Genomic DNA, 125,510 nt, shown 5'->3' on the forward strand with positions numbered 1-125,510 from the left:
ATCTACAGAACTTTCCACGGAATTTACTTCAAGAATTCTTCTAGACATCCCTCCATAAATTCCACTGAAAAATTTTGCTGAAAATTTCCCGCGATTTTTTTTAATTCCCCCAGAAGTTCCTCAAGTTGCTTTCCAGTAAATTCAATGAATGGCGGGCACCGGAATATTATTTTAGAAGAATTTAAGATAGAATTTTTATAGAAAGAAAGTTTTTCTGAACAATTCTTAGGAGATTTATTGAGGATATTTTCGAAGAAATTTCTGGTTTGCATCCCTGAAGAATTGTTTGGGTGACAAACTCAGTTGTCTAGTGGCTACCGCTTCTGCCTTACAAGCAGGAGGTCGTGGGTTCAATTCCTGGCTCTTTCCTTTCCTACTTTGTAGTTCTATCATAGTTCTTTCTGTGTTTCACGTTCTACCAAAACGTTTCCTACTGTTATAACCTTTCATACCTCCCGTGGCACCTATGAAATGTCGTAGAGTTCTCTGCATCTTTCTTAACTTTTAACTCCCTTCCTCAGCATTTGCAAGGACTATTGGAGAGAGCATTGCTTCCATCTAACAAATAGTGATTAAGTCCCAAATCAATATCTGTGGTAACGGTTGGAAGTGTACCACCTTGTACCAGCCTTGTACCAGCTAAGAATTTGGGCAAATTGTTCAATCCTAGTGCCAATGCTAATGCTAATGAATCCCTGAAGAATTGTTTGGAAAAATTATTGAATGAATTTTCGATGTTATATTGGGTGGATCAACCAATGGACTTATTGGATGAATTTTCTAAAAAAAAATCCTGATGAAGTTGTTGAAGAAATTCTTGAACAATTTCCGGACGTGTTGTAAAAACGATTCTTTAAATTCCTGAAGAACGATTCCCCCATTTTCTGAAACATTGAATGTCAAGTGGATTACTAAAAAAAAATTATAAATATTATAAATAATAATAAACTTGATTGTGACTAAATCTGGTCACATATGAGTTGTATTAACCTGTGGAACATATGTGCCGCTAGGGAGAAGGTTTTCATTCAATGATTTCGATTTTAAGACTTTATTGGAAATGATATTAAATTCTCTATACATATATACTTGGAAGTAGATAAATGTCATATAAACTTGACGGAAAATTTATATTTTGGACAAGATAAAACTTTTGAAAACATGTACGAAACCCTACTGCTTCAGTAGTCCTTCAATATCCATCGGCGTGGTGAAAACATACTCGGCGGCGTGGTAAATTTTCATATGGTCGATTGATTTTTGACAGCGGCGGCGGCGCAAGACAATCATCAGTGGCGGCGGCACACAGTCTAATTTTAACGGGTAACCTTTTGTCCTTTGATCTTTTGACATTCGTTTTTTTGACACAGATTCCTCACTTCTCATTTCTCATTCTTCATAAATTGCATTTTACGAGAGCAAAGCCTAATTATTGATCACGATCGGCTATTGCATTCAGAATATAAAGAAGATCCTATGGAGAATGAGGTATCGAACCGAAAAAATGGTTGATTTTTTTTTTAATAACAGGTAAGACGGAATCACTGCTATGTAAATTTATTAGAGCTTAGTTTTTTGTTATGTGTATGCCCAATAACCATGTTGTATTGAACTTGAGAACAGAACAAATTTAACCAACTTTAACTTCGAATCAATAACATCAACTAGTCAACAGCACAATACAGTCGATGATTAAGTACACCTCTTGAAGATCAATAAACTTGGCACCACTGTGCCTCGTCTCAATCTCAATCTTCAAACTCCCGTCGAGCAGCCAAAGCGAAGAAGGTTTCCTCCATCTCATCCCATTTCTGCAGCATCCATCCTACCCTTCTAGTGCTGATGTGCCTCTACGGTGCTTCGGTTTGTTCGTCTTATAATTCCCTCCACTTGATTGTTGTTATTATTATTATTATTACTATTCCTGGTCCGCATCTCGACTGAGTTCAATTTTTTCTTCGCCGCTTGAAGCCATCCTCTGCGAACCTCATCCACTTCGCTTGGTCCACCACCAACCAGTTCGGTGTGTTTTGAACCAACGCGCTATCTCTTCCACGAAAAATGTGCACACACATACCGACTGTGATGACGACCACGACCACTCCGCTACAGATATTCTTTCCTGCTTCCACGCCAGCCACCCCTGGCCCAGGCACCGTCCAATTAGGGTGACCATATTCAATTTCTACGCTTACATTGCTAGACATAAATAATTTAACCATCACGTGGTTTCGTTCGGTGTCCACAATACATAGAGGATAATAAGCTTTATCGAATAAAATAAGGGAAGCAAAATCCTTTAAAAAAATGTTAACCAGTTACAATATGTACTACTGTAGAGGTATGGCAGAAGTAGCAATAGAAATATCTGTGAAATTCACCTCCATGAAGTTATATCGGACTTAATTATTCAAACTTCAACATGCGACATGGTAACCCTACATCCAATGATGTTCGAGGCGCAGTAGTGTTCTTCTTGTTCCCTCGATTTTTTTTCGGTTCTCTACTCAAATCAACCGCGCCGCCGTATCTCGTCGCCCATCTTGGTCCCGCATCCGTAAATTCCCTCGCCTGCACCGGCTCTGCCCAAGTCCCGGGTATTTGTACGTTATATTTACGTTCCTGCCATCCCCGGGTCGCTCTTCCGCAACCACCCGTCCCCATCAGACCGAACCGATTCGGTTCGTGCCACTTAGCCCTGTAAACTTCCATTCCTGCGATCTTCGCCTACGTAGAAAAAACACCACCACCAGAAATATATTCGTCCAACAACAACAACCCACAGCCAGCGCAACCAGCAACGAGCAGAACCCAAACCAAAGGAGTCGACGACTATAACGACAACGAACGGCCCCGGTCCCAGCGGCAAACGCTGCGGCAGCCAGAGCGAGAGAAAAAATATTGGTTTCTTTTCATAAATATCTCGCAAAGTCGTATTTTCATTGGTCGAAATTTAAAAAGCTGTTGTAATCTCTCACATCGCTGTGCTGCCGTAGCTGTCGACTCCACGTGGAGTCGAGTCGGTCGAACATTTTCTCGCTTTTATATTGCTTCGCCCTCTCCCCTCGTACTGAACCTTCACAGTCTACCCGCCGCCGTCCCTCACCCATCCCACCCCGGCCAACAGTTTTCATTTGCTTTCCTTCCTCCGTTCCGTAGGCCCTTCGCTTGCTCCTCGCTATGGTTTCCACACTATCTATAGCCACTGCTGCTCTGCCTCTTGCTACCCGTTCCTTTGCCATCGTCAACGACAGCAACGATGACGACGACGACGACCTACTCTACTCACGCCGGCTGCTGGGCCCTGCTCCTGCTGTGTCGCCCTCCCTAATGCCATTGCCATGGTTTAAATTTTCCTATGCTTGTGCCTTCGATCGAGTTCTTCCATACGTCCACAACCCAAACCGAGCCCGTTCCGTTCCGTTCAGTATAGATTTCATTTCGTTTTATTATTGCTATTATTGTTCCAATGTCCGCGTTGAACCCCCCGGCTTCCATCTCCACCCTCCGCACCAAGAAGCTCCGTCTGCTCGTTCGTAGCCGCACGGCAATGTCGGTATCTTTAGGGGAATTTATCATGCAGTTGTCACCGTTTTGTTCGGTGAACTCGCAGACGACGAGCGCAGTGATTTTGTCAAGTGATTCTTTTTAATTGTAACATAATTCAGCTATTAATCCGGGTTTTGAATGTTTGTTTCGTGCTGAAGTAGAGTTGATTTAGGAACGCCATGGCAATAATTTTGCATGTTACTAATCACTGTAAAGTTTTTCAAATCATTTGATTATCCACTTTTCATTGATAAATAAGAAGAGTTGATTATGATGAAAAGAAAAAGTTGTTGAAAAGAAGCACAAGTGCATAGAAGACTCACGTTTTCTTTGTTTCGATATCGTCTAACATGTTAAACCGCAGTAACTTTGCCCCTCTATATGTGAAATGGCTTCTTGTACTTCTTCCGTGGAACTCGGCCTACTACATCTTCTCAAAGTTGCATTCTCGCCCTCTGGTTGAGTATAAGCTCATGTCCCCTAACATGGTTTCTGGTACCAAAGCTGACGCTACTACTGCTACTCTCGGCTTCTTGTTCGAATCAGCTTATTCTCTTCATTTTCTCGCTTCACTCTAACGCTGACTGCTCGCCGCCCAGCTCAGCCCCAACACAGAACCTAATCCCACAGCCCATCCCACCTCCCGCCGTCCCCTTCATGACGAATGATCGGAGCACCCACAGAGAGCACAGTAAACTGCTGCACAAAACACTGTTCGTCAGAAATTCGTCCTCAATCGTTTCCTCTCCCCCATCCCATCATCATGAGCGAGCGCAGTCCTTTCGGGATCCTTCATTCACTCCACTCCGCAAACGTTCACCCCACCGCCACCCCAAACCAACCAGCGCTTTATTTTTGTATGCCAGTTCGCAATACTGGTGTTGGCTGCTTTCGGATTCTACACATCACTCAACTGCCGCCACCAGCTCCCCACGGCAAGCACTTCCCTTCCGTTGCCGTTTTTCCTCCTGGGGATGCGCGCGAAATTCTCCTCGCTCCCCGTCATCAAATCACTTCCTCCTCAAGAGCCATAGCCATCGCCGCCGCCGCCACACCGCATCGCATCTCGGTCGGCAAAGTGGGAGAGTGTACGGATGCACAGAACACAGTCAGTAGAGGCAACCATCAACGTTTCCCCACATTTATAACTGCTGCCAAGCTTATAGAGGTTAGCAACGCTTCCTGGCCCGCCACCCGACCCATCACCACCGATTCCGCTCAACCGCATCTTCATCATCGGCGAACGGAGCGATGCGTCCTGCGAACAACGACGACGTCGGCATTCCCCAGTTAGCTTTACCAGCGCTGTGCAGTTCCGTCTCGTGCCATCGTCATCGTCGTTGTTGGCATTGATGGTCCCGGTTGCTCCGTTTCCCCCCATACCGACCGACAGCTTTAAATGCTTTGGAGTCTTCGCTGGAGGAGCAAAAAAAACCACTGACTGACTGTGGGAAATAGGGTTGCCAGTTAATGAGGTGCTGTGCGAGCTGGATAATGGATTGTGCTAATTAAATCCAATGACATTGAACAGAATTGAATTGGGGACGTGAAATATTAATATCATGAGGTGAAGTTTTGAGTCGTGTAGATATCTATAGAAATGAAGTAATCGTTGTGTTGAAATTTATTAAACTTAGAAACCGCACCGGCAAATTGAATCAGATTTAAACTTGGATGAGAACAAACATTATTTTGAACATCACTTTTAAACGCATTGACAAATAAGCGTCACTTTGAATAGGACCGGATTCCCCGCCGAATGCCGTCATGGCCATATATAACGACTGGACAAATAAAAATTCCGTACAAATTTAGTTTTGCCCATGTCTGTAACCTGTGTGCCCTTAGACCACTCCAAGCGTATGCGTGCGATCGTGTTTTCGATTTGCACGCAGAACAATTGCGCGTTCATCCAAAATATTTCGTTCTGCATTGTCCGCTTCCATTAGTGAGTGTTTGATCCGAAATACTTTAATTTGGTTTGTGCCGTCCGTAAGTTGATTAATAAGTACACGTTCGATCGTTGTTTGTATTGTATCAGAACGCCAGTCCGATAGGCAAAAACGTGAGATCGCGAATGTTTCCCACCCAAAAACGGGGAAGGGTCATTTGGCCGAAACCCATTCGACCTAAAGCCATTTAGCTGAATGCCACTAGGCCAAATAGATCATTAGGCCAAAACCCATCTGGCCGAAAGGGTCATTTGGCCGAAAGGGTCGTATGGCCAAGGGTCATTTGGCCGAAAAGGTCATTTGGCCTAATGCGTCGTTTGCCCGAAAGGATCATTTAGCCGAAAGGATCATTTGGAAGGGTCGTTCGGCCCAAGGGTCATTAGGCCGAAAGGGTCATTAAGCCAAAAATGTCATCTGGCAGAAAGGGTCATTAAGCTGAGAGGGTCATTTTGCCGAAAGGGTCGTTTGGCCGAAAGGGTCATTCGACCGAAAGGGACGTTTAGCCGAAAGGATCATTTGGCCAAAAGGGTCATTTGACCGAAAGGGTCATTTGGCCGAATAGGACATTTGGCCGAATAGATTTGAAAAGTGAAAAATTAGGAATGAGAAAAGAGACGTCTCACTTTTCACTCTTCATTTTTCTCTTCTCAAAGTAAAAATGAATAGTGAGACGTCTCACTACTGTGCAAAGTGGGTAGTGAGACGTTCCACTACACACTTCGCGCTTCTCACTTTTGACAGTGAGAAGAGAAAAATGGAGAGTGAGAGTGAGACGTCTTACTTCTCACTCCTCATTTATCACTTCTCGTTGTAAAAAGTGAGAAGCGTGAAGTAAGTAGTAAGACGTCTCACTACTCACTTCGCGCTTCTCATTTTTTACAGTGAGAAGTAAGAAATGAGGAATGGGAATTGAAACGTCTCTCTTCTTACTCCTAATTTATCACTTTTAAAATCACCTATTCGGCCAAATGTCTTATTTGGCCTAATGTCATATTCAGACCAATGACCCTCTCGGCCTAATGCCTCTTTCGGCCAAATGACCATTTCGGTAAAACGACCCTTTCGGCCTAATGACCATTTCGACCAAATGACCCATTCGACCTAATGACCATTTCGACCAAATGACCCCTTCGGCCAAACGACCCTTTCGGCTCGAGAACGAACTCGCCTTCTCCGGCTTGGCAATCCTGCGCTTTACGGACTCGAAATCTAGAAAAAAATTCCACTCGGAAACCAGAATGGATTCCACTCGGAATTAAGAATGGATTTCACTCGGAATCCAGATTGGGTTCTACTCGTAATCCAGATTGGGTTCTACTCGGAATCCAGATTGGGTTGTACTCGGAATCCAGATTGTATTCCACTCGGAATCCACATTGGATTCCACTCGAAAACCAGGATGCATTCCACTCGTAATGTAGTATCCCAAGCAGCACACATGTTGAAGAAAAGTTACAGTAACTTACATAGAACCAAATTTGGACATATTTTAGTTGCTGCAACCAAATCGGATTGAATTGTGCTACTCGGGATAGGTTCCACTCGGAACCCATGATAACACACGGACGGACTCCAGGATGGATTCCACACGGAATCCAGGATGGATTCTACACGGAATTCAGGATGGATTCTACACGGAATCCAGGATGGATTCCACACGGAATCCAGGATGGATTCCACACGGAATTCAGAATGAATTTCTCACGGAATCCAGAATGAATTCCACACGGAATCCAGGATGGATTCCACTCGGAATCCAGGATGGATTCCACTCGGAATCCAGGATGGATTCCACTCGGAATCCAGGATGGATTCCACTCGGAATCCAGGATGGATTCCACTCGGAATCCAGGATGGATTCCACTCGGAATCCAGGATGGATTCCACACGGAATCCAGGATGGATTCCACACGGAATCCAGGATGGATTCCACACGGAATCCAGGATGGATTCCACACGGAATCCAGGATGGATTCCACACGGAATCCAGGATGGATTCCACATGGAATCCAGGATGGATTCCACTCGGAATCCAGGATGGATTCCACTCGGAATCCAGGATGGATTCCACTCGGAATCCAGGATGGATTCCACTCGGAATCCAGGATGGATTCCACACGAGTCCAGGATGGATTCCACACAGAATCCAAGATGGATTCCACACGAAATCCAGAATGGATTCCACTCGGACTCCAGGATGGATTCTACTCGAAATCCAGGATGGATTCCACTTGAAATCCAGGATAGATTCTACTCGAAATCCAGGATGGATTCTACACGGAATTCAGGGAGGATTCTACACGGAATCCATGGTGGATTCCACACGGAATCCAGAATGGATTCCACACGGAAAGCAGGATGGATTCCACACGGAATCCAGGATGGATTCCACACGAAATCCAGAATGGATTCCACACGGAATCCAGGATGGATGCCACCCGGAATCCAGGATGGATGCCACACGGAATCCATGATGGATTCCACACGGAATCCAGGATGGATTCCACACGGAATCCAGGATGGATTCCAAACGGAATCCAGGATGGGTTCCACATGGAATCCAGGATGGATTCTAGGATGGATTCAACACGGAATCCAGGATGGATTCCATTACGTGGATGGATTCCGTGTGGAATCCATCCTGGATTCCGTGTGGATTCCATCCTGGATTACTTGTGGAATCTATCTTGGATGCCGTGTTGAATCCATCTTGGATTCCATGTGGAATCTATCCTGGATACCGTGTGGAATCCATCTGGATTCCGTGTGGAATCAATTCTGGATTCTTAGTGGAATCCATCCTGGATTCCGCGTGGAATCTATCCTGGATTCCGTGTGGAAACCATTCTGGATACCGTGTGGAATCCATCTGGATTCCGTGTGGAATCAATTCTGGATTCTTAGTGGAATCCATCCTGGATTCCGCGTAGAATCTATCCTGGATTCCGTGTGGAATCCATCCTGGATTTCGTGTGGAATCCATCTTGGATTCCGTGTGAAATCCATCCTGGATTTTGTGTGGAATCCATCCTGGATTCCGTGTGAATCCATCATGGATTTCGTGTAGAATCCATCCTGGATTCCGTGCGGAAACCATTCCTGGATCCTGATTCCGTGATCCATCTGGATTCCGTGTGGAATCCAGCCTGGATTCCGTGTGGAATACATCCAAGATGCCGTGTGGAATCCATCCTGGATTCCGTGTGGAATCCATCCAGATTCCGTGAATCCATCCTGGATTCCGTGAATCCATCATGGATTTCGTGGAATCCATCCTGGATTCCGTGAATCCATCCTGGTTTCCGTGGAATCATCCTGGATTCTCCGTGGAATCCATCCTGATTCCGTGTGAATCATCCGATTGAATCCATCCTGATTCCGTGTGGAATCCATCCTGGATTCCGTGGAATCCATCCTGATTCCGTGGAATCCATCCTGGATTCCGTGAATCCATCTCCTGCGTGTGGAATCCATCCTGGATTCCGTGGAATCCATCCTGATTCCGTGTGGAATCCATCCTGGATTCCGTGTGGAATCCATCCTGGATTCCGTGTGGAATCCATCCTGGATTCCGTGTGGAATCCATCCTGGATTCCGTGTGGAATCCATCCTGGATTCCGTGTGGAATCCATCCTGGATTCCGTGTGGAATTCATTCTGGATTCCGTGTGGAATCCATCCTGGATTCCGTGTGGAATCCATCTTGGATTCTGTGTGGAGATCATCCTGGATTCCGTGTGGAATCCATCCTGGATTCCGTGTTGAATCCATCCTAGAATCCATCCTGGATTCCATGTGGAACCCATCCTGGATTCCGTTTGGAATCCATACTGGATTCCGTGTGGAATCCATCCTGGATTCCGTGTGGAATCTATCTTGGATTCCGTGTGGAATCCATCCTGGATTCTGTGTGGAATCCATCCTGGATTCCGTGTGGAATCCATCCTGGATTCCGTGTGGAATTCATCCTGGATTCCGTGTGGAATCCATTCTGGATTCCGTGTGGAATCCATTCTGGATTCCGTGTGGAATCCATCATGGATTCCGTGTAGAATCCTTCCTGAATTCCGTGTAGATTCCATCCTGGATTCTGTGTGGAATCCATCCTGGGTTTCGTATGGAATCCATCCTTAATTCCGTGTGGAATCCATCCTGAATTGCTTATGGAATCCATCCTGGATTCCACTCGGAATTCAGGATGCATGCTACTAGGAATCCAGGATGGATTCCACACAAAATCCAGGATGGATTCCACACGGAATCCAGGATGGATTCCACACGGAATCCAGAATGGTTTCCACACGGACCCCAGGATGGTTTCCACACGGAATCCAGGATGGATTCCACACGGAATCCAGGATGGATTCCACACGGAATCCAGGATGGATTCTACACGGAATTCAGGAAGGATTCTACACGGAATCCAGGATGGATTCCACACGGAATCCAGGATGGATTCCACACGGAATCCAGGATGGATTCCACACGGAATCCAGGATGGATTCCACACGGAATCCAGGATGGATTCCACTCGGAATCCAGGATGGATTTTACACAGAATCCAGGATGGATTCCACACGGAATCCAGGATGGATTCCACACGGAATCCAGGATGGATTCCACACGGAATCCAGGATGGATTCCACACGGAATCCAGGATGGATTCCACACGGAATCCAGGATGGATTCCACACGGAATCCAGGATGGATTCCACACGGAATGCAGGATGGATTCTAGGATGGATTCAACACGGAATCCAGGATGGATTCCACACGGAATCCAGGATGGATTCCACACAGAATCCAGGATGGATTCCACACGGAATCCAGGATGGATTCCACACGGACTACAGAATGGATTAAACACGGAATCCAGGATGGATTCCACACGGAATCCAGGATGGATTCCACACGGAATCCAGGATGGATTCCACACGGAATCCAGGATGGATTCCACACGGAATCCAGGATGGATTCCACACGGAATCCGAGATGGATTCCACACGGAATCCAGGATGGATTCCACACGGAATCCAGGATGGATTCCACACGGAATCCAGGATGGATTCCACACGGAATCCAGGATGGATTCCACACGGAATCCAGGATGGATTCCACACGGAATCCAGGATGGATTCCACACGAAATCCATGATGGATTCCACACGGAATCCAGGATGGATTCCACACGGAATCCAGGATGGATTCCACACGGAATCCAGGATGGATTCCACACGGAATCCAGGATGGATTCCACACGGAATCCAGGATGGATTCCACACGGAATCCAGGATGGATTCCACACGGAATCCAGGATAGATTCCACACGGAATCCAGAATGGTTTCCACACGGAATCCAGGATAGATTCCACGCGGAATCCAGGATGGATTCCACTAAGAATCCAGAATTGATTCCACACGGAATCCAGATGGATTCTACATGGTATCCAGGATAGATTCCACATGGAATCCAAGATGGATTCAACACGGCATCCAAGATAGATTCCACACGTAATCCAGGATGGATTCCACGCGGAATCTAGGATGGATTCCACACGGAATCCAGGATGGATTCCACACGGAATCTAGGATGGATTCCACACGGAATCCAGGATGGATTCCACACGGAATCCACGGATTCCAGGATGGATTCCACTAAGAATCCAGAATGGATTCCACACGGAATCCAGGATGGATTCCACACGGTATCCAGGATAGATTCCACATGGAATACAGGATGGATTCCACTAAGAATCCAGAATGGATTCCACACGGAATCCAGGATGGATTCCACACGGTATCCAGGATATATTCCACATAGAATCCAAGATGGATTCAACACGGCATCCAAGATAGATTCCACAAGTAATCCAGGATGGATTCCACACGGAATCCAGGATGGATTCCACACGGAATCCAGGATGGATTCCACACGGAATCCAGGATGGATTCCACACGGAATCCAGGATGGATTCCACACGGAATCCAGGATGGATTCCACACGGAATCCAGGATGGATTCCACACGGAATCCAGGATGGATTCCACACGGAATCCAGGATGGATTCCACACGGAATCCAGGATGGATTCCACACGGAATCCAGGATGGATTCCAGGGAATCCAGGATTTATTCCACAAGGAATCCAGGATGGATTTCACACGGAATCCAAGATGGATTCCACAAGAAATCCAAGATGGATTCCACAAGGAATCCAGGATGGATTCCACACGGAATCCAGGATGGATTCCACACGGAATCCAAGATGGATTCCACACGGAATCCAAGATGGATTCCACATGGAATCCAAGATGGATTCCACACGGAATCCAAAATGGATTCCACACGGAATCCAAGATGGATTCCACATGGAATCCAAGACGGATTCCACATGGAATACAGGATGTATTCCACACGGAATCCATGATGTATTCCACACGGAATCCAGGATTGATTCCACATGGAATCCAGGATGGATTCCACACGGAATCCAGGATGGATTCCATTCGGAATTCAGGATGCATGCTACTAGGAATCCAGGATGGATTCCACACGGAATCTAGAATGGATTCCACAAGGAATCCAGGATGGATTCCACACAAAATCAAGGATGGATTCCACACGGAATCCAGGATGGATTCCACACGGAATTCAGGAAGGATTCTAAACGGAATCCAGGATGGATTCCACTCGGATTCCAGGATGGATTCCACACGGAATCCAGGATGGATTCTACACGGAATCCAGGATGGATTCCACACGGAATCCAGGATGGATTCCACACGGAATCCAGGATGGATTCCACTCGAAATTCAGGATGCATGCTACTAGGAATCCAGGATGGATTCCACACGGAATCCAGGATGGATTCCACATGGAATCCAGGATGGATTCCACACGGAATCCAGGATGGATTCCATTCGGAATTCAGGATGCATGCTACTAGGAATCCAGGATGGATTCCACACGGAATCTAGAATGGATTCCACAAGGAATCCAGGATGGATTCCACACAAAATCCAGAATGGTTTCCACACGGACTCCAGGATGGATTCCACACAGAATCCAGAATGGATTCCACACGGAATCCAGGATGGATTCCAAACGGAATCCAGGATGGGTTCCACATGGAATCCAAGATGGATTCTAGGATGGATTCAACACGGAATCCAGGATGGATTCAACACGGAATCCAGGAAGGATTCCACACGGAATCCAGGATGAATTGCACACAGAATCCAAGATGGATTCCACACGGAATCCAGGATGGATTCCACACGGACTACAGAATGGATACCACACGGAATCCAGGATGGATTCCACACGGAATCCAGGATGGATTCCACACGGAATCCAGGATGGATTCCACACGGAATCCAGGATGGATTCCACACGGAATCCAGGATGGTTTCCACACGGAATCCAGGATGAATTCCACACGGAATCAATGATGGATTCTACACGAAATCCATGATGGATTCCACACGGAATCCAGGATGGATTCCACTCGGAATCCAGGATGGATTCCACACGGAATCCAGGATGGATTCCACACGGAATCCATGATGTATTCCACACGGAATCCAGGATCAATTCCACACGGAATCCAGGATGGATTCCACACGGAATCCAAGATGGATTCCACACGGAATCCAGGATGGTTTCCACACGGAATCCAGAATGGTTTCCACACGGAATCCAGGATAGATTCCACTAAGAATCCAGAATGGATTCCACACGGAATCCAGGATGGATTCCACACGGTATCCAGGATAGATTCCACATGGAATCCAAGATGGATTCAACACGGCATCCAAGATAGATTCCACACGTAATCCAGGATGGATTCCACACGGAATCTAGGATGGATTCCACACGGAATCCAGGCTGGATTCCACACGGAATCCAGGATGGATTCCACACGGAATCCAGGATGGATTCCACACGGAATCCAGGATGGATTCCACACGGAATCCAGGATGGATTCCACACGGAATCCACGGATTCCAGGATGGATTCCACTAAGAATCCAGAATGGATTCCACACGGAATCCAGGATGGATTCCACACGGTATCCAGGATAGATTCCACATGGAATCCAGGATGGATTCCACTAAGAATCCAGAATGGATTCCACACGGAATCCAGGATGGATTCCACATGGAATCCAAGATGGATTCAACACGGCATTCAAGATAGATTCCACAAGTAATCCAGGATGGATTCCACACGGAATCCAGGATGGATCCCACACGGAATCCAGGATGGATTCCACACGGAATCCAGGATGGATTCCACATGGAATCCAGGATGGATTCCACACGGAATCCAGGATTGATTCCACACGGAATCCAGGATTGATTCCACACGGAATCCAGGATGGATTCCACACGGAATCCAGGATGGATTCCACACGGAATCCAGGATGGATTCCACACGGAATCCAGGATGGATTCCACACGGAATCCAGGATGGATTCCACACGGAATCCAGGATGGATTCCACACGGAATCCAGGATAGATTCCACAAGGAATCCAGGATGGATTCCACAAGGAATCCAGGATGGATTCCACAAGGAATCCAGGATGGATTCCACACGGAATCCAAAATGGATTCCACACGGAATCCAAAATGGATTCCACACGGAATCCAAGATGGATTCCACTCGGAATCAAGATGGATTCCACTCGGAATCCAAGATGGATTCCACACTGAATCCAGGATGGATTCCACACGGAATCCATGATGTATTCCACACAGAATCCATGATGAATTCCACACGGAATCCATGTTGGACTCCACACGGAATCCATGATAGATTCCACTCGGAATCCAAGATGGATTCCACTCGGAATCCAAGATGGATTCCACTCGGAATCCAAGATGGATTCCACACGGAATCCATGTTGGACTCCACACGGAATCCATGATGGATTCCACACGTAATCCAGGATGGATTCCACACGGAATCCATGATAGATTCCACTCGGAATCCAAGATGGATTCCACTCGGAATCCAAGATGGATTCCACTCGGAATCGAAGATGGATTCCACTCGGAATCCAAGATGGATTCCACTCGGAATCCAAGATGGATTCCACTCGGAATCCAAGATGGATTCCACTCGGAATCCAAGATGGATTCCACTCGGAATCCAAGATGGATTCCACTCGGAATCCAAGATGGATTCCACTCGGAATCCAAGATGGATTCCACTCGGAATCCAAGATGGATTCCACTCGGAATCCAAGATGGATTCCACTCGGAATCCAAGATGGATTCCACTCGGAATCCAAGATGGATTCCACTCGGAATCCAAGATGGATTCCACACTGAATCCAGGATGGATTCCACACGGAATCCATGACTGATTCCACCTGGAATCCAAGATGGATTCCACACTGAATCCAGGATGGATTCCACACGGAATCCAGAATGGATTCCACTCGGAATTCAGGACGGATTCCACTCAGAACACGATGATACTTTTATGCCCAGGAAAAACTTCAACCCGAAGACTCGCTACACCGGATCGGGAATCGAACACAGCAAGCTTCAGCAATCAGCATAGTCTTGCTTTGTAGCCGCGCATCTTATCGCTTGAATGCCTCATAAAATAATTTCGGAATGTTGATAAAATAAAACAATTTTCGGTCAAAGCTTTGAAACATAACCAACGTTGCTATAATTTTGTTAGGAAAGAATGTCAAAACAATTCTTCATAACTCAATTATATGTGATTATATCAACGGAAGAGAGGAGATCATCCTCATCAAGTTGGCCCCCTTTTCTGAGGGTATGGAAGGCTAGTCAAGCAATCTGGTTGGTTTCCGTAAGGGTGATGGATACAATCAAGTACATTGAAAATCGCGTAACGTAAGCGGAGAGGTATCAGAACTGCGCAATCGTGATGCTCGACGTTTAAAATGCATTCAACAGCACAAGCTGGGATGCCATCGCACTCTCGTCACTCTGGCGTACTACTGTATGCGACAGATGTCGGGCAGAGTATTGTTTCTATCACCAGGAGTACGCAGGAGAACCAGCAAATGATCCATTCTAAGGCCGGTCCAATGAAACGTTTTTAATGACGGTGTTCTACGGCTCAAGTTTCCTCCTAGTGTTAAGACAATCGGATTTGCAGATGACATAACGTTGTCGAGATTTGTCGAGAATTATCTACGGCTCACGCGATCAAGTTAGAAACAGCTCATCATAAGATAGAGTAGTTGTTAAGACCCGTATGTCAGTACAAAAAGCTGTTTTGCACGTGGACTTCTGCGCGCTTACTTTAAAGTGGGGCATAACGCCTGCAAGAAAGCTTCAACAGCTATTGCGGCATAATGGATAATGCTATCGAATAGCTCAAGAGTGTGCTTCAGTAGAAGTAGGCTACTGTCTAGCGTGGTATATACTGGTGGCGCAGCCAGAACATGGTTGTGTAGAGTTAAATGTAATCTACAGATGCTGGAAAGCACGTACCGCTTCATGTGTCTCAGAGAATATCCACCCACCGTACGATATCACGAGACGCAGACTGTTTTATCGTGGATATGATGCCCTTTGGGTTACTCATCTGGAAAGACGAGCAGTGTTGGGACGTATTTTCGAAGGGTAGATAATCTTTTCTGATAATATCAAGTGTTTCAAAATGGGTGTGCAAACCACATGTGGAAGCTCACTTCCATCTGACACAATTCCTGTCAGACTAATAATGCTTCAGGCAGTACCTACACAGATTCGGACATACGTGATATCAAATCTGTCCTGACTGCCCAGACTGAATCGCCAACAACTCTTTGTCTACAATTAATTGCATATTATTCGGCAACTCGGCCGTACGAAAACCATTTTTTTGTTAATTATCTTGGCTGTGCATATGCACAGCACATGTTTCGAAATGGACAAATTGATATGAAATTTGCGAAAAAGAATCCACGTGTCTTCTAGGGACTCGAACCCTCAACCTCCTACTCTCTAGATAGACGTGATAACCCCTACACAACAAGACCACTTAAAGGTCACGTTTGCGGAAAAGCCATCAGAATCCGAGTACCAACCTCCACCGCATTTGATTGATTCGCATTCTATACCATCCCGCCCAACCCGTTGTTGGGGGGCATGGAGTGAGATCCTCTCGTTTAATAAACAATGTGCACTCGCTTGACTGTGGATATACAACAGTAAAGCACATGTGGAGATTGGACAAATCAAGCATCCGAAAGATATTCAATTTGCAAAAAAGAGAGCTAACCGCGGTGGAGGTTGGTACTCGGATTCATATCAATTTGTCCATTTCGAAACATGTGCTGTGCATATTAGACCTCTTCATGTTTTCAAAAAGTATAAAAAAAATTCAACCGGTCAGCCAAGATTCACAGTTCTTATGCTAAAATAAGTCTCGTGTCAAATTTTCAGCTAATTCGGATAAAATTTCGAGGGGGGGCTATTTACAATTTTGGAAAAAAAACTAACAAGAGATATAAACGTCGAAAACTATTGCAACAAACTCTATACGGACGCTTTTGGTGTGCTCTATAAGTCTTGTGAACATTGCGATTTGTTCCGTTCATGTTTAGTCCATGTTAAAGTGATTTTTAAGCTTTTAAGTGCATAAAATACTGTTTCATCCAAAAGTCGTTGTTCTACAAAATTCTTGAGTTTATGACACATGATTGTTAATTTATTATATTATAGTTCCTCTGTTTTCTCTGGAAATTTGAGTAAAATAATTGCCCATGTGCGATTTACCGTTAAATTCTTAAAAATCAGAAGCTGAACATCCTGAACCTAAAACTAAGATTAAGAAGCCACTGCCAACCCTATCCTATCCCTGAATAAGCCTTCCACAGCCTTGGTTCCTCATCTCTACCAACAGAACGAATGCGAAAAATGGTTTTTATCCGTGTCCCCACACTACCCTTCGCTCTTTCCATATCATCCAACGGCCAGAAAACATTCGGAAGAAGCAAAAGCGAAAAAACACATCAGAACACCCCATTTGCGACCCAACCCGTCGTCGTCGTCGACGACCTCCTCCCCAACATTTTCGGGACCAACATGCCGACTCAATCATGTCGTTTTGCTGTTGTACGTTGCTCCACGCTATGTGTGAGGTGCCGCCCTCCACGACCCCCACTAACCACCATCCAGCGTTGTCGTTACCACATTTTACTCGTCGGGTCTTTGGTCGACTCCGGCCCACCCCCCACTACCCCCATCATCATTGTCGTCCTCGCCAAACCAATTTTGCAGGATCACCCACCGCCTCCACCACAGCCACAAGCTTCTCGCGCCCGCCTTGCAACAACTCTCGTTCCTGCCGCTGCTGCTGCTGCTGTCACCAAAAAAACAGACTCCGTGGTTGTTCAACGTTCGAGAGCATGTCCTATAGGGATGGCTTGCAAAAGCGCTCCGATCCTTTACTTTCTCCGGCACTACTCCGGCTGGTTCCGTTGTTGGTTTGGCTTGAGTGGGCTTTGGATGTTCGGTGTCCTCGCAAGCCCCAAGCCCAACAACGATGGTTTTGCTGCCGGGTAGGTATTTTCTCACCCGGGGCTACTTCCGCCGTGGCTGACCTTAACGGTAGGAGTGTGTCGTATACCGGTGCAGCATTTTGATCCTGTTGCGGATAACTTTGGGTTCAGGCCTGAAATGTGATGTTTTAAGGTATGACGATTCTGGCGGTAGTTTGTCCCTTGACAAACTGACCTAAACTGCATATTTGAATAAGAAGTTCAGTTTAAGCAAGCTACATTGTGTATTTGTAAGTTTGGTTTCAAGCTAAAAATTGCCAAAAAAAAGCTTTTACATATGTGTTAAAGCCTTTTCGCAGGGAAAATAATTACAGTTGCTCAATTTTTCTTCGATTAACATATTGAAATTTCAGTGGAAGATTGTTCAAAATTGAAAAAAAAAAACAAATTATGGAAATTATGAAACAGATAAATTGAGAAATTGCTCACATTTTGTTGAAGTTTCTGTACTTTAGCTTCCGGATCAGCAATGTACTAATATTAGCAAAGCTACACCAGCCTGGTGGTAGAGCGGTTTTAGAGCGGTGGTAGACTACCTAATTGGCCCGAATCGTATGTTGGCACTCTGCGACGCAATTATAAAAATGTAAATATCTTCACGATGAGCTTATCTTATTACGCAATATATAATTCATAACTCGAAATGGTTTTATTATCGTTTAGTTTAAAATATGAATTTGAGTTCACAATTTTGCTAAATTTTAGTGTCCCATTCCGAATGATTTTTTTTTCTTTTTTAAACGGACGACGATGTTCCGTTAAGGGTTGTCCGCACATCATCGTTGACATGCCATGTGTGCGCCACACATAGGCCGCGTTGGTCGCCGTTGTTTGATATTGTCATCGCGGATCGTTCCTCCAATGGATAATGCCAGTTCACGACCAACAGAGATGGCAGAGGAACAAAACCAGTACCTAGTGGCAAAATGGATGGGAATCGACCGGTACTCAGGGTCAGGGTACCGTGTGCACACACAAGTCCACCCAGAACGGATGGAGCAGCGTTCGTTTGAAAAAAATGCATAAATCGAATAATTCGGAAATCCGAATAAGAATTTCTACTCCATTTTTTTTATTATTTCAAACTAGGGATGCGGAAAAATGTAACTTTTAGTAACTATTTCATCGATTTATTAACATTCGCATTATGTATTATTGAAAACTGTGACTTGTACTGTGACATCGAAGAGAAAATATCTTCAGTAATCACTTGGCCACGTGACGGCAATTCCTTATTTAGTTTGGCTAAATTTTTGAAAAAAAATCGTTTTTGTGGGTTTGGAGGGAGGGTGGAACTCGTATCATTCCATACATTGATAAGAATTTAGGAGGAACAAAAAAAAAATCAATATTTAAATAATTTTAAAACGTTGTAACGCTTTTCATTAGTGTTTAAACACATCGGCCAAGACGATTGATATTGAAATGTTTATTTAAAGGACCCTAAAATCCGATCAATCTAGGACGATAGAATATAAAAACTTCAGTAATTCTTCTGAGTTCTGACAAATTGTGACATCACTGTAGGTATCTCATGCGTTCGCTCCCAGTGCGACTGCCAACGGAGAAAGGGGCAAGAAGAAAAAATATTTCATATGCAGATGGCATTTAAGCACAAGACAGTCATGCCACAGGCAGTGCCGGTAAAAGCTTCTCCCAAAATCTTTTTTTTTTCGCTGTTTCCGAGCCGACTGCCATATTCCACCCTACCTTCCTACCCACAAATTCAATGCGACCGACCGAACGAATATCAAACGACCCAACTTTAATGCCTCCGGTCTTTCGCGATTCCGATCGATGGCAAAAAAAAAGGCAGCGAAAAAAATGTACTCACGGCGGTTCTGCTTGTGCCGGTCCCCCACCATGCGGGTTGACTTCGTACTGATATGGTGGGAAGGATGCAGGTGGATAGAAATGGAAAATGAAGATGGCTGTGGTGAGGGTGTAAGGGGTTTCGAATATTATTATTTGTTCAAAAAACGACTACACCAATAAATAATATTTGAATTACATATTTTTAATATTTCCAATACTTCCTGTACGAATTAATATTAAAATTAAATGTGTGAATAAGTTCCGAGAAATCGGTTTTAACTACTTCCACGGATATGTACGCGTAGCGTTAAGAACGGCTGATTTCAACAACCAGTGAATTAATATTTCTCTCTCAGCAGTTAAAATACGTACAGAGTGGGGGGAAATGGGGGATGGCAGACTACAGAAAAAAAGTTGTTGATAGAATTGTTGAGTTTCAATACGCACACGGGGCGAGGAATGGTGGTGTGCTGATGAAGAAGAGTTGGAAGGTACCTGCCGCCTCCTTTAGCCCAACCGTTCAATGCTCATGCTTGCGCCTCTTTTTGGCTTCATTTGGTATGGTTGTTGCTCTTGTTGTCGATGTCGTTCGCCGTCGACTGCCTCACTGTGCACTGTTAGCAAATGCCATCGAACAACATCGAAGCAAGCGCTGCAGTGAAAGGAAAATTTATACTCTGATGTTTGTGGTAGTAGTGAGATCACGCTACGTGTACGTACACAAGGAATGTTTTTGTTTGCTTCTGAGCATGTGGGAAGTATTGTAAAGGGAAAGAAAATCGATGGGCTGAATTTTTAATTCAGACCACGATGAGAATTCAAACCAAATATATTTTATAAAAATTAAATATTGATTCTAATTACCTAGTAAGTTAACCATTTTTTTTATAATTGAATCTAATTTTTTTATTGATTATCCCTTCATTTAAAGTTTTTCGGCTTTCTCGAACTGCCCCATTATGGTCCTATAATTTGATTTCTCCAAATTCACTTGTCATAAGACCTGTTTGTACTACCCCATTCAATTCCACCACTGTATTGTACCTTTGAAAGATACGTTTTTCGTAAGGCCATCTTCAGTGCCTCGTATTTGACTTGACTTAACCGATTCAATACGGATTTTTTGTCGTATTTCAACATAAATTTTGGACATACTGCCACAAAAACGGATGCAAACCATAAAAAGTAGAAATATGGGGGAAAATATTTTTTTTTAGATCTTCTAGGGCTTCAAAATATCCTTGAGTTAAGATCTTGATGATCTACCCACATAAACAATAAAACGTTTTACGAGGCCTATATCCCAATTTGAAGTTAATAATGCTACTTGAGACATGGTTAAACTATTTTCATCAAATATACAAAATTTTATGGATTTTGGTGCACGGGAACTATTTTAAAACAAATTCGAAAAATCCAAAAAATTCGCGTGTTGAACACCCCTAAGGGCAAGCCAGAGTAAACGCGACGTGCGATGCGACGCGACGCGACAGTGCAATTTGACAGCCTATTGATAATGATTGTTATTCTTTTACGTGAGTCGCGTCGCGTCGCATCGCTCGTCGCGTTTACTCTGGCTTGCCCCTAACTTGATTTTACTATGCGACGAGCTGTCAACCTGTGAGCTAACTACCAAGCAGTCAAATTTCCAAAAAGTTTTAAAAAGGATTATAAACATCAAATTTTGGGTCTATGAGTGTGAAAAAAATATGTTGTAGTTCACAAAAAGGTGTTCTATCGAACGAATGAAAAAAATCAACATGTTTATCAAAATTAAAAAAAACAATTCAAAGGTTCCCGAGCTTGTGTGCTAGTTGGAGAAGGCCCATGAGACATCATTACACCAGTATGTACAAAATACATCATTCCCAGAATATCTACGGTACTGCAAACAATTTTAGAGTTCAGATCTTGAAGGTCTACAACACCAACAGAGTGATTCATAGGGTCCTAAGCTTGTGTGTTAGTTGGAGAAACTCCATGGAACATCATTACACCACTATATACATAACACAACATATCTACGGTATCCACAGAATATCTACGGTACTCCAAACCATTCTTGAATTCTGATATTGGAGGTCTACAAGACCAAAAGAACAATAACAGGATTCCAGAATTCTCCGTTCCTCTGCAACTATTTCATATGATTTTGCGAGATCGTCTACAGAAGGCGCTTCAATAAAACTTTCATTTCAGTTGTGAAATCATCAAAAACAATCAAATTCGAATCGACACGTTAAGCTCTGATGCACTGCTGAAAACATGCAGCACACTATGAGTAAACTTTTCGGAAGCAGTGTACCAAACGGTATCAATAGTTAAATTTCTCAACAATAATCTTCTTCATCGAAAAAATATTTAATAGGTTACTAGTACGTCTATTGAATGATAGTTTTTTTTCGAAAAATGTGACGAAGAGGGAGAGGTGTTGATAATGGTTATTGTTTTGCATGACGTACTTTATGAATCTACCCCTGATGTCCTTCGCCTTATAATTTTTTTGGCGGTAAATTCATGATGGACCATCATAGATCTTATGGTTAATCCATTTGCATATAAAGAATTGAACTCATGGACAGTTTGGATTGTACTCGTACTTGTTCAACGTATTCTGTAAATGTATCTTTAATGCTATGGGGACTTCGAAGATCCTCATGTTGATCGATTTTAATTTTAAGATCTGAACTCATGGACAGTTTGGAGTATCGTAGATGTTCAATGAATTCTGTAGTGAGTCTACAATGGTGTCACGAAGTCCCGTGGAGCTATTCCAACTAATAGAAATATTGGAGACATCAAAGATCTTCATGTTGATCGATTTGAATGTGAGGATCTGAGCTCGAAGACAGTTAGGAGTGTCGTAGATATTCAACGAATTCTGTATTGTGTTTATAGTGGTGCATTGAAGTCCTAGAAGTTCAACGTCGTACAAGTTCAACTAATTCTGTGATATTTCTGTAATGGTGTCTCGTTAAGCTATTCCAACTCATAAAAATAGTTCAGACATCAAAGATCTTCATGGTGATCATTTTGAATATAAAGATCTGTACTCAAGGACAGTTTGGAGTGTCGTAAATGTCAAACGAATTCTGTAGTGTGTCTGTGATGGTGTAACGAAGTCCCGTGGAGCTATTGCAACTCATAAAAACAGTGGGGACATCGAAGATGTTCTTTTTGATCGATTTGAATACAAGGATCTGCACTCAAGGACAGTTTGGAGTGTCGTAGATGTCGAACGAATTCTGTGATGTGCCTATAGTGGTGTAATGAGGTCCCGTGGAGCTATTTCAACTTATAAAAATAGTGGGGACATCGAATATTACGAATATTACGATCTGAGCTCAAAGGCAGTTTGGAGTATCGTAGAAATTCAACGAATTCTGTAATGTGCCCATAATGGTGTAATGAAGTCCGGTAGAGCTATTCCAACTCATAAAAATAGTGGGGACATCGAAGATCTTCTGTTTGATCGTGTTGAATACTAAGATCTGAACTCAAGGACAGTTTGGAGCGTCGTAAATGTCGAACGAATTTTGTAGTGTGTCTGTAATGGCATAACGATTCCCGTAAAGCTATTCCAACTCATAAAAATAGTGGGGACATCGAAGATCTTCTTGTTGATCTATTTTAATATTAAGATCTGAATTCAAGGACTATTTGGGATATCATTGATATTGAAAAAGATCTGTTATACCGCTGGACAGCGCAGGATTTTATTATAACGCAAATGTATTTCAATTATTTATTAAGAATGTGATAAAGTATGGTGTTTATTCCTTGAAACATCAAAATTACAACTCAAGGAGATCATCCTAGTGCCCATAACCTGACCTGTGCAATATTTTTCCTGGATGGAACAGTGATTTTTAACATTTTTGCTGAAGAAAGCAAGGCTCTATCTCTCAAAACTGATTGCAGCTTATACTATTTATAAATACTAGTCGTGGGCACTATCTAGGTATGTTAACTTCTTCTACTACTTACTACTGTACTCAACTCCCTTTATACAGTACTACTTTATTAAGCGTTACTTCGTTTTACGTTCCTCTTTTTATGGCACTTGACATGAAAAGAATTTTAAGCATATTTGACATCCAAAAGTAAACCGTTAAGCAGGCACTCTTAGAAACCGATGAACTAGGTGTCTGTTTTGCATTTTGAACATTTACCTTCAGAAAGTGTTCCCTTCCAGGTCGTCTAACAATTCCCCGGAGCCTACACTACTAACCAATAACTTAAGGATCAAGACAAAATTGACGAAGGAAGGATATGTCTAACTGATTTACCACTGGCGGTGTGTCGTCTGTCTCTTTCAGTCCTTGGAAAAAATGTGATTTTGGTAGTGCAATTCCGAGCAATATAACAAACACTCATTCAAAAAAATGTAGATTTATGTAGTGCTTTGTTGCCAATTTTATTTCCACCAAGATCTACACACATAACCAAAGTGCTGATATATCTGCTAAAAACTGGTTCATGTCCTATTTGATTCATTAAATAAAATTGGATACGCTTTCAATAACCTTGCGTTTTTCATGTCATCCAAAGATTCCCTGGACTGGAGTATAGGCTTTGAAATCCACACATAACTAATTATCTCTTTCTGAAAATAGTTCATGCCGTTTGATGTATTAAACCAAATTAAATACGCCTTCAATAGCTGTTCCTTTACAGGTGCTTCCAGAATTACTACAAGAATGAACCTTGAACCTTCACGCATAACTGAAGGTATTTTTTAAATGGTTCATATTCTCTTTTAATCCGTACGCCTGGATACGCCTTCTATGACTTATCCGTTCCAGGTCATCCAAGAATTCCCTAAAATATGGGTCTTTAGGCCAACACGAGTTGCAAAATGACAGTTTTCTCTTTTAACAATGTTTTGTGCCCTTTTTGATTCAAAGAGTCATCGAAGAATTTCCTGGAGCACATGACCTAAGTTCTACACGCATAACCAAAAGTCTCTAATAACTTTTTAAAAATGGTTTATGATATGTTGTCGATCCATAGAAAAAATAACGGATACACCTTCAACTGTTGTTGCATCCTTACTTAAATCAAGAATTCCCTGAAGTGTGGGCTTTCAGCTCCTTGAGAGCTGTTAGCCTGTTTTTGATCATTTACGCGGATTATGATCCAAAGAATTGAATTGGATGAGCGTTCAACAATTGTTATTTTTCAGTTCACTCAAAAATTCACTGTAGTTCAAGCTGCCATAATATGAAAAAGTACTCATCGAGCTCTTTAAGCCTAGTACTTAAAGCTGCTGATACGGAATGGGTTTACGGAAAATTTGATAAAATTACCAAAGTAAATGTGACAGCTGATTCAATATGGGAAAAATGTCACTTTTCCGAACGGAATAATGGTACGGAATATTTTCCCCTAAGTAAAAGTGACAGCTCCATTTACTTTACCCAGCAGAAGTTGTAAGCGTTGCGAAATTTTCCCTACTTTTCAGTAGCGGAATCATTCCGTGACCATTCCGTATTCCGTGAATTGGCGCATATGTCACTTTTTCAGATAAGAGCAGTTGAGATCGTCACGCTTACCCAAATGGCTGATATACCTTTTGTAAATGGTCCATGCCCTTTGTAATCCGAAGAACCAAATTGGATAAGCATTAAACAAAAATTCAAATCCTATTCAATTTAAATGATCATTAAAAGCACGTTGAATTCCTCGTTCATTTAGCTTACATCTGAACAGATAACACTGAATCAACAATTTGATTCGCACCCATCTCTCGAAAACTCCGAGTGCTTGCAAGTCCTCCTCGAGCATGATCCAAGTCTCATGTCCGTAGAGGACCATATGATGATACATGGTGCTGGTATGAATCTTTTTTGTTTTTTCTGGAGCCCATAGTAGGCCCGTCTTCCACAGATCATGCGTCTTCGTATTTTACGACTAACATTGTTATCAGCCGTTGGCAAGGATCCACAGTAGACGAATTCCTCGACCACCTCGAATGTATCCCCGTCTATCGTAACACTGCTTCCCAGGTGGGACCGTTCTCGCTCGGTTCCGACCACTAGCATGTACTTTGTCTTCGATGCATCCCATCCACCACCAGTCTAACTTTTGTTGCCTCACGTTTCAGGCGGGTGTACAGTTCTGCCACCTTTGCAAATGTTCGGCCGACAATGTCCATATCATCCGCGAAACAAATAAATTGACTGCATCTGTTGGAAATCGTACCCCGGCTCTCCGCATAACACCTTCTAGCGCAATGTTGAACTACAGGCACGAATGCCCATCACCTTGTCTTAGTCTCCGGCGCGATTCGAACAAACTGGAATATTGCCCGAAATCTTCACACAGTTTTGTACACCATCCATCGCTGCTTTAATTAGTCTAGTAAGCTTCCCAGGGAAACTGTTCTCGTCCATAATTTTCCATAGCTCTACGCGGTCTATACTGTCGTATGCTGCTTGAAATCAATAAACAAATGGTGCGTTGGGACCTGATATTCACGGCATTTTTTAAGGAATTGCCGTCCAGTAAGGATCTGCTCCGTTGTCGAGCGCCCGTCAACGAAGCCACTAATGGTGACAGACGACGGTAGATGATCAGGGATATCACGTTATAGGCCAATAAGTATGGTGATCGCTCGAAAGTTCTCACACTTGTGAGCTTGTCAGCCAGATCCTGAAATATCGATAAAAATTGAGCCGCAATTCCCACAAACTGGCTTGTAAACAAACAGTGTGCAGAAAGTGTGTAATTTAATCGATAGTTCTCAAGTTGACGCACCTTAAATAGATATCTACGGGCTTATTTATTCATCTTAGTGGCGATTCAAATATGACTTCCACTACTTTTCAGGATTTCTTCAGAGATTTCTGGAAAGGGGGTCGCGCTTCTCGTGAACTCATAAGTATGGAAAACCTAGAACATCTGGCTCTTACTTATTTGAGCGGTGAAGTATAGAATTGCTTTCGGTTCTGTAATAAGTGTAGTTGACTTGGTTGAACAATTGAAATTTATTCCAAAACAATTTAGAGGACCCAGAATAACTGATGTAAGCTTATTGGAACAGTTGATCATTAACCATAGGGCTCTGAGGACTTTCGTACACATGCTCGATTGCTATCGGTTTGGTACCAGTCTTGGTTGACCTGATAAACCAATTGATTTGCTAACCATAATTATTTGGAGACCCTAAAATATCTCGTGTAGCGTGTCCTTGACCCCCACCAAGGTCGCCAGGTCTTAGGGGGGCGCCGAAATCCAGAATGGAAAAGGATGACAAATTATTCAACCGTCTAAGACGAGTTAAGTTATTCACAAATTACGAGTTAAATTATTCACAAATTCACTGGTGCAAACTGATACAAATTTAACATCTTATCACGATTCTCTCGGGGACTACATCCATAATCAGGTTATTACCGAATGGTAACACTTTGTGTATGGTGTTAGAATGCAGGAAAATAATTTGAGTGTCTAACCGTCATTTCAAAACGGGTGGACGATGAATCAAAGCGGTGAATTGTGGCAAAGTGGGTGGCAAATAAATATGGTTACCAAAAATATGAGCTCCAGAGGCTTCGATGAAGAAGGCAAAAAAGGAAGAAAGCGATCAGTCGAGGTACGAGATACTAAGAACCTACAGCCAATTCGCATCTTTGAAGTTTATTTCATTCCTCGTGAAACTCGGAATTTGGAGATAAGTGTGGTAAATCAGCCCAAATAGTGTGAAGTTCGGGAACGAACTAAATTGCGCCATTTCGACGTTTCTTACCAACTGTAGATGCTATCAACACGAGAACGCCATCTTGCAAGTCGGCGCGTGCCTAAGTGCACCTCCGGAGCGAATACTGCCAGGAATTACCATTTGGCTGGTCGACGTTTGGTTTTTCGTTCCCGGGGTTGACAACTGTTGGCTATCCGGTTGGCAGACGACTTCCAGCGAGCGGTGCGTATTGTACAAGCCGATCGTCCCCGAGTTTAGCAAGACCTGCCAAGTGAGAACCACCGAGCCTGCTGACATCCTGCCCAGAGGTGCCGGGATTTCTACGCATTCCTGGAGGTACTTCCTCATCCGTCAACGGATGAAAATTCCGTAATTTACCCCAGCCATAAGATCGTTGAGAAGCAACGCCTCGCTGACGCCACCGGGTCATTCGACGACCATCTGGCTACGCGGCGCGCCAGTGCCTGACGCCATCTGCGATAGTGCCACTGCTAACCGACCAAGCCATTGTCACTGTATCTCATCGCCGCCCATACCGCTGAATAAACCATTAAAGGTCACAGACCGCATCGTGCTTTCGTGCTGTGCGGTTCTTTCTCTCTTTGCGGAAGGAAGTTTTTAATACTACCCGAAGCTATTTTAAATTCAACGGTGCTTCTTAGCGCTATTTGTACCCACTGATCCCGTTACGATCTTTGCAAGGACCCGTGCCTTCGTTTTACGTTGGACCCGTTTGCGGAAGTAAAATTCCGGCAAGCGGTGGTAATCCTGCAGGGACACCGTTCTGGGAAAAAAAACTCTTAGAAGGTCACGTCTCCACGCTCAGCCATAAGCATTAATAAAAACAAGAGGAAGGGGGAGTCTCTGAATTCTCCACTTCCTTCAAAGAAACAAAGTTTCAAGACCGTCCTGCCTAAGCGCGGAAAAAATAGAAGGAAGCTGGAGACTTCAGATGTTCCTTCCAACTCTAACATTGGAAATAATTCTTCTCCTATCGAACTGAGCAATCAGTTCGACTTGATTCATGATGTAATTGAGTAAATCGAATCTACCTCTAGCCCAGGTTATTCGATTCATGTGTAAAATCAAAGGATTCCGTCAATTGTGGTATCTGCCGTGGTCAATTGTGGTATTGCCGAGTTTTCTGGCTTTAGAGATTTTGAGTAACCTTCAGGGGATCAAGGTTTCATTTCAGATGGCTAGGAAGGGTGACTGTCGCGTTTTGCCGGGATCCTTTGACGATCGCAAACGTCTTCTTCAGTATTTAACTGAGAAGCGCCATAAATTCTTCACATACGACGACAAAACTGAGCGATTGTTCAAAGTCGTCTTGAAAGGTCTCCCCAGTGATGATAAATCACTGGATGAGATATAAATTGAAATTTCTCAATTACTTGGATTTTCACCAGTCCAAGTTATTAAGATGAAAAAGAAATCCCACTCTGGTACTTCCCAGAGGGGCATTTCTCAAGAATTTTATTTAGTTCATTTTAACAAAAGTGAACTAAATAATATGAAAAGTTTGGAAAAGGCCTGTATTATGTCCCATGTCCGTCAACGGGTAGCAAGCACTTCAGTAAATTCCAATTTTTCGAATGTACCTACGTATGCAAACATCGCTGCTGGTAGACAAAATTTCTCTTCTCAAAATGAGGTTTATACCCATGTCCCAACGGAAAATAACGGTCATGTTGCCGATTCAGGTAGCATGACTGCTTCCGATTTTGATTTTTTAACTGAACAATTGCATCACATGATTGATGCAATGTTCAAAGCAAATACCATTCCAGAAGCTGTTCAGGTTGGTATAAAGTACACACAAAAAATTGTTATCGGACTCCGTTTTAATGGATCTAAATAATTTTGTGAAAGTTCTAAATTGGAATGCCCGCTCTCTAAAGGGTAAGGAAGATGAATTATTCAACTTCCTAACAGTTCATAATGTGCATATTGCCATTATAACAGAAACTTATTTAAAGCCCGGACTCTCCATTAAAAGAGACCCAAATTATTTTATCTACAGAAATGATCGTCTTGACAGCGCCTGTGGTGGGGTCGCCATTGTCATTAATAGACGTATCAAACATAAATTATTTTCTTCGTTTGAAACCAAAGTTTTTGAAACCTTGGGAGTTTCAGTTGAAACAAATTTTGGTCAATTTTCCTTCATTGCAGCCTATTTGCCTTTTCAATGCAATGGGCAGCAAAAGAATTTGTTGAAAGCTGATCTTCAAATTCTGACTCGCAACAAATCAAAATTCTTCGTAATTGGTGACTTCAATGCCAAACACCGTTCATGGAATAATGCTCAAAGCAATTCCAATGGCAAAATTTTATTTGAAGATTGTTCTGCGGGATATTATACTATTCAATATCCCAATGGCCCTACTTGTTTTTCTTCCAGTCGAAATCCTTCTACAATTAATTTAGTTTTAACGGATTCAAGTCAGCTGTGTGGCCAATTGGTAACTCATGCTGACTTTAACTCTGATCACCTTCCTGTGACATTTGAAATCTCACAAGAAGCCATTTATAATCCAATCAGCTCTACTTTTAATTATCATGGAGCTGATTGGGATTTATATAAAACATATATCGATAGGAATTTTGATGGTAATATTCCTTTGGATACCAAAAGTGATATTGACAATGCGCTCGTATCTTTGACAAATTTAATTGTCGAAGCCAGAGGCATTGCAATTCCTAAATGTGAAATTAAATTCAACTCCATTATTATTGACGACGATCTTCAGCTACTGATCCGTCTTAAAAATGTGAGGCGAAGGCAATACCAAAGAACTCGCGATCCCGCGTTGAAAGTTATTTGGCGGGATTTGCAAAATGAAATTAAAAAACGTTTCGCTATTCTGAGAAATACCAACTTTGAGAATAATGTCTCGAAGTTGGATCCCAGTTCGAAACCCTTTTGGAAATTAACGAAAATTCTTAAAAAACCTCAAAAGCCAATTCCAGCGCTTAAAGAGGGAAATAATATTTTATTAACAAATGGCGAAAAGGCTCAAAAACTTGCTCAGCAGTTCGAGAGTGCCCATAATTTTAGTCTAGGTCTCACTAGACCAATTGAGGATCAGGTTACACGGAGCTTCGAAGACATTCTCAACCAAGATAATGTTTTTGACCCTTCGTTGGGAACTAATTTGGATGAAGTGAGATCTATTACGAGAAAATTTAAAAATATTAAAGCCCCGGGTGATGATGGTATTTTCTACATACTTATCAAAAAACTTCCTGAGAGCTCTTTATCCTTTTTGGTTAATTTATTTAACAAATGTTTTCAATTGGCATACTTCCCAGATAAATGGAAAAATGCCAAAGTTGTTCCAATTTTGAAGCCGGACAAAAATCCAGCTGAGGCTTCTAGTTATCGCCCAATCAGTTTGCTTTCTTCAATAAGCGAACTGTTTGAAAAGATTATTTTAAATAGAATGGTGGTTCATATTAATGACAATTCTATTTTTGCTGATGAGCAATTTGGTTTTCGCCATGGGCATTCAACCACTCATCAGTTATTAAGAGTTACGAACTTAATTCGGCTCAACAAATCTGAAGGATATTCGACTGGAGTTGCTCTTCTTGATATAGAGAAAGCATTTAACAGTGTTTGGCATGAAGGTTTGATTGTAAAATTGATGAATTTTAATTTTCCTCTGTACATTATTAAACTGATCCAAAATTATTTATCAGATCGCTCACTGCAGGTAAACTATCAGAATTCTAAAGCTGATAGATTACCTGTAAGGGCTGGTGTCCCCCAAGGCAGCATACTGGGGCCCATTTTGTATAACATTTTTACTTCTGACTTACCTGATTTACCAACAGGGTGTCAAAAATCTTTGTTTGCAGATGACACAGGTCTCTCAGCCAAAGGGCGTAGCCTTAGTGTCATTTGTAGTAGATTGCAAAAAATTGGATGGATATTTTCTCCACTTACTTGCAAAAATGGAAAATTTCCCCGAATGCTTCCAAAACTCAGCTTATAATTTTCCCACATAAGCCGAGAGCTTCTTATTTGAAACCTTCAAGCAGACATATTGTCACTATGAATGGGGTTCCAATTAATTGGTCTAGCGAAGCTAAATATTTAGGAATTCTGCTAGATCAAAAATTAACTTTTAAAAATCACATTGAAGGCCTTCAAGCCAAATGTAACAAATATATTAAGTGTCTATATCCACTTATAAATAGAAAATCAAAACTTTGTCTTAAGAACAAACTTTTGATTTACAAACAAATTTTTAGACCTGCCATGTTGTATGCTGTGCCAATATGGACTAGTTGCTGCAATACCAGAAAGAAGGCACTTCAGAGGATTCAAAATAAAATTCTGAAAATGATTCTGAAGTTGCCTCCGTGGTATAGTACCAATGAACTTCATAGAATTTCTAATATTGAGACATTGCAACAAATGTCCAACAGAATAATTTCCAATTTTAGACAAAAATCGTTGCAATCTTCTATTGCAATGATTAACTCCTTGTACCCTTAGTATAAAATAGGTTAAGATTAGTTTAAGTTGAAAACATTGTATTCCTACATGGTTCAATTCAACCAGAGGAAAAATTCTAACTGCCAGAGGCAATTGAAATGTATTAATAATAACTAAAAATATAACATAGCAAATAAGGATGATAGTGTTAAGAAAACACGGAACACCTAGTCTAAGAGATGAATGCATGTATTAGATAATTAGCAAATAAAATTAGTTCAAAAAAAAAAACCATTAAAGGTAAAGTGAAATGAATAAAGTTCTATTTAGATTCCTCACCATTCGAAATCTTCCCACGCTCGCACACCCTGGGAGCTGGGAGAAAAGAGGCCTTTTGCGCCCACCCCGGAAGCTGCCTTTGGTCAGACCCTTTCTGGGACAGCAATAACTCCCGGGTTCATAACGTTTCAAGGTATTATAACGTCGGTATGCTCCCCTAATTTGGGAATGTCTTTTTCATCATTTACTTGATGGAAAAGAAAGTGGAAGAGGTAATACAAATGCATGAAACAAGCTTTTGGTGAAGGAGCCCTAGATAAGGACTTCAATAAGCCAAAGGCGAAACACAGAGTAGACTAAAAAAAGCGTAAATCAAATTCATATAGTTTTTGTTCGCAATAAAAAAATCCAAAACGTTATCTAATAATAGTTATACGGAAGTACTGATAAGAAATTTGTGTGAATTTGAGATAAATTCGCTCATTTTACGCAGACAAACTATGCGATCGCATTTGATCCAGCGCGCAGCGTAATCTTTATAAACTGGTAAAGCTTTTAACGGGGAAGAGTATTTGAAATGATGGTATGCTGAAATTGAAATTTATTGGTTCAACCAAAACAACCAGTGCTACCAAACTACCGTCAGACCCACTCTAAAAATTCATATACCTTGATCTGAATAGGCCCGTTGGTTATTCTGGCCATCAATCAACCTAATTGTTTTGTTCTTGATACTACTTGGACCAATCGCTATTCTCACAATCAACCAATTCACTCCAAAGTGGAAGTTCATTGAAAGATCAAAAGTTTTTGCAAACCAAGCCACTCTGGAGTTGGATTTTTTGTCATCAAAAGAACTAATGGCGTTTCCGAAGGTCATCCAATCGACTCCATAAAAAACTGATGCCTGTATGTGCGTATGTATGTGTGTGTGATTGTGTACAAGAAAAGTGACACAAACTTTTTTGTACTTAGCATTATCCGAGTTGCATTCGACGCAGATTGAGGCCTAGTTAGACCCTATTGAAAATTAGACCGAACGAACATTGCGTTCCGGAGTTATTGACAAAACATTGCCATTTTTTTCGGAAATTGCTGCAATGCATTGAAATGAATGTTAATAAATGAGAAATGACGAAAATCGTTAATCTTCAGGGGATTCCTAGAAATGTTCTGGTCTTTTAATAACCCTTACTTTCTACCTATTAGAACATATGCAGGTTATGGAGGCTTGAGGAATTTGTAAAGCAAAAATTCATTAAATCCCCGCAAAAAAAGTTAATTTTTATTCTCCCTGCTCTTAGCACGCTTTTTGTTTCGAACATCTGGAAGGAAGGAAGGAGCGCCTTACAGAGGTCTTTTCCCCACAAGTTCCTATCTCACGCTTCCACGGGCTGTCCGATGTCAAAAGACCGCCAGCTAAGGGTTGTGTACTTAGCTGGTAGTGCAGCCTGGGAACTGTTGTCCTTCTGACATCAGCTAGAGTGAGAAGGTACGCTTTGATTGTCTGTTCGCCAGGAGGTGCGGATCAAACAGCGTCTGACTGGTACCCAGCGGCTGATTAACGAAATGCTGTATCGCGTCAGCTACACCAAGGTGGCAGCCCCACCAGCGCGATGTAGGTTACGCGACCCCGGTAAGGTAGCTTACAAATACCAAGAAAAAAGAAGATAGAATACGGGTGAGCCTTCTGACAAGGTATTATGAATTTACAATTACACAGCTTAACTTCAATCAATAATTAAAATATTTGTAATACTATCTGCATCAGTCGAAAGCATGGACATTCTCCCTAGATTTGAACGGTGATTTGAAACAACCCAAGGCATAAATTGCTTGGAATCCATCTTCGACTAAATCTACAATACTTTACTGATTTTAAGGGAAATCCAAAATCTTTTATTTCGTCTATTGACATGTCAACAAATCGATGGATTACATGGGTTGTTGCAGTTAATACGTAGATTTTGTAAAAAACACCACTACCGCAACTATAGGAACACCCACGACTACCGGATCTTTTACTCTAGCCTTATTTGAATAGTAAATCATTCGTTATGATTCTAGAGATTTGCATGGACATGCTTGACTGCTAACGGTTTGATACAAGTCATAGTTGACCTGTGCCTACTTGACCTGGTAAACCAATTGATCTCGACTCCCGAATATGCGTACGCGTAGTTGACCTGGTAGACCAATTGAACTCAACTCCCGGACAATTTGGAGACCCTAGAACAACTGTATTGGACTTATTTGAATGGCAAAGCATTCGGAAGGGCTTTAAGGTTCATATTTAGAGCAACTTCATCACAATATATCAGATATATTGGACGCCTTATGATAGTTCTTGTTACATTATTTGTACAAATCTCATACAATTGAATTATGTTTAAGAGCCCTGTTCATTCGGGCTGATAAACGAATCATAAAATCGTCAAACATGACCAGTTCTATATATAATTGCCTAAAATTGCCCTTTTTGGCCACCTAGTACCATAAAGAGGGGAAGAGTCAGGAGGGTGCGGAGGGAAGGGTTTACATGAACATAAAGACATTACTGTTTCCCTTGATTAAAGTGAAAATTCCAAACAAAAACTTCTAAAAACCTCCAAGATGCATGGTTTTCGAAATTAAAAGTTCGTCCTGGGCATTTACGGGTTAACTAATGATTCATGATTAAATTAACTTATATAATATTATAATAGCAATTTTTTTATGTAAATATGCATTTTTCAAAAGCCCTATTTATTATGTTGGTCTAACAATAAAGCATAATTACGGCAGCTTCATCACTAATAAAATTAACATTGTCTTTGTAAAAAATTATACCGAATCTTCGTTTGGTGCAGTATCTTATCAGACAATAGTCTAAACAGAGTCGGAATGCAAATAAATAACATCCACAAAACAGTCGTTTAAGGGATATCATAAGTTTTAACAAAAAATATTACTCAGAAAAGTAGTAAAAAAGGAGAATCGTTTTTACCAACATTGTGTAACACATCAAATTTTTCAGATTCACATTGGCATATCAACACGGTCATAACACATGAAAACAACAATTGAGCGGAGTATCAACAGCTTCTCCACTAGACATGTTTGAATAACATTCCCGCAAACATATCTAAAACATGATACCTAGGTATATGAACCGAATGGTGAGCAGAACAGAATACAACAAACATCCAACTTTTAAACACGCCGTAAGACGAAACGGTTGTGGAGGATCGTGGGACGGAGTGTCGGCAGTAATCTCCAATTTCGGAACCCGACAAGGAGCCACCATAACTACCTCTCGTTCGAGAACGGATTATAGAGAGCAGACTGAAGATGTGGTAGAAAAAAAACGGGTGATGATGGAAGCTGCACGCTGGGCATGGGAGAGACCACGCGAGGGCAAATAGAAAACAAAGTGAAAGAATAGATCGAGACGCTGATGAATTTATAATGAGCTTTTGATCAACGAATTGAGATATCGGAGCACGTTTCGAAACGCCTGATGTCTCGAGGCGGGAAACGACATGCGGGATGGGACCATCCTTTGGTTGGTTGGAATATCTCTTCGACACATGGATGACACTGCTCTCTGCCTTCGAGGTACGATTTGGAACATTGTTTGTCATTGCCGGATACTTCCCAACGGACGACCAATCGTGCACTGAGTTCTGTCTTCTAATGAAAGACGAGAATCGATTAGAAATGCTGATAGATTTAATGTCTATGAATAATTCCACCGGTTCAGATTGTCATCCATGATTATCTTTGCCCAGTGAGCCAGCTTGACTGGATGGACACATGGAAGACAGGTCCGTGAAATCTGTCGTGCCTTCGCTGGGAAAGCGGAGTATTATTTGTGGCCAGGCTAATCGAATTAATTTGGTTCTTTGATTGCTGGGCTTTGATCTGGTTGTTTACGAGTTGGTGTGACGCTATCGTTCGAAAATTGCTACGAAATCAAATCGGAGGTTTTGAAGCATGGACAGGCAACGAATGGATGTTAATGGGATCTGGTGATTTATGACGAACTGATATCGTGATATCGACCAGTTTTCTTGAATTAGGGCATGCGACGCCTCGGGATCATTGAACTTGTTTCAAATTTATCAACGAGGATTAAGATGGATAAATTTTTAATTTTCATTTGATATTATTGCGGTTAAATTTGTGCAGGTTCTAGTAAATGTTACCAACAAGCTGAAAATTCTTTACCACCAAAAAGTGCATCCCGTGTAAAAACGAAATTTCTCGAAATTGATTCCAATCACGTACGTGGAACCATTAATTCAAACTTTATCCTTTATCCTTTCCTTTATCTCGCACGAAATCCGAATTAGGCATAATGGAAACGTGGCACAGTTGACCCGAAACCGAAAAAAAAATACTTCGTGGAAGGTCGATTCATCGTTTATGAATCACACTGCCTCCCCAATGTTGGTAGCAAAGGTATCCAAACCTTAGTGACCAGCATTGCCAACCAAGCGGATTTTGGCGTCCCCCCTTCCAGACAACGACGCAACCCGAGAAAAGCCATCCGTCCTGCGGGGGAAAGATTCCGGGAAGATAATTCGTTAGGATGGATTTTATCGTTCACCTTTCCTTCTTTCGGTAAATTGGTGTGAATCTCGAAATGATTCCAGCGGGAAAAGGACTGAATAAAAGGGAAAACTTTTGACGATTCGAATGAGATCCGTGCGGAGTGTCGCATGATGAAACAGAAATGGCGTGTTTTGAATTTATAATGATTTGACCCATCTCAGCTCCCTTCTAAGTTTTGGAACCAACTTTCATACGTAAATTAAGTCTTATGTGGCCACTATTTAAAATTATAAAATTATTGAAAAAAAAACTCCGTCGGTCGCGTTCTAATCCCGATCCGGGCTAGGGCATTTAGTTGAGTTTTCTGGACAACTTTGTGTAAAGAAAATCAAAATGTTAAAAATGATATTGAGAGGCATAATTGGTGTAGGTTTGCCTCTAATCTACTTCAGAAGGCTTTTTCCAACTTGCCGCAAGAAGCTGCTTATAATTCTGTTAGTCGGTTAAATTAAATTAGCTAAACTTGTGAAGATTATTGGGGGCTCATATAATAACGGTTCTATAACTACATTTCCAGCAGCAATTCATTTATGTAAATATTCTATAACTCACTCACAACCAAATATTCCACATTTATTTTTGCAACGTGTTGATAATGGCACTCGAGACGAACACAACCCACCACATTTTGTAGCCCCAAGCGGTTGGTTGGTGGCGTCAGGACTGGCCGAAAACACTCCTCAAAAATTCATCGGGGTTAATAGCCATCATCAAACCTGTTCACATTGTCGTTCACCAACCGCATGCCGGAGGTGCTCGCTCTCGGGCTTTATTTGGTGATTAAAATTCCTGACTCGATTCACTCAATAAAATTAATGCCACCTCTAGTCCCGAACCAGTTGCCGAAAATATTCCCTCTCCAATCTTCAGCGCCGTACGTCCTCTTTCTGATCCAAATCCTCCGACCATCGTCGTCTATCCAAATCCCTATAACCCTGCTGTCTAGCTTATCTTGCCTCGTATATCATTTAGCCGCAGAATCGGCCCCTTTCCGCTTTCGTCGATGGACAAAGAGGTAGCTCCCCCGATACGACCCTAATCCTTCGCAAAACTCTTTTCCCAAACGGCAGAAGAAAAAATCAATTCTTATTAATTAGCATAATTATTAGCATATTCTCTACGGTTAGTATTTTATTGAACTCAATCTTGCTCCGAGGGTTGAATAAGTTTGGGCAGAAAATTTCACACTGTCAGAGCATCTCGATTTACTATGCTTGAAAAGGAAATATATGTGCCATCATAGGTAATACCCATTTAATTTTTTTAATTTTTTTTCCAAATAAGAGCCATTCTTAGCAAAGCATGAGCATGAGCATTATGACCGCACAATTCGTAGTTGCTTCTCCGCGATTGACTAGAACTTGCGAAATTGTACAGAGCACAAAATAAATGGGGCTTGCGATTAGCTACTCATTCTCAATGTACACGTTTCGGGAGCTCAAATATTTAAAGTCATGACGTCGCCGGCCACGTCCTTACGGTCATATAGGATGGGAAGGATTGTTAGTTCAACTCTGGTGCTACTAGAGACCGAGAACACATCTACATCTTCACGATTGTCTTGGGATGTGGTATTGTGTTAGTTGTATAGGATATTTTATCTGGATTCACTTTGGTAAGTGATGCGATCTATGGGATGGGAAATAACACTAATACGCTGTCTCGCGACGAGTAAAAAGTTAAAACATGCACGCCCGGTGGCATATGAAAACTGAGGAGAATCGCGTTTTACTTGCTCGATGGCTATTGCAAACTTTAGAATTGATAGTTCCGTTAGGATACGGCAGGCATGAAGAATGTTTTTATAGAAGTCGATTTGAAAGCGAGCGGAGGGCAATATTTGTGATGGCACATATCGCACGACCTTCCTTCTGCCAAGCTCCCGTATGAAGGGGAGGGAAGAATATCAGTGTGGAAGCTGATATATCTCCACTGGCAAAAGGAAGGTGGTTTGACTTGCTCATATGCCATCGCGTGCGGAAGGATTTGCTATCGACGAGTACTGTCCCCAAATTTCTAATATGACATCAGCATTTAGTCGAATAGGATTTTTATTGCACAGTTCTGTTTTCTCATTGCGTCCGTCTCGTCGCAACCAACTTGGCTGCCTCGGAGAGAACAAAGCAGAGAAAGGCACTGCTGCTGTACCATCGACCAATAACAGCTTAATTGATGGATGCCCCCACCAAGGGTAGTACACTAAATTAATGATTTCGTGTGTGTTACTTCTACGTGAAGTTAAACGATTTACAATGATATGGAAATGCTAATATCATCTTCCAAACTTGGACGTACATGTTCATGATTCCGAAGCGCAATACATGCGTGTCGGAATTTCCTTTTTTTACAAATTGAAGCACTAAACACAAAACCGAATTATTTTTTTTTAATATTTTTATTATAGCCTCCATTTTTTTCTTTTCAAATTTTCCTTATATTTTTTTTCACTCACCACACCCTCGTTTGAAAGTAATGAAAGCAGTTTTTTAAACCAAAACGTAACAAACTATATGTTCGGAAGATGTATTTTTTACACTCATACGACAAACCGTGTTACTTGGGCATGGATAGAGCTTACCAGGCTCTAGAAAAGCGGTTCTCAACCTTTTTCTTGAAAGGTACCCTTCGAACTTTTGCATAAATTGAGGTACCCCTTATTTTTGTTGTGTAAATGCAAATAAGCGTAGTTCATAAGATCTATGAAGAATGGACCTGAAAACTAACGGGATATATGCTGCCGTGAATCGCATATTTGTCCCATATGAATAGGAATCCCAGCAAAGATGGGGCAGTATGCGATTCACAGCACTCATTATTCCGTGATACTTTCCAATTCAAATTAAGCATATACATAAATTTTACTACAGGACTTTTATGACTATTGGAGGCTTCTGAGCAGGAGGCTTCCGAGCCCCTTTAACAGCGACTTTGTAGCTACTTAAAAGGACGCCTCTGAGCCGCTTGGAAGAAGGCTTTTAAGCCTCTTGGAAGAATAATTCCGAGTCCTTTGAAGGGAGGTTTCCGAGCCTCTTGAAAGGAGCTTCCGAATCTCATGAAAGTTGGCTTCTGCGCCTCTTGACAAGAGTCCTCTGAGCCTCTTGAAGTTAGTCTTCCAAGCCTCTTTAATGACGGCTTTTGAGCCGCTTAAAAGGAGGATTCCTAGAATATTGAAAGGCCGCTTCTGAGCCTCTGGAAAGTACGCTTCCAAGCCTCTTGAAAGAAAAATTCCGTGATTCTTAAAAGGAGGCTTCCCAGCTTCTCGAAAGAAGGCTTCCGAGCCTCTTAAAAGGAGGCTCTTGAAAGGAGTCTTCCGAGCCTCTTGAAAAGAGTCTTCCGACCCTCTTGAAAAGAGGCTTCCGGGCCTTTTAAAAGGAGGCTTCCGAGCCCCTCAAAAGAGGTTTCCGGGCCTCTTGGAAAAAGGCTACCGGGCCTCTTGAAATGAGGCCTCCGGGCCTATTGAAAAAAGAGTCTTCCGAGCCTCTTGAAAGGAGGCTTCCGGGACTCTTGAAAGGAAGCTTCCGGGCCTCTTGGAAGGAGGCTTCCGGGCCTCTTGAAAGGAGGCTTCTGGGCCTCTTGAAATGAGGCTTCCGGGCCTCTTGAAATGAGGCTTCCGGGCCTCTTGAAATGAGGCTTCCGGGCCTTTTGAAAGGAGGCTTCCGGGCCGCTTGAAATGAGGCTTCCGGGCCTCTTGAAAGGAGGCTTCCGGGCCTCTTGAAAGGAGGCTTCCGGGCCTCTTGAAAGGAGACTTCGGGCCTCTTGAAAGGAGACTTCCGGGCCTCTTGAAAGGAGGCTTCCGGGCCTCTTGAAAGGATGCTTCCGGGCCTCTTGAAAGGAGGCTTCCGGGCCTCTTGAAAGGAGGCTTCCGGGCCTCTTGAAAGGAGGCTTCCAGGCCTCTTGGAAGGAGGCTTCCGGGCCTCTTGAAATGAGGTTTCCAGCCCTCTTGAAAGGAGGCTTCCTGGCCTCTTGAAAGGAGGCTTCCTGGCCTCTTTAAAGGAGGCTTCCTGACCTCTTGAAAGAAGGCTTCCGGGCCTCTTGAAAGGAGGCTTCCGGGCCTCTTGAAGGAGGCCTGGGCCTCTTGAAAGGAGGGCTTCCGGGCCTCTTGAAAGGAGGCTTCCGGGCCTCTTGAAAGGAGGCTTCCGGGCCTCTTGAAAGGAGGCTTCCGGGCCTCTTGAAAGGAGGCTTCCGGGCCTCTTGAAAGGAGGCTTCCGGGCCTCTTGAAAGGAGGCTTCCGGGCCTCTTGAAAGGAGGCTTCCGGGCCTCTTGAAAGGAGGCTTCCGGGCCTCTTGAAAGGAGGCTTCCGGGCCTCTTGAAAGGAGGCTTCCTGGCCTCTTGAAAGGAGGCTTCCGGGCCTCTTGAAAGGAGGCTTCCGGGCCTCTTGAAAGGAGGCTTCCTGGCCTCTTGAAAGGAGGCTTCCGGGCCTCTTGAAAGGAGGCTTCCGGGCCTCTTGAAAGGAGGCTTCCGGGCCTCTTGAAAGGAGGCTTCCGGGCCTCTTGAAAGGAGGCTTCCGGGCCTCTTGAAAGGAGGCTTCCGGGCCTCTTGAAAGGAGGCTTCCGGGCCTCTTGAAAGGAGGCTTCCGGGCCTCTTGAAAGGAGGCTTCCGGGCCTCTTGAAAGGAGGCTTCCGGGCCTCTTGAAAGGAGGCTTCCGGGCCTCTTGAAAGGAGGCTTCCGGGCCTCTTGAAAGGAGGCTTCCGGGCCTCTTGAAAGGAGGCTTCCGGGCCTCTTGAAAGGAGGCTTCTGGCCTCTTGAAAGGAGGCTTCCGGGCCTCTTGAAAGGAGGCTTCCGGGCCTCTTGAAAGCATCCTTAACGGAACTTTAAAGTTCACTTTTACGCTCCCACCATACAAAAAATGACTTAAAATGAGAGCTGATTAAGCCAAAATAGCCCGTCTTATCCGAACTTCTGGTTGCTTGGGCGGTGTGTATTAAAATGAGTTTATAATCAGTACATTATACGAAATGGTTTTTTTTCTATGCGGCCACTTGAAACGTTAAAAAATCGTATTATTGATAGTTTTTGTTGAATATTATCAAACATCTAATGATCACATGAAACTATATGCTATATAGTATATATGTGCTAATATATGCTATAATTAACGTACACGTAAAAAAATATCCTTATATGTTATGGAAAAAAAACATTCGAAAATACTTAGAGTAGAGTGGGGCAAGAGTACGCACTTAGTTTTCAATCGATCATGTGGCCCCTATGATGCAAGCTTCTGCATATCAAATCAGTGTCGATGATTCATATACTCTTCCTTTATGTTACCCGGTGGAAAAAAAATTGAAATTATGTAGAACCCTTATTGCAAGACAAGTGAAAAACGCACTCTTACCCCACCGGTGGGGTAAAAGTGCGCATCGGGTGGGGTAAGAGTACGCATTTATCCAATCATGTGCTTTAAGTATATATTAACACAAATAAGAGTTAATAACATTTAATTGATGTTTAATGAGCATATATTAGGGAATGTTTAAAGATTACGTAACTCTTAAAGGGAGAGGGGTCCTAAAAATGTGCACTTTCATACGAAAAACCATTGTTTTTTTATATATACAAAAAACTACAGAGGTAAAAATATATATCAGGTTTCGCGTGGCGTATACAAAGGCACTTTCCTTAAAGAAAGTCCACCAATCACGGAACGTAAAATTTGGCTATTTCATCACCCCTCCCCCCCTATCTTACACTATTTGTATGAATCCTCTAAAAATTATATGGATCGTCACACATCTCACAACCCCTCTCAGCTAAACGTTGCGTAATTTATGAATGTTTCTTTTGATTAAATGAAATTATCATATAGATGAAATTGTGTTTTCGTACTATGTTTAGGTGTACAACAAATCCTAATACAATTTCATTATTTCGCTTCAGTGCTTTGTTCGCTAAGTCCTTTCTAACACCGAATTACTTTAACTTATCCTAAAAACTTGTGATAATTTCGAATTCTGTCCCTTTTTTCTTAGTTGTGGATCTTTACGCTTTGGAAGAAGTCTTATTTCGGCCGGAGATACGGGTTTGACATCATAACTTGAAGATTCATATGCGTACTCTTGCCCCACCGGTTCCAGCGTAATTTTACCCCACCGTCTCAAAAATTATACAAGTAATGGTTTTGACTTCTTGGAAAACCAACCGGATTGGTGTTCTGTACCATAAAGTACGCTATACAATAGGTTATCGAAATAGAATAATGTTAACCTGATTGAACGTATATATGGTAATGAAATACTAGTTGCGGAAATCCAATTATTTTTAGCAAAATGACTAAAAAGTTATCTAACTCCATATCTCCCTTGTTGTTTATTCAAATCGTTTACAATTACACATGATAATAGTTGGCCAGAATACCTGTCAAACTGATGCAGTGCAGCTAGTTTATCTTTTTTATTACTTCAAAAATCGAAAACGTACTCTTACCCCACGCGCACTCTTGCACCACTCTACTCTATACTCTTCATCATGCCACCTAATGAATGAAACAATATCAAAAAGCTTATAACATTCATAAGTTAATGAAAAGTATAAGTTTCGGAATGTATGTGACTAATGCGATGTATAAGTTTTTTCTTATACACATCATTAGGCGCCTGCTGTGGCAAAAAAAGTATAAGAAATATTAATAATAAATAACATCATTTTTTTACGTGTACGATATTTCGTATGATTTCATAAACGATTCGAAAATAATTTTCTATACTCCAAAAACGATAAGTTGAAAAATAGTTTTAAATTTCATTTTATTCGAGGCGACCTTCTTCTTCTTCTTCTTAATGGCATTACATCCCCACACTGGGACAGAGCCGCCTCGAAACTTAGTGTTCATTAAGCATTACCACAGTTATTAACTGCTAGGTTTCTAAGCCAGGCTACCATTTATCATGAGGCTAGCACGATGATACTTTAATACTCAGGGAAGTCGAGACAATTTCCAATCCGAAAATTGCCTAGACCGGGACCGGGAATCGAACCCAGCCACCATGGAGCTATATGTGTGGCGTTGGACAGGCCTATAAACATGAACAAGTCTAATATACTGTTCTTCAGTCACATGACAGATCGTAGCAGCCATCGCATGCAAGAGACACATTCGCGGTCAGTCAATTCTTCCTTCATCACGAGGTCAGTCGCGAGTGCAAGCAATGTAAACATGATGGGTGATTCGTATGTGCGATGTTAAATTGCACATTTGGCGATCCTGCCAGGAGTGTGTGCTGGCGTTGCGTGGAATCACCCATCATGTTGTATAAAGTTGTATAAAGATGTGTACTTAGCAGTTTTGAAACGAACTTCACTGGAAGCCGAAAAGAGGTTGGAGCGGCGAAGCTTTTTTTTCAATAGGTAAGGAGTAATGGTTTCGTTATATTTGTGTGGATGCTGCTCTCGGGCTGGGAGACGCGGACTCGAGAGATTCTAATTTTCAAAATGTTTTGCTACAGACCCGCAACTCTCTTCTCAGTGCATACATTGCGATTTGTTCACGTAGAATTGTCATTGTGTTGTTTTTTAATTAGTTACAACTATTTCTTCGATTTTCCGCATTGTATAAGTGATTGCGCCTAATGTAAAATTAATTCATACCGTTCACTTATTGAGTTTTGTTGGTAGTTAGCTATAAGATATTTTATGAGACGTATAGCGGCAGCCCGATTATTTACATTTAAGGTTTTGTTTTGATATGATTCTGCTTGAACATTCCGGTAGATCCGAACACAAAATGATGTTTGTGACGTTTTACTTTTTATTAATGTTTTCTTCAGCATTTTATGCCTAGAATGTAATGACATGAATAATCTAGCAGCAAACAGGCAAGACTGACATTTCTAACAGAAACAAAGAAATGCTTTGTAAACAATGATAATGGTAAAAAACCTCAATAGTATGAGTTTGTTTTCAGGTGTACTCTCTCAACTGCGCCCAGAATGCACATATCTATGCGAAGAATACTTTTTTACAGCTTATTATGGAGATTTTCTGACAATGATTTTTTATCCCGTTGGGTGCTGTTCTTGGACATTTGAAGAACATCGGATGTTTGGGACGTTTATGTGCTGGCATTTTATGGTTCATACTCTTTGATTGGCATGTAAAACAGAGTAACTTTCGTAAGGCTTTCGTTAGATTAGTTAAATAGAGTAGTAGACTTGGTAGTAGAAGAGTAGAGTAGGATTTGTTTGTTGATGGATTATTCCAAGTGTGCGTTGGGTGAAATATAATTATCTTCGGAGCAAGGCGATATATGAACCGGTTTTAGTAAAGCTTTTTAAATTAAAGTATGATTATCAATACACACACAATAAAATTATTGATAAAATTGAAAGTACCGTTGAAAAAGTATAGGAATGATTTTCAGTAAGACGAATGAAAATTTGAAATTTACTTATGAGAAAGAGTTGTTCCATAAATTACTATTTACAAGTTCCATTTTCAAAACTATGTGTTATGTTCAATGTTGTTGTTTTCAGAATTTTCTTCTTGATTGCAATAGTTGAATTTACCGAAAATATGCAATCGCAATGCTTCTTGTATCGGAGTGTAGTGAAATCGAATGATACTGTGACCTAAAATATCTGCAATGCCGCGTGGATTAGATGTATTGTGCTTAGAAAGTAATATTTCGATTAGGTGAATTTTGTTGGTGGCCTGTGGTGCCAAAAAAATCGTAAAAGTACTTTTTGAATGTTGTTGATCTTCCTGTTGAAAAATTTAAGGATGTAAGTTCAGCGAGGAGTTCAGTAAAGAGAGTTTTATTGTTTTAGTTAAGCGTGAAAAGACACCCGCGTTCGAGTGTTTTTTCCTCTGCGTTGGTGGGACGCCCGCAAGAAAAATGGTGTTATTGTGGATCGGAATGATCACAATTCAGCGTGGTGGCCCGGAAAAAAAATTACAGTACCTTGTATGGTTTAATCCATTGGAATATTATAGATTGTATGGTGAACAATACAATCGACTGTTCATTTAATGTAGATAACTTACGGTTGAAAAACATCTATATTGTATTTACATCAAAAGAACAATAAACCCAAATGTCACCAATCATTCCATAATATTGTTATGGTTCGCTTATGTTGATTAAACTTTTGACCAAATTTTTAAATTAGTCCATTACGTTGATAAAAAAATCCATTTTTAAAGACAAAAATCGGAAAAAATATATGAATGTTTGAAGTATTTATAATAATGATGTAACAACGAAAACCATAAAATAACAATAGTTTCCACTGTCGAGTAAAAATTTATTTTTTTTATTTTTTTTATATATAAATTATATTCCAGATCTTAAAAAAATCGCATCTCTGCAACAATTAAAATTAATTTGAAAAAGTTTTTATATTTAATTTTTTTTTACTCCGTGGAAAACTAATTCCATTTAAGCGTGTAATGTTTTGTTTGCGATTGAGGAAAAATAAAAAAATCGAACGAAAAAAAAATTGGTCAAAGTGCAAGAAGCTTCTTTGCTTTCTGCTTTTTTTGATTCTGCTAGTGATTGAATAGTGAAGCATTGGTTACCCTGCCTTTTCATGATGGTAAGTGCCTAAGTGCTCGTAAGTGTTGTGAAGGTTTTGAGTTACCATGCGGACAAATCTGTAAAGGACTTCCCGAGAAGTTCTTGATTGTTATCACCAAAGTAGTTCCTTCGTTTTAGTTAACATGTTGACTTGTTTCTTTCAGAACTATGAAGCTCACTGGAAACCGTAGTTTGCCATCAATCGTCTACGTTTTCCATACAAAACAGCAGCTGCTATTTGTTTGTCATATCCACCGAATATAAGAGCTGATACAGGTAACTTTTCTTTATATTTTCTATGTCCGCTCGAAGACCATTGACATTTTTTATAATGTTCATCATCCACAGGAGCATAACCACGGAAGTTCCAGAGCATGGTTAATAAATATCAGTCCCAAAAAGGATGCCGGAAGATAGCAGCCGCATCAAGCACCGCAATTATTACAATTAGACTATGAACACCAGTACTCTTTACCAGCAGCAACACTTACGGCATGCTCAGCGAGTAGCTTTGAAGAGCGCTCAACAACAGGATAAAATAAACTCTAAAATTAAATTAAAACTAAATTTCAAATCAAAGAAATAAAATGAATTGCAAAACCTTAAATTGTATTGTATTTCTATTGTAGTATTGGATTAAAATGTATTCCAAATCGTATTGTATTTCTACTGTAAAACAAAAAAAAAGTAAGAGAAAACATTTGAAACACATTGTTTTCTATGGTTTTGTCCTTCGAAATCATCCCATTGAAGAACCGTAAAATCAATTGTTTTGCTCTGATTTTTGTATGGAAAATTTTCGATTTTTTTATTGTAAAGATACATAACAACCCCCATTTTTTAATGTAAAAGTCCCATTTACCATTCATTTAATCGTGGAAAACCATTATTTCTCATGTGATTTAATTGTTTGAATACCATTATATTTAATTGTAGTTACTATGTTTTAAATGGTGATGTAACAGTAAAATGTATAATATTTTAATGATATTTTTTATCCGGGGGGACGCCCGCATTCAGTAGATTCTTCCTCTGCGTTGGTGGGACGCCCGCAAGAAGAATGGTGTTATTGTGGATCGGAATGATCACAATTCAGCGTGGTGGGACGCCCGCATTCAGTAGATTCTTCCTCTGCGTTGGTGGGACGCCCGCAAGAAGAATGGTGTTATTGTGGATCGGAATGATCACAATTCAGCGTGGTGGGACGCCCGCATTCAGTAGATTCTTCCGCTGCGTTGGTGGGACGCCCGCAAGAAGAATGGTGTTATTGTGGATCGGAATGATCACAATTCAGCGTGGTGGGACGCCCGCATTCAGTAGACTCTTCCTCTGCGTTGGTGGGACGCCCGCAAGAAGAATGGTGTTATTGTGGATCGGAATGATCACAATTCAGCGTGGTGGGACGCCCGCATTCAGTAGATTCTTCCTCTGCGTTGGTGTGACACCCGCAAGAAGAATGGTGTTATTGTGGATCGGAATGATCACAATTCAGTGTGGTGGGACGCCCGCATTCAGTAGAATCTTCCTCTGCGTTGGTGGGACGCCCGCAAGAAGAACAGTACAGACCGAAATGGTGAGAACTCTGTAGTAGAACTTCCGCAGGCAAGATTTCAATTTCCCCACAACGGTAGAACGCCCATAAGAATTAAGATTTTATCGTGGATTCGTAAGGTGCTCGTGGAGATTGATTGCATTGAGAAAAGATATCCGCCTATAGTTAAGAACAGTTTATCGATACTATTCCGGTTCGGTTTATAGTTTTTGTTGCTGGTTGTTTGACATTTATAGTTTCATATTGAATTAGACGTGTGCTCAAAGAAAGTAAAGGTAGTATTAGTACTGATGATTTTTACTAGAAGCAAAAAAGGGTTATTAAAAATGGTGTTTCCATTGCAAGTTACCACTGCACGGGAATGTCTTGAGAATGATTTTCCATATTTAGTTGGGCAACCATAATGATGATTTATTCATAGTGTTTTTCGATTACGAAATCAGACGCTCGCTGTACAATAATGCGCCAGAAGTGATCGTTTGGTTCAAGATGCCTTTTTATCATTGTGAGAGAGTATTCTCATCATTAATAATATGTCGGTAAAGTTATTTTTTCTTTAAACATAGTCGTTAGTCGTTATTTTTTTTAGAGAAGAGGGGAGATGTGTGGCGTTGGACAGGCCTATAAACATGAACAAGTCTAATATACTGTTCTTCAGTCACATGACAGATCGTAGCAGCCATCGCATGCAAGAGACACATTCGCGGTCAGTCAATTCTTCCTTCATCACGAGGTCAGTCGCGAGTGCAAGCAATGTAAACATGATGGGTGATTCGTATGTGCGATGTTGAATTGCACACTATATATGCTTGCAAATAATATAGCCATTAAAGCTGACTTAAAGTGCAAAAAGGCCCTTTTACGACCGAAATAATGCTCCATTACTTTGACATGTTAAAATAAAACATAAGTAGAATGCATCGCTGCATTCGTGATGCTGAGCTAGTGCATCGTTGCTTGACAGTTGATGAATAAAAGCATCTTTACATCGTTAAAACTGATCTAATGCAATTAGCATTTAATATGCTGATCTGTGATTGATTACATGCAATAATTAATGCTTGGTGGTTACTTGGGCATTGCGGCGTTTCCTAGATTACGGTTGTTTCGTTTCGAATGGGAAACGCCGCGTGGAATCTTGTGCAAATGCGCGTTTGGAAACATTAAGAGCCCCCCACATACATAGGATACGTTTGCGTTGCGTTTGACACATTTCCCATGGGAAAACTGTCAAACGCAACGCAAACGTATGCTATGTGCGGGGCTCTTTACAACAGCCGCGCGCTGTATCGTATTGACAGCACCCTACAATAAAATATACACAAATAAAAATCCACACATTTTTATTGGCAAAAATCTAAAGAAATTTTATAAATAAATTTTATGTGTGCGTTAATAACCATAACCATGCATGCGCATATGCGCTATACCGTGGACCCCCGGTAATATGACCGCTTTTAATCTGAACACTTTTTAATTTGAAACCCGTTTGTTTGAACATCGTTCAAATTTCAAATTAAAAATGGTTCAAACGTCATTTAACACGTGGAATCGAGAAAAGAAAAAAAGAACATCGTGAAACAGAATGCAGAATCAAAACAAACCAGCCAAGAGAGCAGCCAGAAACCAGTTTTTCTGATGCAAATAGAATAACCAGAAGTTCAAATTAAAAATGAACTCCGTTGATTTGAATGAGGTATCGTTCAAATGATCGGGGGTCCACGGTATAGGAGAATCCACATAAAGGTTATTAGTTAATAACGGTTATGTGTGTTTCCACATATATGCTATGCGAATTCACATATTAGCCGTTATGTGGGAAATGCTTCAGTAAAAATTTATGTGTGACACACATAATGGATATGATTGAATTTTTGTCAGTGTAGATAGACGAATCCAAGTAAAAATAAGAAGAAGACACACGACAGCGTTAACTTTGACAGATCCTACAACACAGCATAGGAGATCATTTTAAAATGCTTATAATAAATTCTAGATAAAATGTAATTAAAATGTGATTGATGTATGATACGGAAAAAGTTCGCGCTATACCGCTATACCGTGGACCCCCGGTAATATGACCGCTTTTAATCTGAACACTTTTTTATTTGAAACCCGTTTGTTTGAACATCGTTCAAATTTCAAATTAAAATGGTTCAAACGTCATTTAACACGTGGAATCGAGAAAAGAAAAAAAGAACATCGTGAAACAGAATGCAGAATCAAAACAAACCAGCCAAGAGAGCAGCCAGAAACCAGTTTTTCTGATGCAAATAGAGTAACCAGAAGTTCAAATAAAAAATGAACCCCGTTAATTTGAATGAGGTACCGTTCAAATTATCGGGGGTCCATGGACCCCCTATACCGTGCACGGTATAGGAGAATCCACATAAAGGTTATTAGTTAATAACGGTTATGTGTGTTTCCACATATATGCTATGCGAATTCACATATTAGCCGTTATGTGGGAAATATTACAGTCAAAATTTATGTGTGGCACACATAATGGATATGATTGGATTTTTGTCAGTGTAGATAGACGAATCCAAGTAAAAATAAGAAGAAGACACACGACAGCGTTAACTTTGACAGATCCTACAACACAGCATAGGAGATCATTTTAAAATGCTTATAATAAATTCTAGATAAAATGTAATTAAAATGTGATTGATGTATGATACGGAAAAAGTTCCGAACTGTATTGCCGATTTCACCAATTTGAATAGTTATGTGTAGATTGTGATTTGCCCGCTTCTTTTTCTCACACTCACTCTCATTTCGGGTTGATCGATTTTTGTTACTGAAATTTACCCAATTATAACCCATTACTCGTGAGTCACATGTAAGCGTGTACACTAAATCGATTCCCGCCATGATTTGACGTCTGTTTGTTTACAGATTGAGCACTCACACACAAATATTATACACGGAAAATCAAACTTTTTGTGTGTATTGAGTGTGAGAAAAAGATAACTGTGAGAAAAAAAATCTCGCAAAACTCTTATAAAGTGCAAAAAGCGCAATATGATAAATACATTTTTGGAAAATATATAAAAAATTGAGATAAGCTCCTAAATATGTAATTCAGAACTTTTTTCGTATCGTACATCAATCAGATTTGAAATACAGTTTGTCTAGAATTAATTATAAGCATTTTAAAATTATCTTCCTATACCGTGGATCCCCGGTAATATGACCGTTTTTAATCTGAACACTTTTTAATTTGAACCCCGTTGGTTTGAACATCGTTCAAATTAAAAATGGTTCAAACGTCATTTACCACGTGGAATCGAGAGAAGAAAAATGGAACATCGTGAAATGGAACGCAGAATCAAAACAAACCAGCGAAAAGGGCAGCCAGAAACCAGTTTTTCTGATGCTTATAGAGTAACCAGAAGTTCAAACTAAAAATAAACCCCGTTAATGTGAATGAGGTACCGTTCAAATTATCGGGGGTCCACGGTACACGGTTAGAAAAAAGTACCTAATATTAGGTACTTTTCACTCAAATCGGGGGTTTAGTGTGGGAAGCCAAAATTAAGTAAAATTCACTTAATATTAAGTAAAATATACTTAATTTTAAATAGAAACTAACCAAAGGTTACGTAAATTTCATTCAACTTTTGTAAACATGAGATTACTCAACGTTGGGTTCCCACACTTTAATGCCCTTGTTGAGTGGTTTTGCTCTTCATTTTGTGACAACAAAGGGAAGAGGGAGGGAGATGCAAGAGAAAAAAAGTACCTAAAATTAGGTACTTTTTTCTAACCGTGTAGGATCTGTCAAAAAAGTTAACACCGTCGTGTGTCTTCTTATTTTTACTTGGATTCGTCTATTTTCCGTCTTCTCCGTGCATGAGTTACTGGAGATGGATTCTGTACAACTTATATAAACATTTTTAGTCACAGGGCGATGATGCCGTTGACGTCAAATCATCTGTCAAAACAAAAGAAGCGTCCTAGGATAGGATGTGACAAGTAGTCAGTAAAAATCGTACCGATTTGCTGTCACAATCAGGCCTGGGATTTGTCACCTTCATACAGAAAAACCATGCGACAAAACCAAAGAGAAAACAGTCACATCAAACTGGACAACACAACCTAACCAACGTAGCTCGATACAGCGTACTACTGGTCTCTCGCTCCGACAAGACATTTTGAATCTTGTCACATACTTATTTTGTTACGATATATTTGTCGTGTGACGCTTTCCATCGCGACTAAGGTTTTGCACTACCAGACGGATTAGAATATTTGTCATGGTTATTGACAAAAAAGTTCGTCATGTCACCTTTGAATTTTGTCGCGACAAAAATTGTTGTCGTTGTCAGCAAAATGTTGTCATTATGAATTGATGACAAAATGTGGGGAAACCACTGAAATGGTGTGGTTTCTGGGTTTTACAGCAGTTGAAGTCGAGCTCATTATAAAAACGGCTAATATGTACGGCGTAATAATAATGTGTCGAATTTTGGAGATTTTAGTCCAGCTCCTCCTGATTAACCAAAATGCGTCATTTAATTACATATCTAAAATGTATGTTTAAAAATCACGAATGGTTTGAAATTATCTATATCCAGAAATCTTTTAAGCGGGCCATTAACACTCGAGCACACAAGCTGTTGTATTTTGAACATCATAAACCAAAAAACATATCACGCTGTACATAGCATGAACAAGCCCGCATGAGCGTTTCATGACCGTACACTTATTACGTAAGGGAAGATCCATTAATTACGTAACGCAAAAATCGGACATTTTCAACCCCCCCTCCCCCCTATGTCACACTTTTTGTATGAAGCATCTGAAATTTTTTTATGGATCGTCACACTTCAGGCAACCCCCCCTCCCCCCTCTAAGCGTTACGTAATTTGTGGATGTTCCCTAAGCACTTATGGAAGGAGTACTATCATTTTCTTACTCTTCATATAAATCAAAAATAATGTGTAAGAAAAAAAATTTACATTGGAGGGGGCTTCGAAAAACACAAAAAATGCACCGTTATAAGTGTACGGCCCCACAACAGCCCGTGGCTAGCGATTAAAATTTAATACTCCGCCCAAGTTAACGTGCAGTAATTCCAATCAATCAAAAATGTATCGAATGTTCCTTAATTGCCCCTAATGTAGGATTTACGCTTAAATAAAATTCCGTATTTCTCTTATACATAAAATATTGCAGTCAAATAACCGTCGATCAGGCAATTGCTACAAACGGTGTACCGGTTAAAATCCACTGAAGTCGATATTTACGCGGACGATTGATTGTACTGCGTAAATCAAAACCGGGTAAATTACAAAAACCGCGTAAAAATGACTTTATCAAAAATCGCTGCTTCGTATGCTCCGATTTTTTTTTCAAATCCACGTTCTGTGCAAGAGACACTTGTTTTTTTGTTTATGTATTATTATATACGTAACAACGCAAAAATTGAATAAAATGTCTTATTTCTAAATAGAAAATCTGTCAAGAGAACAAGGAAATAATTAATTATAAAGTGCCTACGCATAGTATAAATAATGTAAGCTGCGATCATTTTCTTCAAGTAGAGTCAAGCACGAGACACTGAAGACGGCCTTACTGTTGAGGTCGAAATACGTATCTGTCAAGATACAATTAAGTGGTGGAATTCAATGGGATTGTATAAACTCGTCTTATGACAAGTGATGATATTTCAAATTTGTCCGCTGCTATTGCTCCTCCACGCAGATGGACAACCAGAAGATGCGACATAACTTACTTTCGGGACCAATGTTGTGTCGTGCACAGAGCCGAAAGTGTATGCGTTGTCACACTTTTGTCGCAGATGTGTGCTCTAACAAGACATACAACAAAAGCAAATTGTCGCGGTTGGAAAAAGTTGTCATCTGGTCGTGGGGATCCAGTCGTGCGACGGAAAACTGGAAGTTGACAAGTTTTTTTTGCCTGACCATGTTTTTATGTATCTTGTCAGGTGTCACTGACAAACGCGACAATTCCCAGGCCTGGTCACAATCGTACCGGTTGCTGATTGGTTGAATATGACAATCGATTACTTCGATTAGTAGCGGCGCGTTTTCCGTAGGGCAGCATGTTGTTAGTTTGGCCGTGTTGCAGGTTTTTAAAGTTGATATTAAGCAAAATACGAAAATGTTTGAGTTCCAGTTTTTGGTAAGAAATAAATTTATATTGAACTGCAAACGCCATAAAAATTATTCTCAAGGGTTGTACAGGTTTAAAACTGTTGATTTTAAGCATTATCATTCACCTTTCCGTCATTTTCGATCTAAAAGTCATTTTCTCAGTAGCGAAAACTTCTCTCTGTTAGTCTTTCACTTCTCTTACATAAATAGTGGATGGGACGGGAAGAAAAACATCAAATTTTGATACATGATATTTGGAAGATTTTGTACCAAATTATTTTGGCTGCACTGGCGACCACCTCGTCAGAGCAACCGACTAAAAAACAACAAGGCAGTCTCAATTGAGTTGTCACATCCTATCCTAGGAAGCGTCATCCGAGCTGTTCGCTCCGTTCGCTCGTCCGGTTATTTCTTCGGAGTAATTTTCTGTTTTCTCGGCGCTTTTTCCTATTTTGATTCTTTGAATTTATTGCTTTGTGTGCCTGAGTTCTGCTGCAAGATATTCCCAACATGCCGTACGCAAATCAGCCTTCGGTGTCTATTACAGAACTGACGGATGAGAATGTGAAATTTGTTGTCGAGGACACTGAGCTCAGGTAAGTTCATGAGCTGGATGCCGACAATCAGAATAAGGTTAACGCTTCCCATTTCGTAACAGCGTCACCAACAGTCTCCGGAGAGTATTTATTGCCGAAACTCCAACCCTGGCCATCGATTGGGTACAGCTGGAATCAAACACCACTGTATTGGCGGACGAATTCCTTGCCCATCGGGTTGGTTTGATTCCGCTCATTTCGGACGAAGTTGTGGAACGAATGCAGTATAGCAGGGATTGCACTTGTTTGGATTTTTGCACCGAATGCAGCGTCGAATTCACGCTGGATGTCAAGTGCAATGACGAACACACCAGACACGTCACCACAGCCGATTTGAAGTCGAGTGATCCAAGGGTCCTTCCGGTTACTTCGCGGCATCGTGACGACGAAGACAACGAGTACGGCGAGGGTACGGATGAAATTTTGATAATCAAGCTGCGTAAGGGCCAAGAGCTGAAACTTCGTGCGTACGCCAAGAAAGGATTCGGCAAGGAGCACGCCAAATGGAATCCGACCTGTGGCGTGTGCTTCGAGTACGATCCGGACAATTCAATGCGGCATACTTTATTCCCGAAACCGGATGAGTGGCCCAAATCGGAACATACCGAGCTGGAGGATGATAAGTATGAGGCGGATTTTAACTGGGAAGCAAAGCCGAACAAATTCTTCTTCAATGTGGAATCTTCTGGAGCTCTCAAGCCGGAGAATATCGTGATGATGGGAGTGCAGGTGCTGAAGAACAAGCTTTCGAATCTTCAAACCCAACTTAGTCACGAGCAACAGACGGATGCTCTGGCTATTTAAGAACATTGTATTGTAACTATCTATACTGATTAAAATATATTTCAAATTGAAACATTGGATTGCTTATTATACTGATGTCAAATTTCCGATTTATATTCCAGTGGATTCTTTTGTGAAAGTGAAATGTGATGTCGATTATTACCGATTGCAAATAAAAAAAATACATATTGAGATCTCTTCTTGTATATTTTTATAAAATTGTATAGTCGTAGCGAACGAAGTCATTTGACACAATCATTCCATTCCCGCAGAAAAGTGTGGATAGGAATTCGATTGTCGTACCAACTTCTGTTACTCAGCATGAATTCGACTGTTTTATGTTAAACTACGATTAATAAAGATGGAGTTCCCAAAGTTTTATTGGAGGAATGAAAATATCAAATTTCGAAAGATAAGGAATTCGAGGGCTGTCTGTGGTGAGTTAAATTTAAAAAGTCAATAGAATCCTACCCATAAATCCAATTCCTTTAATATCTAGTCACGAATACAATCGTCAATTATCCCAAGAACCCTATTTCAGCTAATAATCATCGCTATCATCCTCATCCTGAGACGTCTGCTTCTGATAGAGCTCGGCATTTTGCTGCAGACTGTACCACTGTTGCTGTTCGGCAGCCGCCTGTTCCTCCCGCGCCTTGGCAAACAGTTCCTGCTGCTGTCGCAGAAGCTCTTCCTCTGGGATGCCCAAGTTCTCCAACCGGGTGCTCTGTCTTCGTCGCTTGGCCGCCACTTGTTTGCAATCATTCAACACGGCTTCCGCTTCCTGTTTGTAGTCTTTGAAGCCCAATCGATCGAGGGCCTCCAGAACATGCTCGGCGTTGATGGTTTTCTTATTTCGCTGGTTGCAAACCTCGTTCGCTTCCGAACTGATTAGGTGAATGAATTCCGTGCAACAGTTGAGAATCAGTTCCCGGCTTTCGTTGGCCACCCTTATGGATGGGACCTGAAAGGAACGGAATTCAGCGTATATTGGGATTCAATAACACAAAGCTGCCTACCAGTTCTTTGATTATTTTATTGATGCTGGCTCGTGGCAAAGTTAACTCATCGTCTTCGGGGTTGTTCGGTGGACAAAGTTCATCATGTGGATCCGACATTGCACTTTATTCTGGTAAAGATTTCAAACTAATCTGGAGAACTCCGTCGAAAGCAAAACAGCCATAAACGCCATAAACAGTTTGAGAACACTGACACAAAACAAACAATAATGTAAACAAGTGAATGTCAAATCGACCCTGAGACTGAATTCGAAAATTGTGGACGGGAGAACAGAATATACACGGTGAAATCTATCTATCCTAAATTGAGATCAAAAAACTCAAAACTACAAAACTACTCATACTCATAAAAATAATATTATACACGTTCGATTCATGTTTTTTGGCATGTGGATATTTTCAATCAGCTTACACTCAGTTCGAGCTGTCATTTCAGCTAGAGTAGACGTTTTCTTAGGAAGCTTACCAAATTTTTCTTCGAAAACTTACTTATCGATAATTTAACTATCTTAGCCATAAAAGTGGACAAAGATAATCGCGCGCGATCAAATAATGTATCCGACGGTGGATCCAACATAGTTATCCGTCGGGCCTATGATAAATCTAATTCGTCGCAGCCATCCCTAACCTCAACGATGAACGACGCAGACCGTGACCAAGCAAAACGACGAAAGTACTCGAATGGTAACCTGCCACCTTCCGCTAGCAGCTCTAGCCAGCTGACACAACCGATGGTCGAGACGCACAATGTGTATGAATCCCTAGCCTGCATGGACGAGGACAGCGCCGGACCGAACAACGCACACACGCAGCAGAAAACAGTGTCTAACAGAGCAAAGGGAAACAGACTACCTCCGATTTCTATTATCAACAAAGGTACCAAACACATTCGGGAATTATTCAACTTGGCGAATATTCCACAAAGCAGCTACCACATGAAAGCGGTAAAGTCTGGCACCCAGCTTACGGTGAATGCAGAAAACAGTTTCGATGATGTCATAAAAACTTTGAAAGATTCTAACACGGAATTTTTTTCGTACACTCCATCAAATAAACAACCAGTTAGAATTATTCTATCTGGTCTGTCGCTTTATGATTTGTCAGAGCTGAAAGCAGAGCTTAATTCGTTTGACATTCAACCGCTGGAATTGAAGATCTTCTCACAGAAGAAGCACGGCCCCGAAGATAGTGTTCTGTATCTACTTTACTTCGAAAAAAACACCGTAAAGTTACCTGAGCTGCAACGAGTCAAGGCCCTTTTCAACGTGATAGTGAAATGGAGATATTTTGTTAGGCGGCCTAATGACGTGGTGCAGTGCCATCGCTGCCAAAAATTTGGGCATGGGCTGAGAAATTGTAATGTCGCCCCACTGTGTGTGAAATGTGGAGAAAACACATTGCAGTCTCCCGAACAAGGCCACTTTGAAGGAAGGTAACGACCGGGATCGTGTCCGCTGTGCAAACTGTAGTGGCAACCACACGGCTAATTTCCATGGATGCCCAAGTCGCAAAGACTATATTAAACAGCTGGATTTCCATCGTCAACGAGTGGCTAAAAAGTCGAACAGGTACTCTGGTCCGATACGTGTATCTACCGGTGCCACATCGAATACTACCCAGGGCAGCAACCGAGTAATCACCGGACGTGCCACCTACGCACAGGTGCTGGAAGGCCCTAGGCCACAGACCAGTGGTCAGTCAACTTCCCAGCTGTTCACCGTTTCCGAATTTTTAAGCTTGGCGGAAGAAATGTTCTAGCGTCAGCAAAGCTGCAACAGTAAACAACAGCAATTTCTATGTGTATAATGCCTAACTCGTCCCCTCTACGTGTGGTCAACTGAAATGGTAGATCCATTCAAAGCAAGCAACTAGAATTTTTTGACTTTCTCCAAAGCCACAATATAGATGTAGCGGTAGTTACAGAAACCTGGCTACGTCCCAACATTTCATTCCTACACCCAAACTATTGTTGCATCCGATTTGATCGTGGCACAAATAACGACGCCGACAGAGGCGGCGGCGTTCTAATAGCAATACGAAGGGAAATTGGATTCCAGGAACTGCGAACAAAAAGTAAAGTAATCGAAACGGTCGGTATTTCCATTCCCTTTGGCGAGCACAAATTAAACATCATTGCTGCTTACTTCCCGGGTAGCAGACGAGGTTCTGACTGGTCATCTTTCCGCCAAGACATCCGAGCCCTCTCGAACCATACTGACCCCTTCCTCATTGTTGGTGATTTTAATGCCAGACATAATCAGTGGAACTGCGCCACAAACAATAGAGCCGGAAATCTCCTTTTGCAAGAAGCTACTCACTGTGGTTTTACCGTGCACTATCCGGACACTCCTACATTCCTCTCTCATGGTAGAGGGCGTCCGTCTACCCTTGATCTAGTGTTATCAAATAACATACTCAACATGACCAAGCCAGTGACTCTCAATGAGCTTTCCTCGGATCACCTGCCAGTTTCATTTGAGGTCACACTTACTGAATTTACTGAAGAGCAAATTAACACTTTTCGCTGCTACAGCCGAGCTAATTGGATTACCTTCCAGAGAGTGATGAATGCAAAAATAAACCTGACAGATCCGCGGATATGCAATATAAACACCGAAAATGAAGTAGATGCGGGCCTCACTCACCTTAAGAACGCCATCACTGAAGCCGAAGCAGCTGCCGTTCCAGTAGCCGTCTATCAGCCATATGAAGTTGCCCGCATATCAGATGAAACTCAGCAACTAATTCGACTCCGCAATTGTCGCCGACGTCAATTGGATGAGAACGAGGGATCCCATACTGAAGGAGATTGTTTCTTCTTTGAACGAGCGAATTCGCTACGACTGAACCCGGACACGTTTCAGCAAACTCCAAAGCACATTACTGTCCTTAGAACGAGGAGACAACAAGATCTGGCGTATAACGAAAGCTTTAAAAAACCACTGTAAGTACAGCCCTCCTCTTCGCAGCGGTGAGTTCTTGATTGCTTCCCCTGCTGAAAAAGCAAACTTACTAGCTTCAAATTTTGAAAAGTCACATGACAACCAGCTCGCTGATGATCCTATCACTGCAGCTATCGTGCAAGACTCAATCGTACAGATTGACCAATCAGTTGTACCAACCGACAACTCTTGGCTGGTACAACCAAAAGAAGTCGATAAAATAATTCGAAAACTGAAGCCGAAAAAGCTCCCGGAATTGATAAAATTAGAAATTGTCTGCTCAAGAAACTTCCGCGGAAAGCAAGAGTATTTATTTCCAAACTATTTTCTGCTTGTATCAAACTCTGTTACTTTCCACAAGAATGGAAACATGCAGTAATAGTTGCAATTCCAAAGCCAAACAAAGATGCCACCTTACCGTCCAATTACAGACCAATCAGTTTACTCTCATCGATAAGTAAACTGTTTGAGCGTATCATTTTAACTCGCATTGAAAGTCACCTGGATACCAATCGCATCATACCGTATGAGCAATTTGGGTTTCAAAAAGGTCACTCCACTAATCACCAAACTGCAAGACTGGTAAAAGAAGTGAGGCAAAGATTTGAGGAAGGATACTCTACTGGGCTTATTTTGTTAGACGTGGAGAAAGCCTATGATTCGGTGTGGCATGACGCGGTTCTGTATAAAATGCTCCAGGCAAACTTCCCAGTTCGAATCATAAAAATTATACGGAGCTTCCTGAAGGACAGAACTTTTGAAGTCTCTGTAAAAGGGTGTTCATCCGAACACAAACGTGTACCGTTCGGAGTACCCCAGGGTTCTGTACTGAGCCCCACATTGTATAACATCTTTTCGGCGGACATTGTCAAGGTTGACGGGGTCCAGTACTATTTCTTCGCCGATGATACTGGATTCCTCGCTTCCCATCGGGAACCACAAGAGATCATCGAAAAACTTCAGAGAGCTCAAAATGCTATTCTTGAATATCAGCGTAAATGGAAAATCAAGACCAATCCAGCTAAATGTCAGGCAATTTTCTTTACTCGTCGGCGAAGTCCTCGGTATATGCCGCAGAATGAAATAACATGTGGAGACATCGACATTCCATGGTCAGAAAGTTCAGTATATCTACACTGGCGGAAATAAAATATGGAATTTTATAAGTTATGCCTTATGAAACACCAGAAGTTCATTTCATAGTCGCTTCATAAGGCTACTATGATAATCATAATCATTAGTATTAATTACAAAGATATGCCTTATGAATTTCAATGTTTATCCTTATGAATCAAAATCATAAGGTAGTCTTATGGAGCAGTGTTCATCCATGGGAAAATATTACTGTCAATTGTCATTGATTTTCATTCCCAACCGATTATTTTTTTTTTTCAAAAAAAATTTGCTAAACAGCAGCAAATCTCACGGTTTAAGATGAATTTCTGGTATCGGATACAGGTAAGAAGATAGTCAATAAATGCTGGGATTAAATTCAGATGGGGTTCACTGTTTGTTTCAACATAAAAACTTTCGTCTTATCATTAACCATAATTGTGCTTCTTCCAGCAAATCCGTTCATATGCGGCAACTACCAGAGGATAGAAGTCACAGATAAGAAGCTGATGAATAATTCCTTAACTGTCACATAAAATAATCCCACCTCGGATCACTAGCTAAAGAACATCAGTAAACCCGATCCCAAGTTTGTTCACCCACTTGAACTGCCTTCAAGAATAGGAGTTAGCCGAATTAGGAATGCTCATTGAAAGCCGAGATCTCGGCCGAGATAGAAGCAGCCTTGCAACAAGTGTGGAATATTTGATCTGCTGCTGGTGATTCTATGTCAGATCATCAAAACTAAATTTTTGGCGGCTATTTCTGAAACGGTAAGTTTAATTTTGAATTTGATATTACTAAATATGAATGTGACTAAATGTACGCTTCGACATTTATCTCCAGACAACGGTCATGAAATGCAAAATACCATCCTAAAAGGTTTTGCCGAGAAATTTATCATAAATTGCACAGTAGGCGGAGAAAACCAAAAGAGTGTAATCTGTATTGCGTGCAGTTAAAATTTGATCAACGTCGAAAAATTTAGCATCAGCGTCATAGTAGAAAGGAATTAATCAAGCAATCGGAAACCGATCAAGGAATATATTATGGATTCGGACTCGAAGAATTCTGCTTGATGAAGGATGATGATGATGGTTTGTTTTTGAGGGATATTAACTCAGGCGGTCATTCATCCCTAAGGTCTTGATGAAGGAGCCCACCCACACCAGCGTATCTTGAATCCTATAAAACTGTTCTACGGAGTCTCGGTATTGCCGACAATGCGTTAATTGCCTCCACGGACGTGCGAAGAAGTTTGGTGCCAATTATGCACGTTTCTCCTATCGATCGGATGTTTTAATTCGAAGAGTTCTGAAACGCCTACCGAATGTTTTGCTAGTGGTAAGATAGCGTATCACGAGGGCGTGCCTGTCATGGAGAGTGCTGTCTTCTGTCCGACTGGTGAAAGTCGTAGCTGCTGGATGACCATTGACCAACTTGAAAGTCAAACCCATTCGGAAGACTAGTGGGGTAAGTTTGTGCATTTGTTATTAAAGGAGAGAATCTGATATACATTTTGAATGATTCGCGGTAGTGTGTACAATCCGTCTTAACATATTTTCGGATAGGAAACATTCTCAGCTCCCTGGTCACACTTGCCACACACAAGGATGTTATCGATCATTTAGTAATCTGCGTTCGATCATTTAGTAGTTTGTCAATAACTCATTCCACCGGCCTAATTTCTAAATGTGTTGTATGGTGGACTTTTAGTGCGAAGTTTTTTTCTATAACTCTCTTTAACAGGTCGATGTTCGAATTCCACTATTAAAGGAGTTGCGGTGCTAGTTTATATACTTATACTAAGTGATAACAAAACATGCAATCATTTAGTCTAAGTTACTGCTACTAGCGATATAGCTCCGTTATTAGTGAAATTCAAACAACGAACTGTTAGGCAGAGTTGTAGAAAAACCTTTGCACTAGATGTACACCATACAACACATTTTGAAATTGAGTAACTCTGGAATGAGTTACGGACAAACTACTAAATGATCGAAGGCAGATTACTAAATGATCGATAACATCCTTGGCCACACAACTGCCCATAAATGTAAAACAGTCCCATGTTGCTTGATTACCTATCTTCATGGAACTGTTATGGATTTATGGGCAGGCAAGATACATGGCATTCATGCAGTAGGCGGTCATAAATACTATTTTTTTACTACGTTCTTTATGAATCATCACATAAAATAACTTAAATCTTAAATTTAAAGTTAAAATAAACTACAACAATGCAATATTGAATAAAATCTTTACACTATAGATGCATTATTTTTCCAATATTGCTTTTTACACAGAACCAGAATGGATTAAAGAACAACATGCCTGGCTGGCCTAAATCCTCTTAGCAAACCATTGCAAAGCTATCTCAATCAGGTCCCGGTCCATTCAATTCAAGAGAGGAGTGGGTATAGCTGGCGTTTTCGGTGGTGGTAGAGCTGTCCAGAATTCAATCTATCCAGCCATCAACCCTGCGGCTGCGTATGTTTGTCCAGCAGATCCGATTGCATGTCCAAGCGGGATATTTGAATCATCAGATTCTCAATCAATCATTAGCACCGCAGGTCCTTTTCTTGTTCAATCAGATGCTGAATAACATTGAGGTGAGTATGACTACATTTGTTGTTCACTTAGTTATGCATTTTCAATTTTAGCAACTTAAAGTTACGCAGAATAATTTACAACGAGCTGATTGCTCTTCAAATAATCAAATGTCGATGATTCCGATAATAAAGCAACAAATCGGTGGATTGCAGAAACAAATCACCCACAAAAAGTAATCTTGAACAAGCATTCTGAAAACATCAACCACCTGGCAAGTAACTTTCATCGTGAACTGAATGATCTAACTATCGCGAACGGGCATAGTCGTCCCGTGGTTCATTGTCGTGAATAACACCACCAGCGATGGCTCGACGTTCCAAGATTTGAATTGATTGACGGATTGCGGAAAGCACAACTTCGGCAGCCGGACGTCGGAACGAAGGAAGGAAGAGGCGGTGTCAACATTGGGACCTAGAACTATAATCGGATGGAACACCCAGAGGCCGGCATAATCTCCACTCCGACGATGGGTAAACGGATAGCACCGCCCTCTATTCGTCAGAGCGTCGAGCCATCGCTGGTGGTGTTATTCACGACTATGAACCGCAAGACGAGGATGCCCGGTCGCGACAGTTGAGGCGACAGTTACATCATTCAGTTCACGACGGAAGTTTTTTACCAGGTGGTTGATGTTTCCAGAATGCTTGTTCAAGATAACTTTTTGTGGGTGATTTGTTTCTGCAATCCATCAATTTGTTGCTTTATTAACGGAATCATCGACTATGATTGTTGGCAGGGCACAACCAGCTCGTTGGAAATTATTCTGCGTAACTTGTACTTGCTAAAATTCGAAAGGCATAAATAAGTGAACAACAAAGACAGTTATACTATTTAAATACTCACCTCAATGTTATTCAGCATCTGATTGAACAAGAAAAGGATCTGCGGTGCTAATGATTGATTGAGGATTTGATGATTCAAATATCCGAAATATCCCGCTTGGACAGGCATTAGGATCTGCTAGGCCAACATATGCAGTCGTAGGGTTGATGGCTGGGCAGATAAAGTTCTGGGCAGCTCTACCACCATAAAAAATGCCAGCTATATCTCCACCCACTCCGCTCTCGAATTCAATGGACCGATACCTGATTGAGGAGCCTGATTGAGATAGCTTTTCAATGGTTTGTTAAAAGGATTTAGGTCAGCCAGGCATGTTGTTGTTCAATCCATTCTGTTCAAACGAATCTGAAAAGTTACAATCAAATGGTGAAATTGAAAGGAATATGAGTTGTGTTTTGCTTTTGTGAATCCTTTTCAAATAAAACTATTTTGTTATCCTAAAAAGTTGGACACCTTCATCTTCAATGACTACGTACCAACTGGAACTTTGTTAGCTTTCCAACTTAGTGTTTTATAAGCATTCCACAATTATTAAATGAAAGCTTTTTTAATGGCCGCCAACTGCTTGAATGCCATGTATTTTGTGTGACAAGTGTGGCAAGGGAGCAGAGAATGCTTCCCATCCCATGATAGACGGATTTTTCACACTACCGTGAATCATTTAAAATGTATATCTAGTTAAGCCCTTAATAGCAAATGCATAAACTTACCCCACTAGTCTTCCGAATGAGCTAGACTTTCAAGTTGGTCATAATAGAGCAAAGCAGCTACGATTTTCATCAGTCGGATAGGATAGGATATTTATGATCTAGGACAGGCATTCCGTTATTCACGGCGCGCTTTCTTACCACTATCACCAAGACAGTAAAACATTTTATGGGTGTTTCCTAACTGTTCGGATTGGAACGTTCGATCGGTAGGACTATAGGAGAGGTGTGCATAATTGGCACCAAACTTCTTCGCACGTCCGTGGAAGCAATTAATAATGTGGGCTAATGGCATATATGCCACTACCCTATAGGGTAAATCGCTAGTCGAAGCTGTACATCATGATTGGGTCTCGGACTGGTTAACAAATGCATTGGAACTTGATTTTTTATCCACCTTTTCCTTTTATATTTTCGGCAATCTCGACACTCGACTCTTGTTCTATGAGGACGAAATTCCAACACAACTTTTCTTCCGTTGTTCCTTCTTCACCAAGCAGAATTCTTCGAATCCGAATCCGAATCCATACATTCCTGGATCGTTTTCCGATTGCATGATTCGATGTGCTTCCTGAATCCTGAACAAGTCCTCCTCTCCGACAACAAGCCATACTCGAGCCATAGCGCTCTCTGTTGGTTGGAGCATCGAGCCATCGCAGGTGGTATTATTCGCGACATGGAAGCGCGGAATGAGGATGTCCGGTCACGACACTACTCTACTAATCTTCAAAATAACTTGTCGGAAATGGAGCTAGGTAAACAACATACTACCATAGTCCTGGAGGCAACGATGCTGGTACCGGTTCTACTAGCCAACAATCTCGCCTGAATCAGTGGAAGATGCCCACTATCGACACGAATGTGGGAATTGATGTCTGTGCATCTGGAACGACTTTATCAAGCCGGTTTAAGTAGTTTGCAAGGAAATGAGTGAGTATGCGCGAGTATATTATTCCAATATTATGAATAATAAATCCCAATCATATTTATAGCACCTGGTCTACTTATCGTGGAGGAATTTGAGATGGATAGCCAAATTCCTCGGCCGATACTGCAGTGCTAATCAACGTTCTTTCACTGATTTAGCTCCTGAGTTTCAACTCGGAATACTCGGCACTGAAATGTATTTGTATTTTGTATTGTACGTATTTTGCAAAATGATAATAAAGTTGAGAATCTATTGAAACTCCCTGAATGAAATTATATAATTCAAGACAAAATTTTCAAAACGACTTATCTGCTTTTGTAAACAAAGATTCAAACGACGATTTGACGAATTTGATAGCTCTCCCACGCAAACCAACACCATCAATAGGTAGCTGAAGGTTTCCGCTACCTGTTGATGGCATTGGTTTGCGTGGGAGAGCTATCAGATTCGTTGAATCGTCGTTTGAATCTTTGTTTACAAAAGCAGATAAGTCGTTTTGAAAATTTTGTCTTGAATTATTCACAGAAATAACTTATTTTTTTTATTGAAACAAATCATGTTTAAAAGTGGGTAAAAATATATTGATATCGTAAGAATTTCATAAATCAAGCTTATGAAATTTTATAAGGTTACTTAATGAAATTAGTAAGGCAAACATAAAATAAACATATATGTTTATTATGAACCTGGTTCATCCAAAGTTCATGCTGGTTCATAAGGCTACCTTATGAATTTCAAACCGTTTCCTTGTGGCTAATTTTCATAAGGTAAACTAATAAACTTCGGAAGGTTTTTTACGTGAGTGTAGGACTAACACTGGACAAAAAGTTAACTTTTGGACTGCATACCAACAACTGCATCAAGAAATTTAACAAGCTCACTAGAGCACTCTATCCACTCGTGAAAAGAAGATCGCGCTTAGACAAAAATATTAAACTTTTGTTGTACAAAACCGTATTCCGACCAACGATTACCTACGGATTTCCAGCCTGGTATAACTGCGCCCAAAGCCACAGGAATAAAATACAGGTAAAGCAAAACCGACTGCTTAAGATGATACTGGATCTTGAACCATCCCATCCAACGGTGGACGTCCACAGGATTGCTGGAGTCGAGCAACTGAACGATTGGTTTACGAGACTGCTGCCTAAATTCAACCTAAGCTGCTCATCGTCAACGAACCCGCTACTGCAAGAACTGGCAGTTTAGCTCGCTGTGATATTAGTTTATAAGTAGAATACTCCATTTCCCTTTATGTTTTTCTTAAACTAAATCAAATTCGAAGGTTTTTTTTTCATAAGAACATTTTCCTTTCATAGCTAAATTATTAAGTTGAATGTAATTGAACAAATTGTGCATAGAACTATATACTGTTGCAAGGGTTTTCCAAATCTCAGTCAAGAAAACTAAACACAAAATGTATTTTCCACAGTTTAAAAACAAATAAAAATAAATATAAATATAAATCAGCTTACACCATAAAGTCTGATGTGTTTCACATCACAGCGATGTTCTTCGCAAATTCAGTTCGAATGTCATTGCACATGTCATGATTCATTCCATATACACCACGATGTTATATGCATATCCATGAATACTCATAACCGAGCTCATAACAAATACATATTCGATTCGTGTGCTTCACAATATGGATATTTTAATCCATGTCACACCATAAAGTCTGATGTATTTCAGTTCACTAACATGTTCTTCGCAAACTTATTTCAAATAACAATGTTTATATATATATATATATATATATATATATATATATATATATATATATATATATATATATATGGTTTTGGTTGCCCGATGAGTTTGCCATCTGATCCACCAAAGAATTGAGTTGATGTGTGTCTGGGAAGGGTAAATAAACTGAAGGATTCTACCTATTTGCCTCCATATCAAGGGCGAGGTAACATAAATATGAAAACATGATGAATCTGTAATTAATTTACATGGAAATTTTCTAGTATTTATAAAGCATTATTTAAGTGATAAATAATAAATATCGCTCTAGACTAATAGCCTATTCAGATTACGCCATTAATGACATAATAATTGACGTTTCAGGGTAAATACGCTTTATGATGTCATTATTTACGTAATATTCCATACATTTTGCGCTGTCAAAAGATACCCGCTGAAAAGAGTCATAAAGAATTTATTACGAACAATTATTACGAGAGAGCTTTCGTTCTAACTGGGATGCAGGGAGAAATTCAACAAAACTAAACTGACAAGCGTCACGCTCTCTTTGCCAGAGAGAAAATTCTCTCTGTTTTCATTTCGTTTCGTAGTTGACAGTCATGCTCTTTCTGTCGCAGCAGGGTCGAATGCATGTTAGATGGAAATCTTCTGAGCGCTGGAGAATAACTCGGATTGTGATGGTTTTGTGGAAAGCATTTTATATGATGAAAAATAATGATGATAATTATTTATTCTCCACTTATTCAACATGAATTGTTTAAAAAACAGATGCTCTCTAGAATTAACATGAAGTATTTAACTTAAACCTAGATTTAATAGAACAAATCGGATAAATTTTCAAAGTTCAAGGGCCAATGCGGAAGACAATTTAAAACGTAGGAACAATGTTGGTAAAATCACTCATAAATCTCAATCAACGAGCGCTCCCGCGCGAACGAAATCGTCTGCGATTTCCAAGGAATACATCACGCTTGAATTTTTCATGCTAAAACGCATCATTTCACTCATTTGCCAAAAATCATTTTGGTTTAAAAACGCATTTGAAATCAATTTGGGGCAATTTACTGCTTATACATAAAAGAGTGTCTAATATTTTATGCGACAAATGTTAATTCACTGTTTTTAACGAAGGAGAACAAAGGAAAAACCTACGATGATTCAAATGGATGATTCAACTCATCCATGAGTTTTTATAGGTGCTGAGTTGGGTGCGTTTCAACTCACGCTTGATTTGAATCATCCATGAGTTTTGATATTTTGAGCTTTTACCAACACTGCGTAGGAATGTTTGTAAAACGAATATATTTGATGAATAAACATGATTTCATAAATTGTTTCAATTCTGCTCCTTGAATGGCTTAATATACTTTGGATTTCAACATTTTTCACGTGGGACAACTGTACGATTTGAATGGGATGTATATATAAAGTAGAATAACCTTAAATAAAACATGGATTGGTAATGCATTAATTCATCCAAAATCCAGTTTAAATTATATCACATTCACACGATTCGATTTTGTTAGAAGCTGTATCATTGATTGTCGAGTAGAACGCAATAGTTCAGTTTCCATTTTTGAAAAAAAATTAAATTGCTGAGTTGCCCTTCATACCTGGGTGCTGCGGATAGAGCCGCTTTTCTGCGCTCAAGCGAGCAGAGGGATATTTTGAAATCACTCCCATAAACTAAATTATTTTGCAGTTACTTGGCTGTCAAACATTTCCCGCTCTACGAATTTTTCTTTCCACGCTGCACGAGGGCGCACAAATGCGCTAGACTCTACATGACTTTACGATTGTTTACATACATTGATGCTCCAATCAGCTGCTGAATCTCGTGAAATTTCGTAACGAGTCCTTTTTAATTGCATTCCCACTAATTTTCCACTCGAAATATAATGTGAGAATATTTGTTACAAAGAATACAAAACTCAAACAAAGTTTATTTTTATTTTTTCCCAAAATAATAACAATACTTCTCAATATTAGATCAGAAACGAACATAACCACAATCTTCAATGTTTAGCTCCGGCACAATAGAAAATTTTGGCTTCAGTTTGACAACCATATCGATTCTATCCGCCCCACCCAGCTTCATACATGGAGATACTGGTGGAAATACATTTTAGTTCGATAATATTTCTTGAAAATTGGTCCAATCGTCCTTTTTTTTATTTATTTGTGAGAATTCCCAAAAGTATCTAAAGTTTTCTATCAAATCTCCGTTCGATCATAGTACAGAATCAAAATACTTTTTAAACTTAAAAATAAATTGAGGAATAGTCTGATTCCCCGAAGAACGGCGCACCCAACTAATGAATGTAGCTTCGCTCATTATCCTTAATGAGAGCTTCAAATATTCTTCGAAAATCCCTTTTCATATTTTTTTTTATATTTTTTTTTCGTAGAAACTTTGTTCAGAGAAAAATGTTCGATTGTCGCCACACAAATTCTTGATTTCGCAAATTAAATTTTAAAACTCTCCTTGAATTCAACCCTGTATTAGCGTGCAAATGAGGAAACATGGAAACGTCAAGATATATTATCTTGCTGCAGTCTGAACACCTCGTAATAATTGGATACCCTCTCACTTAACAAAGTCATAAATAGCCCAATCCTCGGCCCAATCTGAATAGGCTATAAATCTACAGCTCATTAATCATTCATCAGGCATATTCCTTGCAACATGCTGTAGTTCTCTTTCTCTATACAAATGATATTTAATCATCGTTATCATAATTATTTCGGAATGGCATACATCACAGGTTTAAAAACAATCTCTGTTTCAAATGCGAGTAAAAGAGACAGATTATGAAATTCTATGCGTTCTTGTTATTGATTGCACTTAAACGTCATAGATTGTAGCTCTAAATTAGAAATGATAATTGGCTTATTCAGCTTGTATAAACAGGGCTGATCAGCATTGCATCGAAGCGTTATATACCGATATACGGCTTCTATTACTGCTTAAAGTTTAAACTGCCAATAAGCACTTGAAAATCAATTATATAGCTTATAAGCACTGAAAAGTTATTATATGGTTTATATAAGGCTTATTAAAGTGCTTAATGGTTACCTGGGTAGATTTGGATAGGATTTGGATTGGAATTGGATTTGGATTTGGATTGGATTTGTATTGGATTTGGATTGGATTTGGATTGGATTTGGATAGGATTTGGATTGGATTTGGATTGGATTTGGATTGGATTTGGATTGGTTGGATTGATTTGGATTGGTTTGGATTGATTTGGATTGGTTTGGATTGGTTTGGATTGGTTTGGATTGGTTTGGATTGATTTGGATTGGTTTGGATTGGTTGGAATGGTTTGGATTGGTTTGGATTGGTTTGGATTGGTTTGGATTGGTTTGGATTGGTTTGGATTGGTTTGGATTGGTTTGGATTGGTTGGATTGGTTTGGATTGGTTTGGATTGGTTTGGATTGGTTTGGATTGGTTTGGATTGATTTGGATTGGTTTGGATTGGTTTGATTGGTTTGGATTGGTTTGGATTGGTTTGGATTGGATTTGGATTGATTTGGATTGGTTTGGATTGGTTTGGATTGGATTTGATTGATTTGGATTGGTTTGATTGGTTTGGATTGGATTGGATTGGTTTGGATTGGATTTGGTTGATTTGGATTGGTTTGATTGGTTTGGTTTGGATTGGATTTGGATTAAGATTGGATTTGGATTTGGATTGGATTTGGATTGGATTTGGATTAGATTGGATTTGGATTGGATTTGGATTGGATTTGGATTGGACTTGGACTAGATTTGGATAGGATTTGGATTGGAATTGGATTTGGATTTGGATTGGATTTGGATTGGACTTGGACTAGATTTGGATAGGATTTGGATTGGAATTGGATTTGGATTTGGATTGGATTTGGATTGGATTTGGATTGGATTTGGATTGGATTTGGATTGGATTTGGATTGGATTTGGATTGGATTTGGATTGGATTTGGATTGGATTTGGATTGGATTTGGATTGGAATTTTTAGCTACAGTATAATCTATGGTCAATTTATTGTTTTTGATAGTAATGTTACAATATATTGTATTGTTTTTCTATAATATTTTTTATTCGGGCAATACCCATCAATGTACACACTTAAATTTTTTCACCGATCTCGGCTGTGCAAATCTCGGTTAAAGGTGAACAGCTGAGATATCGGCTGAAATGACGTATAATTACAGCGGCACTCTTGAGTGCCGCAATAAGAAAATTACTTTTCCAGCTGAGACATCAGCTAAAAGTCACGAACTGAGCGCTCGGCTGTGCGGATCTCGGTATTGTCTATCCGGAATAAAGTTAGAACGACTTTTATACCGAAGCTGTATTTTCCTCCAGATACAGGCAACTTTCCTAACTTCGGAAGTAGTGCGCTGGATTCACCTAAAGATGCGCTAAACAACGCATCAATTAGTTTGACAGATAAAACTTCGGAAGAAAGTTCGGTTCGGAAGTCCCGACTTCCGAATTCTAAGTTGGTGCTACGCCGACAATAAAAGAATCAAAAAATGCCGAGCTGAACTGAGTGTGTAAACATAAAAATATCCAAAAGTGATGTGTTCGCAAAATATTATAAATTCAGTAGAAAACCGAATTATAGCCGCTATCAAAATTGGATTTTTCTCACAATCCATACGTTAAACCTAATTTCGGAAGTGGTGCGCTGTATAGCACATCACCAAATGAAAACAGCGCACCACTTCCGAAGTTAGGTTTAACGTATGAATTGTGAGAAAAATCCAACTTCATTAGCGGTTATAATTCGGATTTGCACTGAATTGATAATACTTGATTTTGAGTACTTTTAAACTTGATTTTGGATAGTTTGGTTTCTCAGTGGCTGGTCGGACGAGCTTCACGCTCGTTCGACTGAACTCAAAATTGAGTGGCTTTAACTCAAAATAATAACTTCTTCAGAGTCGTCAAACGATGAGTAACTGAGAATTATTATTTTGAGTTGGTTTGACTCATTCGGTATAAATCGAACCCGAACTGAAATTTGAGTTCATAGTGAAAATTTCAAGATGTCCAACAATCGCTGATAGAACTTCATGTAAGTTTTAATTCCGTAAAGCTTTAAACAAATTGGTTATTGCCGATTTCACCAATTTGAAGAGTTATGTGTAGATAGGCGAATTTGAGTAAAGCTCATCGATCATTTCGACATCTGGTGGTCGTCACAAGAACCACGAAAAAAGTGTCGTTGGCCAAAAAAGTGCATTGGCAGCATACAGAGGGAGAACGATTTTCGCGTTTTCTGGTTAATACAACCATTTATGAAAGCTGAAATAGTCGCAAATTGGAAGAAAATTTTGCTTTCTTTGGGATGAGCTTCCATCCCGTGGGTGCTTACATATGATTTTTCCGATTAAATAGCACATCTCTTGCAGTGCCTCCACCGCACTATCTTGGTTATGATTTCCCGGATTTTTAAATCGCGGCTTATTTGGGTGGGATTCGTCTTCAACAGCTGCTTAAAGACTGTAAGAAGACATTGCCTGTGGAAAACATGTGTCCATATACCAAAAAGTGAAGTAAATTTTATGAAGAAAATTTGATTTTGAATGTAAATAATCGCTTCTGACGACTTTTCTCCCAAACACTCGCAGCGCACTCTGTCACTGGATCCTTCTCGAATTCGCCTATTGTGATTTGCCCGCTTCTTTTTCTCACACCCACTCTCCTTTCGGGTTGATCGATTTTTGTTACTGAAATTTATCCAATTATAACCCATTACTCGTTAGTCACATGTAAGCGTGTACACTAAATCGATTCCCGCCATGATTTGACGTCTATTTGTTTTCAGATTGGGCACTCACACTCAAATATTATACACGGAAAATCAAACTTTTTTGAGTGTATTGAGTGTGAGAAAAAGATGACTGTGAGAAAAAAAATCTCGCAGAACTCTTATAAAGTGCAAAAAGCGCAATAAATATTTAATTCTTTTCTTTCGCTGCAGCATTCTCTACGGATTAAGAAAATACATCGGAAAATACGATGCGAAGAAACGGAAGCACAACTTTTTCGACAAGGTTCCCGGTTACAATATTAGTGCTGTCCAATGAGCAGCTCGAAGTAGCTCGAAGTTGTTTCCGTCCTGCTTGTTCTTTTTGTTAACAAATAGGTACGAGCAGGACAGGCAGAAACTTCGAGCTACTTCAAGCTCTCATTGGACAGCACTATTCTTACTTTCATAGCTATAGTTTTTCATAGACTTTCAAAGTGCTGTCAATGAGCAGCTCAAGTAGCTCGAAGTTGTTCCTGTCACGCTCATGCTCGTTTGTTGACAAAAAGAACGAGCAGGACGGGAACAACTTCGAGCTACTTGAGCTGCTCATTGGACAGCATTAAAATGTCAAGATCAAAACCTTCTTTAGTTCAGACGTTCATTTAATATTTTCAGGGCAATCACAAATCTCTCGGAACAAGGTTTGAAAACATCGTGTGACAAAAAGCTTCAAAAGTTGTTGCATTAGAGCTCCTGCCACCTTCACCAATACGACATCATCCAGTTAAATATATTATAAAGTTTCCAAGGAGGTTTGAGCAGAAGTCGGTGGCCCCAAAGGAGAATATATTTCTTTCGGCAATGCACGTCTCTTCATACCACATCGTAACGCCGACATCTCAGTGGCTATTTGAAGATCGGTTGTTTATTTTATTATAAAATTCGCAATATGCATGTGATAATGTATTTTATGGATATTTGATATACAATAATAAACGAAATATTAAAGCAACTCCGTTTCAGAATTAATTTTTTTTTGAATGAACAACTCAAAATCTACACTCAACTAAACTATCTTAGGAACATCATAAGCCTCGTCTTATGAAGCGTGAATAAATAATCCAAATTCATTTTCATTGCGTCTCTTATGATAATTATTTGCCTGTTATGGAATTCATTTTTGTATCTTATGAAGTTCATAGGAGTTATTTGTAGAAAAAATAAAACATAAGAGTTTTCTTATGATTTTCATCACCACTCTTGATGTGAAAAACTCATAAGACAAATCTTATGAAATGAGAAGTCAACATGGCGGAATGTGTGGTAGACGCATAGTTCTCATCGAGGTCCTCATCGCAGATTTATTTTACACGGAGTTCGGAAAAAGCATAATTAACATTATCCACGATATTTAATAAACATTACTCGAGTGCAGAGGAGGAAAATAACCGATGATTAAACAAATCACAAACATAGTTGGCGATTAAACAACGGTCCTTGTGTGATAAACCATCTCAACGGAATATGAATCAGATGATCTTGGAATTATTCATATTTGTATATTGCATATAGTGTCTTCCAATGTAATGATACTTTTTACGACTTAGACTGGTTCAATTCGCGAATTAAAATCAAATCAAACCTAAAAGTTATAGTTCGAATCATGAACAATCACGTGGTTATAAGAACGGCTAGTGCTTCTCAACGAGAACAATGGAACATCTAACAAAAATTATTCGATGCAAAAAAATCTTACTATTCGAGCTGGTTTTAAAATGATTAAACTGTTCATTTAAGTTTAATTTGATTTTAATTTGCGAATCCGATCAAATCCTTAAAGAGAAAAATATAATTATACGACGATTTGCATCGATTTCTGTATTTCTTTCCCTTATGATCTCGTGAGAGAGCACAGCATATTTAAAAATCGTGTTGAAAATATTATGAACCTCATATGCAAAAATGTTCGATGTTCATAAGATTCCCTTATGAATTCCTTCATGGGCTATAAAAAAACTTAATATTTTCATAAGACAATCTTATGAAAATCATTATCAATCATATAACACACAGTTCATAAGAAAATCGTATAAAATTTGAAAGAAATTCTTATAGCAAAAAAACATAAGATGTTTGTATGATTATCACTAGTTTTCTTGGCTGAGTGTAGGCTCAAAATTAAATAACTTCTTCTGTTACTCAAAATTGAGTTCGATGGCCTTAACTCAATTTTGTCTTGAGCCAGTTTTTCCGATTTTGAGTTAAACTGACCCAAATTTGAGTTCAGCTGGACGAGCGTGAATTGATTGTTTTTCTGAAATCACGCCTGTCGGAGTGATTTATTATTATTTTATTATGGTCCAATTAGGGTCTCGCCGACATTTCTCCCCAACACGAACGCAGGTTCGTGGTTGCAAACAATCCCATTTGATTTTGCCGTGACAGCTGCTCGTGGTTGCAAACAAACCGAGTAAAAGTGTGAGTGAAACGTGCGTGTACGTACACGATCGCTGAAAGCCTAATGCACCGAATGAACACAATGACGTTTGAGTCGGGCGCTGTTTACTAAAAATGAACACTTGCATGAACTCGATGAATGAAAAAGTATTCATTCTTAGTAAACAGCGCACCGCTCAAACGTCAATGATGAACTCGGTGCATTGGACCATTATTTGCAAAATGGCAATAATTATAAACAAAAGATTGTCCTGAATTGATATCATACCTATCATATAATCGTTTATTCATTGTAATTCTTTATTATTACTGAGAGCAAAATGGTTAGTGAAGTGTCTCGAGGTTTCCGTGAAGATTGTTACGATCTGTTGGCAGCATTTGCCCGTCACGAATCGATTGAATTTCGCCACTTCTGTCAGGAATGGAAGCGCATGAACTTCCAGTTCATATTCTAGTAAGTAGGGTAGATGCAGCAAAAGTAAACATCTTCATAAACGGTTTGATTTTGAGCGCGATTTGTTTTTTCTTTTAGTGGAAGAAACACCGATGTGGAAATGATTGCTTTTGTTACGGAAGCATTGGTCATAGTGAAGAAGATCTTTCTTAACACAAGAAAACCATTGGACAAGATTGGTGCGTTTTTTCTGATGTATGCGATGTACTTCAAGCAACCGAATGAGAAGTTCTGTAAGATTCGGGTGACCATGAAAGATTGGACCGAGTTTAAGCGATTTGCCCAGTGGCCCACGATGGAGTACCATTCAGCGGAGATTTCGGCGATCTTCTGGAAGATGTTCATTGGGGATGCGTTTCGGTTCGTGCAGAGCGAATTTGAGTACGGATACGATTCTTTCTTCGTGAAGGGAGATCAATCGGGCCGGTTCGACGATAAGTCGCGGGAGTCGTTCAAGCTGGTGCGTCAGGCAGAGAAGGAGTTCTTAGCCATGAAGAGTAATACCGGGCTGTACACGGCGCTGGATGCCTTGGAGATGGGTTACAATGAAATGAAAGAATCGCTGGAAGGTAAGTTGCTTTGAGATTATTTATTGCTTGGTTGTAGGAATATTAATGGATTGCTGGTATCGGAAAGAGTTTGTCCCAGAATGAGAATCGTTCAGTAAAAAGACCTTTTTCCATTTGAAGGTCTTCCCCGATATTGAGATAGTTGTCTTCTTGATTTGCTACCGGAACCCAGTTTGGTTTTTCTATTCCCAAAACCATATTCGGATCACTGCAACAGAATAAGATTTTATTTGAAGTATTCAAGCGTTAACTAAACAGGAAGAAGCTTACCCGGTTTGGGCAAATGCTGTCCACATTCGAGTGAGGCGTTCCACTGTTTTACTTTCCGGGTCGGTGGTATTGAAGATTGGGGCCACAGATGGAATAGAGAGCAGATATAGCAGGTCGTCGTGATGAACTGCTCCATATGGCGTCCCTTCTTCAGGATAATAGAAAAAACTGTATCGACCGACGTAGGAAAACTTGTACTGGTAGACAGGCGTATGGGGCGAAACTAATTGTACGAAACGATGGACTGCAAAACCTATCAAACTGTCGGCAAAGAGCTAAAAACGAATGACTGTGAATGACAAGATACTATGAACAAAATAACTGTACTTACGTAATTTAAACCGTGCAATGAACGATTCAAGCTAAGAGGTTCTTCCCCTAAAAATTTATCTCTCAGCTGACGAGTGATCTCCAATTGATTCGGATATCCCTCGTATAAGAAAAGCATCGGTGCAAGTTCGTTGAAATTAGTATTCAACTCGTTCCTAAGTGTTTCGTTTCTTAGAAAAGCCACAGCAGGTCCAGCAAACTCGTCTTGGGTTATTCCAGCTATCACCGGAACCTTCATAAAATTACCTTTCAGGAATGATTCCGTTGGATCTTCGGTTAAAAATCGCTCTTGACCGAAATCTGGTTCGATCACCGCCGTCCAGAGCAAAACGGGATTCCAAGACAAAACAAACATCGCTTCTAAACTATCGGCGTAATCCGAAACAGGCTTTTCTCTCAAACATCCAACCATCTTTGAAACATCTGAAGTACTACAGTTCAGTAGTTCGGCCTGCTTTTTCGCCAAATTAATCTGATTGGTTGGTATTTGCACTTGACTCACGCCGGAAGCACTCATCACAATCACTCGGTGGAACAATCCTCTGGACATAGGCGATACCATGTGCAATGTATTACTTAACGCTCCGGCACTGTACCCCATCAACGTTACCGAATCTGGCCGCCCTCCAAACGCGGAGATGTGATCACGAACCCACTTTAAAGCCATTACCTGATCTTTGAACCCGGCATTCCCTGGACTCTCCTTTGTCCCGGTACTCATGAAACCAAGCGATCCCAATCGATAGTTGATTGTGACCAGCACCACATCTCGGTCCATCAAATTCTGTGGTCCTGCATTGTTCTTACTCTGTCCGGAGAACACGTAGAACCCACCGGGATGGATATACACCAGCACATCCCTCGGAGCAATTCGAATCGTCTCACCCGGAATCACACTCGAGTACACATTCAAACGCAAGCAATCCTCCGACACTTCACTCCGATTGTACGCTGGCTGTGGGCACATCGGTCCATCTTCGGTGGCATCGAACGTTCCATTCCAAGCATCGACGGGTTCCGGTGGTTGGAAACGAAGTTTTCCTACCGGTGCGTTCGCATATCGGATACCACGGAAGGCGTAAAACTTGCGACCCAAACGGGACTCAAGAATCGTACCTCGGATGCTGCCAAGGCCGGTTTGCACGATGGGCGGTTGATCGGGCCGGGCGAACGTAAAAGTAGCACCAAAATGAACGATAAGAACGAAAAGTGCAGCTAGGCGCATCATTGTCGCAGCTGATACAACGAGACTGAATGGCGTTATCTGATCACCGGCTTGCGTTTTAAATACATTTTGATTGTCGGTGTTCATCGTGGGGTTTTTTATTTTGCTGATTGCGGTATGAATGAATAATGAGCTGTGCTTCTGGAGGAATGCAAAACAAGAGAATGCCAGGTAGAACTTTAAGAGAGACCGCTTCGCGCAAGTTTTCTTTATTTGTGACTTTTTCATAAGTCACGTTACTGCATTTGGTCGACTTTAGTCTTATATTTAAAGAAACTAAGTAACTATATAAAGTGTTATGATAACTCATATGTGAATATGTACATTATGTGGAGGATAATGATTTGAAAAATGTATTGGAGGTAACCACTTTCCCTTCGATGAGGCTCGAGGGTCGTGGGTTGGAGTGGTTAGGGTCGTGGGTTCGAGTCCCATCGAAGGGAAAGTGGTTACCTCCAATACATTTTTCAAATCATTATCTTCCACATAATGTACATATTCACATATGAGTTTTCATAACATTGTAAATTAATGTCCAAGTCGGGTGGTTTAATCCCCGGAATATAGGCAATAAACTTTGATTGAACTATATAAAGTAGTAAATTCCAGAATGGAACAAAATTCCTTTCGCATCTAATGTTTACGTGATTTATAGATTATCCATCACAATATAAAATAAACGTTACGATAAGAAAGACGATCGTTTGTCATTATGTAACATAAACCTATTTTGTGGGTTTTCTAGTGTTTCTATTGCGATTTTAATACTTCAAAATAAAAGCTACACATTGGTTATCTGTGTGTAACCAAGAGACAAGCCTATTTCAAGTATAAACGATAGTTATGTTTCTCTCTAAATTATTATAAATAACTACTACACTGCCGTCCGACCGCACAAATGTCACATGTTACAAACGAAAAAAATAAGAAAAACGCATTTGAAATTGTAAAATGCAGTTATGCTATTATTGCATAATTTTAGCCTTACTCAAACATTGCCAAAAACAACGATTTTTGACGTAGAGCTATCGTACGTCTGTCTTTTCTATATTGGGGTACACTTTACGTTGCAAAAAAACCGAAAAACGTCACGAAAATATGATAGACTTTGATCGTTAATATCTCAGCCGTCAATGCTTCATACCCGATGTACAATGAAGTCGTTTTTCACGCGGTTTTTTTACACGAGTTGTCTTCTATGTGTAACTAGTAAAAGTCGAGATTTTTTCTTTCAGTGTAAACATGCATTTTATTTATTTTGTTTTGCCCATGAAGCAAACAATTTCAGTTCAGTGGATATTTTGAATTTGAATTTTTGTGTAATTTCCGTATCCGGTTTGAGTAATAAATTGAGTGTTCATCAAAGCAGATGTTCGTGTTTTTTATTCCGCGTTAAAATCGTTTTGAGGTTATACAGTCCTCCGAACTTGCTTCTCACGTGTAGTTCTGAACAATTTGGTCCTTCGAGCCGGATATGTCCGAATAAGAAAAGCAAGCACGAAGATCGATTACGGGTCGGGAGCGTCGCGAGAATGGTTCCTGTTCGTAAATGGAAATGATTCTAAATTTGAAAATTCGAAATTTTGATTCAACCATTTTTTGGTTGAAAGTGATTTGATTTCTTACTGCGCTGCGGCCAAGTAGAAAAGTGATAGTTGAGAGTTCGTGGAACCATCCAGGCTCCGAAAAATCCTGAATAGTGATTTTCACCTTGAAGAGTGAGAAGACCGAAACGAGAAGAAAAGAACAATCTAAAGTGCTGTAGTGAATAATTAGTAATACGCCGTAGCAAACCATTATGCAAATGGTGCTACGATCCGGTAACCGTAAACAGCTGAAATTCCCAGGAAACGGAGTTTATTCGACCCCGCCGCCACAGTGCCGTCGATCAGCCATCAGAAAAGTCAGCAGGAAGCAGCACAGCTTCAAAACAAAATGGCTGCCAACATTGAAGCTCTCAGCCGATGCTGCGAAACTACGAGAGGGAAGATCAACAGAATACGGAATGTGATTGAAACTGCTGATCATGATTATCAACGCTTCAACATACATGCGCTTAGGTTGTACATGAAGACGGTAGATTCAGCTTATGAAGAATATAATGATTTTCAAAACAAAATATATCTTGCTGATCCGTCTAGAAAAGATGAATTTGAACCAAAATTTATAGAATTTGAGGAACTCTATGAATTCAGCAGGATATCACTGTGCCAGATGATCGACGCTCACGAAAATACGGTGAAACAAAACCAGTTGTCCGTAGCCGGTGGGCCAGGAACTTCGGCACAATCCAGTGGAAGTATGTAGTGGAAACAAGTTTTTTAAGCTGTCACCAACGATCGTGCTACAACAAGCCGATTTACCCAGCTTCGATACCAGATACGACCATTGGTTCAAATTCAAACAGATGTTCCGTGATATCGCGGACAAATGCACGAGAGATTCTGCTGCAACAAAATTACATTATTTGGACAAGGCATTAATCGGTAAGGCACAAGGAGCCATTGATCCGCAAATCATAAGGGACAACGATTACGAAGGTGCGTAGGAGAGCTTGACAGAGCAATTTGAAAATCTCCCTGCTTTAATAAGCGACACTATAATGAAGCTGTTGAATCTGAAAGCAATGACGAACGAATCGTATCAGCAACTAAAGAGTTTGGTTGACAAAGTTGAAAAATGTATTGGTTCGTTGGAATTCCATCAACTGAAAATAGACAAACTATCAGAAGCCATAGTGACCACACTAATTGACTAATTTCTACGAAACTGGACCAGGATACACGAAAAATATGGGAGTCGAACGTGAAACGAGGTAAGCTTCCTATTTACAAGGATATGATTGCTCTCCTGCGAAATCAACAACATGTTTTGGAACGTTGTGAATGTTTCAAGTCGACTCAGGGTCTGTCTCATTTGGAGAATTAAACTTAAGGCTCAAGACTCCGTAACTCTGTTTTGAAAATTAATGACGTTATTGCTTGTTAGTATTAGTGAGGCAACTGGTACAAAAAAGTGACGAAAATTTGAGGTGGATGGAAATGGGGTGGTAAAAGCTTGTCCGCTGCTACATAATGTTGCCAGATGCAACAAAATATTTATTTTTGAGCATTTATGAAATATTTATTATATGGAAACTTATTTTAAATTTCTTCGTACACCACTGGGCTTTCAACATACAGTGTTAGGGAAAGTGCAGTAAAACACTTTGATTCTCCGAATATTTACATTTTATCCGGTAAAATTTCGTGCACTGAGCAGTCGAGCTGAGACTGAGACAGTTTCCCAAACAAATGTAAGACGAAATTATAAGTTATATTATAATTATATAAGTCTTTTTTATTCTTCATCCGCAGACTGTTTGTTTGCTGCTGCGTGAGTCTCGTGCCATCCATCCACACTTTCTTGTGCGCAGTGCAAATAGAACAGAATCGAGTTGAATTAGGCTGTGGCACACAGCCTTGAAAGAGTGCTAGCCACAGATACTGATTTAATAGTTCTAATCTGTAAAATGAGTAAGGAATAATGAAATGTATATTTGCCACCAAAACCGGCTATACGTTGAGAATTTATTCCACGAAAACATTGATTGTGGGGGGAGAAAATAGTAAAAGTATGTGCTGTCGTTTGCTTGGTCGTGGCTGCGGCTGGGGCTGCCGTAGTTTTGTTTTTTTTTGACTGCATGGTAGGATGAATGGTACGGTAAAATTAAATGCCAACCATTCTCCACCCTGCCAACAGAAGCTTGCATTATCTTTTCTTTTTTTCTGGTTGATTTGATTAATTCGCAAACAAACTGCAATAATTATTTGATCAAATAAATCTGGCAACGATGAAATGATGATTCTTTTCTTGTATATGCATAAAGTTGTTTGCGTGTCGACTAGCATATTCGATGTAGAGGCCTGAATAAGAGAAACGCGGATAGAAAATATGACTCTGCCAACACTGCATTCATTCTTCTTCATCAAAGAACAACACATGAAAAGGAAGAAATGGTTTATGTAGATAAAGTCTCACAATCCGCTATTTAATGTGTCCACATAATTAAACAATAGAATCCAATAAACAATGCAATTTCATTTCATAATCTATAAATAACTTGCATATATTATTGCAAACTTATGTAAAATTTGTTTATTTAAAAATGGCATAAAATCGAATTTAGCCGTTTTCAGTATTTGAGCCAACATTTTGGCTGCTTGACAGGTCTCCTGCTCGATTGGCTGCTGTTTTTGACGGTTCGATTGGCGGCACATACTTATCCGCGTTTCTCTTATTCAGGCCTCTAATTCGATGTATTGTTTTGATATTTTCAAGTTGCTTTGACGAGATTTTGAGCGCACTATTTCACCTAATGCGGTAGTGAATTTGGGTGTTCCGAATTTTGCAACATTCACAATACGGCCGTCAAATTTGTCTCTCACTTCAAATTTTTTAAAGCAGTTTTCGTTGGTTTTTCGACATGAAGTGAAGAAATTGGTGTTCAACATCAAAGATAAAAGTGAAAGTTAGGTAGTGAATTATGTTTAGTTGTGATAAAATCAAGAAAACGGCGAGAAAAGAACAAGTGAAAAACTGAGTGCATGTGTATGTGTGTGTCTTGATCGTTCGGAGTTGGTGTGTGTATAATTAGTATACGAAAATTTGTCTAGGAAAAAAGCAGTTTTATGCGCTTTTCAGTTAATTAATTGATAATTAATTAGCTTGGTGAGTGAAAAACTCATATGAAAATACCATGAATATACGTTGACAGAGGTAAGTTGGTGAATAGCAGTGAAATATTGGATTTTGGCTAAAATTGCATTAGTATTAGTGCGAATGAGAACAAAATCATCTTCATCATCAAATTGATTACGGTTTATAGAGCCTTAAAAGTGACAGTTCGAAAATTAGAAAATCACCCGGTCAAAAAAATGGTTGGTGCTACCCAGCAATTCCAATAAGACTTCGATACAAAATGATTTGATATCTGTCAAAGTAATCTTGCTCTGCGAGCAGGGTTATTCGATAATTATTAACATGTCACTTTTAAGTTTAACTTCAGTTTAATTATCCATTTGAGACAGACCCTCAGAAGAGCAAAGGCCAACCTTTCCGCACTGCTCAGATAGTCGCAACGAAGGCGCACACGGCGACGATCCAGAAATCTGACGAATGCCCGATATGCAGTGATGCGCATGGAGTGGAAAAATGCAGCGCATTTAAAACATTGGCAGTGAATGAACGATACGAAATAGCCAAACAGGCCTAGTCTGTGCTATTCATGCCTAAAAAAAGGACATCGCACTTCGAACTGTAAAACAAATGCAAAGTGCCCAAAATGTTCCCGACGACATCATATGATGCTACATCAGGAAGAGCAGACGTCTCTGGACAATAAGAAACCGACCTTGCGGAAAGGTGAAGAAACCGATTCTACGATGAATGCAACTGCGATACCCGAAGCTGATGGGACGGTGGAAAATTGTTCACTTACAAACAACACCATTACATCACCTAAACATGTGTTGTTGGCCACTGCAATAGTTTATGTGTTTGACATGAACGGTGAACAGCATAAATGCCGTGTCTTGTTGGACTCTGGGGCCATGACAAATTTCGTGTCCCAACGGTTGGCAGACCTTCTGCAACTGAAAAAGAACTTTGTGAATGTTCCTGTCACCGGCGTGAATGGGAAGAAGACTCTGGTGAAATTCAAAGTGCAGTGCAAAGTGAAGTAACTAGTGCACTGCCTGTGACGAGATTGAACGTAAAAAATTGACCAATTCCATCAAAAATACAGTTGGCAGATCCGACATTTTTCGAGCCGTCGCGGATAGACATGTTGGTCGGAGCAGAAGCATTCTTTGATCTATTGTTATCCGATAAGATAAGAATGTCCGTTCATCTCCCGGTGTTGCAACTACGGACCAGTGGATGCAACCGTCACAGTGTGCACAGTATACGTTCTTTCCAAGTAGCTACCTTTCGAGAAATGGACATTAGAGTGGGGCGTCATGGTCATTTTTTCAAATCAATGGTTTTTCGAAGCTATTCTGGGTCCTGAACAACTGTGCAGAATTTGGGACCAATTGGTTGCTTCCTCGCTTTCCTCATCGCGTTTGAAGTTTGTATGGAAATAAGTATGGGAGAACGTATATTTTTGCATTTCTACTACTAGAGGTTTCAGTTCATCGTAAACCAAGTGGCACATTGCTTTAAAGTATAACCCAAAGGATGCCGAAAAATTTTGCTGAAGAAGGCATGTTGCTGGAACGTCCACGAAAAAAGTTATAACGCTTCGAAGATTGAGTGTTCAAACCATATGCAAAAAATCGTTTATTCTGCCAGCGCTGCCGAACTACGTAGACCAATAATTTAACTAAGTAATTTAATAATTTAACTAAAATAATTGATCTTATAGAGCTTTAGAGCTAATGGGAGCTATCCGGAATTATTTCACAAAAAAAAAATCCGACAAGAAGGAAGATGGGTTTTGCCCTTCGATAACCATAGGTCGTCCGGTAGTGCTGGCAGAAACATTGATTTTTTGCTTATGGTTTGAACAATCAATTTTCGAAACGTAATAAATTTTTTTGTAGACCTTCCAGCTATGTACCTTCTTCGGCATAGTTTTTCGGCATCTATTTTAATACAGTTCTGCATAAGAACCTTGCAGACACTGTATAATAATTGGGGATATACAAAATCTGTATTATTTCAATACAATTATTGTATTGAAATAATATAGATTTGTATTATTTTAATACAATATTTGTATAAAAAGCTTACAGAATTGTATATGCCCATATTTTATACAATAATTGTCAGATTTGTTTTTGGGTGTAACGTATTGAGTCACGTGATTGATCATAAATTGAAGCCGCTAATAGCAAAAATGTAAAAAGTACGTTTTCCCATACTAATCTTTATGTAAATTTAAAACGCGATGTGGCATGCGAGGTCGCAACCAATCGAGCCCATATTTTGCACAGTTGATTGGGGTCCCAAAACGATTCAGAAAAACCTTGATCTCACTTGATCGGACGAAGTTTGCGTTTTTCCATACAACTGCGCCCCACTCTAATGGACATGGACTTGATCCACATTCTGAAGCGATTTTGGGCAGTTGATAACCAGTCGAGTGAACCGGAGCCGAAGGACAACGAATGTGAGATGCATTTTTTGGAAACGTTCGATCGTACTCGTGATGGAAGGTATGTGGTTAGATTGCCATTTCGAGCTAGAGCTGTTGGAGAGGTTGGTGATTCTCGTCAGCAAGCAAAAAAAAAGAGATTTTACTAGCTGGAGCGAAGATTAAACAAGGATCCACAGTTGAAGAAGCTTTATTCGGATTTCATTAATGAATATCTTGCGTTGGGTCATTGTCGAGTGCTGGATTATCCAGAGGCGTCGCGTCCGCATGTGCAACCTGTGCACTGCACAGGTAGAAATTTTGTCCCTAACATTTAAACTTTCGATAGATTTCTTGTCATTCTTATTCAAATACCTGGATCATGTGCATTTGTCATATGTTTAGTACAAATTTAACGATTGAGTATAAATACATAATCGTAAAAAATGCACGGATTTTCTACAGGCGACATGTGATAAAAAGCAACCGAAATGCTACGATGGGGGCGCGTTATATTTTACTCCACGATACCGAAACGACGACGCACCGCCACATGTTGTCCAACACGTGCATTTTCAGCAGAGAACGGTTTGCCATGCATCATACACGCATTATTTTGTATGTGTAGGTCATCCGCTTTAACCGCAATCGGCGATGTATAGGTAGCCAAGGCGTTCATCGTTTGCAGTGCACGGTTTGGTGCCGATGCAGAAAAGCACATCGGTTTGGTGCCTACCGAGTAGGTAACCCATACCGTTTAAAACAGCGCATGCGCGTTTGGTTGAAGAGCGCGCAATCGGAACAAAATAGAAAAAGAAAAGAGGCGGTGATAAATGAATTTTCTGCTCTCTCAAAGCGTTCCATGGCGAAAGTCCAGTTTTGAATAAGCACATTGGATCACAAGCGTTTTAATATTTCATATTGATTGGGATTATGGCTTATGATAAATTTTTTCGTCAAATCCAATATCCAAAAGCTATTCGTATACCATGTGGACAACTTAACGGGTAGAGGGGTAGGAAAAATGTCCATGGTATAACACAAATTAATGAAAAAATGCATGATCAGATGTGTACGCTGATGCAGGAAAGTACCCATCTAAAAATGTTCCACGTGGTATGGAAACAGCACTTCGGAAAAAAAAGATTCATCTAAGAAATAAACTAAAATAGAATAATTAATAATTGAGTAACGTTTAGATTACAGATATGTTCCGATTTTATCGCGCTCCGATTTTGTCACGCTCCGATTTCGTCAACAAAATTATTCCGTTTTTATCAACAAGAAAATTCAATAATTTTTTTTTAGAAATTTAGCCTTTAAAATAAACTAACTTGGGTTAGTAATAACGGTAATAAGACCGTAACTAACAAGAGAGCTCGAGCAACATATGATTAGGGCCGAAAAACCAACAATGCTGAACCGAGAAAAATGAGGTTCAAGTTTTCTATGAGTAATTTAATTCATTTATTGAAGTAGATGCTCATTTCATTGCAAAAACCATGTCAATGCCATACGTAAATGGTTATATTATAACAGCAGATAAAGATTAATTGAAAAACTATTCGAAATCTTCAAAATTTCAGCTAAAACAAAAGTCGCGCCGTTTACTCGCATTACCGGCAACACGTCTGGTTTTAAGCCGTTTGCTCAAATCTAGTAACACCATCGGATTTGTTAGCCAGAGTAGTTCTGCTATGCGATATATCACAAACCTAGTAAGAATATACATTTTGAAATAACTTGAAGCTAGTTTTTCAAAATAAACAATATAAAGTGAAGGACCCTCCTTAGCCGTGCGGTAAGATGCGCGGCTACAAAGCAAGACCATGCTGAGGGTGGCTGGGTTCGATTCCCGGTGCTGGTCTAGGCAATTTTCGGATTGGAAATTGTCTCGACTTCCCTGGGCATAAAAGTATCATCGTGTTAGCCTCATGATATACGAATGCAAAAATGGTAACCTGGCTTAGAAACCTCGCAGTTAATAACTGTGGAAGTGCTTAATGAACACTAAGCTGCGAGGCGGCTCTGTCCCAGTGTGGGGATGTAATGCCAATAAGAAGAAGAAGAAGAAGAAAGTTAACGGCCTAAAAACCAAAGCAAACATTCCGCATGGTAGTTAAGGGCGCCAACAAAGGACTTAAAAACCACTATGGTGCAAATTGTTCATGAGACGTTCACTCAAAATAGCAATAAATGTGTTTTTAAAGAGATATTAAGTACGGAGTTTTACCTGCGATAAAGAATCATTTACAAAGCAATCGTTTATGCTAGAAAATGAAAAATCATGGTTTTGGTTTATAAGCCGTAATCATATGTTACGCGAGAGAGGATTCTTTTCACCGACTTCCCCACATCGAAATAAAAGTGATAAGATGCGGGTTTGTTTGCCCTTGCCCAGGACGAATGATTACATTGTTATGTAGCGTTCTGATATAACTGAAAAATCGTTGAAATACTTTTTCGGATGTTCTAGGCCGTCCAAACTATTCTGAAGTACATATCCTCGAATGCATCAAGAAATATTTCTACAAAAAAATTGTCCTAAGCTGAGATATATGCCCAAAAATATTTATGTGATCATAAGCAGTGTTGTAAAATGTCATTTGCATTCGTTTGAATATTTTTTCCAGAACTTGTTCAGAAGTAGGCTATCGGCTCCTGAGGTATGTCGAACTTATAGCCCTTAAATGTGTCTATAACATTGTCTAATAAGACATTGCTGTAAATATGTTATCTGGGGCGTGGGAGGCAAAATGTCATTCAAATGACATTATGTCAAATGACACGTGACATTTTGGAAAGTTTTCACTCTCCAGCCTCAGATGTTATGTTTAGAGCAATGTACCCTTGGACAAAAATATAGCCATACTCAAGCGTTATGAGTACATCCTAAAATATGAAGTAAATTTGGCTTCTGAAAAAAGTTATGAACAAATTAGTCAAATGACATGCAGATGACATTTTACAAGCCTGCATAAGACATAAATAAATCGCCTGCTTTGAGCGTGTTTACAGCGGCACACTAGGAGTTAACTTTCTCAAATCAGTATGGCGAAAGGCTTATTCCGATTTTGTCGCTGTTCCGATTTTATCAACTGAAACTCACGGACCGTGTTGATAAAAACGGAACATATCTATGTCTGAAACTTGATTATGCATATGTACAACATGTAATAGATTTAGTTCGGAAAAGGTATTGGAGGGTAACCGCCCCTTCGGTGGGGTTTGATCCCACAACCCCAGTTCGCATGACAGGTGCTTTCCCTACTAAGCTACGAAGGACCTCCGTCGTGCTGGGAATTTGGTTTCATCAGTACCCGCTAAGCTGCGGTGGACGACGGAGGTCCTTCGTAGCTTAGTAGGGAAAGCACCTGTCATGCGAACTGGGGTCGTGGGATCAAACCCCACCGAAGGGGCGGTTACCCTCCAATACCTTTTCCGAACTAAATCTATTACATGTTGTACATATGCATAATCAAGTTTCAGACATAGATATGTTCCGTTTTTATCAACACGGTCCGTGAGTTTCAGTTGATAAAATCGGAACCCGGCATATAGGCAATTAACTTTGAATGTACGGAACATATCTGTATAAGCTTCATTGTGGAGACCCCATTTTTCTGATACGTATGGCAAACTAATTACAAATGTGTATTACCTGTCTAATCATTCTTAATATATTTCAATTTTATGAACACATAATTATTAAGACTTGTCTCATTGTTTTTCAATTAAACCCACTTTCATTTTAAGTTTAGTTTGAGCTTAATTCGATAAATTAGATGTAGCTTAGAAGCAGATAGTAGAAACATATGGGAAACATGGATGAAGATAGATCGTTCATATTGGATGTGTCATTTCAGGTCCCTTGTTCAGGTCAGATTTTTTCTCAAAATATTTAACTTTGATACGGGAAGCACGAACAATTATCAACTCGTCATAATTTATATTATTGAATGTTTAACTTTTTTTCTACAACAAATATAATTAAAAAAGGTATCACCGGGGCGTGCTTACTCGTAATTTTATAATGCTGATACATTGAGAGCTACATCAAACAACTGAAAACCGACATACACCGCTCGGTGCACAGGTTGAAGAATTGACCACGCGACGCCTCTGGGATTATCCTATGTGTAATGATGAAACCGGCTACTACATGCCCCATCATTGTGTGCTTCGTCCGGAAAGCTCAACAACACGATTGAGGCCGATGACATACTCACGCGTGTGCGTGCGCGAACGCGTCCAAGACAAAAGAATTTCTCTTGCTGATATTCTGCTTTACGAGTGCTTGGACGCGTTCCGCATCGCTCGACGCGTCAGTATGTCATCGGCCTGAGAGTTGTGTTTGGCGCGTCAGCGAAGACTGCCTCAGGACATTCGCTTAATGACTTGTTGATGGTAGGACCTCCAGTACAGGACAACTTGTTCGACATCGTGCTACGTTTTCGTCTATACACCTACGCATTTACGGTGAAGGAAATGCTTGTTGAAACCAGGGATTGAACTTATCATTTTATTATCATTTAGTATTCAGCCAATAACTCATTCCTGAGGTTGAGTTCCGAAAAGTGTTGTATGGCGGGCTTCAAGCGCTGATTCCCCTCTACAACTTTTCCTAAGGGTACATTGCTCTATGTATAATATTAACAGCGTGAAACGCTAGGATCACTCAATATACTAAATGATAATAAGTGTTATTATCATTTAGTATATCAAATGATACTAGCGTTTTCCGCGGTGAATATTAGACATAGAGCAATGTACCCTTAGACAAAGTTGCTAGAGTCCGTCATAAAATACTTTTCGGAATTCCGCCTTTGGAATGAGTTATTGCCTGAATACTAAATGATAATGAAATGATAAGTTCAATCCCTGGTTGAAACTTTGCATCGTGAACATTTGCATCTAGGACAGAATGGATTATTAGCAGTCATGCGGCGACAAGTCTGGCCAGAAAGGGGTAAACGAGCGATACGTAGAGTATTGAGACGTTGCGTGAGGTGCTTTCGAGTGAAGCCTGCGGAAACTATTCAATTCATGGGTGATTTACCAAGGTCAAGAGTGACAGTCGCTGATCCGTTCATAAGAACCGGAGTCGATTATGCTGGACCTGTGCTGCTTAAACAGGGACGAATGAAAGCACCAATCAAGGGATACATTGCCTTATTTGTTTGTATGTCTACAAAGGCGATACATATCGAGCTTGCGACATCAATGACGACAGATTCTTTTCTTGCTGCGCTACAACGTTTTGTGGGAAGTTACCCCTAGAGCTCTCGCCCAGGACGGGCCGCCATACCTAAGAACGGCAACGCCTGCCAGTAGCCTACGTATACTGGCACACACCTTGGAACTGTTGGACACCATCCGCAATAATACCGCAACAGCAGTCGAAGTCCTCTTGCACACATAGTCGACATGGCTGGCGAAGGTCAGCTTGTCGTCTATTACGACCACAATGAGCTTCAAACTCCGCTTTGGTGCGATCGCGAATTCACCCACGTGATTCACTGCATGTTGAACCGACTTGCGGTTGTTGACGATAACCACCTCCGTCCTATGTTGAACGAGCTGCAGGCGTCTAGCGCTCTCCAATCCTCCACCGTGCTGATCGCGTGTGCTGCGGCCAGTTCTACTCCCCGTAGACCTCCAAGGTTATGTCATCTGCGAAACCGACAATCTGAACACCAGCAGGGGTCTTTAGCTTCAGAACCCCGTCTTACATAAGGTTCCATAATACCGGGCCCAGTATTGAACCTTGCGGAACTCCTGCGGTAATAGGAACGCTTCTCTGACCGGCATCGGTCTTGTATAATAGTACACGGTTCTGGAAATAGCTTTCCAAAATCCGGTACAGGCCCACCGGCAGGCTAAGCCGGTGTAACGAGAGCGCGATGGCATCCCAGCTTGCGCTGTTGAATGCGTTCTTCATATCAAGTGTCACTAACGCACAGTATCGAATACCTCGCCTTTTCTGTTGGATCGCTATCTCGGCGGTCTTTACCACCGAGTTATTAGCGTCCAACGTGGACTTACCCTTGCAAAACCGAACTGGTTGCTAGACACGCAACGGGGTCAGCCTGTTGAGGATGATCCTCTATAGCATCTTGCCCGTCGCAGGCAGATTGGTCTATGCGCCGATGGGTCGCCCGGCGGTTTCCCGGTCTTCGGCAACAACACCAGTTTCTGTCTTTTTCTTTCGGGGAATCTACACTCATCTAGGCATCTTTGCATAGCTAGCCTGAACATGTTCGGGTTCGCTATGATTGCTGCCTTGAGAGCGCTGTTCGGAACTCCATCAGGCCCTGGAGCTTTGTTCGTTACCAGGGATTTGGCCACCGCGAGTAACTCTCCGTTCGTCACCGGAGCTACCATTTCGGCCGCACCCATATTGCCTTGTGGTGCAGGAGGCTCGTGACGGGAATAGTACCTCGATAATTCTAGCCAACCTATCCGGGGACCGTTGTGGGGGTGAAGAGCTCCCTTTGGTCTTGGCCATCACTATCCTGTAGGCGTCACCCCACGGATTCGCGTTGGCTCCTTCGCATAGGTTGTCGAAACACGCTCTCGTACTGCTCTTAATGGCCTTGTTGAAGGCCAGTTTCGCAGCTCGAAACAAAGTGCTAGCGGAATCATCATTGACTAGCACTGCGTCGAGCTTCGCTAGCGCCTCTAGTGACCCCTTCGATTGGTGCAGCGGCTGCCCCACTCCACTGCCCAAGCGTTGAAATCTCTTGCTATGACGACCGGCTTACGACCCACTATGTCAGACGATAGCCTATCTATCATCTGGGTGAACTGTTCTAATTGCCACCTTGGTGGGGCATAGCAGCTACAATAGAACACACCATTGATGTTAGCTGTCGCGACACCCTCAGCAGAGGAGTGTATCACCTCTTGGATCGGGTACCATCCCGTCATGCAGATAGCCGCCATCCTAGACCCGTCCGCCACCCAATTGCCGTTATCGACAGGGACGTTGTACGGGTCGGACAGGAGGGCGACATCAGTCCTCGATTCCGAGACCGACTGCCACAACAGGTGCTGGGCAGTTGCACAGTGGTTAAGATTCAGCTGTGTTACTTTCACGGCTTATTCTTATTTTTCTCTCCGATGGGACACGAAGATCCACCCATAACGTGGTTACAGGCTTGCTTTTTGCTGGCGCAGATGAGGCACTTTGGTGCCTTATCACATTATGCGCCTTGTGCCCTTCCTCACTACAACGACGACACAGGTTGCTGCGGTCTGGGCCCTTACAGTTGTAGGACTTATGTCCCAACTCTAAGCACCGATAGCACCTGTCCACTGAAGGCGGCTGGAGTTTGCTCACTGGGCATACTGACCAGCCGATCTTCAACTTCCCCCGCTCCATTACCTTTTTGGCTTCCGCAACCGGTAACCTAAGGTAGGCTACCTGCGTGCCAAAGGGACCGCCTCTTAGGCGTACAGAGGTCTTATCGACCTCTGTACCGCACTGGTCTCTAACGGCAGAGACGACGTCGTCCGCGTTCGTGACCTCGTCCAGTTGCTTGCACTGGAGGGTCACTTCCGCCCCCAACGACCTCACCTCGGCGTCGTCACCCAAGACCTCTTGGGCCAGCTTCCTGTAGTCAGTCCCACTAGCCTGCGCTCCGCGTTTCAGAACCAAGATCATTTCACCGGTCTTGGTGCGTCTGACGCTTCGCACGTCCTGACCCAGCGTCGAAAGCTTTTCGGCCGCCCGCATCGATTTAAGGACTTTGCCTTATCAGTTTTCACCAACAAGGCCTCGCCTCTGTCCTTAGCTTTCTTTGCGGGTCGAGATGCGTTCGACTTCCGCTTTGCCCTACTGACCAGCTGCCAGGGATTTTCGGTCCCTTGTGCCGATGGCACAGGCTGGCTGGTACCCTCTTGCGGCTCGGCGACTTGCGCCTGGTTGATGCCCTTTGGTCTTGGCCAACACTATCATGTAGGCGTCACCCCACGGATTCGCGTTGGCTCCTTCGCATAGGTTGTCGAAACACTTGATGGCCTTATTGAAGGCCATATTCGCAGCTCGAAACACTTTACGGCGGTCCGCTCTTTCATCCTCGGTGCGGGCACGTTGTATCATTCGTCTAGCCTTGAGGCAGGTTGACCGAAGGGCCGCAATCTCGGGACTCTTGTCTTGTTTGAATTGTTAGTCTTGTTTGAATTGTAAGACCATTTGATAAGAACTCCAGGACAATTTGGAAACTTTTCAACATCTAATATGCCTGGATTCGAGATGCAAATGAAAGACAAGTACTCGGAAGGCACGATTTGATTGATACCGCGGCTGAGACATTTTCGAAGTCTTCGTTGATTCGGTATATCATTTGATTAAACCTCCAGGACATTTTGGAGATCCTACAATATCTCACACGCTAGGATTTTACACTCAAATGAAAGATAAATGCTCGGAGAACATGGTTTGGTTGATACCGCGGCTGGGGACATCATGGAAGTCGTGGTTGATTCGGCAGACCATTTAATTCAAATTCCAGGACAATTCGGTGATCCTAGAACATCATAGTTTATTATCCTACATGTTTCCTGTATAGTTTATATTCAAAGTTCACAGCAAATAACACGTTTTTAACTATTTTTTGTAGTTTCATACACCCTGTAGTATAATACAGTTTCGGCATAATAGGGATGCTCAAAATATGTGCCGATGTTTCAGGGGTTTCAGGTGATGTCTTTCATGCTGTATCAATATTTCCATCATCACTAGATGGATGAATATCATTTTCGGTAATGAAATTAGAGGATATCATTTTTCTAAAGCCGTTGCTTTACTCTCACAGCTCTAGGGAAAAATTGAACAAAAATTGAACGAATGAATCCGGACTAAATACCAAATTTTCAAAGCGGCTCTGTTTTTGTGGGCGGGGATGCGAACGTCGATTTGATGGGTCTGATAGCACTTTTACGCGGACCTTAGTCATTCGTAGTTGAATGCTTCTGTTCACTTGTTGATGGTGTTGGTCTGCGTGGAACTGCTGTTGGATACGTCCGGTCGACGATTGAATTTTTGCCTGCAGGAGCGGATGGGTCGTTTCGAGAAATTGGTTCTGATAAAATTTTAAAAAGATCTTTCTGAGCTTCTTTTATTTGATGGGAATTGGGAATATGATTGAAACGCTATTAATGGGCAACTTCAAATTTTAAAAAAATACTACGGCACAAGATCTATCTACTGCACACTATGTTCAAGTGGCCATTATCATACTGTTCCTTCCTACTGTTGAGAAAACCCGCGTTAGATGTCTTTCGCCATACAAACTGCAGGTGGTAACTCATACGGGCTATTTTTTACATATACGTTAGTGCCTGGATGCGGCAGCGGCGGGTAGGAAACCAATCACTGTATGTGATTCATTAGCAAAAATGCATGGAGTTGTCGTATAGCGACTAGGGAAAGTATACCGGTTTTGGCCACCTTAGTTGGCCAACCCTGAAAAATGCATATTTTTCTAAAACTGTTCATCAGTTTCCACAGCGAAGAAGCATAAAGGATATATGTACTGTTACAGCTTGTAAAACCCTCGAAAATTCCTTTTTTCGTAGTTCGTAGAAGCTGGCCAAGGGGCCCTCCTTAGCCGTGCGGTAAGGCGCGTGGCTACAAAGCAAGACCATGCTGAGGGTGGTTGGGTCGATTCCCGGTGCCGGTCTAGGCAATTTTCGGATTGGAAATTGTCTCGACTTCCCTGGGCATAAAAGTATCATCGTGTTAGCCTCATGATATACGAATGCAAAAATGGTATCTATTCTGGCTCAGAAACCTCGCAGTTAATAACTGTGGAAGTGCTTAATGAACACTAAGCTGCGAGGCGGCTCTGTCCCAGTTTGGAGATGTAATGCCAATAAGAAGAAGAAGAAGCTGGCCAAATTAGAAACATGGCAAAACTGGCACCGTTACCCTATCATTTTTGGTATCATTCTAATATTAAATACTATACTCAGAGTTCCTCTGGAAATTTAGAAGAATTTTCCTGGAAAAATAAAAAAAAAAATTTCTATAGTATCTAGAAAACATCTAGGGGATAAACTGCCGTTATACGCATAACTGTCCCATGTATATAGGGAATCCCAGCAAACATGGGACAAATATGCGTATGACGGCAGTAAAGGCCTCAGGCTAAAATTATACTCGGCGTGATACCGAAAACGCCGTCGTACAAAATTACGACAAACGTCGCCACCGACGATTTTTGGCCTGGCACACACCTCTATTTGTGGGTGATTGCAATGCAAAGTACGGGTACATAAATGTTTCTCAAACAAATGCGTATGCAATTCTTGTTTTGAAGGCAAAATTTAACCTTCTCTAAACACTACATCGTCATCCTCGCCAGTTTTAATATTTCACACCAGCCAAAATTAGAGTTACGGTTCCCTATACGAGCATTTGCTTATATATTCATAGATCATTTGAACAAAAAAGTTTATTTAACCAAATGATCGTGTCCATCGACCACACATGAATCGTTATAAAATATTTAAATGTTTGCAAACATCTGTTCTGAATGGTTTCGTCGCTCATTTATTACCGGTGACAGCGACAATGGATAGAACCGCTCCTACTAGCTTCCACTTTTGCATACGCTTCATCCTACCCACGCGTATTGTGTTTTAATCTTCTCATGTTGCATAATCTAAAAGCTATACTTATTTTTAAAATCCCCACGATGACAGAAACTGAGCCGTCCGGTAGCTCCAGCGATAAAATTCCCCAATCAAATCTGATGCAAGGTCTCCACCGCGATCTAGACGTGCTGATTGCGATCCTCAATACATCGAACGAACCTCGACCGGAAGATGACCTCGCTGACAATCCTGATGGCGAAAGTATTGGTACTAAGAGGAGCACCCTGAAGGACAAAGCTTTCGCAAGAAAGGTGCAACGTCGAGATATGCAAATAGCCACCAGCACCCAAGACGCCGGAGGGGGTTCTTCGGGCTCTCTAAGGAGACCACGTGCCACCAAAAAGCGGGACCCGAACTCGTCCCTGATGAGCAATGATGCGCGCCTCGAGGTGATGAGGTAAGTGTGACAAGAGAGTGGGGCAAACTGAGACACTGAGAATCTATTTCTTAGAATTATGTGTTTTTATATTAATTGTAGATTCATGAATGCATGCGAGAAATGTGACAAAAATTACAGCTGTTGTCAGACTTGGCCGCGTGCCAACATAAATCCACCCACATGCTGTTATAAACTAATTTCCCGTCTTTATTTTCTCATTTTTCAGCAGCGACGATGACGAACTGGCGGTTTAATGGCGCATCACGGATAATTCCCGGAATCGTTAGCTCCGAATGTGAACTGGTGGATTTGTGTTTTCGTTAGCGCGACATGTTTGAATGAGTTATTTATGAGGTGTGATAGGTAATTTGTGTGTAAAGAATCTCAGGAATTTGTGCGCCACTTGTTCGTTGGGGAATCGTTTTGTCTGCGCTTGCGCACAAAAGGCAACGCGATCAGCGAACCGTAGTGGGTGGATGAGTTGCTGCACCTCCGACGCCTAATATAAATTTCTGCTAAATGACAAATGTGATAAATAGGATGATAATTGAACTTGTTCTACTCGACAAGCACACCGTTGATGCATCATAATTATAATAAATCAGTTTTATAATAACAGCTTTCTTGTTTTTTTTTTCATTTTGAGAAAATCGAGTCACTGTAAACTGTTTAATGCCCACAGTATCCATTTTTAGCTAAAATTTTCATTATTAAAAATTGTGTCCTAAACACCATCCTGAACATTCTACAAGTGGGCTGACGTAAGACGAGTCGCTCAGAGTTTGAATTTATCATTTCATTATCATTCAGTTTTCAGCCAATAACTCATTCCAGAGGCTGAATTCCGAAATGTGTTGTATGGTGGACTCCTAGCACTATGTTTCCTCTACAACTTTGTCTAACAGTACATTGTTCTATATGTCTTATATTTACAGCGTAAAACTCCAATACCCTTTTATATACTAAACACTAACACTGCGCAACAAATTATGAAAAATTTTCTCGCTTCAAGGTGAAACTAATAATTAACCTGGGGTGGCATTGTGCATCTCGAATCGAATCACTCGATTCGTACGTTTTTGCATTCGTTTCGAAAAAAAATGCGGCATTATGTATTTCGTTCGACTTCATTCAGTCGCAGTACAAGATTTCGAACGGTGCTGTACTAGCTCAATCGAGTATGTTCTGTCAAACGAAATATAAACAGAGAATATAAGATATAGCTGTAGGGGCCCTGCTTAGCCGTGCGGTAAGACGCGCGGCTACACATCAAGACCATGCTGAGGGTGGCTGGGTTCGATTCCCGGTGCCGGTCTAGGCAATTTTCGAATTGGAAATTTTTCGACTTCGTTTGGCATAAAAGTATCATCGTGCTAGCCTCATGATAATACGAATGCAAAAATGAACACTAAGCTGCGAGGCGGCTCTGTTCCAGTGTGGGGATGTAAAGCCAATAAGAAGAAGAAGAAGAGATAGCTGTCTCCGTATTTAGTATGCCGCCCGCTGGAGAGACAACCTTCAGCGCATGGCGTATGTGAGTAAACAGAGAGAATAAGAGTAATTTCATCTGCGTGTAGCATGTTGCCTGTTAGAAAGGCATCCTTTAGGGCATGAATTGGCAGTTAATTTATAAACAAGCAAATTGTGCTCAATGACTACAAAAAGAAATATTATTTATTCAGCAGTTGCAACCGATTGAAACATTTTGCGGATACGATATGTTTTGTAAATGGAGATATTGTTACGACACAAATTATAAGTTTTATATTTATTCGAGTAGGGTAAAAGACCCAATAGTGGAGGAACTAAGCACGTTCCAACACTAATTTTTCGATAGCTTCTAATCTATATTTCATTTCCCTTACCTTGAGAGTGCATCCGAAAGCTCATTATTTCAATTTTATCCAGAGCGTGTCATAATTGTACCATAATCCTGTTTTGTTACCTGAAATCAATCCTCCAATTATTGGTGCACTGTTCCAATAGTTGCGGTATTTTGTTATTCGTGTTCCTATAGTTGCGAATCCCATAGGTTTTATATGGGATTCGCAACTATTGGAACACTACCGCAACTATTGGCGCAAGGGAGAGAAAAAAATAAAGTATTTTAAAGATACTTTACCAGTTTAAATGGAATTCCAATGTTGTTTTTGTCTCTATCGTGTTATGACAGGTTAACTAGTTGACTGGTAATGTGGCCTACTGCGTTTAATTAGTTGATTCCCTGCAAACCGTACTACCGCAACTATAAGAACACCCACGACTATCGGAACTTTTACCCTATATGCCACAGATCCAATTTTGAGCTAAATAATTTAAAGCTAAAGAAGGATTCGATAATAAATTACTTTGAAGTTCCCATGTGTTTTAGTTAAATGCACTTGGGTTATCTCTTCCGCGTTTTTTGCCTTTCTCGTACAACGAAGTTGTACCGAAAGGCTATCATTTCACTCCGAAAACGAACTTTTCATAGAAGCCTCTGAGACCCATAGTGTTATATACCAATCGACTCAGCTCGACAAACTGACCACATGTCTGTCTGTCCGTGTGTATGTATGTGTGTGTGTATGTGTGTGCACAAAAGCTAAAAAGAAACATTAGACAACTTTTCGTATAGTAATCCTTAACCGATTTACTCGCAACAAATTTTATTCGACAGGGGACAAAGCCTTTTTGATCACTATTGAATTTGTAAAAGATCGGTCATTGCGTTTAAAAGTTATGAAGAAAATGGTACATCGGACCATATAAACCCCATATAAGGTTGGTTAAGTTAAGACAACTAAATGCGAGAAAGGCACCACCAACGCTAGGTGGATTAATCTGTTTTTTTTTTATTTAACTCAACTATTTTTGTGTACACACGAATATACACGTTTTTACGCAGATTTTCCCCATCGATTTTTCACGCGGTTTATCGAAATCGGCATGAAATACAGGGAAGCTGTAAAAGATTTTAGTTGAAGGCTTGAAATTTGGGATAATTAGAGATTGCATATTGTCTGGAAACTATAAAAGTAGGTATACTAATGACATTATTTCCTTCAAGGCACAATAATGAAACATTTATTCTCATCCCGTAGAGAAATAATAACAAATATAATTAAAAACTTTCAGCAAGAAATGACTCGAACAACATTCGAAAGCTATAAAGGTGACGAGTATTTTTCATTCGACTTGAGTCGTTTTCTAGTGTGCTATCGAGTATCCATAATGCCAAAACATCTCGTTATTCTTGTACCTCCTCGAGCATATTCGAACGATGAGTCGTTTTCGAGATCGAATCGAAAGCCGTAATGCCATTACGTTCGAATCGAGATGCGCAATGCCACCCCTGGTTTATGGTCTCTAGTGACTTTTGTAAAAAAAAATTTAAAAAAAATAATGGAAAAATCCAAGACGCAAGTTTGTATGGAAAATTAAGGATGTTTAATCCAAGAGGAATATCAAACATTGCTGATTAATCACTAATTTCCTAACTTACGAGTGTTATCAACCCCGCACTGCATTCATGTTTTTTTTTTCAGTATTTTCGTCGTTTTTCTATTGATTTTGATTCTGTTTTTCTCTAGAATTAGGCTTTAAACAATCTCAGAAATATTAACAGGCACGCTACAGTAAGTATTCCTACAAATGTTCTAGGTTTTCCGAATTATCCTGGAGTTTAGATCGGTTGGTCCCCCAGGTAAACTACAGCTGGTATGGAATTGAAGTTAACTGTTTATGTCCATACAGGCTCACAGAGTCCAAGGGTATTATTTACAATTCAGTTTTGCCCAGCACGTATACTATCATGGGCTGCACAGTTACTTTGAACTGTTGAATCAGGCCACTTGGTTCTTATTTACTATTGAATCACTTGTCAATTGTCATAAGATGAGTTAGATGGAAACCTCGCAGTTAATAACTGTGGAGTGCAGCTTTAACACTAAGCTGCAAGGCGGCTCTGTCCCAGTGTGGGGATGTAATGCCAATAAGAAGAAGAAGAAGAGTTAGATGGTTCTATGACACTAACCCGAATGTCACTTACTTACTTATGGATCCTGTACACTTCCGATGGTGCAAAGGGCCGACAGGGACAGCATGGACCATGTCCAAGGGCTTGACGACCCCTCCCCAGCTGTTTGCGAGTCAGGGAGAACTGCCTAGGGCGTGGTGGGATTTAGCAGTGGGCTCTGCTAAAATCCCTCCCAAAAAACCACAAGTGCCCGTAATCAGACTCTATCAAAGCGACTGTGTGCCGCTTTAAAAGCACAAGCCCAGGGAGCGCCAATTGGCATGGGGAGTGTCCCTACTTCGGTAGGATAGCGCGTGAGCTGCTTCGGCAGGGAGTGAATGATCTGTTTGTGCTGAGGCAGGAGTGTCATAGCGCGTCGCCGCTATCGTCACCTCGAAGCGCAGCAGAAGTCTGAGTATGGACTGCACATGCTGAGGTAGGAGTCGAGGTACCCATCGACACCTCGAGGCACTGCAGTGGAGTGTTAGAGTGAGCACCCGAAAAGGGTCACATGGAGCGAATGGTCTTTGGAGAAGCTGCTTCGGCGGCAGGGTAGTAGTGGGTTGTACCCACACACCTACAGTTGTGCACATGTGGTGCATGGGGAGTGTCCCTGCTTCGGCAGGGTAGCGTCTGCTTCGGCAGTGGTGTGATTGATCTGCTCGTGCTGAGGCAGGAGTGTCGTAGCGTAATATCTGTAGGCCCAGGCAGTTACCGCTATTGACACCTCGAGGCATGGCAGCGGAGCGCCCGGGAGAGCATCCAAGTAAGACTCAAATGGAGTGAATGGTGTGCGAGCACCCAAGTCAGTCTCGCGTGGGACGAGTGCCTGTGTGGGCGATAATGAGCGAGTACGCTTAGTACTGCCATCCCCCCAGAAGTAGTACTGCGAGGTAGTTCCTGGGGGAAACGATGGTGGAGCCCAAGGGAGTTTAGTCGGTATTACCGGTATGGTCGAGTCCGACACTCCAGTACACTTCCGTGTGGTAGTTTGGAAAAAAAAGGGCCGACTTGAAAGATCTCCATCCTGAGCGTTGCCCGGCTATCGCTTTAACCTGTTGCCAGGTTAGATTTCGGTCGACTTCTTTTATTTCTTTATTGAGGCTTCGCCGCCATGAGCCTCTGGATCTGACTCTGCTGCGATTTCCCGCTCGGTTCCAGTCTAATGCTTGTTTACAGATTTCGTTTCCGCCCCTACGTAAGGTGTGGCCGATCCAGCCCCACTTCTGATCCCGAATTTCTGTTGCTATCGGCCTCTGGTGACAACGACGATGGAGCTCGTTGTTTGAGATCCAGTTGTGAGGCCACCAGGTCCGATTTATATACCGCAGGCATCTGTTAATGAACACCTGCAGCCGTTGAGTGTTCTCCACTGATACACACCATGTTTCGCTAGCGTATAACAGCACAGATTTCACGTTAGAGTTGAAAATTAGTATTTTTGTGTATTTAGTACTTATCTGCCTGTTTTTCCAGATATTTCTTAAACTCGCAAAGGCAGCCCTTGCTTTCTTGATCCGTGCGCCTATGTCGATTTTGGTACCGCCGTCTGACGCCATTTGGCTACCAAGATATTGGAAGCTTTCAACATTCTCCCCTTGTTTGCCCGGCTACTGTGAAACTGGAAGGAGTCACCGTGTTGACATCCAACGATTTGGTTTTGTTGACGTTGATGACTAAACCTGCCGAAGAGGAGCGCTCGGCAAGGTCAGGCAATCAGAGCGCCGTTGTGCGAGGAGTGCAACGTCATCAGTCAATTCGAAGTCGTTTAGGTGCTCCATGGTTATAGGCTGCCACAACAGCCCGCGGTTGGTTCACGGTCAATCGCATCTACCAGAATCTAGTCGATTACGATGAGGAACAGTAACGGTGATAGAATACATGCTTACCTCACAACATGTACGACCCGGATAGGGTCGGACAGGACCACAGTGTGCAGCACTCTACACGCAAATGTCTCGTACTGTGCTTCGATGAGGCCGATGATCTTCTCAGGAACCCCCTTGCGGCTCAGGGCGCCCCACATATTATCGTGATTGAGATGGTCGAAAGCTTTTTCGTAGCCAATGAATACCAAGTAAAGGGACTCTTGGAATTCGTTGACCTGCTCCAGAATGATGCGGAGCGTGACAATATAGTCCACACAGGATCTTCCGGCACAGAATCCGGCCTGCCGCTGGAGAGTCGCATCGATTATCTGAATCCGGGCTAAGATAATTTTGCATAGAACTTTGAGAACGGTACACAGCAACATAATGCCTCGCCAGTTACAGTCAGGTCACCCTTTTTGGGCACCTTCACTAAGATACCTTGCATCCAGTCGACCGGGAAAGTTGCGGTGTCCCAGATATTACGAAATAAACGATGCAGTAGTTGAGCGGATGTCATGGGGTCAGCTTTGAGCATCTCGGCTGATATGCGATCGACCCCTGGGGCTTTATTCGATTTCATGCTGTGGATGGCTGTTTGAATCTCTAGCAGTGATGGAGCTTCGGTATTGACGCGTGTTATACGTCGGATCCTAGGCAGATCATGCCGAGGTGGTGGTGGCCTGGCTGGTACTTGAAAAAGTAGTTCAAATCGCTCTAACCGTTTCAGCTGGTCAGCTGGGTTGGTCAATAACTTACCATTCGCGTCTTTTCCATGCAGCGTTGCATTCATCTTCGCCCCACTTAAGCGTCGTGAGATATCGTAAAGGAGGCGAATGTCCCCGGTTCCGACGGCTCTCTCTCCTTCGTCGGCTAGAGAGTCTGCCCACGCTCGCTTGTCCCGTCGTAATGAGCGTTTTACTTCCCTCTCAAAAGCCACGTATCGTTGACGGGCTAAGACTGGCTCCTCTGGTTTTTGATCGCTCTATAGCGGCTTCGCTGCTCTATCTTCCTCCAGGTCTCGTCGGTGATCCATCGTTTTCTCTGGGTGCGCAGTTCGCCCAGATTATTCTCGCTGGTGGCGATGAAGGCATTCTTGATGGCGGTCTATTGGTCTTCCACGCTGCCACCTTCCGAAATATCTGCAGCACGCGTCTCCAGTTCTTCAACGAAGGACTGTTTCACCGTGGCATCTTCCAGTCGGCGTGTGTTGAATCGTCGTCCAACTCCTCCTGCCGACGAATCCGCGCAATGCGCAGGCGTACGTACAGCACTACGTTTATTCCGTACATCAAGAAGGCTCCGTTTCTATTTTCGGCTGATGCAGATGTGGTCGATTTGATTTTCTGTAAAGCCGTCACGGGAGACCCACGTGACCTTGTGAACCGGTCGATGAGAGAAGAGCGATCCCCCGATCACCATGTCCTTATTACCACAAAATTCTGCGAACAGCTCTCCGTTTTCGCTCATTTCTCCGAGACCATGGCGTCTAGGGGTTCCATTCCCGGAAACGATTTCCCGGGATTCCCGATTCCCGGGATGCACACTTTATCTTCCCGAATTTCCCGGGAAATTATTTTTGAAACTATTTACCAATTTTTGGAGACGACTGCGATCTATGGTTAAAGTATTTGGAAATCCTTTTCCTATTTTGCAAATTTGATGAGGGAGTATCAATTATATTTTTGACTAACATCTTCTCACTGTTACCATAATGCAATTTATATTTAATATAACATTTCGCTTTCAAAAAAGATTAGTCCCTATTATAGATAAGTTTTTATCTGTAGATGCTACAGTATTGGACGGTTCAACCCTAATACGTGTTGAAGGGAGGCGAAGCAAAGCATAAATTGTTTCCTTCGATCGTTTATTTATTTAGTAGGGTAGGCCCAATCACCGTGCATTACGAGGTCGAAATTTTGAGACAAATTTTCCCCAAGTCGCAGATATTTAAGCAAGGGCAGTGACGCCTTTGGTAGGTTTATTATCAAAGGTTTATTTTTAAGACTTTCAATACTTTTTGATTCAAACCCCGATACGTATTCCAAACAGAGTCATTTTCCGAACACTCGTTTTTGTTTTGATATATGTCTTCTTTTTCTAAATTACAATGAACTATTGAGAATTTACTGTCTGGAAAAATTATCTTCATGAACTTGCATGTGTGTCCGTGTGTATGCAAAAAAATCTCACTCATTTTTCGAGAACTTATCCTGATCCGATTACTTCAACGGGAAATCCTGTCCCATTGTTTCACATTAAAAATCGGGCCGATCTCATTATGGGCTCAAAAGCTATGGCCAAAATACACATTTTTGTACTATGGATTTGCCTTGGTTATGTTATGTCCAAAACCACCCCCGTGGATACGCCACTGGACAGGGTGATTTTCTAATTTTTGATCTGTCACTTTTAAGATTAATTCTCCAAATGAGAAAGACCCTATGTCTGAAAACTCGATTTGTGCAATTGCACAACCTCATCACATTTTCCGGGCACCTCACCTCATCCGATTTGCTTGCAACAAATTGCATCCGGCAGCAATTATAACAATGTGTATAAGCAAATGTGAATTGAATTGAATTGAATTATCTTTATTTGCGAGATTTTCGAGCCTAGGCCGGTTCATCTCGTATAAACAAATGTAAAAAATAATTCTTATTCACCAATTGTTATTTTAGACTTTTCATATATGTTATTTTGAACAAGCGAGAAAGGCATCACCACCGCTAGGTGGAATAATCAGGGTCTTTATTTAACCCAATGTTTTTTTAAATTTTATTAATGATTTTTCTTTCTGTGTACTAACACCTAACACCTCTCATTCAGTTTCCCGCGCCTGGTGTTCGCTCCAACCACTCCAACTAACCAATCACAAGTTAGTCATGCTTGTCGACTGCTGCTCGGCGCGCCAGATTCTCTGCAAACTGCAGGCAATGTGAGTGGTTAGAATCGAAACTGCGTTCCACTTCTCCACCGCTTGGCACATCCTCTGGATAAGGGTGTCCGGGGTTGTGTCCCAAACGCAAACGTCTAGCATAGCTCTTTTTCCGACGTCGAAACGAGGACAAACGAGCACGTAGGCTGACCTTCGCCAGCCATGTCGACTATGCGTGCAAGAGGGCTTCGACTGCTGTTGCGGCATTATCGAGGATGATGTCCAACAGTTCCAATGTGTGTGCCAGTAGACGTAGGCTACTGGCAGGCGTTGCCGTATCTATTCTTAGGTACGGCGGCCCGTCCTGGGCGAGTGCTCTGGGGGTAACCAGTTACCTGCGGAAGCTGGAAGGCACGTACCGCTTAATGTGTCTCAGAGTGATATCTGCCTACCGCACGATATCACACGATACAGCCTGCGTGATTCCGAGCATGATGCCAGTCGGGCTGGTCATCCGGGAAGACGAGGACTGTTTCGTGCTACGTGGCTTCGGTTGCCAGATGGCAGCGCGAATGGGATAACTCTTCTAAAGGTAGGTGGACTCACCTGCTGATACCTAATATATCGAGCTGGGTGGGGAGACCATAATGGGGAAGTTCACTTCCATCTGACAAAATTCCTGCCAGGCCATGGCTGCTTCCGGCCATACCTCCAAAGGTTTGGGCACGTAGCTGTTCATTACGACCCCAAGGAACTTCAAACTCCACTTTGATGCGATCGCTGCATGTTGAACCGACTTGTGGTTGTTGACGATAACCTCCCCGTCTTATGTTGAGCAAACTCCAGGCCTCCAGGCGCGCCGATCCGTTGGACATCATTCGCGATAAAGATTTTATCGCCAATGAAGGCTTTAGCATACATAATCAACATGGCTCGTAAAATTGAGCTTATCGTCGATCATCACGCCCAGATGGGTCAGGATTTGTCTGTAGCTGACAATGAGACCATGGTAGATCTTACACCGTAACATACCACGCAAAGGTCCACTCAGCGTTACGGGGTATGAGATTTTCCAAAAAATAAATATTATTTACAAAAGAAGGGTTCAAGAAAGTCCTTATCACATTATAGGGAGCCAATAATGGAAGGATGTGCTGAATGTTGAATTTTGATTAACCTCCATGATCCTCTGAATACCTACTTGAATATTTGTGGACGTCCAGAATTATTTCCAACCGTCTACAATTTCATACTGTTCTGCTTCTAGTGATTAGGAACGATCTAGAAGTGATTAAGCTTCCAGTAACTCAGGGACTCGCACGGATTTCAAGGACTTGATCCCGTGTTCTTCTTTGTTGAATGTAGTTGGGTGCATTCTTTCTTCGTATTTAAAACAATGGAAATGAATCCTACCGTAACAGCAAATACGCTTCGATTGGCTTTCAATGCTATTGATATTGAGTATCAATTAGATTTTGCGAGAAAAAAATTAACCGCGATCCATCAGTATCGCAAACGAATTAGCGCACATGAGGTATCACTGATATTCTATTATTCATTATTATCCTTAATAATTTTCAGAACAGCTCATATAATGTATTCTTGGGAGTACTCACTGGCTCTTGTCAAAGTCTCCCGTCCAGTAGTTTTAATCTTATTTTTTCTTGTCTGCAAAAAAACTAAGTAAGGGGGTCAAACGCAAAGGGGCTTAAGTGACAAAAAGTTAGTTTTGACAGAAATGAGTGTAAAGTTTTCCAATATATTTTTTGCTTTATTCAAATCGTATGAAAGTTCAAAACATTACTAATTTTCTGTGAATTTTCACATTTTTTTATAAACATCATACAAACTAGATCAACATATTGCCGCAAAGCACAAGATCTAAAGATTTTTTTGCTGTAGTCGATTCAACTTTGAGCAAAATGTCACTTACATCTCTCTGCTTATAACCCCCTCAAGTTGAAATCCCAGAAATCAGACGAACCCTTTCATGGTTTCATGAATCAATTATTATTGATTAATACACTAAAAAAACACTAAAAGTTGAATTCTTGAAGAGCATTTTTCTGAATTGGGTCCGGAAATGAAGAATCGACGTTCGATTTTCTTTCAGAGAATGTTGAAACTAATAATTTTACAACAGTGTTATTGAAAATAAAACAGATACAAAATACAGAATACCTGCACTTTTTCAAAAAATGGTCTGGAAAGTCAGGGAAAGTCAGGAAATTTCATTTCCAGATTTGAGTCGACGCCCAGATATTATACCTATGTGCGTTATTCAAAATACAAATCAATTAGCTGTATTCGACGGAACAATACCCAAGCAACCAGAAGTTCGGTTAAGAAGGGCTATTTTGGCTTAATCAGCTCTCATTTTAAGTAATTTTTTGTATGTAACGGAACTTTAAGTGAACTTTAAAGTTCCGTTAAGGATGCTTGGAACTTGATGTGAACCATAGTGAACCAATTAGTTCGGTTAAGAGTAAATTTAAGTAAAATCTGAACTTCTGGTTGCTTGGGTATGGGCTTATCTTCTAGACCTGTTAAACTCCGCTAGACATTGCTATAGTTCGTCATGATCTGAACGGAACCGTTCGAGCAAAGATATTTCTCCCAATAGCTTTTCTTTCACCTTTGAGTCGACTTTTGTCTGCATAACCCATATTTTATATCACCACGAGCCATGGCACAATAAATCCGATTTCAAAGGTGGAAAAATTGATAACTTTCTTCACGAACAACTTACAGACGAGATCAAGAGCTTATTCGAAGGGAATTTTGCAAAAGAATTCAATGAGTGCTGTTTTATGGACGTGGAACACTTTGATATGTAGTTATTGAGCTAGTTTTGCCCTAATGCCCCATATATCGCGAGTTTCCAAACTATTTGTCATTTTATCTTTAAGACATTGTTCTAAAATTGTGTTTATCTCTTCACTGTGGATCCATAGAAGGGCACTAAATATATTTTGTTGGTAAAAGTTGGAAATTTAAGGGATTTTGGGGTCAAATAAGCATCAAAGTGCATTTTATGTGCAATTTTCATGAATTCGGTAAAAAATAGTAATATTTACAGATAAGTGTTGATATTATTGTCTCAAAGTGTTGAACAGATATTGACAAATGTTTGCTGAACGAAAATTAATGAAATAAATCGTTTCACAAATGTTTTATTTGGTTATTTGTTGAGTAAAAAACGATTTTTTTAAACTTTTGAATAGCACCGATGCCAAACATTTCCAAACCATACTCGATAGCACTACTAGACAAGAATAGTCAAATGTTATGAGTCTTGATGTGATCATAGATAGGAGGTGATGGGAGATACTCTTTTTTCTTACCTTTTTGCCCAAATTCCCCTATAAAATAATATAGCTCAATGATTTCGAGCAAGGAAATGATGTGGTATTGTTAATTTAGTCGATATTTTCCAATGATATAATTTTCACAAATAATCATATAATTCATTAAAAATATTGAATTATAGGGGATTTAGGGGTCATACAGCTCATTTAATGTAATTTTTTATTCAAAATAGGATAACGTTTTTCACAGACGACACACATAGAAGATTAAGGGCTTATTCGATAGGGAGTTTTCCAAGAAATTCAGTGAGAAATGTTTTATAGACGTGAGACATTTCTGTATGTAGTTATTAAGCTCGTTTTGCCCCAATGTCGCATACATCACAGTTTATCACATTTTTCGTGCTTTTATCTTCCAAGTATTGTACTAAAGATGTGTTCTCCTCTTCATTATAGATCCATACATAGCACTATACATATTTTGTTGGTAAAAGTTGGAAATTTAAGGGATTTTGAGTCAAATAAGTATTAAATTGCACCTTACGTGAATTTTTCATGTATTCTGTAAAAAATAATAATACCTAAGTAATCATTTGCACTATATTACATCAAATGATCATTTAGGGTTAATATACGGTGGTTTAAAAACATTTATGTATTGAAGTAGCTCTAAATATGGTCAATTTTGGCGAAATCTACAGCATCAATGTTACTCCATCATTTCTTAACCCAGAATCATTGAGCTATATTATTTTATAAGGGGAATTTGTGTCATTAGAAATAAATATTTCCTATTTACTCCTATCTATTGTCACATCGACTAACATATTTACGCTTATCTAGTTGTGCAAACGGGTATGATTTGGTAATGATTGGCATCGGCACTTTTCAGAAGCATTTAAAAAATCGTGTTTTACCCAATAAATCACAAAACAAAACACTTGCGACACTAACTTCGTTAGTTATTGTTTCGTAAACATTTATCAATATCTGTAGAACATTTTGGGAGAATAATAATAATTTTATTATTTTTTACAGAATACATGAAAAGTTCACGTAAAGTGCAATTTAATACTTATTTGACCCCAAAATCCCTTAAATTTCCAACTTTTACCAACAAAATATGTATAGTGCTATGTATGGATCTATAATGAAGAGGAGAACACATCTTTAGTACAATACTTGGAAGATAAAAGCACGAAAAATATGATAAACTGTGATGTATGCGACATTGGGGCAAAACGAGCTTAATAACTACATACAGAAATGTCTCACGTCTATAAAACATTTCTCACTGAATTTCTTGGAAAACTCCCTATCGAATAAGCCCTTAATCTTCTATGTGTGTCGTCTGTGAAAAACGTTATCCTATTTTGAATAAAAAATTACATTAAATGAGCTGTATGACCCCTAAATCCCCTATAATTCAATATTTTTAATGAATTATATGATTATTTGTTATTTTAATTATATCATTGGAAAATATCGACTAAATTAACATTACTACATCATTTCCTTGCTCGAAATCATTGAGCTATATTATTTTATAGGGGAATTTGGGCAAAAAGGTAAGAAAAAAGAGTATCTCCCATCACCTCCTATCTATGATCACATCAAGACTCATAACATATGACTATTCTTGTCTAGTAGTGCTATCGGGTATGGTTTGGAAATGTTTGGCATCGGTGCTATTCAAAAGTTTTTAAAAATCGTTTTTTACTCAACAAAAAAACAAATAAAACATTTGTGAAACGATTTATTTCATTAATTTTCGTTCAGCAAACATTTGTCAATATCTGTTCAACACTTTGGGACAATAATATCAACACTTATCTATTACTATTTTTATTACTATATTACTATTTTTTACAAAATACATGAAAATTGCACATAAAATGCACTTTGATGCTTATTTGACCCCAAAATCCCTTAAATTTCCAACTTTTACCAACAAAATATATTTAGTGCCCTTCTATGGATCCACAGTGAAGAGATAAACACAATTTTAGAACAATGTCTTAAAGATAAAATGACAAATAGTTTGGAAACTCGCGATATATGGGGCATTAGGGCAAAACTAGCTCAATAACTACATACCGAAGCGTTCCACGTCCATGAAACAGCACTCACTGAATTCTTTGCAAAATTCCCTTTCGAATAAGCTCTTGATCTCTTCTGTAAGTTGTTCGTGAAGAAAGTTATCAATTTTTTCCACCTTTGAAATCGGATTTCCCCATTGTGCATGGCTATAAAAATTATATAAATAAATATCACGCATTTTTATGCTTACTGAACATTTTTATATACTACGGGATCGAGGTGACACACATCTCTAGTTTGTTGTTTCTAGCTCAATAAATACGCGAATGAATGGTTGATTGGTCGCTACACAGTAGCACACCACAACTCATGGAGCCAAAGATTAATTCATGGTTTGTCACCGGCAGTGCAATTAACCATCCAATCTATAGAAATAGGGTAACCGGCGGTAATGTTGGCCCTGGATGTAACATTGGCTCATCACGCAAATAAATCAATATTTCAGTGATAATACGTCAATTTGCAGGGAGATATTAACCACTGCTTCTTTAGAAAAGTGTATCAAACACACATCTGCTTCATAACTCTAGATTTAAACACTTCTTAAGCTATTAAAAACAATTATCTTGCGTGAAAAATCACTTTGACTCGGTTTTTTAGCAGCCATGTTTCGTTGACTTATGCAGGCTGGCTGTGCTAGAGTTTTTCTTTTGCCCAATAAAAGAGTTTTCTGAATGAACATACCTGCTTTCGCACTTCAGATGAATGGATATCAACCACACTATGTCAGCAATCATTTTTATTTCACAATTTCCATTAGTATAGCGACATAATTAATCAAAACTTTTTTGGACAATACTGGGGGCACCCGTATCCAAATAATGGCATACGCTTTCCATTTGTAGCACTACGTTAGTATAGGTGAAACTCTAAAATCAAAACATTCTCGCCAATAACCCGTACTGGAGAAAATAACCGAAAGCTGCAGATAGAATATCCGATGCTTGCGATTAGGTTGCTGAGAATTTTTGTAAAAACAGGTTAATCCACTCAGCGGTTAAGTATCATTCGCAAATTACATAACGCTAAACTCAACCCACACCAAGCCTCTAGTAATGCTTCATGTATGGTAGGGTTCTGAAATTTATAAAGTAATTAACGCTCAGACAAGTACCCTCCCACAACCTAAAACATTATGTAGCCAAATAATTGCCTACCTTACGGCTTCCAAACACGATTCAAGCATCAACCTTTCGTGGTTCGATACACCATTTTCTTCATAATTTCGCAAATAAATGATTCAGTTAGTGCATGAATATTTAATTTTATCATCTTTCGCACGAATCCTACAAACATTTTCTCATTTAATAATGGAAAGATACAATGGATCGTATGTTTCATTAGATAAACTTTCAACGTCATTTCATGTGAATAATTTCAAGTCAAATTACTTGACAAATATGTACCTTCATCATAATTTAGATTTATTATTGCTAGCAAAAAGTATTTTAATCTGTAAAATGATACCGAAAAAGTATTCTTTCAACTCGGGAAGTTGAAACACGTGAGAGTTTTGAGAGGATCCACAACAGCTGATCGATATAAAGAGGAGTGGAACCAAACGCACGTACCAATCATGAAACTTCAATGCAGGCAGAGTTAAAAACAAGCATCCAATAATTGTATTTATGAATGATTGTGTAATAATATCGGGTAGTTGGCACAGTTATAACTGTTTATGCTCAATACAAAGCAAGAAATTGCTTAGAATAAGTTTTACAATTGGCTTTCTTCAGTAGTGCGTTATGCATCATCCCCACCTAAAGCATTGTTTACAGTTTGGTAAAAAGTTTCTTTGAGAGTATCGCGAGAGCGAGAGCAACACAACTGCCATGGTTTCAACTAGCAGTAAATCTCAAAATTATGCGGCAGCCAATAATTTACGTATGCAATTTGTTTGAAGGCACAACTTGAGGGCTAGAACATGTAGCCTTTTTGCAATTGCAGTTTTTAATACAGTTTTCATTTTTCTAAACTTCTCCACTTGCAAATATGGTAAATACTTGGGAAATAAATGAGTCATATAATAATATTTTCGTTAGCATGTCCTTGGTAAGCGTGCTATTGGGGAATCTAAAACGCACTCTCACAATCAGTGTGGTAGTATTTTACATGCAACCAATTAGAATTCACGCTCAATAAGATGATTTGATTTTCTCTATTTGTTTGCATGCTGCCTTTATTCAACGCAAGCAAAATGACTGGTACTATAAACAGCAACCCATCTTTATCTTTCGTATGTTCGAAACCAACAATCACTCGTCCTAAGTGGGCTGAAAAATGATCCACCTGATATTGTCCATTTCTCTCGAAACTTTCGCTGGTTTAAATGAGATATTGCGGACATACATCGTCGTATTTTGCTGTTTGGCGTCAAAACCAAATGTAAGCAAGCCGGCTGGTGGAATAATTTTGGTTGGAAATGCAATATATGAAGATTTATAACGATAAATGTGCTCAACCGTAGCATAATGGGCCAAGGTTTGAGCCGTTACCCCTATGTGTAGCGTGGATTAGTGCTGCTTCGATATGTCAACCTCAACTCGCATTTTCTTACTTAGTGCTTCGTAGAAAAACAACGTTTCGTGACACTAACGATTCAAACAGATTTATCGCTCGTTTGCTCATAATCGTATTTTATTGTTTCTTTCCTGATGATTCGTCGGTGATCAGACGATGGTAAGGACAAGAAGTATATCAATAGTACCTATTCACGTAATTTGTGTTAGATGTTGATCTACAACAACGTATTGTAGCCGCCGAAGTATGCGTTTAACTGCGTAAGTTAATTTTTGAGAAATCCAATCTAATCTACAGATGTTCACACAAATTGAATGCATGATGTGACATCTAACATGATGTCCCCTGTTTGCATTTTCAAGGGCTGAATTGACCGGACAGCCAACAAGGTGGGAGTGACAAGTTAATCGCCCATACCGTAAATTACAAACTATAGGCGTTGGTCTTTACAGTTTCACATAAAAACGTCGCATTTGGCTAGACATGGTGTCTATTAATCCCGATACAAGGTTAACAAAACTGTTCACACCAAGTTGCTGTGTATCGTAAAGTAGTGGCAGTAATGCCTTTGAGCTCCCTCCGTACGGTTGGGCATACGACGACACCCTCGCATCAGCTTTTCTAGAGGGCAGCTCCATGATTAATGACCATTACTTTGCCCATCTTGAGAGACTCCAAAGGCGACCGACCACAAAAGATAAAACGTGACGCCAGGTTCAGCTTACGGCTATATTCGCTTTCCATATTATGGCAGCGAGGAAATGATAAAACTGCTTCCCATTCACCCAAAATTAACTGGCTCGAATGCATTATTCATGACGGTGGACCCACGTTGTCATCTTCATTCAGCATCCCGCCTTTATGTGTGGTTCGAATAAGTGGCCATCTTTTTTGGGATTTCGTATCTCAATGAAATCGAAATCGGCATCAATGGTACGGGCAGGTGTGACAAATTGGGAGACTTTTCCAAATACGCCTCAAAAAGAGGACGATGACTAACTTCTAGACATGTTGGCTGGCGTGGATGAACATATGACATCATTGCTGGTGGCAACGCTCGAATAGCCGTCTTATTGTCTGCTACTATTTATTCGAACACCTGCTGCGAATAGTATCGTAAATTAAGTTACCGTCATCTGGGGTGAAAGTGTGTCTCTGTTTGAATTACTTTATCTGGAGCATATGGTTAATTTCATGTAATTAGGAGAAACCGAACACAATTCTATAACAATCCGACTATATAAAGGAACTTTTATCTTTATAAGTCTATGTGGAGACTTTTTTTGTCCCCCTTTTACGGCCATACGCAAAAGCTTACCTCCAATAGAGCTAAATTTGGATGCGCGTGTTGCTAGTATTATTTTACGATATTAATAAATTTGATTCATACTGGAAAATAGTTTTGATTTAGTTAGAAGTTTTCATAATATTTTTTCATAATGTTGATCTAATGCAAATGCTGAGCACGCTCTGCTCATTCATTTTATCGTCGGATATTACGTATTAACATGTGAGCAACAATTTGCTCTGATGCCTGTTATTATCGGAAAATGGTTTGTGGGGCTTTATAAAATTGATTGAACTCGGGCGAATCGGTGTTGTAGCGAGAAAAGACCTGGATCAAACCCAATCATCTATTAAATGGAATAATTGCAATCAATCATGTTCACTAAGCTAATGGGCCACTCGAACGAACATATCCTATGGGTCTTACGCTGACGAGATGGTCGTCGATTGAACACGGCTGTCGTACTATCGCACATCATAGGCAAGCGAGCGTTTGCTCGCTGTTTAATCTAATATGCTGACTGATTGCACGTTGTTGTTCGATCACGAGAGCTAATGTGTCAAGGAATTGGTTCGCGATCGCAGAGATCAATCAATGTTGAGCGTGGTTCCTCAGTTGATCTAGATATAAGTTACATGCCGACAGACAGGAAGTTTTCGCAGTTCCGCAAATCATAACTCTTCGTGATGGAGGATTCAGGTTTGTAATTATAAAGTATTGCATTCTAAGCTCCTACACTGTAGATAATATATCAGATATAAAAGGAAAACTTTACTTCATAATCGTTAGAATACTATCGTCATTTTGGGCAGCAGTTGTAGCATTCGGCTACTAATAATCGATATGATGAAAAGTTATTAAGAGATGAACCAGTTAGACGACAACGATTATGATAGATACCTAGTTGCTTCTGGCAAAGGTATCCTCTGCCTCCAAGTGTACGTTTCTCACGCTGGAGTTTTTTTTCGGTTACCCTTAGTTCTTTATATCGTTCTGTATTTTGGCGTGAAGCTTGGTCACCTGGCCTGGTTTTTCTCATCTGTCGCTTCTTGGCACTCCACATCAAACCAGCCTTTCCGTTGGTTTCCTCGTGTGGTACCAAGGACCTCGTGGACTTGTTCCCGAGTAGACGAAAATAGCTCATTAATATCAAATGTTGATAAGATAGCAAAATGAGATATGGACATGATTGATATAAGAGATAAAAGATCAGACGATAATATCAAAGGGCTGCGAAATGGTGAGCTGACATCCGGGAAGGGGCGCCTAACATAGCTCTGGTCCTCACAAGTTCCAATACTCACGCTTCCACGGGTCTTCCGATGACAATTGACCGCCAGCTAAGGGTTGCGTACTTAGCTGGTAGTGCAGCCTGGGCACTGTTGTCCTTCTGACATCAGCTAGAGTGAGAGGGTGCGTCCTGTGGGGTCTGCCTAGGATGTGGTGGGGTTCGACAGTGGGCTCTGTTGAACTTCTATAAAAAGCTGCATGTGTCCCCAAGCAGGCCCTATCAAAGCGACCGTGTGCCGCTCAAAGCGCACAAGCCTAGTCCTGGTGTTGGGTGGGACTTTAAACAAATTTGACCCGACTGATCGAGCGTCTGTCCACCAAGGAGGTGCGGCTCCAACAGCGTCTGTTCTGGCAGAGTCTATTATATATAGAGTTACGCAAAGAGTGAAGCCAAATCTACCTATTGAACTGTCAAACCGTCTACCTATCGAGCAAAGTAAACAAATGATTGTTGGTAAGGCGGAAGTATTGTTATCGCCTGATGATTATTATGGCGAATTAAAACTCATGAATTGAAATGTATTAGATTTGTTCTAGAAACAGCTTCAAAAAACTTCAATACACCCACCCAATAAAGTTGCAACAAGAAACTCACGTGTTTGCACTCTGTAGGTGACTTTGGTTATCGAATTAAAAAGCTTTAGAAGTGATCACTCCCGTGAAGTCACTTGAAGGGTTGAACAAAAATGAAAGTTTTCAACATAATAACAAGAGCATCATTCAGAATAAGAGTAAGAAGATCCTCTTTGCGCAACTCTATATAATAGACTCTGTGTTCTGGCATCCAGCGGCTGAGTATGAAATGCTATTCCCCGGAAGCTATACCTAAGATGGTAGCCCTATTCCGGTGGATAGGGCAGCTTGGGCCAACAACCTACTGTTCCCGAAACATCCATTTGTTCGAGAATCCGATAATGAAAGAATACGGACTGATTTTACGGCGACGACTCTTAGCGCGAAACAACGGGCACGAATAGGAACATGAAACGTTTTAACCCTAGCCCAGCAGGGTAAGTTGGCACAACTTGCCAATCAGGCACGCCGCATGAAGCTTGAGAACCTGGGACTGAGTGAAGTCCGTTGGCCAAACTTTGGAGAACACAGAACGCCATCGGGACAAGTTCTGCTATACTCTGGTTTACGAGGTGAACACGTCCCCCGGCATCGCGGAGTTGGCTTCCTACTAAGCGCTCAGGCACACTCTGCGTTTATGAAGTGGGAACCTATAAGTGAAAGGATAATCGTTGCCAGATTTAGAACACGGGTCCGAAACCTTACTATAATCCAATGTTATGCGCCAACCGATGCTGCCGATCTGCGTAACAAAGAGAACTTCTACAGTCAACTCAGTGCCGTCGTAGATAGAATTCCGAAGGGTGATATCAAGATCTGTTTGGGCGACTTCAATGCGAAGATCGGATCCGACAACTCGAACCATGAGCGCATTATGGGACGCCATGGTCTCGGAGAAATGAGCGAAAACGGAGAGATGTTCGCAGAATTTTATGGTAATAACGACATGGTGATCGGGGGATCACTCTTCCCTCATCGACCGGTTCACAAGGTCACGTGGGTCTCCTGTGACGGCTTTACAGAAAATCAAATCGACCACATCTGCATCAGCCGAAAATGGAAACGGAGCCTTCTTGATGTACGGAATAAACGTAGTGCCGATATCGCGTCTGATCATCACCTCCTAATCGGCGAAATACGCCTGCGCATTGCGCGGATTCGTCGGCAGGAGGAGAGAGTTGGACGACGATTCAACACACGCCGACTGGAAGATGCCACGGTGAAACGGTCCTTCGTTGAAGAACTGGAGACGCGTGCTGCAGATATTCCGGAAGGTGGCAGCGTGGAAGACCAATGGACCGCCATCAAGAATGCCTTCATCGCCACCAGCGAGAATAATCTGGGCGAACTACGCACCCAGAGAAAACAATGGATCACCGATGAGACCTGGAGGAAGATAGAGGAGCGAAGAGAAGCCAAAGCCGCGATAGAGCGATCGAAAACCAGAGGAGCCAAAGTCTTAGCCCGTCAACGATACGCGGCTTTTGAGAAGGAAGTAAAACGCTCATGTCGACGGGACAAGCGAGCGTGGGCAGACTCTCTGGCCGACGAAGGAGAGAGAGCCGCCGCAACCGGGGACATTCGCCTCCTCTACGATATCTCACGACGCTTAAGCGGGGCGAAGATGAATGCAACGATGCCTGTGGAAGACGCGAATGATCAGTTATTGATCGACCCAACTGACCAGCTGAAACGCTGGTTCGAGCACTTCGAACATCTTTTTCAAGTGCCAGCCAGGCCATCACCACCTCGGCATGATCTGCCTAGGATCCGACGTATAACACGCGTCAATACCGAAGCTCCATCACTGCTAGAGATTCAAACAGCCATTAAAGCATGAAATCGAATAAACCCCCGGGGGTCGATCGCATATCAGCCGAGATGCTCAAAGCTGACCCCATCCATGACGTCTGCTCAACTACTGCATCGTTTATTTCGTAATATATGGGATACTGCAACTTTCCTGGTCGACTGGATGCAAGGTATCTTAGTTAAGGTACTTAAAAAGGGTGACCTGACTGTATGCGATAACTGGCGAGGCATTATGTTGCTGTTCTCAAAGTTCTATGCAAAGTTATCCAAGCCCGGATTCAGGAGAATAACGATGCGACTCTCCGGCGGCAGCAGGCCGGATTCCGTGCCGGACGATCCTGTGTGGATAACGAATTCCAAGAGCCCCTTTACTTGGTATTCATTGACTACAAAGAAGCTTTCGACCGTCTCAATCACGAGAATATGTGGGGCACCCTAAGACGCAAGGGGGTTCCTGAGAAAATCATCGGCCTTATCGAAGCATAGTACGAGGCCTTTTCGTGTAGAGTGCTGCACAATGGGGTCCTGTCCGACCCTATCCGGGTCGTAGGTGGTGTGAGGCAAGGATGTATTCTATCATCGTTACTGTTCCTCATCGTAATCGATGAGATTCTGGTAATTGCGATTGACCGTGAACCAAACCGCGGGCTGTTATGGCAGCCTATAACCATGGAGCACCTCAACGACTTCGAATTGGCGGATGACGTTGCACTCCTCGCTCAACGGCGCTCTGGTATGCAGAGTAAGCTCATCGACTTTGCCGAGCGCTCCTCTTCGGCAGGCTTAGTCATCAACGTCAACTAAACCAAATCGTTGGATGTAAACACGGTGACCCCTTCCAGTTTCACAGTAGCCGGGCAACCAGTGGAGAATGTTGAAAGCTTCCAATTATTATCGCGGGGACTCTCACTACGGGGACCTAACCAAAGCGGACGCTGGGGACGAGACCTCACAGGCCTTGCCACCAGGGGTTCCCAAACTCTTTTTTCAGGGTCGGCTCTTTGCGCTGATCAGAAGTTCAAACCCTCAGTTTTTTTTCACTTTTAGTTTTAGATTTTTTTATTGAACTTACTTTTAGTGTAGGTGTGTAAGTGTATGCTGGGCCGGCCGGCGATGGTGGGGGTTTCTGGGCAAATCTGGGCGTTGCGGCGTAATCGGAATCGTGGAATCGCATGCGCTTGGGGGCGTCCGATATCGCGCGGGATGTCAATCACGGTATCTATCTCTCGTGGGTCGTAGCACAGGGATATGGCAGACCTCGCTACAGGATATCGCCACACGTGCTTGGCGAACCGACAGGGTCACGGGATTGGAGCCTATTCTCCGAGGCTATGAGTTGGCGGTGGCACTGACAACGTGGTCACACACTGGCTCAGAGTCTAAGCCAACACTTAATGGGTCCTAGGAGGAATTCGGGGAGGTCTTAGGGTTGCACTTATTTATTCACCGTGAATAAAGGTTACCTGGCTCAAATTTTCCTTTATCTATGATAGAATTATTTTCCACTATTATGCCACTCAAAATTTGGTAATGGCTTTCACTTTAAAATGGAATTCAACTTTTTATAACTACTGTTAAATTCACACACGTTCTTGATTGATCAAAGTCTCCAGTGGAAAAGGCGGATTAGATCCAGGTTCAATCGTGGCAAACCCCTTTTCTACCTCCCCTCCATTTCCTCACCCCTCCTAAATATCCTTTTTCCCCTCCTTTGGGTCCATTCGTTATTCCCGGCATGTTCCATCCACCCACCCCTTGTATGTGTGTTTCGTGTTATGTGCGTTACAATTTCATTTGTTATTCAAATTAACAGTTGGATTTAGGGAGTTGTGTGCTTATAGTTTTTCTTACTAGAGAAGTATTTAAATACTTGTATACAAGCTTTTATACAACATAAACAATATTAATTCGTCCTGAACAGTAGTATGCATGATATTTGCGATACTCTGCATACCTTACTATTCTACTTATACATTGCTAGGGTTGGATCCTAGGGTGAAGTACCCAAAACGGTAACACAATATCTTGGAAGAAAAATGGCGTCAGACGGCGGTGCTAAGATCGACATAGGCACACTGATCTAGAAAGCAAGGGCTGCCTTTGCGAGTTTTTGAAATATCTGGAAAAACAGGCAGATAAGTGAACGCACCAAAATACGAATTTTCAACTCTAATGTGAAATCTGTGCTGTTATACGCTAGCGAAACATGGTGTGTATCAGTGGAGAACACTCAACGGCTGCAGGTGTTCATCGACAGATGCCTGCGGTATACAATTCGGACCTGTTGATCTCACAAATGGATTTCAAACAACGAGCTCCATCGTCGTTGTCACCAGAGGAGGCCGATAGCAACAGAAAAATCGGGATCGGAAGTGGGGCTGGGTCGGCCATACTTCACGTAGGGGCGGAAACGAAATCTGTAAACAATAATTAGACTGGAACACAGCGTGACATCGTAGCAGAGGCAGACCTAGAGGCTCATGGCGGCGAGGCCTCAATAAAGAAATAAAAGAAGTCGGCCGAAATCTAACATGGCATGGCGTCAGGTTAAAGCGATAGCTGGACAACGCTCAGGATGGAGATCTTTTAAGTCAGCCCTTTGCACCACCGGAGGTGTGCAGGATCCATAAGTAAGTAAGTAAGTAAGTATGGAGATATAAAGAGAGTAAGTAAGTATGGAGATATAAAGATGGAGACTATTGAATTCTTGGAGTGTTTAAGAGGAAAATACAGCGTACAATACTTGGCGGTGTTGGGGAAAATTGTGAATGGTGGCCTTTCGCCTTTTTGAGCCGAGAAGTCACCTTCTCTTGTAGACGCCCTTCAGGCTCCTCTGCACTCCGATCTTCCCCGTCCAGACGATGTTTGGCCTTTATGGTCGCACGTCGTTCAGTTTTGCTATGAGGACATTCACCGGATTGCTGCATGAGCCGTTTCTGGTTAGGCGTTTCAGCTCCTTACTGATGTTCTGCTTGCGCTCACGAACTTTATGATATTATCGAGTTGCTCGGCGACCATCTGGGTAGTGGCCCGCCGAGCGTGCTGATAGGGCTATACCCCATCACTGCTGGGAAGACTCTGGTGCTGCTTGTTGCAGCCTCCGTTCTCCGCCTCCCTGGGAGGAGATCTCGCAAAACCCCTTTTGCCAAAGGGGTTTACCTCCTCCATAGCTAACGCATCGTCAAAAGAAGAATTGTATTTGAAACACTCATTATTGTTGGGTCCCCTTTTGGCTGCCGTTGTTTCCTACTGGAGTAGTCGCCTTTAATGATTACATGGTTATCGGCAGGAGTCAGGATGCAGGGAGGCCAGGCAAAAATTGACACAGTGGCGCCGGGAGTGGGTAGGACAGGTAGGACATGTCCTACGCATGAATGTTCCTGGGTGGGACAGTCAAAGCATTGTCCTACCCATGAATTTTGGTAAAAACATATCATTAAGTTTTTTTTAAAGTTACAATACTAGCTGTCTTATAGGTTTGATTTCTAATCAGAATTTAAACAATATCCATAAAGGTTTCTGGGAACCTGAAGTAGTAATCTGCTGATTGTTCTTCAAGACTCCAGGAAGTAATTTTTAATCCCAGAGCCAGCCTAGGGATGAAAGTCTCCTTAACAAAGAAAAAAAATCCCAGAATTGTTCAAAGATGACTAAAGGTTTTCCAGGAGGGATTAAACAGAAATTGTGAGAATTTGAAAATAGGATTGATTCAACATTAATAAAATTGTCTCTCGTTGATCACATTTAGAGCACGTTCAAATGGATTATTAAAAGCCAACGAGAAAAAGTTTTGTAGCAATCTAAAAGGACCAATAAAGAACATGGTGGGATCCGCAAGCTCTACTGAAAGCTTGGTCAGATATTCGGAAATCAGAAGCATTCCAAGATGGACAATGCATAGCATAGCTAGTTACGGTGTACTTCGTAGATTGGACATCAATATTACTCATGATTCTTTTGCAATTTCTATCTAGATTGCTATCAGAGGTCAAAGCGAATGTAGTCCTTGATTTCAACCTAATGAAAAAAAAACTTAGAGAAGAATGAAGTGTTAAGTACCACGGAGTTACATTTTGAGTAAGTTAATCGTTGGGTCAAGATTAACCTATAGCTGACAAAGTGGTCATGGTAGATCTTACACCGTAACACACCACGCAGAGCTGTCTACTCAACGTTATGGATTGAAGTACACCCAGCTTTTGTACATTGTTTGGTTTTAGTAGAGTAAGATCTTCAGCGTCAATGAAACAACACCACGAAAAAAATTACAAAAAATCAAAGAAAATTCAGGTGGTATTCAAAAAGCTTTAAAAGTTCAGGTTAACCGAGAAATTAGTGAATTCTAACCGTTACAATAATAATTTTAGAAACATGTTTCTAAAGTAAAATCTGGCTCACAAAATTTCTCAGAGATTTCTCCTTTTTCATTTCATGAGCAATTCTTTAACCAATTTACAGTGACTACAGCAAAATGTGTTTTTTTTCTCTAGTGTCGAAACAGAGAAGTTGAATAATTAGTACTTGATGGATCGTGTACTTTTAGTACGCTTCGTATATTTCGGAAAAGCGCAATTTCTTCATGGGCCACTGGAATGTATGGAACACGTGATTAAATGTGCTACGCTTATCAGGCGAGACACATTGGGTGCGCGCGTTATCGATTTGTATGCGCTTTGAGGGAAATTTGCTTTAAGTCTTCAAGTTTTTAAAGTAGCTCTGTACAATAAAATATTTATTCGATTTCCAAGGCGACTTCTTATACTGCATACATCCCTGCTTACCCATTGCTCTTTTCCAATTTCGAATTGTTTATATGTAAAACGTGCATTGATTTCTCAACATCCGAGCTTTTGCTCTAATTTTCCCTATTTGTCCTACCCATGATTTGGAACGTGGATGCGCCTCTGCTGACACATACGTGCCAGATCAGCGCAAGTCAGGGAAGGGCATCTCACCCAGCAAAGCTTGGTGCGAGGATTGGACAGCGTGCTAATAGGCCCGCCACGGTTTTAGGAAGACAGCCTACACATTAGCCTACTCGCCGTTTCGAGCCAGTGTCATCCGGCTCTACTAAGAGAGTAGAATGTCAGACTGCCAGCCGTCGCTTTCACTATATTACGATATCCAAGACAAGGTCCGTTAACACGCGGAAAGGATGCCATAATCAGGATTTCACTGGTATTGATCCTGATGTGCATATTGGCACTCCCAGGGCTCTTGTGCGCTTTGAGCGGCACTCGCACGGTGGAGTAGCTAGAACAAATGGCTGGCCAAAAACCCTTTCTCGTTTTTCGAACTTTTGCATGGTAATACATTTTTAGAATATTCTTCAATATTATCTCCATTATGTGTCATGGAAATTTTTACGTTTGTTCCTTGTTAGTATTTATGACAACCTATCAAAAATCATGTTAATTTGCTGGTTTTTAGCGTGCCGTAAGACAAAGATCAGTTACCACTGCTGACTAATCTAAACAACACATAAATGTTAGGTTTATAGTACACAAAACATCATTTATATACTGCGCTAGGACCTCCATGAGCTGAAATGAATTATATTTAACATTAAGGTATTTTTTCATAAACATAAATAACATAACATTAACAAACTTCATTATTAAAAAGTAGAAGTACTCCCTCGTACTCCGCTACGAGATTGTACACACATGAAAATATAGGCTTTCATCTTTCTATTACGGGTAAAAGATCATCCGCACTTGTCCGCAAACGAATTTGCGAGTAACTTCAAAATAGGTTGTTTTCATATTTTCCGCCATTGTTTTCAACAGTATATAGGCAAAAAAATTCCGCAGATAACTTTTTCTGGTTTTCGAGGCATTTGACAAATAGACATGATTGAATACTATAGTAACATACTCTGTTTTTTGTTATTCATTCGTTTTTTTGGTAGGCTCAAATGCTGTCGGGCGTTACGGAGCTAAAAAAACTTTTTATAGATAATAATGTTAGTTTGGTGTATCTGCAGCTCATTTAAACCTCTACAAACCATGGCGCATGCTCCATTATTGCGATTGCATTGACAACAGATATGTAAATCTCGATATAACTTAAATACATCATAGTTGATATTATGTAGACAAGTTGAAGCAAAGAAATAATATGGGGTAGGGGATAAAACGGGCAAGTGCCACTTCAAGCTAAATAGAAACAATTCGAATAAGCAGTCTACTTGGTCGTAAGTGAAGTAACCACTTGAGGCAACCTTGTACATAGGAACAATACAGGAAATAGAAAGAAATATTTCCTCTCCAAAAATAATCGATCCTATGTTTTTGTAAGATGAAGATGATATAAGCAAAAAGTTTATGAACGACCCATAAGGGTGCAAAAACAATAGCCAGACTTTTGTTTAATCCTTCCCCTCGGATATGTTACCTTGCCGCGGTGGGTCGGCTTACGCCGTGCTAATGGCAACCAAAGACGTATCCTGTCGTGGTGGTATCACATGTTGACTATTTTTGTTTGGTGCCGCGTTTCATATCTGGCATTGACGCACTAATTTACGGCATATCCATGTGATCCAACGGACATCGTGTCTTGGAGCCTTGAATGGTAGTGCAGTCAGGCAGAGGCCTTTTCATCAGTGATAATGATGTGAGTTCTCTTCTTTTCGGCAATACTTTTCTGATGCGTTCCCTGTGACGCTGAGTCGTAGCCACGCTTACATTTAGCTAGCTAGGCATTTATTGAAAAACAAAGTATTCAAGATATTCGTAGGGAATCGACTGCTGGATTCACTGAGTAGAAGTTTTTCAAAACTAGGAACGTGGTGCCAGTTTTATTTTGTTATGCCTCACTTCGAAGAGCAATAATAAAAAATACCACACATTATAATGATGGTATATAAACAATCTTATAACGGCTTCATTCTCGATAATTTTTACAAACAGATAGGCAATAGGCGTGATGAAGCTTTAGCTTGCCACCGAAAAGTGAATCCTATACCTGACCTTGATTAGAACTTAATAGATAATCACCGTAATTAATCAACGATAAAACTACTTGTTAGAACAGTTTAAAGCTATAGGAAACCTTGACAAAAAAAATATAATGGAACAAACTAAGTTCTTTAGCAGTTTCCACTTTTACATTATACAACTTACATGGAGTTTTTTAGTGTCGACACAGCCTTAAAACATTGACGAAACAATGACTTAGGTAAACAAAGTGATTTGACGAACGCATAACCTACACTCAGAGCAAACAAAGTCAATTAATTTTCATTCTGCATAAATAAAAGTTAAAAAATAGAACACTAATTCGCAATATTTTTTTTTTTATTTTCAATGTGGTCACAAAAAGCTAACACATTAAATAACTGATAATT

General features: G+C 41.0%; 5 protein-coding genes and 1 long non-coding RNA gene across 7 annotated transcripts; 4 read left to right on the top strand and 2 right to left on the bottom strand.

The window, feature by feature from the left end:
* The first annotated feature begins 46,281 nt into the window (after positions 1 to 46,281).
* LOC134221919 (uncharacterized) lies at positions 46,282 to 46,955 on the top strand. Its single transcript, XR_009982388.1, has 3 exons — positions 46,282 to 46,407; positions 46,553 to 46,664; positions 46,737 to 46,955. It is a non-coding gene; the product is annotated as an uncharacterized LOC134221919 (long non-coding RNA).
* A 7,459-nt stretch (positions 46,956 to 54,414) lies between these two features.
* LOC134225856 (DNA-directed RNA polymerase II subunit RPB3) lies at positions 54,415 to 55,514 on the top strand. Its single transcript, XM_062706267.1, has 2 exons — positions 54,415 to 54,658; positions 54,721 to 55,514. The coding sequence occupies exons 1-2, from the start codon at positions 54,573 to 54,575 to the stop codon at positions 55,460 to 55,462; spliced, it is 828 nt and encodes a 275-aa protein (XP_062562251.1). The 5' UTR covers positions 54,415 to 54,572; the 3' UTR covers positions 55,463 to 55,514.
* A 392-nt stretch (positions 55,515 to 55,906) lies between these two features.
* On the bottom strand, positions 55,907 to 56,659 carry LOC134225857 (protein Dr1). Its single transcript, XM_062706268.1, has 2 exons — positions 56,461 to 56,659; positions 55,907 to 56,405 (listed from the first exon to the last, which is right to left on the bottom strand). Exons 1-2 carry the CDS (start codon positions 56,557 to 56,559, stop codon positions 55,983 to 55,985), a joined length of 522 nt encoding a protein of 173 aa, XP_062562252.1. The 5' UTR covers positions 56,560 to 56,659; the 3' UTR covers positions 55,907 to 55,982.
* Positions 56,660 to 56,891: 232 nt separating this feature from the next.
* Positions 56,892 to 66,841, top strand: LOC134221933 (uncharacterized). Its single transcript, XM_062701097.1, has 2 exons — positions 56,892 to 57,404; positions 66,592 to 66,841. Exons 1-2 carry the CDS (start codon positions 57,096 to 57,098, stop codon positions 66,634 to 66,636), a joined length of 354 nt encoding a protein of 117 aa, XP_062557081.1. The 5' UTR covers positions 56,892 to 57,095; the 3' UTR covers positions 66,637 to 66,841.
* Positions 66,842 to 75,713: 8,872 nt separating this feature from the next.
* Positions 75,714 to 97,143, top strand: LOC134225859 (snRNA-activating protein complex subunit 1). Of its 2 annotated transcripts, none has more exons than XM_062706271.1 (4): positions 75,714 to 75,973; positions 76,052 to 76,542; positions 96,195 to 96,543; positions 96,755 to 97,143. In XM_062706271.1, exons 1-4 carry the CDS (start codon positions 75,840 to 75,842, stop codon positions 96,777 to 96,779), a joined length of 999 nt encoding a protein of 332 aa, XP_062562255.1. In that variant the 5' UTR covers positions 75,714 to 75,839; the 3' UTR covers positions 96,780 to 97,143. The 2 variants fall into 2 exon arrangements, with proteins under 2 accessions (XP_062562255.1, XP_062562254.1); XM_062706270.1 differs by having other exon boundaries at positions 75,718 to 75,973; positions 96,752 to 97,143.
* LOC134225858 (juvenile hormone esterase-like) lies at positions 76,549 to 78,522 on the bottom strand. Its single transcript, XM_062706269.1, has 3 exons — positions 77,144 to 78,522; positions 76,813 to 77,087; positions 76,549 to 76,750 (listed from the first exon to the last, which is right to left on the bottom strand). The coding sequence occupies exons 1-3, from the start codon at positions 78,452 to 78,454 to the stop codon at positions 76,585 to 76,587; spliced, it is 1,752 nt and encodes a 583-aa protein (XP_062562253.1). The 5' UTR covers positions 78,455 to 78,522; the 3' UTR covers positions 76,549 to 76,584.
* Positions 97,144 to 125,510: the final 28,367 nt, after the last annotated feature.

This window comes from Armigeres subalbatus, chromosome 3 (assembly GCF_024139115.2).
Source record: "Armigeres subalbatus isolate Guangzhou_Male chromosome 3, GZ_Asu_2, whole genome shotgun sequence".
Lineage (NCBI taxonomy): Eukaryota > Metazoa > Arthropoda > Insecta > Diptera > Culicidae > Armigeres > Armigeres subalbatus.

Excerpts from the sequence above, each read along its gene's own strand:
- LOC134225856 (XM_062706267.1), top strand. The coding sequence starts at position 54,573 with ATGCCGTACGCAAATCAGCCTTCGGTGTCTATTACAGAACTGACGGAT. Across the intron at positions 54,659-54,720 it reads GTCGAGGACACTGAGCTCAG|CGTCACCAACAGTCTCCGGA; the intron begins GTAAGTTCATGA and ends ATTTCGTAACAG.
- LOC134225857 (XM_062706268.1), bottom strand. The coding sequence starts at position 56,559 with ATGTCGGATCCACATGATGAACTTTGTCCACCGAACAACCCCGAAGAC. Across the intron at positions 56,406-56,460 it reads ATAAAATAATCAAAGAACTG|GTCCCATCCATAAGGGTGGC; the intron begins GTAGGCAGCTTT and ends CGTTCCTTTCAG.
- LOC134221933 (XM_062701097.1), top strand. The coding sequence starts at position 57,096 with ATGAACGACGCAGACCGTGACCAAGCAAAACGACGAAAGTACTCGAAT. Across the intron at positions 57,405-66,591 it reads GCAGCTACCACATGAAAGCG|CCTGGTATAACTGCGCCCAA; the intron begins GTAAAGTCTGGC and ends ACGGATTTCCAG.
- LOC134225859 (XM_062706270.1), top strand. The coding sequence starts at position 75,840 with ATGGTTAGTGAAGTGTCTCGAGGTTTCCGTGAAGATTGTTACGATCTG. Across the intron at positions 76,543-96,194 it reads AATGAAAGAATCGCTGGAAG|AAACTGAGCCGTCCGGTAGC; the intron begins GTAAGTTGCTTT and ends CCACGATGACAG. Across the intron at positions 96,544-96,751 it reads GCGCGCCTCGAGGTGATGAG|CAGCGACGATGACGAACTGG; the intron begins GTAAGTGTGACA and ends CTCATTTTTCAG.
- LOC134225858 (XM_062706269.1), bottom strand. The coding sequence starts at position 78,454 with ATGAACACCGACAATCAAAATGTATTTAAAACGCAAGCCGGTGATCAG. Across the intron at positions 77,088-77,143 it reads CATTGCACGGTTTAAATTAC|CTCTTTGCCGACAGTTTGAT; the intron begins GTAAGTACAGTT and ends ATTCGTTTTTAG. Across the intron at positions 76,751-76,812 it reads ACAGCATTTGCCCAAACCGG|TGATCCGAATATGGTTTTGG; the intron begins GTAAGCTTCTTC and ends ATTCTGTTGCAG.